The sequence below is a fragment of the Pristiophorus japonicus genome, chromosome 13 (genome assembly GCF_044704955.1).
Source record: "Pristiophorus japonicus isolate sPriJap1 chromosome 13, sPriJap1.hap1, whole genome shotgun sequence".
Classification (NCBI taxonomy): domain Eukaryota; kingdom Metazoa; phylum Chordata; class Chondrichthyes; family Pristiophoridae; genus Pristiophorus; species Pristiophorus japonicus.
Genome location: NC_091989.1, coordinates 130,148,447 through 130,292,625, shown reverse-complemented (window position 1 = coordinate 130,292,625; position 144,179 = coordinate 130,148,447).

The window sequence follows — 144,179 nt, the reverse complement described above, 5'->3', positions numbered from 1 at the left end:
ACTTGGTTCCAGCGTTTCTTCATTTCTTTTGGTGGCACTTTTATGCGACCTCTGTTGCTGGTATTTAGCTCCTGCCATCTCTGCTCAATTACGTTGACTAATATCTCCACTTCCTCATGCAAGAAATTCTTTGTTCTTGGTGGACGTTGATCCATTGCAAAGTTGAATTGGCACTCTTATTTCTCCAACACACAGTCCTTAATTTGCATGCACCAATGCAGCACCGGTTCTGCAAGTTTAACAGTGAAAAACTGAACTCACTGATTTCAGCAGGTGATTTATTCAGCAGTGCTGCTAAAAGCACTCCCTCACACACAGAAATATAAAACAAAATTAAATTACAAGCCTTTGCAGGGGTCCAAGAAACAAATCTTCTGCAGTATTTTTTAAAATGGCCGAGTGCCAATGTTTGTGTGAGACTGCGCGTGCGCGCACGCTCCAACGCACACGCGCAGGGTTGCCGGCACCACGAAGGCTAATTTAAATTGTACCCACCCCCTGCTACTTAGAAAATCGGTGCGAGTGTTAGGCTCTGCCCCCTGCTGCGAAGAGTGCGCCACGCCAAGCAGACATCGAGCTCCAAGGAGCTCGAGAATATCGGACTTTTTTTTAGGAGCAGTTTTCGGCGCGAAAAACAGGCGCCCAGCTCGGAGGTCCGCCGTTTTCACCGCGGGACGAAACTTGGGGCCTTCGTCTCTTGGCTTGGTGATCACATCCAAAGGATGCCACCTTAAACAGTTGATGAAAATCGCTGCAAAATCTCAAATGCTTGCCCCACTTATCACCATCAACTATTTCTGTCTCGCACAGATCTGTTTTCGATTCAGTGAGGGAATATTATAGCCTTGTTCAGCAAGGTGCAAAGAAACCCATCTTTTGCTGGAATCCGTACAGTTCAAATTATTCAGCCACAGAATTCCTCAAGCCAAATGCATTATTCTTCTCGACCCATAAATCATCTTGGCAGTTTGAAATTACTTGTAAAAGAAGGCATTTAAACGTTTCAAATATGTTTTCACTGACCTACAATAATATTTTTTTTCAACCAGCCTTTTTCATGTAGACTACCAACATCACAAGAAATGAGTTAACATTTGATACATATTTATTACTCTAGAGGGAATTTTGGACTCATGGGAAAACAGTAAATTGAAGAAACAGCAAATTACTAATTTACCGTTTGATACAATAATCTGTCTACTTGCATTAGTCATGCAAAATAACCATATTGACGATGTAGAAAGGTGACATTTTAACGATGCAATATCCTGGTCTCACTGGGTAGCTCAGTGCTGGTCGCACTGGTAGCAGTAAATGTGCGCATAAGAACTTTAAAAGTAAAGTCACTGACATTTACTAAAAGTATGTTATGTGGAAACAAACATGTTGAGGGTTACTTTTGGAGAAAGGGTGAAAACAGGCGCTAAGTGGGTGCTGTGCTAATAAGGTGGGCCTGTTTATAAGTCTGGATTTAGCCTGTAATCTTGGGGTTAATTGGTGATTACCATGATTTAAACATGCCTGGAGGCACTCAAACAGACACCTGCACATTTAGCACTCAAGCACTGATTAGGAGTAATTTTCCTGGCGAGGTATATGGAATCGCCATGCACATACTTCCACTGAAGGTGTGGAGTGTGCTGGCTGACAGACAATGGCCTGTATCAGGATGGCTCAGGAACCGAGGCAGAGGGCTCACAGGTTCTCAGAGGCAACACTCGAAGTCCTGGTGGAGGAGGTAGAGCAGAGAAGGGATGTCCTGTGCTCACAGGGGGAACAGAGGCAACTAATGTGGCGAACGTGGGAGGCGATCACCAAGGAGGTCACAACCAGGAGCACTGCTCCAGGATATGGCACCAGTGCAGCAAAAAAATGAATGATTAAAAACGAGTGGTCGAGGTAAGATCCCATCTCACAGATACACTGCTCAATAACCACATCACCACCAGCATCACAACCTCAACACATTTCATTCACCGTCTAACCTCTGCACAGACATTCACACAAGCCACACTATTGCATCCTTCACAGGAACTATTCACACCTCAGACACATCTCACAGCTCTTTGACCAGTTGAGGCATCACACACACATGTACAAACATATCTGCCAATTCACTCATTCACAATCCCACTCTTTCTCCCTTCCAGGACAAGATAGCACATAATAGGTGCCAACAGCACCTAACTAGGGGAGGAGAACCACGACTCCATGAGATCACTCTCCCTGAGGAGGCAGTGCTGGCAGTGTTCAGGAGGGGAATGGCAAATGGCTTGGAACAGGGAACATATCACCTAATGGTTTATGGCTATTTCAGCTTCCTTACACAGTCACATCTATTCCTGATCATTAAACCTTCAAACTTATCCTCACCTATAAGCTCCATATGGTCTCATCACACACATCCTTCTATAACAGCTACACGCGCTGTGCCCTAACCCTTCTAGCTTTATCAATGCAGGGTGCCGGAGCAAGATCTACCTCCCCCCAATCCCTGCCCCCAGAGGAACTGGAAGAGGAGGAAGTGCCACCTTGCTCCCTGGAGGAAGAGGAGGAGGAGAGTGAGGATGAAGGCACTGATTCAATCGCAACCACTGTCACAGGCACCAGCTCAGAGACCGGCATGTAACTTAGAGGTTAAGGTCAAACATGGATCCTCACAATATCACACACCGGGCACTAATGAATAGCAGCCACACCAGGTGGAAGCCCAAAAAGCTTTCACTGCAATACTAGCATCTTCCATGGAATGACAAAGTGCTGCACTGGAAGCTCAGGCAGCTGCCATGGTGACTGTTGGCTCCTCAGTTGAAAGGGATTTGCACAGTGTCTCCGATACCCAGAGATCTGTTCTCCAGCTGAATATATGCCCCAAGGTAGTGGCATGGGAATCATGGAACAGGAATCCACTGGCCTTTCTCCAGATGGCAGCATTCCTGCTCCCTCCCCCACCACTCCACCATTGCCCTTGGACTTGTCTGTCAGCCAGGCAGCCCAGACTGCTCAAGCAGACGTTGAGATGTTGCAGTCTGAGGCAGGATCATCACGGCCCACAGCCTAACAAGGGCTTCCCAGGAGGACCTCTGAACTGCCCTCCAGATCTCAGCAGCCATCCAACTCACGTGCTGCTGCCTCTCGGGTTACACTTAGTAGAAGCACCAGAAACCCTACTGAGCACCAGGGTGAATAGTTAATATTTCTAAGTGCTGTTGGTTATTGTAATGTTTACATTATTTGTTTTTGGCATAAATTAAGAGTGATTATGATAATTGTGTAGTGCTTGAAGGTTCACTAGGTTGATTCCGGAGATGAGGATTTATGAGGAATAGTTGGGCCTTTCATTGGAATTCAGAAGAATGAGAGGTGATCTTATCGAAACGTGTAACATTATGAGGGGGCTTGACAAGGTGGATGCAGAGAGGAGGAGACTAGAACTAGAGGGCATGATCTTAGAATAAGGGGCCGCCCATTTAAAACTGAGATGAGGAGAAATTTCTTCTCTCAGAGGGTTGTAAATCTGTGGAATTTGCTGCCTCAGAGAGCTGTGGAAGCTGGAACATTGAATAAATTTAAGACAGAAATAGACAGTTTCTTAAACAATAAGGGAATAAGGGGTTATGGGGGGCCGGCAGGGAAGTGGAGCTGAGTCCATGATCAGATCAGCCATGATCGTATTGAATGGTGGAGCAGGCTCGAGGGGCCGTATGGCCTACTCCTGTTCCTATTTCTTATGTTCTTATGGTGGCCTTTTTTGTGTTCTTTATGGGAAAGGGTTGAAAGGATGGAGTGCAGATGGTGGACGTTTTGATGGATCCTCAGTCCTGGAAGGTAAGGCATGTGGTAACAGTGCTCCGGAGTCTGATGGTGGAGGACATCTCTCAAAAGTGGTCTCCAATTAGATGGCGGCCCAGGTGCGGGCCATTTACCTGGAGCCCTCTAATGCTCCCCCTGGTCCTCCTCCTCCTTTGGTGGCTCCTGAGCTTCACCCTCTGGGTCAATTGCTGTTGGTAATGGCTGGTCTCTCATGATCACCAGATAGTGGAACATGCAGCAAGTCAGCACGAATGTGGACACCTTCTCAGCAGATTACTACAGGGCACCTCTTGACCGATCAAGGCATTGAAATCTCTGCTTGAAGACTCTAATGGTCTGCTTAATGATAATCCTGGTGGCTGAGTGGCTCTCATTGTATGAGTGCTCAGCTGGTGTCCAGAGGTTTCTCAGGGGAGTCATGAGCCATGCCAACAGAGGGTATACGTTGTCATCTTGTAGCCAGCCATGCACATTGTGTTGGGGCTCAAAGATCTGTGGAACGGATTAGTGTCTCATTATAAACACATTGTGTCAGCTCCCTGATAGCAGGCATTCAGCTGCATGATCTGCTGCCGGTGGTCGTACACGAGCTGCACATTGAGGGAATGGAATCCCTTCCTGTTCCTGAACACCTGAGTTTAAGTGAGGTACTCTCACGGCCACATACATTCAGTCAATGGCTCCCTGGACTATGGGGAATCCCGCTATCCTGTCAAATCCTAAAGCTCTCTGTCTCTGGTCTTCTCAGGCAATAGGGAATGGCATATAGTCATTGCTCAAAGTGTACAGAGCCTCAGGGACCTCCCTTATGCAGAGGATTGTGATATGTGACTGATATCATTTGTGGCAGCCTGGAAGTTTCCAGTAGCATAAAAATTAAGTGCTACTGTGACCTTGACTGGCACAGGCAATGCAGTCCTGGCCGTACTCCAAGGTCTGAGTCTTCCTTCCACGAGGCCACAGATCTCCATGATGACCTCCTTGGTAAAGGGCAGCCTCCTCATGCACTGGTCTTGGGTCATGTGAATGCAGGAGTAGTGTTCTCTGATGAACCTGGGTGGCTAGTGCTTCCTACCGAGAGCGCTCCTCACCCTCCTCACTCTGGTGCTGCTCTGCCTGGCCTCATCTCCTCCTCCAGACCAAGGCAGACCGCTAGCAAGATGCCCATGACCAACTACTCCCTTTCTCCTGGTGACTCCTATAAGGTTTCTAGTAAGATAGAGTAGCACTGCACTGTTTTTAGGTGACGTCCACAGAGAATTTCCAGAAAAAATGTTGATGGAGTTTTGGTGAAGTCTTGCCAAAGTGTCCCAGAAAGTCTCCCATTATGTATCAAAAGTCCTCTTCAAACGCAGTGTCGTCAGTCGTTCTCAATCAGCAAGTGAACAGTGAAAGCTGAGCGTGGCTTTAAGTAGCGCTCGCAATCCTCAGCAATGACCTCTTTACTCCTGTTCAGCTGGTTTGAGTTAGGCAAAGTCGTTAATTGCAGAGCTAGCCAGCTAAATGGTGTGCAGCCTCTTTAATGAGCATTAGGAGCCAATTTAATTGGTCAACGGGGACTTAATCATCCCCCGGACGGTCATTCATAGCACCCGTTTAAACTCTTTTACCAAGAAGGCGTCTTGTGCTAAAGGAGGACTAACCCGGCACTTCAGTTCAAGACCCCAACTTGGCCACCTCAGAGGATCTTTAGCTCCTAAACTACCGGCACTACAGTGGGGAAAATAGCCCCTTAAACTGACACAAATTACTCTCAAGGCTAGAATTTCATAACAGCCCGCCAGCACCCGATCGCCACCCAAAAGATTCCGAAGATTATCGCCGGTGAAAACTTCCCACCCCCCAAAAAAAATCCGACGAGCGAAAAACATAGGCCTTGTCCCCTGATTCTTGGCGAAAAAGTGGAATTTAGGGTCGATTGGGCGGTTCCTTAATAAAATGGCCGATAATGAAAAAGTTCACTAAAAATTTACCCCGAAGCTGCGGGTTGGGCCTAGCAGTAGAAAAACATTAAAAATTATTTTTTTTTAAAACATCACATAAAAAAATCATAAAACATTCTCAAGACACTTTTAAACTAAATCACCAAAACAGATTATTGAAATAATGAATAAAAAAACAATTACTAACCTTTTTCTTGCAGAGATTCTTACCTACCGCCCAGCTCCGCTGATCCTCATGGGCTTTTGTTATACTTATCGACGGGTCACTGCTAAGCCAAATATTGCGCCATGGCGACCTGTGGACGGTGCATGCCGGCGGTCCGCTCCCCAGCGGTACCTCGAAACCGCCGGTAGAGAATTTTTCGCTTACCTGCTTATCGCCCACAATGGCCAATACCACCCAGAAACCGGGCAGTAAGCCATTGGAACTTCTAGCCCTCAGTCTTTATCTACTTTTGCTTAATGGAACTAAAGTAGTCCCTCACATGAATACTCTCTGACATTGGCTCCCTAAGGCACCTGTAATGATAACACATTTGTTAAATTCAAGTTGTAGAGCCACCTAGTGGACTACTGATGTAATAACAATAAAGCCATGTGCTTTTCACAGTTCTACCTGGGAGCCATGTTGTGCAAGTGTATGTGTGTTTTACTTTGTCTTAAGATAATCACAGAATGTCAATGAGAATGCAATTTTTGAATTCCCTAGCTAAAATTTTTGTTGGAGGATGTTCCTGCCAACCAATGGAGAGAATGTTAGAGGTTCTTTGTTTTGCAGAAAAGCTTAAAAATCTGAGGTAAATTTCGAGCACATGTGGCGGAACTGTCGACGTTGCCAGAGTCTAGATTTCCATGCCTATGGGAATAAGGGCACTTGGGTGAGTTCCATCATGACCGAGAAACTTACGGAGCATTTGCGGAGCGGCGAGAAATGTTTATCACCGCGAATAGTATCGTCAAAGATCCCGAGGATATAAAATGTAACCAGGCGGTTTTAAAAAGGAAACAAGCTATTTTCTTGACTGAAGTAGGCCCCGAGGTGTATGAAACCCTGAAAAAATTGTTTGTTCCCGCCAAGCCGAAGCACATGCCACTGAAGGAGATATGAACCAATTTAGATCAGCACTACTCCTGAGCCCCAGGAAATTTCTGAAAGTGCGCGTTCCAAAACGATAAATCAATTAAATGATGAGGGTATCTGTGAGTACATTGTAGCTGTAAAAAAGCTATCCATTCATGGTCATTTTGGAAACTTTCAGGACCGAGCTTTGTATGATCGCTTTGTTTAAAAACTGAACAAATCAGTAGTAAATTGTTGATAATCCCTAACTTGACTTTTGTATTTAGTTTGTCACACAGCTATGTCAATGGATATGGCCAACCAATACTCCTGAGAATTTTGCGCCATTTCCAGTCATCAGACAATCGAGGTGAATCGGCTGCAGGCTAAAAGTAAAAGGCAGTTGGGCCTCAAGCAACTAGCCAAGGTAACTGTGCATTGAAGTCATGCTTTCGGTGCCAAGGACAACACATCGCTCAAAGCTGTCCATATGTGAAGGCAGAGTGTTTCTACTAAAAGAAAACGGGGCATCTTGCGAATGCTTGCTGACAGAAGAGTAAACCGACTGGCAATGTTAGAAGTAGAAATCACCAGACACTACATAGGGTTGAAGAGAAGCAGCGGGACGAGGAGTTTCTGGAGAGTCACGTCATCAGGAGCGCGAAGGTATCTAACAGCGATTTGCAAAGTATCGTCATCCAAGTAGACATCGCAGGAACCAGGATACCCATGGAAAATGACACTGTGCATCCGTGGGCGTAGTACCAGAATTGGTATATTGTGACAAGTTGCGTGATTATTGACTAGAGAAATCGAAGATAGATCTGCAAGGCTACTCGGGAGAGCAAATTCCTGTAGTAGGAAGTGTCACCGTACCAGTGAAATACAAAGATCAGTATCAGAGCTTGTCTCTCATAGTAGTGACATGTGGAAGCGAAATTTGCATCGAAAGATGTCATCAAGCAGTATCCGGAGCTGTTCCATGAAACAGGCAGTCTGATTGAAGTCTTCAAGATGAGTGTCAGGGTACAGAAGGTCGCAAGGATGGTTTACTGCAAGCCATATCCCGTACCATACGCACTCAAGGAGAAAGTTGAGCAAGAACTCAAAAGACTACAAAATGAGAACATTTCTCTTAGGTAGAATTGATTAATTGGGCTACACACATTGTTGTTGTACCTAAGTCAGATGGTAAGGTAAGGTTGTGTGGTGATTATAAGGTAACCATAAACCAGGTTCTAGAATGTAATCTACTCAATATGTTGCCAAATGTGGAAGATTTGTTCTCAATGCTGACAGGCGGTCAGATCTTTTCAAAGTTAGATCTAACAAACACCTAACTACAACTTGAGTTAGATGAAGAGTTCAAGTCATGCTTGACTATAAATACTCACTTAGGCCTATATCTGTTCAATAGGCCACCATTTGGAGTGTCTTCCGCCCCCGACATATTCCAGGGGGTGATGAACCAAATTTTGCATGGGATTGAAGGGGTAGTATGTTATTTGGATGACATATTTATTTCAGCACCAAACAGGCAAATCCATGATAAGGTGTTGAATGAAGTGGTCAAACAGCTAGAGAAGCACAGAGTATGAGAGACTGCTCACAAGTGTGTGATGTTTCAAAACTCAGTGGAATACTTAGGCACAGAGTAGACAAAGATGGTTTATATCCAACCAAGGGAAAGCTAAAGGCAATCAGAAATGTACCTACTCCCAAGAATGTCTCTGAACTTCGATCATTTTGGGGTCTTTTGAATTATTACGGATGTTGCTCCCAAATGTGGGTACAGTCTTACATCCATTGAATGAGTTGTTGAAAAAAACAGGTCCCTTGGAAGTGATCAAAAGAATGCGCCACAGCATTCAAAGAGTGTAAATGCCAGTTAGTAGAGAGTACCATGTTAGTTCGCTATGATATATCTAAGGAGATCAAGCTAGCATGTGATGCCTCTCCGTATGGAGTTGGGGCAGTGATCTCTCATGTACTAGATAGTGGGGAGGACAGACCAATTGCTCTTGCTTCATGCACTCTCAGTGCCAGGAGCAGAATTATGCGCAGATTGAAAGGAAAGCTTTGGCATTGATTTTTGGGGTCAAGAAGTTTCACAAATATGACCCAGTTATACCAAAGGTGTATGACTACATAGCAAATGGATGGCCAAACCAGGTATTCGAGGAAGATATTCATGCCTACTTCATTCGTAGGAATGAATTGTCAATGGGTAAGATTGTATCATGTGGGGAGCAAGAGTGGTTGTCCCAAATAAGTTCAGGTCTAAATTGTTAGGAGATCTTCATGACCAGCACCTGGGACTGTGCTTGACCAAGAGTTTTGCATGTAGTTACTTTTGGTAGCCAGGTTTAGATGAAGGTAGAGTAAGAGAGAGAAGTGTGAAGTTGAACCAGAGGGTTAGAGTGAAGAACAATCACATAAATGGTTAAAATGGTTACCAGGAAGAATAGCGAAGATATGTGGCCCTTGCACATATTTGGTCAAGATGTTTCATCATGGAAAAGTTAGGTTTGTTCACATTGATCATATCTTACCTACAGATGTGGAAGGAGTTGAAAGTTGGGATGAATCAATTTATTCTGATGAGTCAGGTAGTGTCGTTACAAGTAGAGTACCAGTAGCAAATCTTACATCAGATGTGCCAGAAACAAATCCAAGAGAAAGTCAGAATTTAAATCTGAATCAGGCAGACAAACAGTCTGAAAGTGTAGAGAGTCCAAATGTAGATCAAGGTCAGCCCTTGGAGAAAAACTCTCCTCAGACTCAGCCTAGAATGAGTCAAAGTCCGATAACAAGATCGTAAAGTTCTGTTCAAGAAAAGAGGCATCCTCTTCGAAACAGAAAACAAGTGGTTCAGTTTACTCTGTAAATATGGAAAATAAGTTCATATCTTTTGTTTGTGCTACAGAATTCTATAGTAGAAGAATTTGGAAACATAAAATGGGCTCCATTTGAGAAACATATACTGAGAGTTGTGGATACCATGCAAGTCATATACAATAATTATTTGTTATGATTAACTTCTTCAATAAGGAATGAGAAGTTTTGTAGAGCCACCTAGTTGACTAAGGATGTAATAACAATAAAGCCATGTGCTATGCACAGTTCTACCTTGGAGCCATGTTGTGCAAGTGTGTGTGTTTTACTGTGTCTCAAGATATCATAGTTCTCAAGTAGCAAATTATAGAGATGTATACTATGTCTGTATCTTCCACTGATAAGTTGATCCTAAGAATAATAGAATGAAACTATAAAGAATATATTATATACTCATTGATTTTGCGTGGCATTGCCCAGGTGTGGTGGAGCAGAGGGAGATTTGGAGTCACACAGGCATTGTGTACCAGAGAGAAAGACAGGGAGCAAGCTCGGTTTGGAGTCACTCAAACTGAAATCAGTGAAATCCGGAGCTGAGAGGCTTGTTGGTAGGGGGAAGGCTGAGTTTGGCAATTCTTGCTGCTGCATGTGAAATAGCCTTCTTTTGAAGACTGAGGCAATAAAACCCCACCATCTTCAACAGAGCTAGGAGGCGAGTTTGGCTTCAGCCAGCCATCCCCTGCTTTGTCCTTTTCACTATGGTCAACTCCTACTCTTCCATTGTTGAACAATTCACACTGCTCAGCAAGAACGGTGCAGGCATGGGGTTAAAATGGCATCTGGGCAGGGACCACTGCGTTCCTGCTGTGTTCCGACCTCACTATTTTAATTCCCCGGATCCAGGAGCTTGGAGGCCACCCACCACAGACAGGAGGGGGACTAATTAAAATGTGACGGCCATGGCCTGTTGACATAATTGGTGCCGCAACACGATTTTCTAACTTACGATACCAGGAGACACAGTGCCAAATCTGCCAGAAGACACCAAGGTAAGTATAACTTCCTCCAGTGCACATCAGAAAATTATTCTATTAATGTCCAAATAACCGATCACACAAAACATCAAATCATCAAATGACCCTGAAATGACCCTGAACATTAACACCAGGGATCTTCCTATCTGTAAATATCTGGCATTAAATCACCTCTGGCTGTTTCAGGGATAACTAGCAAACCTGTAAATAACAGTTCACATAGACCACAGGATGAGCTCTGAAACATTCAAAGAAAGGAATTGATCCATATTGGATTGATTTTAATTTACCAGAATTTGCCCAATTTGGGAAAAGAAATTGGGGTCAATTTTAACCCGGAGCGGGTTTCAGGCAGCTGGGGCGAATGTGAAAATCCAGGAGAAGCTCCTCTGCAAAGCCAAGCCAGAAGTGAGAACTTAACTGAGCTGGGGAGAGGGGGGAAGGCAATCCCACGGGAAACATGGAAGGCCATCAGTGAGTGGGAAGATGTTTGTTGAGGGAGGGGGAGCCTGCCTTCCAATTCTGCCCTCACAAAAATTTCTGCCACGGAGATTTCTTTACTCCTGTTTTCATATTGGCTTACAGCGGTCCCTTTATGGACTATTAGTTCGATTGCCCAACACTCAATTCCATTGGACGGAGTGCACACTTTGGCTAGTGGAGCACCAAAATTACATGAGGGCTCTATATATGTAGGGCCCTGATTTGCACATTGTAAGTAGGCTCTGCCCGATTCAGATGGGTGTACTGCTCGCCCGTGGTCCAGACATCAGTGGCAGCGGATCACCACATACTGTGATTTTCAGCCGCTATCCAAAAATGGAGACGCAAATTGGCCCCTAAATTTCCTTCAGCAACATATGTTATGCATTATTATCCCTGAAAACACTCTACTAAACTAATCAATATACAATTCTTGGCCACACAGTTGTGGCAACCATTAATAGGAGAAATTATTTTTTTCTAACGATATCATGCTTTTTATGATATTATCTTGACCCTGCACGTCACGTCACTTAAATCCATACAAGTAATCCTTCTCATTCCACTTCTCATTCCATCTGGTCTTGTTGTGCCCTTAAAAAAAAATCTATTGTTATAAACAAGAAATACTGTGGAAAGTCAGTGAATGTAATTTGTATACAGAATCATAGAATCATAGAATAGCACAGCACAGAAGGTCATTCGGCCCATCAAGTCTGCACCGGCTCTTTCAAAGAGTAATCCAGTTTGTCCCAATCCCCAACTCTTTATACCCCTGCAATTGTTTCTACTTCAAGTATTTATTCCTTTTGAAGGCTGTATCCAAATCCTAACCACTCGTTGCATAAAAATATTTCCTCATGTCACCTCTGGTTCTTGTGCCAATCACCTTAAATCTGTATCCCCACATTATCGTCCCTTCATTAGAAGCAGTTACTCTATCTAAATCCTTCATGATTTTCAGCACCTCTATCAAATCTCCGCTCAGCCTTCTCTCCTCCAAGGAGAACAACCCCAGCCTTACTAGTCTATCCACATAACTGTATTCCCTTATCTCTGGAACCATTCTAGTAAATCTCTTCTGTACCCTCTCCAAAGCCCTCACATCCTTCCTAAAATGTGCTGCCCAGAATTGGACACACCACTCCAGCCGGGGCAGAACTAGTGTTTTATATAACTTTAGCATAACCTCCTGGCTTTTGCACTTTATGCCTCTATATATAAAGCCCAGGATCCCACATGCTTTGACCTGTCCTGTCGCTTTCAAAGATTTATGCACAAGCCTCTCTGTTTTCAGGTCTCTCTGTTTTTGCACCCCCTTTAAAATTGTACCATTTTGTGTGTATTGTTGCTCCTCATTTTTTCTACCAAAATGTTTCACCTCACACTTTTCTGCGGTGAATTTCATTTGCCAAGTATCCGCCCATTCCATCAGCAACCACATAGACCTGACAAGATAATTATTTGTGACTTCTGTTTTGTGGAGTCCATCTGTTGGATGAATATTGGGGACGATTTTGGTGGCAGCCACCAGACGGGAGGTCCATTTTTGGCGCCTACTGCTGCCGGGTCCCGTCAGGAGCCGATTTTGTCGCCACTGTGTGGGCGGCAGCGGGATCGGCAGTCGGCGGGTGGGAGTGGGACTCCACAGCAAACATCATTATTGTGCGTCAGATGGAGGCCTCTCCACTCAGGTATTTTCAGAGGGCCTCCACTGCGCAAATGTGGGATTTCAGCCTTTTTTTTTGTAGGTTTGTTAAGGGGACCTGTAGTCCTTTTGTGGCCTTGCAGGCTAATTGAGGGAGTGCTCATGGCCATAAAAGGAGAGCACTTAATTGCACCTACGAGGGGAGAGGAGAGAGAGGAGCGAGAGGAGAGAGGAAAGAGGAGAGAGGAGAAAGTTGGAGGTTAGAGAGCAGAGATGGCATTGGAGAGGGGCCAGTCTGAGTTTCAGAGGGGGCAGTGTGACCAATTTATACCCAGGTTCTTGAGCAGCCATTCCTCTCATCATAGATGATGAGTGGGCAGAAATCGTCAATGAAGGATGACAGAACCAGGCCCGGAGCTCCGTGGTTCAATGAGCAGGAGTTGGAGGAGCTAGTGACAGAGGTGGAGTGCAGGTACTGCAAATTCATCCAGAATGGGTGTGGCAAGCCTCCACCAGCCCAATACCGATGTTTTTGGATGGACATAGGTCAGATGGTCAGTGCAATGGGCAACGTGGAGTGGGATGGGGACCAATGCTGCAAATGTTGAAACGATTTGGCGGCCGCAGCTAAAGTGAGCACAAATTTATTCGCCCCCTCCTGTCCAAGGCCAAAAAGGTTGTGTGCCAGATGTGTGCCTGTGTGGGCATGTGTGTGGGGGGGCATGAGCAAAGGGGGTAAAGGCGCAATGTTTCTTTGTGCAGAAAAAACAAGAAGCCAAACAAGTTCGGACACCATGGATCTGGAGAGACCATCGACCTCTGGCCTTCACAGAAGCCGTCACACCCCAGCATCTCCCACCCCGATGTTCTCCACACCTGAGGACACCGGATCCTTCCTGCACCCCCAGCCCCCATCACCCATGTCCACCGCTCCCACCTCTGCCACCCAGGACCAGGAAGAACAGGAAGAGAGAGGAGGGAGAAGTGCCCCTTCACCTGGAGGAGCCAGACGCGGCTGACATCAGCCTCCTGCCATGTCAACCAAGTGTCCGCAGAACCTTGGCGTCGGGCTCAGATTTCCTGGGGTTTCCAGCAGACTCAACTGAAGCAAGCTCAAGCAAGCGCAGAGGCCATGGCGCAAAGGGAAGCAAGGCCCCACCACCCAGCAGCAGCAAGCAACCACCTGCAGATGCAGCACGGCTCGCTCTAATGAACCGGATGGTGCAGCTATCAACCACCAGCATGGAGGTAGGTCGCCAGATGCTGCAGACCATGGCTGGGATAGCTGGCAGCATCGCCACATTCACCCAGCAGCATGATCAAAGGATGGAGCGCCTCCTCACAGTGTTGGTGCGCACATCAGAAAGCACTGAGGCCATAAGGCAGGAGATGGCTGCTGCACGCGTGGTGCAAGCCCCCGACCCCACACCCTCAAGGCGCACAGATGCGGAGGAGCAGGAGATCCCGGCGCCTTCGGTCCCGCCCTATGTTCTCACCGATACGCACACGTCTGCACATATCCCACTGCCCTCCTGCACAACCTCCTCAACCAGAGGCAGTGAGGGGCAGGCGAGGGCCAATTTGTCGTGTAGGCGTGGGGAGGAAGAGGAACTCGGGCATCGCTGCAAGGGGGGTGGGTGGGGGGGAGGAGAGGTGGTGGTGCCGGGTAGAGGGGTGGGTGTTGCTTCCTCGTGTAAATGTATGTATGTGTCACAATATGTAACGTTTGTCATTGTGCACTTATAAATACACTCACATGGTTGAACCTCTGTTTGTGCGTGTGTCATTTTAACGTCATGTGTGGTGTGTTGTGAGAAACACACATCTGTCCCTCAGGTCATCTGCTTCATCAGGAATATCTTCCCATCCACATCTGACTGCAGTGTATAATGGGTCCTGTCATCAGGCCATCGCAAGACGACAATGAAGGGTGAGCAATGCAGGAAGGCTGTCATTCAATTACTCTAGTTTGCCAAGTTGCAGGGCAGACCTTAAGGCTTGCACTTCAACCCTCCTTTTGCGAGGCCAAACATGGAGGAGTGCCACCTCTGAGATGACATGGTCATCAGTTACATTGCAGTACATTGTGCGAGACAATTAATGAATCAGCTTGGATGTACAAAATGTGAGATGCTGAACACTTTTCAGTCACATAATAATTTTCCCTTCGCCATTGACCTTCTCAATGAAGGACTTTCAACAAGGTGCAACAAAAAAGCCTCCATTAGCTTAGAGATATTTCAGTCGGTTTTATGACATTCAATTTAAACATCACCATCAGCAAGTAAGTAATGCAACATTGACCTAACTTCTTTCCAGCAGTCCCACTGATATAGTGCAGAATCCGACTGGCTGCCGTGGTGTGATGGCCACCAGCACTCCCTCCCAGCCGATGTGCGAGTGCTGCTCCATTGTTCTCCACTTCTCCCTCCCTCTCTCCCTCCCGCCCGATCTGTGAGTGCTGGTTGACTGCCGCCCAGCTCAGACCTGCTTTTCCAGAGCGGTCCTTCTGGCAGGCGGCAGGTCGACAGGAGGCCAGGAAAAATCATCAAAATAGCCGTTTACAGGCATCCGGCATGGGCGGGCGGGACAATGTGATGTGGGCAGAACCCTTCCACACCAAGTTCCTGCCGGGCAGAACCACGACAGCAGATGGGTGGTTCGGGAGGAATCGCCCAGAAAACGACCATTTCCGGCGGGACCTCGGCGGCTGTGGGCGGGACAGTGACGAAAGTCGGGCCCATTGTATCTAATAGGTCCTCAATTTGCATTCGCAGTTTAAAAATGAGTGCTTTGGCATAAGTGATCTACCTTTGACCTTTGTTCAATCCCTTCCTTACCATATTGTTAGTTCTTCCATTGTAGCACCTTTTTAACGGATAGACTGTTAGAAGACACAGCACAGACCAAAGCAAATAATAAAAACGAGAACACTACAAATGCTGAAAATAACACAGCAGATCAATTAGCGTCTGTAAAGAGAAAAGTTGCCTCAGGTTTAATTTTTTGACAGAACCCAAAATAGATGAAGACAGCTTTTTCAAACTACACGTGCCCTGTTATAGTGGGGTCTAAACTTGCCTCATAAAATTAACATAAACTTCACAGCCAGCATATGGCACAAGGAAAAAGTTGTTTGTATAAACTACTCAGGCATTGGAATTCATTCAATCTTATAAAACCATAAATCCACAATGATTCAGTAACACACAAGGGAAGATTTTGGTCTGGGGCCCTTTTCAGGTCCAGACTAAGCGCTACGCACCCACATCGAGAGGCCAGTGGATCGATGGAAATTGGTCCTCAGGCCTCATCAGCTGACTCTGCACAAGCTGGTCACACCTCCACAGGCAGGTCGCCTGAGCAAAGAAATCAACGTTGGCCACTTGCCTTGCCCGTAAGCCGCAGGAGGGGACATTAGAGTGGTCTATGGGGTTGGGGGTGGGGGGGGGTGGGGAGATGGTGTGGGGGCTCTCCTGCTCCTCCTGGCTCCACGGGAACATTTTTATTTTAAAGAAAAATAAATGAATTTAACTTTCGTGAGCATGGAGCCGACAAACCATCGTGGCAGTGGGCCTGGGCAGAAAATTAAACAAAGAAAGAATAAGTGGAGAGATAGAGTGAGAGAGAGAGATGGAGAGCGCGAGAGAGATATTACATGATTTAAGCCAATTCATACCATAAACAATACCAAAGTATTGCCCTTGTTATGGTTATATAGCAATATTAAATATTATGTTCCATGGTACCTGCAGTTCACATAAAATATAACAAACAAAAAGTTTCACTTCAAGGAATTGATACAGCTGGGCCACGTTCTATTTGAAAAATGCTTACTATGGTTGTGGGAATATTAAAAAGTGCACATCATGCATATTTCAATGATGCTTTCTTGCCACCAAAGGTACCCAGAAATTTCTACAGGACTCTTACAGAATCATCCCAAGTTAGTGCCTTGGATGACAAGTCTTTGTTGATGAGGAGGACTTGTGGTATTGCACTTACTGTGCTAACATGCCTGTACATACAGTACGCTCCGGTTGCTGTGCTCCCAGGCACTTCCAGTACGAATAATCCAGCAGCAGGAGCCCAGCCGGAAACTCAGAAACAACAACCGGCACATGCGCAGAAAGACCGCCTAGTCGTGCACGCAGTGAGACACTCTGGCCATTGTACAAGTTGTTGCTTAATTTACCCTTAGAGCTGCAAACTGACAGCTCAAAGGCGGTGGGGGGGGGGATCCACTCACTGCCCAGAGATTCACTTCGGGGGCGAGTTTTGTGAACCGAGGACTCTTCTGGGAACACAGTACCTCAACCAGGGACTGCCCCCCCCCCCCCCGAAAACGGAGACGTATGGTCACCCTAGCCTAATCTCCTCAGCTACTCCAATCTGAGAGGGGTCCAGGCTCAAGGCCTATTGCTAGCTTATTCAGGTACCCTTATGTCTGGGCTCTCTTGAAGGATGGCAACAGGAAAGTGAAGCAGGAAGGCTGGGAACATCTCATTTCCATGGCAGCGTTTGGTCTTTGCCTCTTGCAAGTGCGTTCCTACTTTTCCCCTCAGGGGAAGCCCTGGAAACCATGGGTTACCTGCTGCTGTCAATTAGCTGCTGTAATGAGTCTCTGCCTTCTTTTTACTGGCCTTTGTGCTGAGTGAAAAGCCATTCCCCAAGGCATTGACGCCAAGAAAATTAGACTCATTTTGTCAAAATTACATTTTTTTAAATTGCACTAGTCTTACATAATATTTTTTTTAACATTAAACATGTCAGATTTTACAGATTTTTCCCTCACAAAATATATGCTGCCAAAAAACTATCATTTAGAAGTGAGTGCAAAGTAACAATGTTTGCACCAATACAAGTATTTTGAAAAATGGGCTGTGTGCCTGCAGCATATCATATTTCTTACTTACTGCTGTAAACTCAGGTTTTGTCCCTTGTTTATCATGGGGGGTTATGCATTTCATTCAGGCGCAGGTTAATTCAGCTTAAACTAGCTTAATCTGCTTTATTAAGCTGATTTGTGTCCATCAGTGTTTTGCGACAGTTTTTGCAATCAAGCTGAGGGAATAGCGCAGCTGTGATCTTTGAATGATATTTGAGCGTGCCAACCTGCATTCCATTTCCCCATGCACGTGAACATCAATCACTGAAATGAAGACCAGCAGCTTGGAACACAGATGACAACTGTAAACACATCTGGTTACCAAGAACGAACAAGTCTTTTTCTTTTCACCTGTCCTTTAACATTTAAAATGGTGTTTAACAATCTTGATTGATTGTCCTAGTGTTTCTCAATTTCAGTTTCAAGGCTTATGCTACCAAGAAGCATCAACTCCTGCAAGATATGGAAGAGGAGGGAACTATGTAATATAAATATATAGCTTTATTTCAATTGCTGCTGATATCCTACAATTTTTTTCTTTCTAGATCCTACAATTTACATCGATACAGAATTCTCTGCCAAATATTCCAAATTATGGACTGATACGTACAAGAGAAATCTAACTTGGATTTTAATCATCAAATAACAGCAACTTGCATTTATATAGCGCCTTTGACATCGCAAAATGTCCCAAGACACTTCACAGGAGCATTATCAAACACAATTTGACACTGAGGAGATATTAGAACAGGAAACTTGGTCAAAGAGGTAGGTTTTAAGGAGTGTCTTAAAGGAAGAGAGAGAGGTAGAGAGACAGAGTGTTTCAGGGAGGGAATTCCAGAGGTTAACACAGAAGCAGCTGAAGGCACAGCCAACAATGGTGGAGCGTTGAAAATCGAGGATGCGCAAGGGGCCACAATTGAAGGAGCACAGAGATCTCAGGAGGTTTGTATGACTGGAGGAGGTTAGAGATAGGGAGGGGCAAGGTCATGGTGGGATTTGAAAACAAGGATGAGAATTTTACAATCTCATTTTATTCATTTTGTTCAAGGAGCACATCCAAGAAATATTGTCAGTCAAACTGAGCTTAGTATTTCTAATACATTATTTTGCACATAATCTTTACTTGCTAATATCATGTGTAAAGTGTTTATTATATATAACAGCCTAGGAGCATTTTAAGATCATACTATTTTCTTTTGTTAAAAATTAGAAAATTAGCCTGGAGCCATAATTTGCTATGCTTTTATTCAACTACATTGCAAGTAGCTAAGTGATTTATTAGAATATTAAATTCATTTATTCAAATATATATGACAAACAACCATGATTTTCTATCATCTCTCAAAAGTCCTGACATGTATTAACTTGTAATCTCCTATTCTGAGATTGTTTGCCTAAGTGGCTCAGTGTAATGCTTAAAGCATTTTACACCAGTCATATGGATCAGAAACACATATCTTGGCATGCATCTCGCACCTGTCATCACACAAAATCAGGTTTGGCAATTCTATTAAGATAGAAATCATTACATTCCTCCTTATCTTTCAAAGTTTACAAACTACAGTTCATCTGATTAGCTTATTTGCTGCAAACTGTTTAGCTTATGATTCAATTGCAATGTCTTTTTTTTAAGCTATTTCAATGCAGTTGTTTTCCATTAAGGGAATATCTCAGTGCATTTATCAGTAAAACTGCAGTCAATTAATTTATTTTAACAAAAATCTATCCCCATGTTATAGTAGCAATAATTTTATATTTTTAGCTTTGATAAAAATATTCATTAAACTCCTCTCACAGTAAAGTAATTTTCGGTGGATGTTGAACAACGTTCTGGGGAGAAACAATTAGGCAGGACAAGCACCAGATCTCTGTGGTAGATGAGAGGAATCAATAGAACATCACAATTGTCACAACAAAACTGTAACGAATGACACAGTTTACAGAAAATATTTTTAATTTTCCAATTTTTCCTCATTTTATCCACACTGGGGTCAAATTTAAGGGCCCTCACCCGACACAAATGGGCATTAGCAGTTTCAAAATGATGTTGGGTCACTTATCACCCCAATTGGTTGGTTTATCATATTGGGTCGGGTCCTCAATTGGGCAGCAGGAGCACCTGCCTGGTTGAGGCGAGAAGCCACTTGCAAAATGCAAATCGGGTCCTATGACTTACTTAGGACTCTGATTGCAATTTTGAGGCAAAAATGGGTGGAGTATGTGCTGTGCTTGAAAGACAAAGCACTGTAAAAGCTGCTGCAACGGTATGATGGGACATTAGCGGGTAGGTCACCCGGTCGATTTTAATTGCCTACCCGTCCGGTTTCGGCCGAGCAATAAAGGTTAAAATCAACCTCCAAATTTAATTTCCTCGACAATAATCTTGTACTCAGCAAGACACCAAAATAAGGCTAATCTGTTGACTTATTATTTCCCAATTTAACTGATTGGTCAGTCCAACCTTTTATGATACATTAGGGCAATTCCTTTCCACCTTCAGCATGTGACTTCTATTTACTTATCCTATGTTTATTACAAGACCATCCCCATCAATTTGATACTTTCAATCAATATCTGTGCCCTACCAAAGCATCTCATCAATACTATTAGAAAATTTAAAAATACTTAAAGAAGCATTTCAATCATGTTTACACAGACACAAAGAAATTACAAAAAGGCTTTTCATTTGTGAGACAATGACCTGGTCAAAATTCCAATTTTCTACAAATATTCTAAAAAGAAATTATAGCAAGAAGAAATGTTAGATGAGATGACAATACATTTATATACTATAATTCAATATATTGATAATGAGAAACACTCCTTTGACATGTTCTCCTCCCTCAGCATAACCTCCGCCTGCAATTTGGAAAGCAGGTGAGCAAAGGACTCCTCTATTGCTTTACAAAGTAATTCTGTCCTGCGTCAAGTCCAGCAGAAGGTATGTGTTTTAATAGGAGGAACCTAATAGTGTTCGTGTTTTATATGATGCAGTGGTTTAGTGATATGTTGAGGATTATTGTTTTGTAGCAGTTAGTGAGTTCAGATGGGGTGGGATCAGTCGACATTCTTAACTACAAAAATATTTACTTCATTCTATGAATAATTAAGGGACAAATGCAATTTATTTTTAAGTTAAGACCAAGTGATAATTCCAGATAAATGGCCTTTTATATGTGTGCACCATAGCATTTCTGGGTTGGTTGGAGCTATTAAGATACATAGGGCTGGATATTCGGCTTTCCCGATTTCAGGGCGCTAATCACCACGGGGCGGTCCCAATACCGCCTGAAAAAAGATTGTGCCTTCAACTGAAAATTTCAGCAAAAAATGAGGATTCATGATCGTGGCCGTTAAATCAGGCATTACACAATGAACATTGTGCATCCGAGCCGAAGATCGAGGCGATAAAAGAGGCGGCCATTTTGCGCATGCGCATACGCAGTCGCGCTTCTGTCTTCCCGGGCGCAGATGTTATTTCAGGGCACGGCAGCTTCTTGCGCGCATGCGCAGAGGACCCACCCAACTTCTGGCACTTCTGCAGAGATGGAGCAGCAGGACAGCAGGCAGCATGCCAGGTGTTTCTCCAATGAGGCTGCTAAGGCCTTAGTCCCCGCAATGGAGAGGAGGTGGTGATCACTCCATCTGGTTGGGGTAGCGAGACCGCTGTCAGATATATTTAAAAGAATTTGGCGTGAAATTGCCCACAAGGTGTCTGCGGCAGATACGGTTGCCAGAACTGGCACACAATGCCACAAAAAGTTCAACGACCTTACCAGCGTCGTCAGGGTGAGTACTATTCACATTTATTTATGCCTGCTATCCTTCCAACATATATGTCAGACACCATGTGAAGTAGCTCATGTATATGCCCATTCTCATAGTCTTGCAGCCTGTAGGGTGTGTTTCACAATGCCTCAGAATACTCAAGGATTACTTTTCCAGCCATTGTTTCTTAATTAAGGATACATATACACACTTGTTCCCTAATCATTGAGAACACTCCAACTCCTGATATGGGTTTCATAAAGATCACCTGCAGCCCCTACGTTAAATCCCTCTCACCTCCCAACAATCACTCACAAAACTCATGCAACATCAACACAGATGGAAGTGAAGACATTAGAACATCCACACAGTCTCACCTATTTGAACTATGGTAGGCATATGTGGCACAACAGGAGAAGTACCCTTTCTGAACCCTTCCTCTTTTTATCTTTGCTGTCGAAGCACTCACAAAACAGGCATGAGCAATGGGGGGGGTCCCGCTTCAAATCCTAGAATTGACCAATGTCGAGGAAAGGGTGTCTGCCCTCATTGGAGCACCAGCTCGAGTAGTTGCCGGGTCGATGCTGAGCCCACTTTGGGTAGTGAGGGTATGTAAATGGATTGCGCGACTGATGTGACTTCCATGAGACATATTATGAAGTGGTGGAGGGCCTTCAAATGTACATGTTCAATGCCACCTTCCTGCTACCACCCTGCCCCCTCCCCTCCTGCTAACCACACGTCTGGTTTTTTGTGCTTGCAGAAGAACAGCCACGATTGCGGCAGGCATCCAGGGAGCCATCAACATCTGGCCAGGAGGGAGATGATGAGACGTGCAACGAGACTGCAATGCCTGAGCCACAAAGCCCACCCCTTGGAAAAGACCACATCTGGGGACGAGGCCAATTTTCAGGGAGTTGAGTCGTCGGAGGCTCCTAGCCCCAGTTGCCTACAGCAACACAAAGCGAGAGGGAAATCTCAGAGGTCAGCTCTCTGGAGGGTGAGTCGGCAAAGTAGGTCTGCTCAAGAACAGGCAGACATGTAACGGGACTTGGTGGGAATGTCCAGGGAGAACACAGGCATGCACCATGAGCTCATGGATGCATTGGGTCGTATCCCAGAGAGCATCGACAAGATTTCTGCGACTGTTGCGGAGGCAATGTCACGAATTGTTGTTGCAACTCAGGACTCCAACGAGATCATCATTGCCCAATCACAGAGGCAGGTGACCTCCAGCAGTGACAATGGCGTTTCCTCAAAGACCCTTGCCCTCGATCACGTCGCAGTATCGATCAAATCGCATGCACAAGCTACACTGCTGCTTGGTGATGTGATGTGGTCGGTGACTGATGCCATCCTCTCTGTGTGCCCCACTGTCCATCGGGGAAGGGATGGTGCCGAAGCAGACCAGCAAGTTGTGGAGACACATTGTGCGCTGGATGATAAGGCCCAGCCCCGTCAAAGTCTCAGTGGCTCCCAGGAAATGGAAGGTGCTGCCCTTCCTCAGGATGACAGCATTCCAGCTCCCACCACTGACTCTACAACCATGCACCATACATGGTACATACCCAGCCACCAGTGACTGCTTCTGCTGATGATGAGGTGCAGAAGTCCACAACCGGGCCTTCCAGGCCAAGAGCTGGTCCAGGGAGTCATCATATGCTGTCTGCACTGTCTTCCCCCCTAATACAGCAGCCCTGAAGCAGCCTTGCTGTACCACTGAGGCCTCATTGAGGGGGAACAGCAGACATGGGAGGGGGATGAAGGGAAGGGGGGGAAATGTGAGGCCAAGTTCCATTAAGGGTTGGGACAATGTTGTGTAGATGGCCGGATGTATTATGAGTACACATATAAATAGTTTATTTTCATTAATGCACTTCCTTGTTGTTGAGTTACTTGAATGGTTTTGTTCTGTTGGAGGGGGGACTGTTATTTACTTTGTTGGATAAAAATGAAACTTTGACCTTTTGCCATTGGTGTCGTGTATATCATTCCAAAATTCAATGTAGAAGAGCCTTTATGGTGGCACATAGCATCGTGAGCCTTCGCTGCATCCCTCAGCTTTTAACAGGTGTTGGTGAATCAAGTCATACTGAAGCTGTGTCCAGGCAACTAACTTAATGTCCCAGTTATACTGCATGTTGGTGAGTGATTCCTTGTGCCACATGGATACCAAATGTGCAATATAATGCTAATTTCAGAAATTGGCAGCCTGCTATCACTAATAAGAGAACCTGGAAGAGATGGCCTTATGGCATCCAGTCTTCTTTCCTTGAAATCACTCAGTCTACTAAACTGACTTGTCCCTAATGTTTGAGCAGATGAGTTAGCTCAAATAGTTAGCGGCTGTGTGTGACCTTGCTCTGCCACAATGAGTATGAGTAGGCAGTATATTTCTGCTGGTACCATACTCGCACCATCTTCACCCAATCCCACTTTTAACGTACCACAGTGCATTATAACTGGGCTATATATTCAATGGTAGGAGTGTAGCATTGGCTTATTGCATGGACTGCACATCCTCAGCAGTGTAAATGTTGACTGTAGAAATGGCAATATACTTAACTGAAGCTATTGTACTTTTTAAACCTGTTATTGGAAGATTTCTGTGATGTACTAAGTATTTGCATTTTTAATCCAGTACAACTTAGACAAACCGGTCCATTATGAGCTGGCGACGTGTGACTCTTGCTCCGGCAGCATCTCCACGCTGCCTCCCCCATGGATGGGGTGGTTGTCCAATCACCAGGCTCCTCTTCCTCGTCTTCCTCCTCCTGAGGCGGGACTGTAATCTCCACTGGCAATGCCTGGCCCCTCATGATGGCTAATTTGTGTAGCACGCAGCACACCACAATGAATTGGGAGACCTGTGGAGGGGAGTATTGAAGGCTGCCTCCAGAGCACTCCAGGCATCAGAAGCGCTGCTTGAGCACCCCAATTGTCTGTTCAATTATGTTGCGAGTGGCTGCATGGCTGTCATTGTAGCGCTGTTCGGCTTCTGTGGTGGGGTTGCGGAGAGGAGCCAGGTGGCTAGGCCGTAACCTTTGTCCCTGATCAGCCAAAGCCCTGCCCTTGCCTTTGTCATGGAAATATTCATGACAAACTGCTCTCACGCAAGGTGAAAGCATCATGTGCGTTCCCTGGATAGCAGGCATTCACTGCGAGAATGGGCTGCATGTGGTCGCACACCAGCTGTACGTTTAGGGAGTGGTATCCCTTTCAGTTTCGGAATACCTCTGTGTTGTGTAATGGTGCTCGCAAGGGGCAGCCAGACAGGCAGAGCTGGCTACTGGGAGACAAAGGGTACGGCCTCGCCACCTGGCTCATGACGCTCCTACGCGTAACCTGGACAGAAGCGGACTGGGAATACAACATGTCGCACATTACGATGCGCAGCATAATAGAGAGCACCATTGGCATCTTAAAACAGCGTTTCCATATCTGAACCATTCCTGAGGCTACTTTCTGTACTCCCTGAGATTGTCAGTCAGTTCACTTTACTTAGCCATCTAGAGGTAGCAGCAGCTGATAGTAGAAGACCCACCCGAGGTGAGAGTGACTGATGATGATGAAGAAGATGCAGATGATGAGGAGGAGGACAAGGATGAGGAAGCTAGGCAACTACCTGAACCCGGAGCACGATGGCAGAGGAGGGTGGGCCATCATGCTCCTTTAACGATTGCTCGAGCCTTGCGCCAGCAGCTCATCCGTGAACGCTTTGCTGCCTGAAGGCCCAGCGGCAACTATTCCACATGGACCATGTTTACTGTTTGGACCTGTTCCGTACTGTTGTGTTGTGTTAATGGAACAAATGATGGAAATGATTCTTGTTTACTTCAAAAAGTTGTGTTAATAATGGAACAAATAATGGAAATGGTTGTTCTTTCGTTCAAAAAGTTGTTAATAATGGAACAAATAATGTAAATGATTCAGTTATAATGTAAAATATATTTTATTCAAAATTTAACAAACATTTGTTTGTACTTAACTTTAATAAAAATATTCTTGTCTCAAACTCTAAAGTTTTCAGTCAAGGTCACTTACAAACTTTAAGATCACTGACAAACTTGTAAACTTATAAATTTACATAACTTACAAAAAACTTTTAATTTGAGAACAGTTACAACAGTAACAACAATAATATTAATAACAACAACAATAACAACAACAGCAAAGAAAGGCTGCACCATCTCTCCTCCACCTTATTCTCAGACCGCCCGCTGCGCTGAGTCTTGGTGACTCGACCCCTGCCCGCAGGCGGGAGCGCAGTGTTTCTCGGGTTGGAACTGTTACGTCCATAATAAAGTAATGTAATTGAGTACTGGAGACATGAGTAAGTGTGACCTTAGTCTCTTTATTCTAACTCCAGAGTGTTGGTACAGCATGGGAGACCTGCTTATATACAGTGCTCCCAAGGGATGCTGGGATCCCTTGGGACTCCAACAGATACGCCCTCTGGTGGCGGTAGAATGCTGGTTATATAGGGTTGCATACATAACATCACGCCCTCCCAAAGTCAATAGTACACTTATTTACAGGGTGAGGTGATCTGGGGCTTTTCGCTCCCTAGTCGATCGTCTCGGTACAAATGCAGGTGTAGGTGAGTTGGTTGGTTCTTCGTTGGGCTGCTGTGCAGCTGGCCTTGCTGGGCTTCTGGGGATGATGAGTTCAGCTTCATGATCAACCGTGATGTCGGTTGCCACTTGTGTGTGTGTCGGAGAGTCGAAGTTGGTGGTGTCCTCTTCAGGATGCTCGTGGCTGTCTGTGAATCGCAGTTTGGTTTGGTCCAAACGCTTTCTGCAGGTTAGTCCATTTGTGAGTTTGACCTGAAACACCCTACTCCCTTCTTTGGCTATGACAGTGCCAGCAAGCCATTTGGGACCATGTCCATAGTTGAGTAAAAATACAGGGTCATTGACTTCAATATCGCATGACAAATTTGCGCGATCATGGTACATGCTTTGTTGATGCCGCCTGCCCTCAACGTGATCATGGAGCTCAGGGTGGACAAGAGAGAGAGCCTTGTTTTGAGCGCCCTATTCATGAACAGCTCGGCTGGGGGAACCCAAGTGAGCGAGTGGAATCTGGTGCAGTAGCTGAGCAGGACTCGGGACAGGCAGGTCTGCAGGGAGCCTTCCGACACGCGTGTCAAGCTTTGCTTGATGGTTTAGACTACCCGTTCTGACTGGCCATTGGATGCGGGCTTGAACGAGGCAGATGTGACATGCTTGATCCCATTGCAGCTCATGAATTCCTTGAATTCAGCACTGGTGAAGCACAGCCCGTTGTCGCTGACAAGGACATCAGGCAGGCTGTGCGTGGTAAACATGGCTCGTAGGTTTTCGATGGTGGCAGTGGATGTGCTTTCAGACATTATTACACACTCAATCCACTTTGAATAAGCATCCACAACAACCAAGAATATTTTGCCTAGTAACAGGCCAGCGAAGTCAACATGGATCCTAGACCACGGTTTGGAGGGCCATGACCACAAACTTAGTGGTGCCTCCCAGGGTGCATTGCTCAGTTGAGAACAAGTGTTGCATTGGCGCACGCATGACTCCAAATCTGAGTCGATGTCGGGCCACCACACATGGGATCTGGCTATAGCTTTCATCATTACTATGCCTGGGTGGGTACTGTGTAGGTCGCATATGAACGTTTCCCTGCCTTTCTTGGGCAAAACCATGCAATTACCCCACAAAAGACAGTCCGCCTGTATGGACATTTTGTCTTAATGCCGCTGATCTCTTCATGCATCTCCGCTGGGATGCTGGACCAGCTCCCATGGAGGACACAGTTTTTTTTACAAGGGACAGTAAAGGATTCTGGCTGGTCCAGGTCCTGATCTGGCGGGCCATAATGGGTGACTTTTCGTTTTCAAATGCATCCATCACCAAGAGCAAGTCTGCAGGCTGTGCCATTTCCACCCCAGTGGTAGGCAATGGTAGCTGACTGAGGGCGTTAGCGCAGTTCTCTTTGCCTGGCCTGTGGTGAATTATATAGTTATATGCAGACAGCGTGAGCGCCCACCTTTGGATGCGAGCAGAGGCATTGGTATTGATACCTTTGCTCTCTGAGAATAGCGATATGAATGGCTTATGGTCAGTTTCTAACTCGAACTTAAGCCCAAATGGACACTGATGCATTTTTTTTACCCGGTAAACGCATGCCAAAGCTTCTTTTTCAATCATGCTGTAGGCCATTTCGGCCTTGGACAAGCTCCTGGACACATAAGCGACCGGTTGCAATGTTCCCGATTTGTTTGCTTGTTGTAACACACACCTGACCCCGTACGAAGATGCATCGCAAGCTAGCACTAAACGTTTACATGGGTCATACAGGACAAGCATTTTGTTGGAACATAACAGATTTTGGGCTTTCTCAAAAGCTGTCTCTTGTGATTTCCCCCATACCCAGTCATCTCCCTTGCGTAGCAACACCTGTAGAGGTTCTAGCAAGGTGCTTAACCCGGGTAGAAAATTACCAAAATAATTGAGGAGTCCCAGGAACGACCGCAGCTCCATCACATTCTGTGGTCTCAGCGCATTCTTGATGGCCTCCGTCTTGGCGTTGGTGGGTCTGATGCAGGCATTTGCGATTCTTCTCCCTAAGAACGCGACCTCTGGCGCCAGAAAAATACTTCAACCTGAGTCCCACATGATCTAGCCGACTTAGAACCTCTTCCAGGTTCTACAAGTGTTTGATGGTGTTCCGACCTGTGACCATGGTGTTCCGACCTGTGACCAGTATGTCGTCCTGGAAAACCACGGTGCGCGGAACCGACTTTAGCAGAATCTCCAGGCCGATCGAATCCCAAACGGGCATCTATTGTAGATGAACAGACCTTTGTGCGTGTTGATGCAGGTGAGGCCTTTCGAAGATTCCGCCAGCTCCTGCGTCATGTAGGCCGAGGTCAGGTCCAACTTGGTGAACGTTTTTCCTCCAGCCAGCGTCGCAAATAGGTCGTCTGCCTTGGGTAGCGGGTACTGGTCCTGCAGCGAAAAACGGTTAATCGTTACTTTATAGTCCCCGCAAATTCTGACCGTGCCATCGCCCTTGAGAACCGAAACAATCGGACTGGCCCACTCGTTGAACTCAACCAGCGCGATGATACCCTCTCGTTGCAGCCTGTCCAGCTCGATCTCCACTTTCTCTCACATCATGTATGGCACCACATATGCCTTGTGGTGGATGGGTCATGTACCGGGAATCAAGTGGATCTGCACCTTCGCCCCTGAGAAACTTCCGTTGCCTGGCTCAAACAACGATGGGAACTTGCTCAAAACCTGGGCACATGAGGCATCATCGATGGATGAAAGCGCTCGGATGTTGTCCCAGTTCCAGCGGATATTTCCCAGTCAGCTTCTGCCTAACAGTGTGGGGCCATCTCCTGGTACTATCCATAGTGGTAGTTCGTGCATTGTTCCATCACAGGAGACTTTTACTGCTGCGCTGCCAATTACAGGGATCAGCTCTTTAGTGTAAGTTCTCAACTTGCTGTGAATGGGGCTCAGCTTGGGCCTGTGTGTCTTGTTGCTCCACAGCCTCTTGAAGGTCCTTTTGCTCATGATGGACTGACTCGCACCTGTGTCCAATTCCATGGATACTGGAATTGCGTTCAGTTCAATTTTTAACATGATCGTTGGACATTTCGTGGTGAAGGTGTATACCCCGTACACTTCTGCCTCCTCGGTTTGAGTCTCTAGTTCAGTTTGATCCACCATGAATCGGTCTTCCTCTGCAGCGTGGTGGTTTGCAGGGTTTGCAGCTCGTCTACACATTCGCTGGAGGTGTCCCATTGTTCCACAGCCTTTGCACGCATAGTGTTTGAAGCGGCATTGATGGGCTCAATGATCACCTCTGCAGCGCCAACAAGGTGTTAACTGCCTCACATTAATGCTTGATGGCGGACTCTGAGTCATCTGAGGTCGTGCAGCTGCCAGCGTGTACATTCTGCCATATGCATTCCTGCCTGAAAACGATGTTACTTTGTGTACAGTACTTGCCGAAACATCTTTATGCTGTGAAATTTGTTTGGTGTTATCGATGATGGACATAAATGCCTGGGCTATCATTATGGCTTTGCTCAGGTTTGGTGCTTCAACAGTCAATCGTTTGCGAAGGCTAACCTCATGGCCAATGCCAAGCACAAAAAAGTCTCTCAGCATTTGCTCCAGGAATCCATCAAATTCATAATGTCCTGCAAGGCGCCTTAGTTCGGTGATGTAGCTCGCCACTTCCTGGCCTTCAGACCGTTGACGTGTAAAATCGACACCTTGCCATCAGAACGCTCTCCTTTGGATTTAGATGCTCCCAGACCGGCGTACACAGTTCTTCATACGATTTGCTTGTTGGTTTCACCAAAGCAAGAAGATTCTTCATGAGGCCATAGGTTGTTGCCCCGCAGACGATGAGGAGGATTGCCCTTCGTTTGGCAACATTCACACTGCCTTCCAGCTCATTGGCCATCAAGTATTGGTCAAGTCGCTCCATGAAGGCCTCCCAATCATCCCCTTCTGAGAATTTCTCCAGGATACCAACAGTTCTCTGCATTTTCACATGATGGTTCGTTATCTTATCGGCAGCTGTTACGTCCATAATAAAGTAATGTGAATGAGTACTGTAGACATGAAGACATGAGTAAGTGTGACCTTAGTCTCTTTATTCTAACTCCAAAGTGTTGGTACAGCATGGGAGGCCTACTTATATACAGTGCTCCCAAGGGATGCTGGGATCCCTTGGGACTCCAACAGATATGCCCTCTGGTGGCGGTAGAATGCTGGTTACATAGGGTTGCATACATAACAGGTACGAAGCTTATTCTTTTGCGCATCACAGGTAATTCGCACTTCTTGATAGTGGGGGCGATGGGGGAGGCGGCAGGGGGTGGGGGGGAAGGCAGGCGGTAATGTGGAAGGCCCGGCTTGGGCCTCTTCAGCGGATGGTCTGGGGATTGGAGTGGGAGTGGCAGTTGATTCTGTCAATGGACGCGGGGTCTGTGTACGTTCCCTTATTGCAGCAGCTAGCTCCGACATTCCCTCTCTCATGTGCCCTAACAGTGTATCAGCTACCTGTGACATTCCCTCCCTCATGTTCACTGACAGTGTCTCAGCTACCTGTGACATGCCCTCCCTCATGTTGAGCAACAGTGTGTCAACTGCCTGCAACATTCCCTCCCTCATGTTCACTGACAGTGTTTGAACTACCTGAAACATTCCCTCTCTCATGTTCACTGACAGCGCATCAGCTACCTGTGACATTCCCTCCCTCATGTGCACCGACATTGTTTTGGCTGACTGAGATATTCCCTCCCTCATGTTCCCGGACAGTGTTCCCATTTCTCATGCAAGTGTTGTTACTTCTCCCGACAATCCCGAGGCCTCAGCGTCCACCCCATTGATGGTGTATGTAGTATATGCAAGCGCTCTAATAACGACGCCACGAGGTAAGGATATAGTACTTGAACTGTAGTGACCTCAGTCCTTTATTGCAGCTCCTAGAGTGAGGACATCAAGAGGTGAGCTCCCTCTTAGACTTGGTTACCTACAGTGTACAGGTGACCCTTAGGTCTCCAGCAGCAGCACCCTCTGGTGGTACAGATATATATATACAGGGTGAAGGTACAACATTCAGTGGTCTAGTGTTACAGTAAATACATTAACATGCAAACATAACAACACCCCCCCCCTAAGCCTTTCCCAAGCCCTTATTGCCATGACATGGTGAGGTGATCAGCAGTGGACAGTGGGAGGTTGTGGTGAGGGTTGTGTGGGTGTCGGGTGTGATCCATGTGTTTGTGGCTGCACACATCCATTTCCCCTCCCCCCCCATACATAGACCATGTGGGTGTTGGAGGATTTTGCTGTGGTGGAGCAAGTACATGTTGTTATGGGTAAGGAGGGTAGGTAGTGGCGTTTGGTGGTGGGCAGGGCCACAGGGTGGCCTCCTTGTCCGCCATTGGTGGTGGAAGTCTGGTCATCCCAGGTTCTGCTGGGAAAGCTGGAGGGTACTGGCCTCTTGCTCCCGGTGCTGGCCCTGGTGGCCAGGGGGGTAGGGCCGATCTGGGGCAGGTTGCCAGTGGTGGTGGCTGTGCTGCCCATTGACCGCTATCCCTGCAGTGGGTATCCTCCCACTGGGTGTGTGTGAGCCCTTCCTGGGGCATCACATTGGTCCCGGAAGTGCAGGCTACATGATCAGGTAGCCCGGTGGACCTGTGTGTTTCCCACGGGAGGTTACCTTTAGCATTGCCAGTGTACATGTAGAACCCGGTATCATTTCTCATTCTATCATTAGCATGAAGGCGAATGGAATGTTGGCCTTCATTGCGAGAGGGATGGAGTATAAAAGCAGGGAGGTCCTGCTGCAACTGTATAGGATATTGGTGAGGCCGCACCTGGAATACTGCGTGCAGTTTTGGTCACCTTACTTAAGGAAGGATATACTAGCCTTGGAGGGGGTACAGAGACGGTTCACGAGGCTGATTCCAGAGATGAGGGGGTTACCTTATGATGATAGATTGAGTAGACTGGGTCTTTACTCGTTGGAGTTCAGAAGCATGAGGGGTGATCTTTTTGAAACATTTAAAATAATGAAAGGGACAGACAAGATAGAGGCAGAGAGGCTGTTTCCACTGGTTGGGGAGACTAGAACTAGGGGGCACAGCCTCAAAATACGGGGGAGCCAATTTAAAACCGAGTTGAGAAGGAATTTCTTCTCCCAGAGGGTTGTGAATCTGTGGAATTCTCTGCCCAAGGAAGCAGTTGAGGCTAGCTCATTGAATGTATTCAAATCACAGATAGATAGATTTTTAACCAATAAGGGAATTAAGGGTTATGGGGAGCGGGCGGGTAAGTGGAGCTGAGTCCACGGCCAGATCAGCCTTGATCTTTTTGAATGGCGGAGCAGGCTCGAGGGGCTAGATGGCCTACTCCTGTTCCTAATTCTTATGTTCTTATGTTTATGTTCTTATACATGATACATTGGCTCCGATCACAACTAGCCGACTCGACATTGTTATATCTCTTTACACTTTCACATTTGTCCGTTACAATGCTTTCTTGTGTGCTATCAGTATCTCGGTACAGGGTTACATTTGGATACCTGCCTTTGTTGGTTACATTTCTCCCATTAGCATTGCTGGCATCACCATTCAACAGTACATTTATATACCTGCATTCATCAATTACAATTTTATCTTTAATATCACAGGCATCGCTGTGCCAAGAGTGGAACTGTCCCTTTAATTGTTTTGGGCTGCCGATCTCCTTTAAGAGGGCCTTGCAATCTTTACCCAAATCCGGTTTGCCGCTCGGTAACACGTGTTGCTCCCTCAACGCTGCCTCTCGTGGTCTGGTCGTGGCCATCTTGATTTCAGGTGCTTCACCTCGTGGTGCGGGCGCTATCTTCTTTCTCTCCACGAGGTAGGCTGCGGTGATCCTTCTCTCCCCAGGTTTTGCCACAGATGCCAGGAATCTTCTTTCTGTGCCGATCTTCTTCCCTCAGAGTCCTGCCACTGGAGCCCGGAAGGTGAAATCTGGTCGATCAGGTTGGATCATCTCGCCGTTGAGTTGTGCAGTCTGTGTCATCGCCATGCAGTCGAGTCGGATGGCAGGATTTTTAAGTGCTGCGGTGGATCCAAGTTTGGGGCCGCATAGGATGTCGATCGCCGGGACCCGGAGGCCTTCGGCGCTCCGACAGATTTGGACTTGCTTCATCCATCTTCTTCCCAGCAGCGATGGATAATCACCGGCAACGATCCACAAAGGAAGCTTGTGCATCGCGCTGGCATGGTATACCTGGACATCCACACTGCCAACGACTGGGATGGTGCCTTTTGTGTCAGTGAGCAGCTTTGCCTGGATTATGGACATTTTGGGTCTTTTGGCAGGGTTGTCCCAGAGTTTCTCAAAGGCCGTCTGATTCATCAGCGATTGGCTCACCCCTGTGTCGATCTCCATCGAGACTGGAACACCGTTGATTTCTACTTCCATTTTCCTCGGGGAACTCTCGGTGGAGCAGGTATATATTCCGTACTCCTCTTCCAGAGGCTGAGCAGCTTCGTGTTCATCAGCGCTGGAGCCCGGGTGATCAGCCAACTCTTCAGCGACTCGGTGAGTAAAACTTCTTCTACACATTCACTGAAGGTGACCTTTAATGTTGCAGCCTTTGCAGGTATAGTCTTTGTATCAGCACTGGTGGGGCCTGTGGTTTCCTCCACAGCGCCAGCATGGGGCTAGCTGGTTGGCCCCATGTGGCGGGCTCAGGGTTGCGGGACTCGGGGCAGCAGTCTTGCCTCTGAACGTTGCCATTTGGTTCACTGTCCTTGTCGGGTTAGAGTCCTGGGTGTGAGTCATCATCCTTTTGGAGTCGCAGACCGAAATCATGAATGCCTGGCTCACTTTGATTGCCTTCTGCAGGGTGACCGTAGTGTCCGCAGAGAGCAGTTTATGGAGGAGGCCCTCATGGCCAATTCCAATAACGAAGATGTCCCTTAGTGCTTCGCCAAAATCACACGGTGCAGCCAATCTTCTCAGATCTGCAGCATATTTAGCAATTTCTTGGCCTTCGGGCCGCCGGTCAGTGTTTGGCTGTGAGGATGCTCTCTTTAGGTTTGAGTTGTTCTTATATTAAAGTTACGAGCTCCGCATAAGTCTTGGTTGTCTCTTCGCTGGGGCTAGCATGTCCCTGACGAGGCCGTGGACATTGGGCCCACAACTGCTGAGCAGGATGGCTCTGCGCTTGTCCGCCAATGAGGTCGGCCAGTCCCCAACCAGGTCATTCGCAATGAAAAAGTGTTCTAGCCTTTCCACAAAGGCATCCCAATCTTCCCCATCGGCGAATTGTTGGAAGTTGCTTAGGTTAGACATATTGTGTGTGGAAATTCGTAACCTCGTCGCCAGTTGTAGTATATGCAAGCACTCTAATAACGACGCCACGAGGTAAGGGTATAGTACTTGAACTGTAGCGACCTTAATCGTTTATTGCAGCTCCTAGAGTGAGGACACCAAGAAGTGAGCTCCCTTTTATACTTGGTTACCTGCAGTGTACAGGTGACCCTTAGGTCTCCAGCAGCAGCACCCTCTGGTGGTACAGGTATAGTGTATACAGGGTGAAGGTACATCATTCAGTGGTCTCGTGTTACAGTACATACATTAACATGCATACATAACAGTGTCCAGGAGTGATCGGGTAAGGTCAATGCTCTCCGCACTCATTGCCATCATCTGAACCACATCTGTTAGATCCTGCACCTCAGGAGAGTGCTGTCGAGCTCTCCTTCCCCTCCTCACCCTGGATGTGGCTTGCTGCACCCCACTGGGACCCGCAGCATCGGACGGTGATGCCTTGGGTGTGCCTTGCTTTATCTCACTGGGGCCCGCAGCCTGGGATGGTGGGGCCCTGGGTGTGGCTCGCTGCACCTCACTGGGACCGACAGCCAAGGAATGTCCCACTAACACTCAAACCACTCAGGGAATGGGCGACATCTGCATCTCCTCCAGAATGAGTACAACAGGTGGGTCTTCATCCATTTCCTCTCCCTCCCCCATCTCCTCACCCCCATGCTCTTGGTCTGGAAGGTGGGATTGGATGATGTTCTCCTCGTCAGACTTGTCTGCATCTGAATTTTCTTCTGCATTGTCAGGGTTGGTCTCAAGTTCTGCGAAATATAACAGAACAGCCAAATGGTTAACAGCAGAGGAGGGGGCAGGGTGGCATGATTAGGCTCACACAGCGCAGGCAGCAGGCTAATCTGAAGGACCACGATGGATGAATTATCAGCAAATATCCACACTTCTAACCTTATGATGGAGGGAAGGTCATTGATGAAGCAGCTGAAGGTGGTTGGGCATAGGACACTGCCCTGAGGAACTCCTGCAGTGATGTCCTGGGGCTGTGATGATTGACTTCCAACTACCACAACCATCTTCCTTTGTGCTAGGTATGACTCCAGCCAGTGGAGAGTTTTCCCCCTGATTCCCATTGACTTCAGTTTTATTAGGGCTCCTTGGTGCCACACTCAGTCAAAAAATGCTGCCTTGATGTCAAGGGCAGTCACTCTCACCTCACCTCTGGAATTCAGGTCTTTTGTCCATGTTTGGACCAAGGCTGTAATGAGGTCTGGGGCCAAGTGGTCCTGGCGGAACCCAAACTGAGCATCGGTGAACAGGTTATTGGTGAGCAAATGCCGCTTGATAGCACTGTTGAGGACACCTTCCATCACTTTGCTGATGATTGAGAGTAGGCTAATGGGGCGATATTTGGCCAGATTGTATTTGTCCTGCTATTTGTGGACAGGACATACTTGGGCAGTTTTCCACATTGTCAGATAGATGCCAGTGTTGTGGCTGTACTGGAACAGCTTGGCTAAAGGTGCAGCTAGTTCTGAAGCACAAGTCTTCAGCACGACAGCTGGGATGTTGCCGGGGCCCATAGCCTTTGCTGTATCCAGTGCGCTCAGCCTTTTCTTGATACCACGTGGAGTGAACCGAATTGGCTGAAGGCTGATTTCTGTGATGGTGGGAACCTCAGGAGGAGGCCAATATGGATCATCCACTCGGCACTTCTGGCTGAAGATGGTTGCAAACACTTCAGCTTTGTCTTTTGCACTCACGTGCTGGACTCCGCCATCATTGAGGATGGGGATATTCATGGAGCCTCCTCCTCATGTTAGTTGTTTAATGGTCCACCACCATTCACGACTGGATGTGGCAGGACTTTAATCTGATCTGTTGGTTGTGGGTGGGACAGGACATACCTAGGGATGGTGATGGAGGAAAGGTTTACTAGTGGGTGGATGCTAACCTGCTGTCTTACCAACAGATGCCTATGTGGGTAACTGAAATGTCACAATGGTTCTCCTGATACATCTATCCCAGTATGATAGTGGAGACTTTGCTGTCGTTGACAATAAGACACATTGATTGACAGTGTAGAAGAAGCTCCAACCTGCATTTAACCGTTAGACACCCAATATCCATGGTACGAGTACTAGCTGCAAATTGAACATGGAGTGTTTCCACAACCCCAGGCCCCAGTGGGGAATCTGTCCTCACAGGTCAGCAATAGAGCCACAACTTTCTAGCTTCAATTCTCCAACCATGTTCCTGCACGCATCGCTCCATGCTGGGAACCCAGGAGTGCAGACCGACTTCTTATATTCTATTGAATTTAATGAACATTAACACTATTCAACTGCTTTTTAAAATTGTTCCAAGTGATATTTGTGACAAGCACATTACTCTGCTCATTAAATGTTGTTGTGTGCCATTTTAATGTGTTTATTAACTTATCAAGTGAACAGGTTAACAACAAAGTGTTAAAACTGCACATAATGGAATTTCATATGTATGTGGTAATGCATTGACTACAAATGTTGTTTAGAGAATTTTCACATCATTGGTTTCTATACCCTCTTTGAATTTTTGTGGCACATTCTGATGAAGGTTATCTTGAATATACAGTCTATGTAGATAAACACTTATTGCGGTAAAGCAATCATTCATTCGGTTGCACTTATTAGTCTCTATCCTTTCAGTTAGTGAGCATCATGTCATTATTTTGCCTTTGACCCAAGGAAAATATTGTTCACAAGGAGGAATCTTAACAGCTATCCACACGTCTGATCAAAAATCACACTGAACCTTGCAAGTTTATTAAACTTTACAACAGCACCTATTACCCATTTCAGCTGATGGTACTAAAATGGTAACTCAATAATCTATTGTCTTTAGCATAAATAAGCTTGATTTACAACTGCATTCCCACTGTCCTCATCAGGTAGATGTTCATAGATTTCTTAATTTACAGCAATTTATCGGCCTTTTTAGTACATCCTTGGCTGCCAAAAATTCTGCACACAATACTAATGGTGAAGCTTGGAAAGTCTATAAAATTGTCTTCTGCACAGTGATAGAACCTGTAACTTTATTCCTGTGTATGAAAGTACTGAATTAATCATCAGCTGTAGAACCAGGGTTGGTAGAACATGCATAATTAATCACTGACACCAGCGTACAAGTCTCCAAATCTTTCTGTGCTTCCAGTAACCATCAGGGTCAGATTTGAGAGACACACTTTCTTCGATTAACTGCACCCTGCTGTATAAAGAAAAAACATTAAGAGGGAGAAATTGGGGTCATTTGCGCCTCCCGTTAGTGCCCCTTGGCGGGTGCTAATGGGACACAAATGACTTTGCGACTGGGCGCGATGCTGTTAACACCTCCCACTAAATTCGGCGGGAGTTTAGCAGTGGTGCTACGGCATTGCGCTCCAATCTCCTGCACCTGGAGATCGTGACATCATCGGCATGCGCATCACCCCATTAGTGCCCCGGCACCTAAATTGGGTTTCACCCCCTGAAGCTGCGCCAGGCGATAACAGCGACTGCTTCTGGAGATGCAAACACGGCAGCCAGCCGTTACCGGGTGAAGTGGGGAGGTGGCCGGCTGCTCCTGAAAAAAATCTCCCGTTTTCTTTTCCGCTCCGGTGCCACGTTGGACATGGGTACCACTGCTGCGATCGCTCAGCCCGGCACTCTGCTTGAGTCCATGTAGGTGGGTTCCCAATATACAGAGTATGCAACTTGGGCCCTTCCCTTTAATCCAGGGAAGAGTCTCACTTGATTTAGTGCTCCATTTCCTTTCGGGCAGGTAACCACATTTTATGGCAAGAGGCAAGACGTCTGCGCCTGGCACAAAGTCTCGCGCTTTGCGAGTGTTACTGCCCCCAAATGGGGCGATACCCGATTTCTAGGCCTCAAAATTTCAATCAATTACTATTTCTCCTTTTCCTGAATAGGGCCCGAGCAGCACTTACCACAAACAGTGTATGAAGTTGGTAAATGTGACACACATCTGAGTTCTCCATTTTACAACACTTCATATTAACAATCTGTTTTGAACCCCAGATGCTTTTCCAGTTAAATATCTACAATCAAAGCCAAGCATGGAGTAGTTGGATTGTAATTCAGTCATAAAAAAATACTCAGAAGCTGACTCTTTGTTCTAATAGCTAATTTATAGAAGGGGATGTTGTATCAAATGCTTTTTGACTCTGTTGTGATTATATCAAACGTTGACATTTAGAGATTCATACATATATAATAGTCCTGAAAAAATCTTGAAAAGAAACATTCTGATTGCTCTTTAGTACTTTTCTCTGATTTCTAACTTTTCATCTATCACTACTGAGCTCGCCACATGATCAACTTAGCTTTACATTTGGAAACAAGAGCATTTTCTTTGCACCATAATAAAGCTTTGTTTGCTCCGACACATCAAATATAATTACTGATTCTTGCAACACGGCTGTATTCATCGCCAGCCTATAATATCTCCCTTTGACACAGATTGAAGCCTCCTTTGCCATCCCCAAACAATTTTTCCATTTTGGATAGATGTCCAGAGAGTCTGTAGTCTTCACCCACTGGGGGTAATTATGAATGTGTGATAGAGCACATTTACCAACTTCATACACTGTTTGTTCTCTTAAAGGTATTTCCTTAAAGGTGAGGAGGCTAAAAAAAAAGAAAGACTTGCATTTATGTAGCACCTTTCACGATCACTGGACATCTCAAAGCGATTTACAACCAATGTACTTTTGAAGTGTAATCACTGTTGCAATGTAGGAAACGTAGCAGCCAATTTGTGCACAAAAAGCTCCCACAAACAGCAATGTGGCAATGACCAGATTATCTGTTTTTGTTATGTTGATTGAGAGATAAATACCAGGGATAACTCTTCTGTTCTTCGAAATAGTGCCATGGAACCTTTTACATCCACCCGAGAGGTTAGACAGGGCCTTGTTGAAAGATGGCACCTCGGATAGTGCAGCACTCCCTCAACACTGTATCGGAGTGTCAGCCAGGATTTTTGTGGCCACTCTCTCAAGTGGGACTTGAACCCACAACCTTCTGACTCAGAAGTTAGGGTGCTACCCACTGAGCCACGGTTGAATTCCCAAATGGAGAGAATTTATCTGTCATTCTATGCTCCGTGGAGTTCTAATGGAGAGCTAATAAAGATCAAGGATAATTCAGATTATAATCCTGCATGCAGAGGAAGCAGAGACAACACAAATAGAAAATAACATCAGACATGGTTGTTAGTTGCCTCCTCCCTCATTCATACTGCGCACTGAATTCTGCCCGACACCTTAATTTAAATATCTTATTCGTGTCCTGACTCATCCATATTGTGAAAATTTGTTGCCAGGAACAAACCACAAATTAGCTTATTTTCCAGATTAATTCCAAGGCCATGGGCTAGGTTTTACACTTTTGTGCTTATTGCCCAAAAATGGGCGTTATTTCCAGCGTGGGCAGTAAAAATGGGTTTTCAGATTGCCGGCTTCTCGCCCATTCTCAAAGCACCTAGTCTCCATTTTTTAAATTGGGCGTTGCCGCGGGCGATAGGAAATGGGCGGTGGCATTAAATCTCGCTGACCTTCTGCCATAAAGTGTCGCCGTCCTTAGCAAACATCACGGCAACGCTTGATTCTTGAGATTCAGGAGGTCAAGGGTCATCATGACATGTGCAGAAGAAGAGACAGAGAGAGAGGGAGCTGAGAGGGACTGAAGGCGTGCATGGGTGTGGTGCGGCTGCTTTGGGAGGAAGGCGGGAGACTTTAGAGCTTTATAGCAAGTAGGGAAACAAAAATTAGCTGTTACCAGCCACATATTTGCCCGACTTTAGTGCCTATAATGGAGGGTGAGGAGGAGGCATCACAGCATGCACTGGAGGTTGACGCTGGAGAGAGCAGTGAGGTGGGAGAGGAGCACATTGGAAGGCACAAAAGAGTGAGGAGCTTCTCGGACGAGGCAAATGCCTCCCTCCTAAAGGAGGTCGAGTTACGCTGGGGTGATTTGACACAGGGAGGGCAATGACAAGCCCTCCCCAAAGACCTACCAGAAGATATGGACTGAGATAGCAGAGGTGGTCTCGTCGGCGACCAACGAGGTGTGTGAGGGTAACCAATGCCGCAAACAATGGAACGACCTTGTGGGATCCGCAAGAGTAAGTATTACATTTATTTACATGTACTTATATATTTATATAATTGATTTGTAACAGTCATGAGTGACTATCAGCAGATGTGAGGTCTTTCACTTTTACCGGAATGTTTTACTCAAAGCCTGCGGTCTCGCTGCACGTCTTTAGGTAAAGAATGATAATTATCATAATAAGCATGATTACATCTGTCGGTTATGTGTTGTATCAGTCTCTGTGACAGTACCTATCAATGATATCACACAATGATCCCATGCCATGTCGTTCTGTCACCTTTTACAGAAGAAGCTATGACGATGAGGTCCGTGCAGCGGCGAACGGGTGGGGGGGCCACCAGTCCCCAGCGACATCACTGAGACAGAGGAGCGGGTGCACACACTCATGGGGAAGCACCCCCAGACAGCCACGGATGCATCTGCAGACTCTGAAGTGATGCCACGTGAGTAAAGCTTACACCATTGCATGATGTAAAGTCAATCGATGCCACACCCACTCATATCCAAACAATCATATATGATAGATGATTTCTAAAATTGTCCTAAAAATAATGCTGGCATAAAGAAAATCATTGCAATGCAAATGTGTTGATGGTCATGAAATGTGATGTCTGTGATGATTTTGATAGCGGCGATGCTTTCGACATGCATATACTGTGTGTAGCGCTGGGCTCACTTTGTGACCCTACCACCCCCTTCTCCTCTAATAACCTTGTTATATATGTGGACTTGTACTTACTGTGTACAGCCACCAGAAGGCTCAACCCTGGAGTGCCAAGGGATCCCATATCCCTTGGGAGCACAGGTATTTAAGGAGGCTTCACAAGTTGGAGAGGCACTCTGGAGACCTGCAATAAAAGACTACGGTCACACTTTACTTTGAGCTCACAGTGTTCAGTCTGACTCTTTCTCCATACACAACAACTGGCGACGAGATACCGATAGCGAACCCAAAGATGCAGAGAACAGTGAGCATCCTGGAGAAATTCTCGGAGGGAGATGATTGGGAAACTTTTGTGGAGCGACTCGACCAATACTTTGTGGCCAACGAGCTAGATGGGGAAAGAGAGCGCTGCCAAATGAAGGGCGATCCTCCTCACCGTCTGTGGGGTACCAATGTATGGCCTGATGAAGAATCTGCTCACTCTAGCGAAACCCACAGAGAAATCGTACAACGATTTGTGCACACTGGTCCGAGAGCATTTGAACCCGAAGGAAAGTGTTCTGATTGCGAGGTACCAGTTCTACACCTACAAAAGGTCTGAAGGCCAGGAAGTGACGAGTTACGTCGCCGAGCTAAGACGCCTTGCAGGGCATTGCGAATTTGAAAGACATTTGGAGCATATGCTCAGAAACTTTTTCGTACTTGGCATTGGTCACAAAACCATACTTCGCAAACCTTTGACTGTAGAGTCCACAACATTGAGTAAAGCCATTGCGATAGCCCAGGCTTTCATTGTCACCAGTGACAATGCGAAGCAAATCTCTCAGCACACAAGTGCGGCTACAAGTACTGTGAACAAAGTGATGTTGATTTTGAATCATAACGTACAGGGCAGGTCACACATACCTGCAAAACAGATACACTGCTTTGAGTACTGTTGGGGGGGGATGACTCATCAGGGGAGGGCAGCAGCAGCCAAGTTCATGGCACCGTGGGTGGCCCTGTTGCACAGGAGGGCAGGAAAAAGAGTGGGAGAGTGATAGTGATAGGGGATTCAATGGTGAGGGGGATAGATAGGCGTTTCTGCGGCCGCAACCAAGACTCCAGGATGGTATGTTGCCTCCCTGGTGCAAGGGTCAAGGATGTCTCGGAGCAGGTGCAGGACATTCTAAAAAGAGAGGGAGAACAGCCAGTTGTCATGGTGCACATTGGTACCAACGACATAGGTAAAAAAAGGGATGAGGTCCTACGAAACTAATTTAAGGAGCTAGGAGCTAAATTAAAAAGTAGGACCTCAAAAGTAGTAATCTCGGGATTGCTACCAGTGCCACGTGCTAGTCAGAGTAGGAATCGCAGGATAGCGCAGATGAATACGTGGCTTGAGCAGTGGTGCAGCAGGGAGGGATTCAAATTCCTGGGGCATTGGAACCAGTTCTGGGGGAGGTGGGACCAGTACAAACCGGACGGTCTGCACCTGGGCAAGACCGGAACTAATGTCCTAGGGGGAGTGTTTGCTAGTGCTGTTGGGGAGGAGTTAAACTAATATGGCAGGGGGATGGGAACCAATGCAGGGAGACAGAGGGAAACAAAAAGGAGGCAAATGCAAGAAACAGAAAGGAGATGAGGAAAAGTGGAGGGCAGAGAAACCCAAGGCAAAGAACAAAAAGGGCCACTGTACAGCAAAATTCTAAAAGGACAAAGGGTGTTAAAAAAACAAGCCTGAAGGCTTTGTGTTTTAATGCAAGGAGTATCCGCAATAAGGTGGATGAATTAACTGTGCAAATAGATGTTAACAAATATGATGTGATTGGGATTATGGAGACGTGGCTCTAGGAGGATCAGGGCTGGGAACTCAACATCCAGGGGTATTCAACATTCAGGAAGGATAGAATAAAAGGAAAAGGAGGTGGGGTAGCATTGCTAGTTAAAGAGGAGATTAATGCAATAGTTAGGAAAGACATTAGCTTGGATGATGTGGAATCTATATGGGTAGAGCTGCAGAACACCAAAGGGCAAAAAACATTAGTGGGAGTTGTGTACAGACCTCCAAACAGTAGTAGTGATGTTGGGAAGGGCATCAAACAGGAAATTAGGGGTGCATGCAATAAAGGTGCTGCAGTTATAATGGGTGACTTTAATATGCACATAGATTGGGCTAGTCAAACTGGAAGCAATACGGTGGAGGAGGATTTCCTGGAGTGCATAAGGGATGGTTTTCTCGACCAATATGTCGAGGAACCAACTAGGGGGGAGGCCATCTTAGACTGGGTGTTGTGTAATGAGAGAGGATTAATTAGCAATCTCATTGTGCGAGGCCCCTTGGGGAAGAGTGACCATAATATGGTGGAATTCTGCATTAGGATGGAGAATGAAACAGTTAATTCAGAGACCATGGTCCAGAGCTTAAAGGAGGGTAACTTTGAAGGTATGAAGCATGAATTGGCTAGGATAGATTGGCAAATGATACTTAAGGGGTTGACTGTGGGTGGGCAATGGCAGACATTTAGAGACTGCATGGATGAACTACAACAATTGTACATTCCTGTCTGGCGTAAAAATAAAAAAGGGAAGGTGGCTCAACCGTGGCTATCAAGGGAAATCAGGGATAGTATTAAAGCCAAGGAAGTGGCATACAAATTGGCCAGAAATACCAGCGAACCCGGGGACTGGGAGACATTTAGAACTCAGCAGAGGAGGACAAAGGGTTTGATTAGGGCAGGGAAAATGGAGTACGAGAAGAAGCTTGCAGGGAACATTAAGGCGGATTGCAAAAGTTTCTATAGATATGTAAAGAGAAAAAGGTTAGCAAAGACAAACGTAGGTCCCCTGCAGTCAGAATCAGTGGAGGTCATAACGGGGAACAAAGAAATGGCAGACCAATTGAACAAGTACTTTGGTTCGGTATTCACTAAGGAGGACACAAACAACCTTCCGGATATAAAAGGGGTCAGAGGGTCGAGTAAGGAGGAGGAACTGAGGGAAATCCTTATTAGTCGGGAAATTGTGTTGGGGAAATTGATGGGATTGAAGGCCGATAAATCCCCAGGGCCTGATGGACTGCATCCTAGAGTACTTAAGGAGGTGGCCTTGGAAATAGCGGATGCATTGACAGTCATTTTCCAACATTCCATTGACTCTGGATCAGTTCCTATGGAGTGGAGGGTAGCCAATGTAACCCCACTTTTTAAAAAAGGAGGGAGAGAGAAAACAGGGAATTATAGACCGGTCAGCCTGACTTCAGTAGTGGGTAAAATTATGGAATCAATTATTAAGGATGTCATAGCAGCGCATTTGGAAAGAGGTGACATGATAGGTCCAAGTCAGCATGGATTTGTGAAAGGGAAATCATGCTTGACAAATCTTCTGGAATTTTTTGAGGATGTTTCCAGTAAAGTGGACAAGGGAGAACCAGTTGATGTGGTATATTTGGACTTTCAGAAGGCTTTCGACAAGGTCCCACACAAGAGATTAATGTGCAAAGTTAAAGCACATGGGATTGGGGGTAGTGTGCTGACGCGGATGGAGAACTGGTTGTCAGACAGGAAGCAAAGAGTAGGAGTAAATGGGTACTTTTCAGAATGGCAGGCAGTGACTAGTGGGGTACCGCAAGGTTCTGTGCTGGGGCCCCAGCTGTTTACACTGTACATTAATGATTTAGACGAGGGGATTAAATGTAGTATCTCCAAATTTGCGGATGACACTAAGTTGGGTGGCAGTGTGAGCTGCGAGGAGGATGCTATGAGGCTGCAGAGTGACTTGGATAGGTTAGGTGAGTGGGCAAATGCATGGCAGATGAAGTATAATGTGGATAAATGTGAGGTTATCCACTTTGGTGGTAAAAACAGAGAGACAGACTATTATCTGAATGGTGACAGATTAGGAAAAGGGGAGGTGCAACGAGACCTGGGTGTCATGGTACATCAGTCATTGAAGATTGGCATGCAGGTACAGCAGGCGGTTAAGAAAGCAAATGGCATGTTGGCCTTCATAGCGAGGGGATTTGAGTACAGGGGCAGGGAGGTGTTGCTACAATTGTACAGGGCCTTGGTGAGGCCACACCTGGAGTATTGTGTACAGTTTTGGTCTCCTAACTTGAGGAAGGACATTCTTGCAATTGAGGGAGTGCAGCGAAGGTTCACCAGACTGATTCCCGGGATGGTGGGACTGACCTATCAAGAAAGACTGGATCAACTGGGCTTGTATTCACTGGAGTTCAGAAGAATGAGAGGGGACCTCATAGAAACGTTTAAAATTCTGACGGGTTTCGACAGGTTAGATGCAGGAAGAATGTTCCCAATGTTGGGGAAGTCCAGAACCAGGGGTCACAGTCTAAGGATAAGGGGTAAGCCATTTAGGACCGAGATGAGGAGAAACTTCTTCACCCAGAGAGTGGTGAACCTGTGGAATTCTCTACCACACAAAGTAGTTGAGGCCAATTCACTAAATATATTCAAAAGGGAGTTAGATGAAGTCCTTACTACTAGGGGGATCAAGGGGTATGGCGAGAAAGCAGGAAGGGGGTACTGAAGTTGCATGTTCAGCCATGAACTCATTGAATGGCGGTGCAGGCTAGAAGGGCCGAATGGCCTACTCCTGCACCTATTTTCTATGTTTCTATGTTACCTGCAGATTCACGTCCGCAGATGTCTCAGAGTCCACCATCAAGGGTGATGAATGCAAGGCCATTAAAACCTTGTTGGCGCTGCGGGGGTGATCATCGTTTCCTTTCATGCCGATTCAAAGAGTACATTTGCAAGGGCTGTGGAACAATGGGACACCTCCAACAAGTGTGCAGGCGAGCTGCTAAGCCTATTAAACCCGAAAACCACCATGTTGCAGACGAGGACAGATCCATGGAGGATCACGATGAGCCAGAGCCTCAGATTGAGGAGGCAGAGGTACATTCACCACGAATTGTTCCCCGATAATGCTGAATGTTGAACTTAATGGACTCCCGCTGTCAATGGAGCTCAACACGGGCGCAAGCCAGTCCATCATGGGCAAAAAAACTTTCGAAAGGTTGTGGTGCAACAAGGCCTCAAGGCCAGTCTTAACTCCAGTTCACACGAAATTAAGAACTTACATTAAAGAACTGATTCCTGTAATCGGCAGTGCTACCGTAAAGATCTCCTACGATGGAGTGATGCACAAGTTACCACTCTGGGTGGTACCGGGCGATGGTCCCACGCTGCTCGGCAGGAGCTGGCTGGGAAAGATACGCTGGAACGGGGACGACATCCAAACGCTATCGCCCGCTGACGACACTTAGTGTGCCCAGGTCTTAAACAAATTTCCTTCGCTATTCGAACCAGGCATCGGGAAATTCCAAGGAGCAAAAGTGCAGATCCACCTAATTCCAGGGACGTGACCCATCCATCACAAGGTGAGAGCAGTACCATACATGATGAGAGAAAGGGTAGAGATCGAGCTCGACCGGCTGCAAAGAGAGGGCATCATTTTCCCGATCGAGTTCAATGAGTGGGCCAGTCCGATCATCCCAGTCCTCAAGGGAGACGGCACTGTCAGAATCTGTGGCGATTACAAAGTAACTATCAAGCGTTTCTCCCTGCAGGACCAATACCCACTACCAAAGACCGACGACCACTTTGCAACGCTGGTGGGAGGAAAGACGTTCACGAAGCTGGATCTGACTTCAGCCTACATGACGCAGGAACTGGAGGAATCATCGAAGGCCCTCACCTGCATCAACTCGCATAAAGGCCTTTTTGTTTATAACAGATGCCTGTTTGGAATCCGATCGCTGGTGGCGATATTCCAGAGAAACATGGGAACTTACTAAAGTCAGTACCGCACACCATGGTCTTCCAGGATGACATCTTGATCACAGGTCGGAACACAGTCGAGCATCTGCAGAACCTGAAGGAGGTTCTTAGTCGACTCAACCGCGTGGGGCACAGGTTAAAACCCTCGAAGCGTGTTTTTCTGGTGCCTGAAGTGGAGTTCCTGGGAAGGAGGATTGGGTAGACAGCATCAGGCCCACCAATGCGAAGACGGAGGCAATCGAGAACGCACCGAAGCCACAGAATGTGACGGAGTTGAGGTCGTTTCTGGGACTTCTGAACTACTTTGGTAACTTCTAACCGGGTCTCAGCACACTGTTAGAACCACTGCATATCTTACTACGAAAAGGGGACGAATGGGTTTGGGGCAAAAGCCAAGAAAATGCCTTTGTAAAAGCAAGAAAATTATTATGCTCTTACAAATTGCTTGGGTTGTATGATCCATGTAAGTGTTTGGTACTAGCATGTGATGTGTCGTCATATGGCGTCGGGTGTGTATTGCAACAAGCTAATGATTTTGGGAAACTGCAACCGGTTGCTTATGCATCCCAGAGTCTGTCTAAGGCTGAGAGAGCCTACAGCATGATTGAGAAAGAAGCATTAGCGTGTGTCCATGGGGTAAAGAAAATGCATCAATACCTGTTTGGGCTAAAATGCGAATGGGAAACTGATCATAAGCCACTTATGTCCCTCTTCTCCGAGAGTAAAGGGATAAATACCAACGCATAGGCCAGCATCCATAGATGGGCGTGCACATTATCCGCATGCAGCTACACCATCCGCCACAGGCCAGGCACAGAAAACTGCGCCGATGCTCTCAGTAGGCTGCCATTGCCCACCACGGGGGTGCAAATGGCACAGCCCGCAGATCGAGCCATGGTTATGGAAGCATTTGAGAGTGAGCAATCATCCGTCACTGCCCGGCAGATCAAAACCTAGACAAGCGAGGACCCCTTATTATCTCCAGTCAAAAGCTGTGTGCTCCACGGGAACTGGTCCAGTGGTGGAAGTGCAGGAAGAGATAAAGCCGTTCCAGTGGCGCAAATATGAAATGTCTATACACGCAGACTGCCTTCTGTGGGGCAATCGAGTAGTGGTCCCCAAGAAGGACAGAGACACCTTCACAGTATCCACCCAGGCATCGTAATGATGAAAGCGATAGCCAGATCTCACGTGTGGTATCGATGCGGACTTAGAATCCTGCGTTCACAGATTTAGTACGTGCTCGCAGTTAGGCAATGTACCCAGGGAGGCGCCGCTAAGTTTATGGTCAAGGCCCTCCAAACCATGGGTCTAGGGTACACGTCGACTATGCAGGCCCGTTTTTGGGCAAAATGTTCCTTCTGGTTGTAGAAGCGTATTCTAAGTGGATTGAATGTGAGATAATGTCGGCTAGCCCATCCGCTGCCACTACTGAAAGCCTGCGGGCCACGTTTGCCACACACGGCCTACCCGATGTCCTGGTGAGCGACAACGGGCCATGTTTTATCAGTGCTGAGTTCAAATAATTCATGACCCGTAACGGGATCAAACATGTCACATCTGCCCCGTTTAAACTAGCGTCCAATGGTCAGGCAGAGAGAGCAGTGCAAACCATTAAGCAAGGCTTGAAGAGGGTAACTGAAGGCTCACTGCAGACTCGCCTATCCCGAGTCCTGCTTAGCTACCGCATGAAACCCCACTCACTCACTGGGATCCCACCTGCTGAACTGCTCATGAAAAGAACACTTAAGACAAGGCTCTCATTAGTTCACCCTGATCTACATGAACTGGTAGAGAGCAGGCGACTTCAACAAAGTACATACCATGATAGCGCAAATGTGTCACACGAGGTTGAAATCAATGATCCTATATTTGTATTAAATTATGGACAAGGTCCCAAGTGGCTTCCCAGCACTGTCATGGCCAAAGAGGGGAGCAGGGTGTTTCGGGTCAAACATTCAAATGGACTCATTCACCAGAAGCACTTGGACTAAATCAAACTCAGATTCACGGACTATTCTGAGCAACTCACCTTGGACCCTACCTTTTTTGATCCCCCAACATACACACCAGTGGCAACCGGCACCACAGTTGACCACGAAGCAGAACCCATCATCCACAGCAGCCCAGCAGGGCCGAACACACCTGGCAGCCCAGCAAGGCCAGCTACACAGCAGCCCAGCGAGGGCCCAACAAATAATTCAATAACACCAGCTTTCTCACTGAGACGATCAACCAGGGCAAGAAGGGCCCCAGATTGACTCACATTGTAAATAGTTACACTATTGACTTTGTGGGGGGGAGTGTTGTTATATATGTAAACTTGTATTTACTCTGTATAGCCACCAGAGGGCACACCTCCAGGAGTCCCAAGGGATCCCATAATCCCTTGGGAGCACAGGTATTTAAGGAGGCTTCACAGGTGGGAGAGGCACTCTGGAGACCTGCAATAAAAGACTAAGGTCACACTTTACTTTGAGCTCACAGTGTTCACTCTGACACTTTCTCCATACACAACAAACCTAATTTGTGTTTTGCAGCTCAGCCAGCAGCGCAGCCCCAGGCAAGACCACAGAGGCCAGAAGGTGGGGCCGCGGGGCCCGACTCTCCGGACGATCCTACATCTGGTGCTGAGGAGCTCCGATTCTCGCCCATCAATCTGCTGGGTCTGTTCTCCACGGATGAGAGCACCAACTTCGAGGAACCTGCATTGCCACGTTCCAGAAGCCATTCCACCCCAAGGCCATCTAGTTGTCCTACGATCATTCCTGCCTCCACTTTGGAGGTACCAGTCCCAAGCATCTCATCACAGGGCACCTCATTTGTCCCCAAGATGGCGCTGACCCCACGGAGGCCTCGTGGACGCAGCACGTCTGATCCACGAGCACCTCATGAGAGTGGAGAGATGGTACAGTTCTCCAGGAGGACAGTAGACATTGGTGACCAGCTCATCGAAGCATTGGGGGGTATATCCGGACAGCTGGCCACCATGACTGAGTACATTCTGCGGATGGAAGCGGTCCTGGATGCGATAGCCAGGAGCACTGCTGGCACAGTCTCCCAGTGGTCCCAGAGCACGGCACTCCACCCCTAGGTTCCGCACCACCACTGCGAACTACAGATGAGAGCAAGGACCAAGATCCTGCTTCTGCAGCAGAGAATGTTGCCCCCTCAGCACCCCCCGCTCCCGTACCTGTGCAACCACCGCCTCTGCCTTCACCCCCCCAATGAGGCACCGCCTCAGGAGCTCCTCGGCCAGGCGTTGAGGAGCGAGGAGGAGAAGGGGTAGAGGTGCGGAGAAGAAGGGGAGGAGTGAAGGAAAGTGAGGGTGCATGTCCGCAGGTGATGGCTGTGTTATATCTCCATCTGGATGTATGCAATTTGTTGTAATGTATTGGGGGAGGGGACCACCCTCCTGCTTTGCATTTGTATTCTGTGTTGGAGTGCCGCAGGGCTCAGTGCTGGGACCCCAGCTCTTTACAATATACATCAATGATTTGGATGAAGGAATTGGTGTAATATCTCCAAGTTTGCAGATGACACTAAACTGGGTGGCGGTGTGAGCTGTGAGGGGGATGCTAGGAGGCTGCAGGGTGACTTGGACAGGTTAGGAGAGAAGGCAAATGCATGGCAGATGCAGTATAATGTGGATAAATGTGAGGTTATCCACACTGGGGGCAAAAACGCGAAGACAGAATATTATCTGAATGGCGACAGATTAGGAAAAGGGGAGGTGCAACGAGACCTGGGTGTCATGGTTCATCAGTAATTGAAAGTTGGCATACTGGTACAGCAGGCGGTGAAGAAAGCAAATAGTATGTTGACCTTCATAGCTAGGGGATTTGAGTATAGGAGCAGGAAGATCTTACTGCAGTTGTACAGGGCCTTGGTGAGGCCTCACCTGGAATATTGTGTTCAATTTTGGTCTCCTAATCTGAGGAAGGACTTTCTTGCTATTGAGGGAGTGCAGCGAAGGTTTACAGACTGATTTCCGGGATGGCAGGACTGACATATGAGGAGAGACTGGATAAGCTGGGCCTTTATACATTGGAGTTTAGAAGGATGAGAGGGGATCTCATAGAAACGTATAAAATTCTGACGGGACAGGACAGGTTAGATGCGGGTAGATTGTTCCTGATGTTGGGGAAGTCCAGAACCAGGGGACATAGTCTTAGGATAAGGGGTAGGCCATTTAGGACTGAGATGAGGAGAAACTTCTTCACTCAGAGAGTTGTTAACCTGTGGAATTCCCTGCCGCAGAGAGTTGTTGATGCCAGTTCATTGGATATATTCAAAAGGGAGTTAGATATGGCCCTTATGGCTAAGGGGATCAAGGGGTAGGGAGAGAAATCAGGGAAGGGGTACTGAGGGAATGATCAGCCATAATCTTATTGAATGGTGGTGCAGGCTCGAAGGGCCGAATGGCCTACTCCTGCACCTATTTTCTATGTTTCTATGAACATGTTGAACATTTGATTGATTTCAGTGGTGCAAAAAGTGGGGTGTGGGCTGGGGTTGGGAGTTATTGCCTGTGGTACTTATGATTTCAGACCATTGTTAGTGTAACATTTTTTTATTGAACATAACCTTGTTGCGCATTGTCTCAAATAGCTGGACCGTTACACACTGGTGATTCCTTAACATGAAAGGGTTAAATACAACTTAACTTCAATCAACGTAAACTTTAACTTGCACCAAGGTGATGGGCATCATTGATGTCTGAGTTGCATACACACAGCTGCACACGACGCAGCGTTGTCACTCACAGCAACATTATTTAAGGCAAATCGTTTAAATATCAGCTCCTCACGTTAGAGTCTTGCAGCTATGTAACCACCTCGGGCCCTTTCCTGCGATCTGGAGGGGGTCGTGGGCATGGTTGCATAGCCAGCCTGATTGTCTGGCCCTAGGCCTGCGTCCAGCCCCTCGACATCCTCTTCCTCTCTCTCCTGAGGTGGAGCACCAGTCCCTTCTGGCAATTCTTGGCCCTTCCTGATAGCCAAATTGTGCAGCATAGTGCACACGACCATGAATTTACCTACTTGTTCAGGGTTGTATTGTAGCTCCCCTCCTGAGTGATCCAGACATCTGAAGCGCTGCTTCAGCACAGTTATTGTTTTCTGGACCACATTGCATGTGTCTCTGTGGCTCTGGTTGTATCGTTTCTTGGCCTCGGTGTGGCTGTCACGCAGGGGGGTCATCAGCCAGGTGGCTAGGCCATATCGGTTGTCACCAAGCATCCAGCATTGTCCTTGTGGTTGACTCTTAAAGATGTCAGAGACAGCGCTCTCACGCAGGACGTGAGCCTCATCGAAGGTGCCCGGACATTAGGGATTCACTGCCATGATGATCTGGTTGTGGTCGACAACTCGTTGGACCTTCAGGGAGTAAAATCCTTTCCTGTTATGAAAACTCTCCGGGTCCTGAGAAGGTGGCCGCATGGCGATATGAGTGCACTGTATAGCTCCCTGCACCCTGAGGAACTTAGCAATGCAGTAGAATGCTCCAGCCCTATCAGTCTGAGCCTCCGTGGTCATGGGGAAGCTGATAAAGTCTATCCTTCTCGTGTACAGGGCCTCCGTAACCTGTCTAATGCGTTGCATAGTGAGACAGAGGGCAAATCTCGATCGCGAAGGCCCGAAAGGGATCGGACGCGTAGAAAGACAGTGCCATGGTGACCTTGACCTCGACCGACACTGATGTTCTGATGACAGGCTGTATATCTGGCCTGATGAGCTCACATATTTCATTGATTACCACCTTGTGGAAGCGCAGTCTCCGAGGGCAGGTGTGGTCTGACACGTCGAGGTAAGACCTCTTTTCCCTGTATGTGCGGGGTGTGTATGGTCTGTCCTTTCTCCTCATTCTTGCACATCTTAAATTGGGGACATAATGAAGTGCATCACACATTGAGCCATCTGCACTCTGCAGCATCTGCATATTAATCGATGCAGGCTGAGAAATGGCTGGCCCCATTGAAATGCAAGTATAATAGCGATTGATCAGAAACAATAATTTCCTCATTAAAATACACCTAGAGTAAACCCCCAATAATCCAGAGTCTGAAAATGTGTCTGTTGAGATGGTCACTTCACCTGAGAAGAACTCCAGAGTCAATCCAAACTCCCCCGAAGTTGAAGCAGCCTTTTGAATGAAGCGACCTGCGATTTAAAAAATGGCAGCCACACCGCTGGCTTTAGTTCAGAACAGTTCCACTTTTTCTGGGTAGTTTTTTGGGCGAGTGATATTGTGGGGGATATGTGTGCGAGGTGGTGAAAGTGATGGTGGGCGATCTCCTGGGCGTTAGTTTCGGCAAATGTGCTCTTTACAACAAAAAAAAAATGGGCGGGCGGTTATCGAATCTCGGCGGTAATTACGGGTGGAAAGTAACGCTGGGCGATATTATGCGCGTTGATTTCGCCCATTCTGATGATTCCGCCCAAAAAAAGTGGGCGGGCGGTATTATTTTTTCCCGCCGTTACGCACATGGGGAAAGTAACGCTAGGTGATAAGTTTCCGAAAAATGTCCGTCAGTTTCCATTTTGTGGCTAAGTGGCCGATATCTGGGCATTAGACGTCATTTCAGCGGTAAAAGGGATGTCAAGTGGGCGTTAAGCATGCAAAAAAAAGAGGAAAGTCTAGCCCTATGTCTTAAATATGCTTGGACAATGCTCAGCTCTGGGAAGGAGTAAACGACAGTTGAGAGTCTCAACTTGATTCTCATGACACTGGGTTTCCACCCACTTAATGCTGTTTACCATAGGGGCTAACAAAGGGCAGATATGACACTGAGGTTGGAGAGAGTATTCCCAGCATTCTTGCATCATTCTCCTCCAGGTTTGCCAGAAAGGCATTTAAACATGGGGCACCAGAAGAAATTGGCAATTGGCCCGCCTCTGATTGAAGGCTCTGGGAGGGGCTGGCCACAATACAAGGGTGGCCATGGGCCGGATTTTCGTTTTTTGTTGTTTTTGGGCGAAAATGGTAGCGATACGTGAAAATTACCATTTTTGCTGCGCTACGGATTTTAGGCCGAACTTTCGGCCTTTGGGGTCTGCGCCAAGTAAGGGAGGCGTTGCACAAGCATTCGTGGCGCAAAACGCGATCTTCGCCAACTTTAGTGCGGGGGCCTTTGCGCTGCGAGAGAGGCCTTGCGAGGGGGAAAAAAAATTCAAAAAAACATTCCAAAAACATTTACAAGACCCTTAGCTACCCTATCACTGACAAAAAATTAAAAAATAAAAACTTTAACTTACCTTTTTTGCAGATTTTCGTACTTACCGCTGCTGGCAGGGCTGCACCAACAGATTTAACCTGTCGCTATTCTGGGCACGGCGTACGGGTCGTGAGAGTGCCGAAAGTCCGACGCATTGTTACACGTCCGGCGCACCTCTCCCTGGCTCTCCTCGGCAGTACTTCACATCGACGGCGCAAACAACGAGCCCAGCATCCCACCCGGGCTTTGCGGCCAGGTTTTAGCCACGGAGGGTCAAAACGTGGCGAAAACCCGGTCGCAAACCTCTCTAAAATCCGGCCCCAAGTGATTAATCTTGAAATTCTGGAGACTCCAAGGAGAGTTCAGCCTTCTGCTCCCTGCCATCTAGCACCATTTTCTGGACAAACAGGCACAGATAAGAGATGCAGTATAGCTTTAAGAAGCCATCAGGTAGGCTTCAAGAAGTTTTAATCCTTATTTTTGTCCAACAACAGCAATGTAGCAGAGAAACAGTGACTTGCAAACACATACACCATAAACAACAATTAAACTTTTAAGAGTAAGGAACTAACTGAAGGGAAACAGACCTCTTTGCTTTTCCCATTTTATATGGGCACTGAGCCAATGGAGTGCTGTTTAAACATTCCACTCACATTATGAGGACCTCCTCTCATTTAAACAGAATTGGGGATTTAATGGGCCTAGTGCACAACTGCACGCGAGACCCTTCTGGATCAGATTATTGAGTGCTGTGTGTGTTAAGAGCTATGTAGTAGGCCTCAGGCCTCAGTGCCCCATAATGTGGGGAGCCAGCGCCTGATATACAGCCGTGCTATGGTGCCAAAGATTGCATTATTGGCCTCATAATTAAAAGAGCAGATTGGTATCTGCTCTTACCCATGTTAATGCCATACCTCTATTTTCATTTCCTGCTTTTGATCATATACAAAATGTTATAGAATGTCAATGTTGTCATTGTTTTTCACTCTTAATAACTAATCCTTCAAAATCCAAATGGAATATTTACGATTGTAATGGTACACTGTGAAAATATGCCTCATTTCTAGCAAGAACCGAATAAATCATTGAGTACATTAACCTGATTCTTTTGACTATATTCAGAAATGTTAAGAAAGTTCAAGAAAGATTAAAGGTGATAGTTACCAGAAGATGCAGCTTTAGGAGACATACAGTTCCACCTGAATTCTGACTTCCTTTCAAAGTTTTAGTTGTTCATACATTTCAAACTAGTGTTTAGATTTATTACAAAAAATACTCGGCTTTTTAGAATTTTTATTGAACATTTAAATTAGATTTCATTGCAAAGACAGAACAAATTGGCAAGAACTGACAAATAATTTATACTTGCATGTCCAGAATGTTAATTTGAGTACTTTTATTCTCTGTTTTAACATATTGAACTGATGGTTTAATTCTTTGTTAAATGCTAATGATTATGCACAGATCTCTTTGATAAGGTTATTAGTTTGACTCGCTATCTGTATGGCAGAGGTGTCCAAACTGTGACCTGTGAGCCACCTGTGTCCCCTAGCAATCCTACGGGGGCAACTCAGTCTATTTGTGCTTATATTTATTATTCACTGTCTGTCCTATTTAATTTTGTGGGCCCAGAGGTATGGAAAGGAGTTTTCCCAGCACTGTTGCCTAATTGTTAGATACATTCTAAAGCAGAACATCAAGATCTGATAGCATCAGCAACTCAAGATTTTGTGGGCTAGAAATTGCATAGCTCCCCGCTTTGGCGATAACGTTTGAATAATCGCAAAGGTATCACAAGGCAAAAATGATTTGCTGCTGCTGGAAACTTCAGCTTTAGCATTCCAAGAGGGAAGTGGAGTGCTAAATCAAGTGCTACCACTTCCTTTCTAGCGCGAAAGTGTGTGAGAGGCCCGGTAGCGACAGAGTGCGAACAATGTGCAATGCAGTGCTGCTGGCATCAGAGGCTCCTTCCCTCGCTTAAAGGGAAGGGTCAATAATGGGTTGTGTTATGTATATGAACCTCACCTGTGTATAAGACTTGCCACTAGAGGGCACACCTGTGGGAGACCTATGGGTCACCTGTGTACCCTGGTGCAAGCAGGTATAAAAGGCAGAACACCACACTGCTGCCTCACTTTGGAATTATATCAAAGAGACCAAGGTCACAATGGTTTGAGCTTACAACACAGTCTCGTGGAGTTATTCTGAACTTAACAATTGGCGACGAGTTACAGATCACAAACTTTCACGCAGAAATGGCCGCCGTTGTTATTCTTGAGAGATTTGTTGAGGATGATGATTGGGAAGCCTTCGTTGAGCGCCTTGACCAGTACTTTGTGGCCAACGAATTAGACATGGCTGAAACAGAGATCAAGCGCAGGGCAATTCTCCTCACCGTATGTGGGTCATTGGTATGTGGCCTCCTTAAAAATTTGCTGGCACCGGTCAAACTAACGGACAAATCTTACGCAGAGCTGTGTACGCTGGACACCTCAAGCCAAAGGAGAGCATCCAGATGGCCAGGTACTGCTTTTACACGCACCGTCGCTCCGAAAGCCAGAACGTGGCGAGTTTTGTCGCTGACCTAAGACGCCTTGCGGGGCAGTGCGAATTTGCAGGATCCTTTGGGGAAATGTTGCGGGACGTTTTCGTGCTTGGAATTGGCCACGATGTCATTCTTCGCAAACTGCTGTCTGCCGAATCCCTGGATCTGAGCAAGGCCGTCACGATAGCCGAAGCCTTCATATCCACGAGCGACAACACGAAACAGATATCTTCACAGAATCGAAGCTCACTGGCAAGTACTGTGCTTAAAATAATGCCTTCAGCAGGCAGGACTGTACATGGTAGGGCCCACAGGACAGCAGAGGCCAGGCCCAGGGTGACTCAGAGGCCGCTGGGGTGTGCTAATGTGAATCCATTAACACCATGCTGGTGCTGCGGGGGCAGTCACAGAGCCCATCAATGTTGATTCAAGCACTACGTGTACAAGGGCTGTGGAACAATTGGGCACCTCCAGCGAATGTGCAAGCGACCCCGTACACACCACATGGCAAAGTCAGCAGAGAGCGACCGATCCAGCGCGGATCACGCTGAACGAGCAGGCGAGGCAACTTAACCGGAGGATGAGGAGGAAGTGTATGGGGTACACACCAAAAGCCCTCAGATAATGTTAAAAGTCAAAATTAACGGCGATATGTATGCTTATCATTATAATAAATCACACATGGCCCATGCTGGAGCTGATCACCTTGTAACCTTTAGGTTTAATGTAAACTCCAAAAGTGAGCATTGTAGGAGGAGCCTGCTTTATATAGGGAGGCAGCACGAGGTGCAGTAATGTGTGCCTCCCGGGCTTTCCCCATCTGTTGGCTGTTACATGTAATTACATGGTGCAATGCATGGTACAGATCATGGCTACAAATACTTCACAACACTTCCCCCCGCAAGTCTTAGATGCGGTTTACAGCTCGAGCCTGACCGGGGGTCTGCGCTCTCTGGTTGAGCGTCTGAGTTGGACACTGGGTGTGGGCGGCCTGACTGGAGTGTTGCTGCCTTGTGGTGCTGCGGCTCTGGTCGGACTGTCTGGTGCGACGGGTTCTGTCTCTTGGTGAACCGCCGGTTCTGTTGCTTGTCGTTGGAAGTCGATGTCACTGTAATCATCCAGCGGTTCTGGATCATCGGTGAACCTCAATTGCATTTGATCGATGTGTTTCCTGCAGATTTGGCCATTAGTGAGTCTTACCACGAATCCCCTACTCCCCTCTTTAGCTACGACAGTGCCTGCGAGCCACTTGGGGCCCGTACCAAAGTTCAGCACGAAAACAGGGTCATCGACATTGATACAACACGTTACAGAGTTGCGGTCATGATATGTACATTGCTTAAGACGCTGGTTTTCGACAATCTCACTTAAAACCGGGTGCACGAGGGACAACCTTTTTTTGAGGGTCCTCTTCATGAGGAGTTCGGTGGGCGGAACCCCTGTGAGTGAGTGGGGTCTCATCCGATATGCAAGCAGCACGCGAGACAGACGGGTCTGCAAGGGGCCTTCCATCACTCGCTGCATGCCCTGCTTTATGATCTGTCCTGCCCGTTCAGCTTGGCCATTGGAGGCCGGTTTGAACGGGGCCGACCTGACATGCTTTATGCCGTTACAGCACATAAATTCGTGAAATTCAGAACTCGTAAAGCATGGTCCACTGTCACTAACAAGGACGTCGGGCAGGCCATGGGTGGCGATCATTGTCGGTAGGCTCTCTATTGTGACGGTGGATGTGCTGGACGACATTATAACACATTCGATCCACTTCAAATAAGCATCAATTACAACTAGGAACATTTTTCCTAGAAAGGGACCTGCATAGTCTACGTGGATACGGGACCAGGGTTTGGAGGGTCAGGACCACAGGCTCAGGGGGGCTTCCTTGGGTGCGTTGCTGAGTTGTGCGAATGTGTTACACCGACGTATGCACGACTCTAAGTCTGCATCGCTGCCGGGCCACCACACATGCGATCTCGCAATGGCTTTCATCATTACAATGCCGGGGTGTGTGCTATGGAGATCCTTGACAAATAAACCTCTGCCCTTCTTGGGCAGGACTACCGGATTTCCCCACAAAATGCAGTCGGCCTGGACAGATAATTCGTCCTTGAGCCGGTGAAACGGCTTAAAATCGCCATGCGCCTCTCCATACGTGGTTGCCCAGTTTCCACTTGATATACAGTTTTTCACCTGGGACAGCAGTAGGTCTTGGCTGGTCCAGATTTTTATCTGGTGCACCGTGACGGGTGACCCTACGCCCTCAAAGGCTTCCATGGCCATGACCAGTTCCGTGGGCTGCTCCGCTTCATCTTCGGTGGTGGCGAGCGGGAGCCGGCTGAGCGCATCTGTGCAGTTATTGGTGCCTGGTCTGTGGCGTATTGTGTAGTCGTAAGCGGACAGCATTAGTGCCCACCTTTGAATGTGAGCTGAGGTGTCAGTATTAATGCCTTTGCTCTCAGAGAATAATGACGTGAGCGGCTTGTGATCGGTTTCAAGTTCGAACCGCCATCCAAATAGGTACCGGTGCATCTTTTTTACTGCGTACACACAAGCTAGGGCCTCCTTTTCGACCATGCTGTACCCTCTTTCCGCCTTGGAAAGGCTGCGGGATGTATACGCTACAGGTTGGAGCTTACCCGACACGTTTGCTTGCTGAAGCACACACCCGATCCCGTAGGATGACGCATCGTACGCTAAAACAAGATGCCCACAGGGATCATACAGCGCCAGTAGTTTGTTTGAACACAATAAGTTTCTGGCCTTCTCAAAGGCAGTTTCTTGATTTTTACTCCAGACCCAGTCATCACCCTTATGGAGCAGTACATGTAATGGTTCAAGCAAAGTGCTCAGCCCAGGCAGAAAGTTACCAAAGTAATTCAGTAGTCCTAGGAATGAGCGCAGCTCCGTCGTGTTACATGGTCTCGGGGCCTTCTGGATCACCTCCGTCTTGGAGTCTGAGGGTCTGATGCCATCTGTTGCGATTCTCCTTACCAGGAATTCCACCTCTGGTGCCAAGAAAACGCATTTGGTTCGTTTCAACCTTAGACCTACTCGATATAGTCGGCGTAGCACCTCTTCCAGGTTATGGAGGTGTTCATCAGTGTCGTATCTGGTGATCAAGATGTCTTCTTGGAAGACGACCATTCCCGGGACAGATTTCAGCAGGCTCTCCTTGTTTCGTTGGAAGATCGCTGCCGCTGAACAGATCCCGAAGGGGCATCGGTTGTATACAAACAGCCCCTTGTGTGTGTTTATGCACGTCAACTTCTTGGACGATTCTGCCAGCTCCTGGGTCATGTATGCCAAGGCGAGGTCCAATTCCGAAAACAGCTTTCCGCCCAACAGTGTCGCGAACGAATCCTCCATCTTGGGTAGCGGGTACTGGTCCTGTAACGATACTCGGTTTATGGCTACTTTATAATCTCCACAGATTCTAATTGTCCCATCACTTTTAAGAACGGGCCCAGTCATTAAATTCCACTGCTGATATGATGCCTTCGCGCTGAAGCCGATCCTGCTCAACTTCTACTTTCTCCCGCACCATGTAAAGGACCGCTCTGGCCTTGTGGTGTACAGGTCTCGCGTCTGGGCTGAGGTGAATTGTCACCTTGGCCCCTGTGAAGCTGCCGATGCCAGGCTGGAACAGTGATGGAAACTTGTCTAAGACCTGTGCACACGTAGCTTTCTCCACCGACGATAATGCTTTTACATCGCCCCATTTCCAGCTAAAATTTCGTAGCCAGCTTCTGCCAAGCAGCATGGGCCCGTTACCGGGAACAATCCATAGTGGCAATTTATGCACAGAATCATCATACAGCATCTGAACCATTGCACTTCCAAGGACCGGGATAATCTCTTTGGTGTAGGTGCGCAGTTTCGCTTCGATCGGGCTCAGCTTGGGCCTATGTGCCTTGTTTGCCCATAACTTCTCGAAGGCCTTCTGGCTCATGATCGATTGGCTCGCGCCCATGTCCAGTTCCATCGGTACCGGTATGCCGTTCACTTTAATGTTCATCATAATCAGGGGACTCTTGTTGGTAAAGATGTGCACTTCATGCACGTGCACCTCATGTACCTCTTCCTCCTCGGTCATCTCTGCGCGATCCTCAGGATCTACGCTTGACCTCCCGTCCTCCGCTACGTGCCGAGTTATAGCACGTTTACACATTCGTTGGAGGTGCCCCATCATTGAGCAATTCTTGCAGACATATTGTTTGAACTTGCACTGGTTTGCGCGATGAGCCCCTCCACAGCGCCAACAGCTTGCTGATGGACTTGCAGTCACAGGTACTGATCTCTTCGCATTAGTCCATTGTTATGGTGAGTGAGTCATCTCAGTTCAAGCAGAGGTTGCATTAGCCCAGCTGGGGGCACTTCTCCTGTCTGCCGATGAATTTAGCTTATTCACGGTGCTTGGCCCTGGATGATTCCGAAGTTGTGAGTAGAGTAACTTTGTTTCTTCCTCTCTGGCCATGTATGCCTGAGCAATTAGGGTGGCTTTGGCTAAGTCCAAGTCTTCCTTCGCTAGCAATTTGCAGAAAATCCCTTCGTGCCCGATTCCCAAAACAAAAAAGTCTCTTAACATTTCTTCAAGAAGTTGCATGGCCCAGCAAGACGCCTTAGCTCAGCGATGAACGCTGCCATGTCTTGGCCTACTTCGCGCCGGTGGGTATAGAAACGGTACCTCGCCGTGAGCGTAGTGCATTTCGGCTTGAGGTGATTTCGAACTAGCTCGGACAGTTCTTCGTAACTTCTCAGCGGTTTCGTCACGGCCAGTACATCCTTGATCAGTGCGTATGTCCGTGACCCGCAGACCGTGAGGAGGACGGCCCTGCGTTTGCTGGCATTCGCGGCTCCCTCTAAGTCTTTTGCGACAAAGCATTGATCCAGCTGATCAATGAAGTCATCCCAGTCTTCCCCGACGCAATATTGCTCGATGTAGTCAATGGTGGACACAGCTGCATGTTAGTATCCTATTCTCATCGCCAGTTGATACATATGCTTATCACTATAATAAATCACGTGGCCCATGCTGGAGCTGATCACCTTGTGACCTTTAGGTTTAATGTAAACTCCAAAAGTGAGCACTGCAGAGGGAGCCTGCTTTATATAGGGAGGCAGCACGAGGTGCAGTAATGTGTGCCTCCCGGGCTTGCCCCATCTGTTGGCTATTACATGTAATTACATGGTGCAATGCATGGTACAGAGTATGGCTGCAAATACATCACACATGGATACGGGTGCGAGTCAATCAATTATGAGCCAGAAGGCTTTTGAGAAACTGTGGAGTAACAAGGCACAGAGGTCAAAACTGAGCCCGATCCATACTACACTGCGCACTTACACCAAAGAGCTCACACCTGTTATCGGCAGTGCGGCAGTGAAAGTATCGTATGACATAAGGGTGCATGATTTACCACTATGGATTGTACCAGGCAATGGCCCAATGCTGTTCGGCAAGAGCTGGCTAGGCAAGATCCGGTGGAACTGGGACGACGTCAAAGCACTGTCCTTGGTGGATGACGCCCCTTGCGCCCAGGAGCTCAACAAATTCCAGGCATTATTTGAGCCAGGCATCGGCAACTTCACAGGCACCAAAGTGCAGATCCATCTTGTTCTTGGGGCACGGCCCATTCATCACAAGGCCCGAGCAGTCCCATACATGATGTGAGAGAAAGTCGAAATCAAGCTGAACAGACTTCAATGAGAGGGAATCATATCGCCAGTCGCATTCAACGAGTGGGCCAGTCCAATCGTGCCGGTACTAAAGAGCAATGGGACGGTCAGAATCTGCGGAGACTACAACGTGACGATCAACCGAGTCTCATTACAGGACCAGTACCCGCTACCCAAAGTGGAGGACATATTCGCAACGCTAGCAGGGGGAAAGTTGTTCACCAAGCTAGACCTAACCTCCGCTTACATGACACAGGAGATGGCTGAACCGTCAAAGAAGTTGACATGCATCAACACGCACAAAGGACTGTTCGTGTACCACAGATGCCCGTTTGGGATTCGCTCGGTGGCAGCCATCTTCCAGAGGAACATGGAGAGTCTGCTGAAATCAATTCCATGCACAGTGGTGTTTCAGGACGATATCTTGATCACTGGTCGCACCACCAACGAACATTTGCAGAACCTGGAAGAGGTTCTAAAGTGACTGGACAGAGTGGGACTCAGGCTAAAACACTCCAAGTGTGTTTTCCTGGTGCCAGAGGTCGAATTTCTGGGGAGAAAGATTGCAGCATACGGCATCAGACCCACCGACTCCAAGACAGAGGCCATCAAGAATGCACCCAGACCTCAGAATGTGATGGAGCTGTGTTCGTTCCTGGGACTCCTCAACTACTTTGGTAACTTTCTACCGGGGTTGAACACTTTGCTGGAATCCTTGCATTTGTTGCTACGCAAGGGGGACGACTGGGTTTGGGGTAAATCTCAAGAGACAGCCTTTAATAAGGCCAGAAACCTGTTATGTTCTAACAAGTTACTTGTATTGAATGACCCATGTAAACGTTTAGTACTAGCATGTGACGCATCGTCGTACGGGGTCATGTGTGTTACAGCAAGCAAATGTGTCAGGCAAACTGCAACCGGTTGCATATGCATCCAGAAGTTTATCCAAGGCTGAAAGAGCCTACAGTATGGTTGAGAAAGAAGCGTTGGCTTGTGTATACGGGGTTAAGAAAATGCACCAATATCGAGTTGGTCTCCGGTTTGAGCTCGAAACCGACCACAAACCTCTTACTTCACTGCTCTCAGAAAGCAAAGGTATCAACACCAATGCTTCGTCCTGCATCCAAAGATGGGCACTAACATTGTCTGCATATGACTACGTAATCCGCCACAGACCAGGCACCGAGAACTGCACTGACGCCCTCAGTCGGTTGCCATTGCCCACCACCAGGGTGGAAATGGTGCAACCTGCAGACTTACTTCTGGTAATAGATGCTTTTGAGAGCGAGGGGTCACCCATCATGGCTCGGCAGATCTGGACCTGGACCAGCCAAGACTCCCTGTTATCACTAGTAAAAAGATGCATCTTCAATGGGAGCTGGTCGGGGGTTCCCGGGGAAATGCAAGATGAAATTAAGCCTTTTCACCGACGCAAAGACGAACTGTCAGTCCAGTTGGATTGCCTCCTATGGGGGAATCACGTGATTTTGCCCAAAAAGGGCAGGGAATCGTTTATACGCGACCTACACAGTACCCACCCAGGAATAGTCATGATGAAGGCTATCGCCAGGTCGCACGTCTGGTGGCCCGGCATTGACTCTGAATTAGAGTCATGCGTACACCAATGCAACACTTGCTCACAGCTCAGCAACGAACCCAGGGAGGCCCCCCTGAGCCTGTGGTCATGGCCCTCCAAACTATGGTCCAGGGTCCACGTAGATTTCGCTGGCCCTTTTCTAGGGAAGATGTTTCTAGTAGCAGTGGACGCTTACTCACAATGGATTGAATGTATAATAATGTCATCATGTACATCTACTGCCACCATAGAAAGCATCAGGGCCATGTTCGCCACCCATGGCTTGCCCGACGTCCTTGTCAGTGACAATGGACCATGTTTCACCAGTTCAGAATTCAACGAGTTCATGACCTGCAATGGCATCAAGCATGTCAGGTCTGCCCCATTTAAACCCGCATCCAACAGCCAAACTATCAAGCAAAGCTTGAGATGCGTAACCGACGGCTCCTTGCAGACCCGGTTATCTCGGGTCCTGCTCAGCTACTGGACGTGCCCCCACTCGCTCACCGGGGTTCCTCCTGCAGAATTGTTAATGAAGAGAGCACTCAAAACCAGGCTCTCCTTCGTCCACCCAGATCTCAATGATCACGTAGAAACCCAGCGGCATCGGCATAACGTGTACCATGATCACGCGGCGGCCTCGCGTGACATCGAAGTCAATGATCCGGTGTTTGTTCTAAGTTACGGTCATGGTCCCAAGTGGATTGCTGTCACTGTCTTAGCCAAGGAGGGGAATAGAGTGTTTGTTGTGAAATTATTGAATGGGCAAATGTGAAGAAAGCACCTGGATCAGACCAAACTGTGATTTACGGACTACCAAGAACAGTTTGAAGAAGACCCTACCATCTATGATCCACCAATACACATTCAACCAGCAATTGACCTCTCTGTCAACCACGAGAATGAACCCACCTTGTCCAACATTCAGATCAGACCAGCCGAGCTGCCGTGCAACAATAATCCGACCAACTCACCCATGCCAGGATGTCAATTCAGGCGATCAACCCAGGGAACGCAGACCGCCAGATCGCCTCAACCTGTAAATAACTTGTACTCAAGACTTTGGGGGGGAAGTGATGTTATGTATGTGACCCTCACCTGTGTGTAAGACTTGCCACTAGAGGGCATACCTGTGGGAGACCTATGGGTCACCTGTGTATCCTGGGGCAAGCAGGTATAAAAGGCAGCCCACCAAGCTGCTGCCTCACTTTGGAGTTATATTAAAGAGACCAAGTTCACAATGGTTTGAGCTTACAACACAGTCTCGTGGAGTTATTCTGAACTTAACAGGTTAAATCATTCTTAATGCCCTTTCTGTGAGGCCACGAGACCTGCAGAATCGCGCAGAAACCAGCAGTGAAAAGCAATCAGAAGGCACCAGACTGGTGTGCGTAATAAAGTTTGCCCTACCAAACCACCACTGCCTTTAAATGTCGCTCCTTAAGCGGCCAGCCGAGGTGACAGTGCCTCCTGCAGCTGCCATTGTTGATGCCCGGCGAGGCTGCATGGGGCGGGAACAAATATCACATCCAGGGCGGTAATGGGGCGCTGCACACTGGATGACGTCACGATCTAGGGGGCGCAAGAGAGCAAGGTGGTAAGTGTTAGCACCAGCGCAAAACCACCAGGGAAGTTTGTGGGCGTCAGTGAATTCACCAGGTCAGTAACCCCTTAGCACCCTGCTATTGCCCCCGCAGGCATTAAGGGGGGGTGCAAAGCAGCCGAATTTCTCCCCCTTTTAATTTTATGGGAACATGAGGGGAGATATTGGGCTCTGTAGCACCCATTTTATAGGCACTACAAGGTCTCATAATGCTTGAAAATGGCCCCTGAGATGCGTGTGACACTTTAACAGGAAGTATGCCGGTCGCCATCATGGTAGAGGGATTTGCGCTCATGCACCTAACAAACGCCGACAGCATGCAGAGCAGGCGGATTATGGCATCAATCGATGTGCTACCGTCACTGTTGGTTGGCTGCTCACAGCAATCATGTAAAACAGTAGGCAGCACGAATTTCCCAGGATCCCCGCGCCCATTTTCGGGGGTTAGCTAATGTCTCTCCGAAGGACTTTATTGCAGGTGAAATTCAGTTTTGGTGAGGGGGTGGGTAAAACAAACGGCAGTGGTTTGGCCACCTGCTATACAGCCTGCTGTCGTACATTTTCTTTTCCATGGATGGTGACCCATTGTGTGCCGCCACTGAAATTGAATTTCACCTCAAGGCTCCCTGGTACACACCCGTGCAGCCTTTTTATCAATCAGATCCTATCCATACATATGCATTAATTTACCTAATAACCTGATTTGATTGTGTATTTAGGGCTTCTGTTTCACAAGACAGTTTCAATTGAAGAAAGCTTTTCAAAATACTTGATCTCATCTTTTCAGAACATCAATGTTACCATCTTCCCATGACAGCATCTAGCTGATTCTTAATATCCCGGCATCAGACCCTCTTCCTGGCAACCTCTGCCAGCTGCTTATCATCCTCTGCATCATAGGATTGCATAAGATTACATAAGATATACAGCACAGAAACAGGCCATGCGGCCCAACCAGTTGAGCTTCCTCCTGTCTTGCCTCATCTAAATCTATCAGTATAACCCTCTATTCCCTTCTCCCTCATATACTTGTCTAGCCTCCCCTTAAATGCATCTATACTATTTGCTTCATCCATTCCCTGTGGTAGTGACTTCCATGTTCTCACCACTCTTTGGGTAAAGAAGTTTCTTCTGAATTCCCTATTGTATTCCTTAGTGACTATCTTATATTGATGGCCTCTAGTTATGTTCTTCCCCACAAGTGGAAACATTCTCTCTGCATCCACTCTATCAAAACCTTTAATAATTTGAAAGACCTCTATTAAGTCACCCCTCAGCCTTCTTTTTTCAAGAAGGGGACCCAGCCTGTTCATCCTTTCCTGATATGTATACACTGGCATTTCTGGCACCATCCTTGTAAATCTTCTCTGCACCCTCTTCAAAGCCTCTATATCCTTTTTATAATATGGCGTTTAGATCTGTATGCAGTACTCTAAGGGCTAGATTTTCGATTTTTGGCAAAAATGGTAGTTTTACACTAAAATTACCGTTTTCACTGTGCTACCATTTTTAGGCCTAACTTTCAGCTTTTATGTCGGTAAAGTCGGCGTTGTCCGACGATTCGTGGAGCAAACCGTAAGTTTCGACAACTTTAGTCCGGGGCCGGTAGCGCTGCGAGAGAGGCCTTGGGAGGGGGAAAAAACAAAAAACAAAAATTGCAAAAAAACATTCACAAAACATTTACAAAACCCTTACCTCTTAAATCGCTGAAAAATAATTAAACAATAAAAACTTTAACTTATCTTTTTTGTAGATCTTCATTCTTACCGCTGCTGTCAGGGCTGCACCGACAGGTTTGACCTGTCGTTATTCTGGGCACGGCGTACGGGTTGGGAGAGAACCGAAAGTCTGACGTAAACACAATCTGAATCGTTGCACATCGGCGCAACTCTCCCCGGCGGTACGTGGAAGTGCCGTCGCAAACAGGTACCCCGAGGATTCCGCCAACTGTGCTTTCGCCGCAGAGGGTCAAATCGCGGCGAAAACCTGGTCGCAAACCTGGTGAAAATCCAGCCCTTGGACACTGCAGTGAGCAACCTGGGAGAAAGATCATTGGCCATAAAAAAAATCATACCATTTTTAATTTTCTTTGGTCACTTTTGTTTATTAGGTATAAGATAGTGTCGATGGGGAATAAAGTTAGGTGGAGTGGTTGAAGGCGGGAGGTCATGTGATGAAACCTCCAGCAATACGTCCATCCAGAGTGGACAGCTCTACTGACAAGCTGTGAATAATCCTATGGGGCTATCTGCCAATTGCAGATTTGAGAGGAGGAGGATCACAATATTTGTGCCTTAGATACTTCCATTAGGACCTGTTCTTACATCACCAAACGAATATTCTCCAAGACAGGTATAACAGAACTATGTATACTCCTGCATGGGGACCATTTCCAGGACAGGGCTGTCTCTGCCAATGGCTGTGAAGGTTATAGCTGTGTTGAACATTTACACAACTGGCTCCTTCCAAGCAACTGGGTCACATCTCTCAAGTTGCAGCATGCATGTCACTAATACATTGTTACCAGAGCCTGTCAAGTCAGCAATTTTCCTTTGGAAAGCAGCCAGCAGCAGGAGGTAGTTCTCTACTTCAACTGTGTGGCAGGATTCCCCAGAATGTAGGACATAATTGACTCTGCTCATGTAACAATATTAATCCTTACCCCCAATGGTACTTCATTCATGAGCAGCTGGTCTACAACCATAGGAACAGAATTATGCACATGAATGCCAATTACATTGGCAGTTCCTATGATTCTTTCATTCTGCAGCAGTCAATATTGCCATCGTTATTTGTTATGCCAAGAAAATTGTATGGACAGCTACTGAGATACCAAGCATATGCATTGCACGCAGGGCTGATGACACCATGTAGCCCAAGGACAAGATGAGAGGAGAGACACACTGCGATACATGCTTTCACCAGGGTCTCAATTAAGAACATTGTCAGCATTCTCAAGCAGCAATTTAGGTAATTAGACAAATCAGATGAGTGTTAGTCAAGGTCTATCATTTACTGTGTCCCACATAACATTGCCCTATAAAGGGGCATAGCCATGGAGCAGGTAGCATGACCACAAGGCAAAAGATTACTTGCACAAAAAATTATTTCAGTACGCAAAGGTCATCTGAATTACTAATAAATCTTTCATCTTCGGAACTGTACATAATCTTTACTAAAAATGCCAAGTGGCTATAACATTCCGCAGGTGGCACTGGGAGACTCATGTTATGAGACTCATGTTACGTGACACATTAAGTATAGTTGGGTTTAACTAACATGGCTGGGACAGTGTACAAACCAGAAATCCTCAATCAACACCCTGGAAAGCCCGGCTGCAGACTGCATCACCCCAGCATGGGCGGAAGCACATTGTGGTGATGGGTTGCAGAGAACGGCAGGGGCAAGGGCGAAATGATGTCGTTCTGAGAGAGGACATCACGTTCCAACAGGCCCGACATGCTGCTGTTGCTCCGGGGCAGAGCCTCAGCATCTGGAACAATCTGGGTGAGCACAGATTTCTGCCCTGCTTCATCAACATTAGGTCCCCGTTGAACTAATGGGGCCCAGACACAATGGCAGCAGTCAGTTCCTGCGCGGCATCAATTTGGCTCTGCATCAAACTACGTCTGCAGCACACCACAGCTGATTGATGCCACCACGCACTGACAACATGATAGTCTGCAGGCCTACCATAGCGTCGGCCTGGTGCTCAATGGTTACTGCCACATCAGCCATAGCCCATGCCACCATGTCTGGGACACTATGGTCACTTGAAGCATCCAACGTCCATTGGCATCTACCAAGGATGGGCTTCACGAGCTGCTGAGAAGCATAGGCAACAGTTGAGGACCTCTTCACCCTCACAGTTAGTGCATCGATACTCTCGGGCACCCTTGACAACGCACCCAGCAGATCGCTGTGCTTCTGCAGTGACTGTCTTGCGACATCCTCTAATTCGGGCTCATCCTCAGAGTGCTGCTGAACGTCACTCAAGTCTGTGCTCACCCTCCGGGGAGCTGGCCCCCTACTTTCCCCTCCCCCGTGGCATTGCTGCAGACCACTGGGTCCCGGAGCATCACCCATCTCCATTTCCCTGACCATGCCTTCCGCTCTCTGAGGCCGCTGGATCCTCCGTCACATAGAGAGAGGTGTCCTCCGCCTCCTCCTCGCCACTGTCATGCCCCTGGCCATCTGAGTTATCATCTGAAAGCTCAAAGCCAGAGAAGAGTGCTTACATGCAATGGAGGGGGCCAAGACTGGGAAAGGCATTCGTAAATGCCAGTCTCATGGAAAGTGGTGAAGGATTGTGGTGTCAGGGCTAAGTGGCCTGGTAGAGTCTGCAAAGGAACTCAACATACCATCACTGTCCCGAGGGGGCTCGGCTTCACCCACTGCCACCGCACCCACTTGAGCGCCCATCAGGACCAATATGTGTTTCTCATCAGGAGTGGCACCTCCTTGAGTCTGCATCTGGTCTCTTTTGATCTGTGTGAACTTGGCCTGCAAGATTAAAGAGAAAGTCAGAGTTAGTGCCCTTCCAAATGTCTGTCCGAAGTGCCTTACATAGTTCAGAACATGTTAGTGTATGTGTCTTTAAAGGTCGACGTAACTTCCATTAGCTGCGAGTACTTTGTGTGGCAATGCTTGAATGAGGGGGGGCGAGGACCTAACAGTTACTGTGAGCATAGTGTCTTCCAGATGCATATGAAGACTGAGGAGATAACAAGATGAGGGGTGGGTCTCCACAATGGAGTAGGAAGGTTAACAGTGCATGCAGGCCCTTGGAATGGGTGAGGCTGCAAATGCGAACCTTGCATCTGGCCTCACCCATGTAGAGCATGGGGTCGGACACATTCACATTGAGAAGAGACTGCACATTGAGCTCAGAGCATGGCATTCTCAGGTTAATGTAAAATATGCTTACCCTCACCAACAGAGTCACGTCGTTCCACTTCTTGCGACATTGGGTCTCTGTGCTGGGCACCGTGTCACTCGCTGACACTATTTCAGTGACTTCCCGCCGGAGCCTTCGAAATATTTGGGGCTGTGGCCTCCTGCTAGCCTCCGTCCTCAGTAATTCTCAACGCCTCTCCAGGGCATCAAGCAGTGCATCGACGGCGGCGTCTGAGAAGCGGTGAGCGTGATGGCGAGCTGCTGCTGCATCTGCCATCTTCACCCTGTGAGTGAGTGCGTAGGAAGTGAATATATGCACGAGGAGGTGCCGTACCCAATCACCGCCTCAATTGAATCCAGGTGGTGGCGCAGTTACAAATGATAATTGCAGCCTGGATGTTGCAGCCTCACTTGCCGCACCACTTACCGTCGTTTACTGCCTCCAGAGTAACGTGCAATGCCTGATTTAACACTGTAATCCCCTTTTCAGGTGGCAAAATTGAATTTTGCGGTTGGTGGCGGAAACTGCCGCCTGGCAGTAAAATCTCCATTCAGACGGTGACACCGCCTCAAAAATGGCGGGATCGAATTTCGACCCCAAAGACAGAGCAATTACAGCTCTCTGGGGTAGAGAATTCCAAAGATTCACACCCATTTGAGTGAAGAAATTTCTCGTCACCTGAGTCCTAAATGACCGACTCATTATTCTGAGACCGTGACCCCTAGTTCTAGACTTTCCAGCCAGGGGAATCATGTTCCCAGCATCTACTCTGTCAAGCTGGGATTTTTATCCATAGAGCAGAGAAGGTTAAGGGTAGACCTAATAGAGATAGTCACAATTATGAAGGGTTTGATAGAGCAAGTAGGGAGAAACTGTTTCCTCTGGCAAATGGGTCAGTAACTAGAGGTCATAGATTTAAAATAATTGGCAAAAGAACTAAAGGGGAAATGGGAGAAATTTTTTCACACAGAGGGTTGTTAGGATCTGGAATGCACAACCTGAAAGTGTGGTGGAATCATATTCCATTGTAATTTTCAAAAGGCAATTGGATATGTACTTGAAGAGGACTCATTTGCACCTTTATGAGGAAAAAGCTGGAATGTGGTACTAAATCGGACAGCACTTTCAAAGAGCCGGCAGAGGCATGACAGGCCGAATGGCTTCCTTCTGTGCTTTAAGACTCTATGGGGGAGAAATTCGGTCGCGCCTCATTTGGGCGGTAACCCAGGCAGAGCGGTAATTTTAGTGCCTTGAAAAAGTTTGTGCCCTCCGCCCAGAAATTCATCAGTATCGGGCGAGGACCTGACAGGGTTGCACACCAGAGCTGGGGGGGATAACAAAAGTTTGGTCGGTAGATTTGGCGGACCATTGCACTCCTAGTCAGACCCCGGCAACAGCCGAGTCTTAAAAACGCGGCAACAAAGGTTGGCGCATCCGCAGTTCCATCTCCACAGGGTCTTCAGAGCACGAAAATGGAGGAACAAGGAGGACGGCAGCTTTATACCCTCTTCTTGCCCATCACACTTGATGCCTTGCTGGAGGCAATGGAGGGTCACTGGAGTGCCCTCCAGCCTGGAGGGGGACAAATGCCAGCGCCTCAGGATTTCAGAAGGCTCTGGAGGGAGATGGCTGAGCACATTCGGAGCGCGATGCTAACAACAGCGACCCAATGTTGCAATACATTCGACGGCCTTACTACGGTCATCAGGGTGAGTACCCTTTCCATTCACCTTCCAATGCTTTCATGTGAACCTCACTCTCCCACACAATGTCAAGACTTTGCACTGTCTACCCCTTCTCTATGTGGACCAGACCGCATAGTCTGGCCCCTCATTGCTGAAGCCAGTCTGAGACCTCTATCGTCTCACCAGACAGGCCTTGCCCATCCAAGTGTCTCTCACCTTCTAGCTCCTTATTCAGTCTGCACTTTTCAACTTTTCATATGTGGTCCCAGTCCTGAGCCTCATACATACTGGTAGTTGCTTGTGCCCCAGGCCCACCGTTCACACATCCGCTGTGTGATGCCGCGCAGCTTGAAATGCCGATGTGCAAACTTCCCCACCTTACTCACGAGTACCCTACTGCAGACACATGTGGCACACCAGCACCTACATAGCCACTAACAACTTTTTCCATTTGTCATTGCAGGACAAACTCGGCACAATCTGCGTGAGTTGGATTGGTGGGGAGAGGGCCAGCTCTACCTCCTGGACCTGACCGACCAGGAGGAGCGAGTGTACGGCCTCATGGGTGCTTCAGTCATGGTGCTGGAGGGAGGGGAGGCAGAGCCCATGCTCGACAGTGATGGTATGTGAATTAAATGACCGTTTTATGTGAGTCCCCTTAGCATTGAAGCCACATGCCTTGCAAGATGTTGCTACCAAAATAACAAGGCCCGATCCTTCTTGCCTACCTGCCCCCTCCCCAGCTGATAACCATATTTCTGTTGCTTTGTGCTTACAGATGATGAGCCAGAAGAGTGCCAGCCTGCCCGTCAGCCTACGTCTTCAGACGATGGGGATGAGGAGAAGGAGGAGCGGGTGGAGAGCAGTGTGCCGGGACAGGACAAGACGTCCACAGTTGGATCGAGTGGGGTTGGCTGAACCTGAGGCTCCTGGCCCCAGTGGCCTGCAGCAATGCCCAGCACGAGGGGAAGCTCGGGCGCCAGCTCTCCGGAGGGTAAGTCGGCCCATGAGTCCTGCTCACCGATGAGCACCTGGACTTGGAGGCTATATCCAGGGAATCAATGCAGATGCACCGCAAGCTCATGGGGGCACTGGCGAGGATCCCGCTGAGCGTGGATGCACTTGCTTGGAGGTTGGAAGAGGCCACCATGACCTTGGCATTTGTTGGTCGGGGGCCATCGAGCCCATCCTTGGTCGATTACAATGGCTGCTCGACGCCACGAGTGACCATGGGGTCCAAGACATGATGGCGCGGGCCATGGCTGACGTGGCAGTAGCCATTGAGTGGCAGGCCGAGATCACACAACACCTGTATTCTACCATGTCATCAGTGCATGCTGGCATCAATGCGTTGTGTGCTCTGATGCAGGGTCAAATTGATGCCATGTAAGCATTGACTGCTGCCATCATGTCTGGAGCCCCATCAGTGCCGAAGTAGGCCAGTAATCAGCGGTCCACCAGATTGCTCCGGATGCTGAGGTTCTTCCCCAGGGAGTGGCTGGACGTCGGTCGAGATGGAACATGATACCCTTTCTCAAGAGGACATAATTCGGTCTCCCGACACTGCCGTTCCGCCTTTGCACCTGCCGCGGTCCACACCCCAGCCATCCCACACTGCTGCCGTCCATTGTCAGGTGGGGCTGTCAGCAGCCGGGCCTTCCAGGTCCAGAGCTGGTTCAGGGCTTCGTGCTAGGCCATCTGTCCTGTCCCCCTCACACATACAGCAGGCCTTGCTGCAGGCACTGAGGACCCATTGAGGAGGAGCAGTAGGCGAGGGAGGAGGGGAGTGAGGCAGAGGGGTGGCCATAGGCCCTATGTTGAAAAAGTCTAAACGTTATTCATCCGTTGTATTATTTGAAGGGGCGGGTGCTCTATTTTGTTTTCTTTGAGGGAGTGGGGTTTTTGGGGTTGTTTGAGGGATGTGTTTGCAATAAAATGTAACGTTGAATGTTTCCTTCGGCCTCTGATGTATGACTGTTGACTTGTAAGGCAGAGGTGGCATTATTGTGCTTTAATACACGCTCATTATTAGCAGCATCCCTTAGCTCACTCCATTTAAGCAAAACGTTCCCTTATGAGCCGCCGCCGAATAGCCCTACCGCCGTCAACATTGACACGCTGCCTCCTCCGTGGCTGCTGCTGGTCCTCGTCATGTTGCTGTTCATTCAGGGTGTCGGCACGCTCTGTTCCTCCTTCCCCTCCTCCTCCTGAGGTGGGTCTGCGATCCCCACTGGCAAGGCCTGGACCCTCATTATGGCCAACGTGCAGCATGCAACACACCACAATGAATAGTGAGACCTGCTGAGGGGAGTATTGAAGGCTGCCTCCAAAGTGGTCCAGGCATCGGAATCGCTGCTTCAGGACCCTATAGCGTGGGCATTGCACCAGAAATATATCATGATCGGAGTGATCATCAGCAGCCGGGCGCGACTGGTTTGCGCAGCTGGTGAGCCTCTCATGGATTTTCAGTCGTGGCGCTAAACGCTGTGCTCCCGGTCGGTAACCTCTTACTCTCCCATTATTGTCCCCTCTGGCCGCTAACTGAGGTGTTAGACAATCAAAAATCCAGCCCTATGTTGAGTGATTCTATAATGCTAGAGATCTCTTCACATATTCAGATAATGATACTTGTGTTCCTTTCCATAATCATACGGCGGAAATGATTTCTGGAACCAGATGGAATTTGGAATATGAAAAAGAACAGGACCAAAAATTCTCTGCAGTGCATCTGGCTAGTCCCCAAAATTAACACTTCTTAATCGCCCACTCCCTCAATAGTCCATCAAATTCTCTCATGTTTTTCCAAATTATCTGCCTCCACTGCCTCCCTGTGCAATCTATTCTATACACTCACCACCCTCTATTTAAAAACAGTCAGTGCGCCTTGACCCTGTAAAATTTGCGCCTTGTGCCATGGTGTTTGAGTTTGTGGCAATTTTGAACATATGTGTTCAATTTATCTATTCCATTAAGAATCTTGAATAGTGTTTCTTCTGTGCTTTCAGCAGAGTAAACAATCCCATGCTCTTCAACCTCTCATCATAGCTGACATGCCTGAAACTAGATATTAGTTTGGTTTCAGCACTACTTCCAATTCCTGGATATCCTTCCTTTAGTACAGCAACCAAACTGTACACAGTACTCCAGGTATGGCCATACCAGTGCCTTTACAAGTTCAATTTCACCTCCTTGGATTTGTGCTCTATCCCTCTATCCCAAAATCTGGTTAGCTTTCCTTACTGCTGCAATACACTGCATTGTTTGTTTCAGTATACATTTTACTAATACCGCCACATCTCTCTGTACTATAACCTGGAGCTGTAGAATGTGTATTTCTAATATTTATTTTCCTCCCTTAGTCTCAATACCCTGCATTCATCTATGGTAAATAAAATGTGCCACTTATTAGCCCACATTCCCTATCTACCCAGATCTCTTTGGAATTTGATTTGCCTGTACTTATTATCTGAATCCCCCAGTTTGGTGTCACCTGCAATTTTAGGCAGCCTTCTTTCTGCAACAGCTCCAAATCATGTATAAAGTGTTAACAAATAATGACCAGCACTGATCACCATGGCAATCCACTGGGGACCCCTTGCTATGTCAATAAAACTCCATTGACAACACCCTTTGCTTTCCCTGAGTTAGCCAATTTTCAAACCAATTCAAGGGCTTATCTCCTATGCTAAGCTTTCCTAACTTGAGGCCTAATCACATGTGTGGCACGTTATCAAAATCCTTGCTGAAATCTAAATACATCACAATAGAATTTCCATTATCACATAAACATATGCAGACTCCCTCTTGCCATACCTATCTTGCTCTTACAGAAGGTCTCCGAATACATTGCCCCCAACAGATGTTTGGCCGACTGCTTTGCTTTCTTGTGTAATTCCCATGCTCTTATTTAATGATTGGTGTTATGTGAACTGTTTTCCAATCCTTGGGCACTACTTGTAATGTATTTGCTTCATGGGTTCTTTGCTTAAGAAGTCATAGCAACACATTGCTATTAAGAGCTAGATGGTTTATTAGCAAAAGTTTAACAATCACATTACACGTTACCAATACATCCACCAGGCTCACAACCACCTGCTTCATCGTGGATCACTGAACCCAACTGTCTGGGGTTTTATTGAGTCTTGTGACCATCACATGACTGGCTAACATAAGAACATAAGAAATAAGAGCAAGAGTAGGCCATTTGGCCCCTCGAGCCTGCTCCGCCATTTAATAAGATCATGGCTGATCTGATCATGGACTCAGCGCCACTTCCCTGCCTGCTCCCCATAACCCTTTATTCCCTTATCGCTCAAAAATCTATCTATTTCTGCCTTAAATATATTCAGTGACCCAGCCTCCACAGCTCTCTGAGGCAGAGAATTCCACAGATTTACAACCCTCTGAGAGAAGAAATTCCTCCTCATCTCAGTTTTAAATGGGTGCCCCCTTATTCTGAGACTATGCCCCCTAGTTTTAGTTTCTCCTATGAGTGGAAATATCCTTTCTGCATCCACCTTGTCGAGCCCCCTCATTATCTTATATGTTTCGATAAGATCACTTCTCATTCTTCTGAACTCCAATGAGTATAGGCCCAACCTATTCAACCTATCTTCATAAGTCAACCCTCTCATCTCCAGGATCAACCTAGTGAACCTTCTCTGAACAGCCTCCAATACAAGTATATCCTTCCTTAAATACGGAGACCACTAGGTGTGCTAGTACTCTAGGTGTGGCCTCACCAATTCCCTGTACAATTTTAGCGGGACTTCTCTGCTTTTATACTCTATTCCCCTTGCAATAAAGGCCAACATTCCATTTGCTTTCCTGATTACTTGCTGTACCTGCATACTAACTTTTTGTGTTTCATGCACAAGGACCCCCAGGTCTCTCTGTACTGCAGCACATTGCAATTTTTCTCCATTTAAATTATAATTTGCTTTTTTATTTTTTCTGCTGAAGTGGATAACCTCACATTTTCCCACATTATACTCCATCTGCCAAATTTTTGCCCACTCACTTAGCCTGTCTATATCCCTTTGCAGATTTCTTATGTCCGCCTCATAATTTGCTTTCCCACCCATCGTTGTATCATCAGCAAACTTGGCTACATTACGCTCGGTCCCGTCATCCAAGTCATTAATATAGATTGTAAATAGTTGACGCCCCAGTACCGATCCCTGTGGCACTCCCCAATTACTGTTTGCCAACCGGAAAATTACCCATTTATTCCAACTCTGTTTTCTGTTAGTTAGCCAATCTCCTATCCATGCTAATATTATCCCCCAACCCCGTGAACTTTTATCTTGTGCAGTAATCTTTTATGTAGCATCTTATCGAATGCCTTCTGAAAATCCAAATACACTACGTCCACTTGTTCCCCCTTATCCACCCTGCTCGTTACATCCTCAAAGAACTCCAGCAAATTTGTCAAACATGATTTCCCTTTCATAAAACCATGTTGACTCTGCTTTATTGAATCATGCCTTTCCAAATGTCCTGCTACTGCTTCCTTAGTAATGGACTCCAGCATTTTCTCAACGACAGATGTTAGGCTAACTGGTCTATAGCTTCCTGCTTTTTGTCTGCCTCCTTTTTTAAATAGGGGCATAACATTTGTGGTTTTCCAGTCTGCTGGAACCTCCCTAGAGACCAGGGAATTTTGGTAGATTACAACCGATGCATCCACTAGCTCTGCAGCCACTTATTTTAAGACCCTAGGATGCAAGCCATCAGGTCCAGGGGACTTGTCTGCCTTTAGGCCCATTATTTTACCGAGTACTACTTCTTTAATGATAATGATTGTATTAACTCCTTCCCTCCCTATAGCCCCTTGATTATCCACTATTGGGATGTTTTTAGTGTCTTCTAACGTGAGGACTGATACAAAATATTTGTTCAAAGTCTCTGCCATTTCCCTGTTCCCCATTATTAATTCCCCAGTCTCATCTTCTAAGGGACCAACATTTACTTTAGCCACTCTTTTCCTTTTTATGTACCTGTAGAAACTCGTACTATCAGTTATTATATTTTGTGCTAGTTTGCTTTCATAATCTACCTTCCCTCTCTTTATTATGTTTTTAGTCGTTCTTTGCTGGCTTTTAAAAGTTTCCCAATCCTCTGGCCTCCCACTAGTCTTGACCATTTTGTATGCCCTTGTTTTCAATTTGATACCATCCCTTAGTTCCTTAGTTAGCCATGGATGGTTATCCCTTCTCTTACAGTCTTTTCTTCCCATTGGAATGTATTTTTGTTGAGACTTATGAAATATCTCCATAAATGTCCGACACTGCTCATCAACTGTCCCACACTTTAATCTATTTTCCCAGTCCACTTTAGCCAACCCTGGCTTCATACCTTTGTAATCTCCTTTGTTTAAGCTTAGGACACTGGTTTGAGATCCAACTTTCTCACCCTCCAACTGAATTTGAAATTCAACTATGCTATGGTCACTCATTCCTAAAGGATCCTTTATTAGGAGATTGTTTGTTAACCCTGTCTCATTATACAGTACCAGGTCTAAGATAGCCTGCTCCCTGGTTGGTTCCACAACATACTGTTCAAGGAAACTATCCCAGTTACACTCTATGAACTCTTCCTCAAGGCTACCCTGGCCAATTTGCTTTGTCCAATCACTATGAAGGTTAAAATCGCCCAAGATTATTGCCATTCTTTTTTTACAAGCCTCCATTACTTCTTGATTTATACTCCATCCAACAGTGTAACTACTGTTAGGGAGCCTATAGACTATGCCCACCAGTGACTTTTTCCCTTATTATTCCTTATCTCCACCCAAACTGATTCAACATGTTGATCTTCTGAGCCAATATCGTTTCTCACTAAAGCACTGATCTCATCCTTTATTAATAGAGCTACCCCACCTCCTTTTCCTTTCTGTCTGTCCTTCCGAATTGTCAAATACCCCTGAATATTTAGTTCCCAGCCTTGGTCACCTTGCAACCACGTCTCTGTAATGGCTATCAGATCATACCCCTTTGTATCTATTTGTGCCGTCAACGCATCTATTTTGTTATGAATGCTGCATGCATTTAGATAAAGAGCTTTTAAATTTGTTTTTTTAACCATTATTTCCTGATTTGACCCCACTTTCTGATACACTTTTATGTTTATATATTCTGTCCCTTCCTGTAATGCTCTGGTTTTCATTTCCCCCAGTGCTACCCTGCTCTATTGTCTTCTCCTTATTCTTTGACTTTTTAAATTTCCGCTCACCTGCACCCTCCCCCCCACTAATTAGTTTAAAGTCCTCTCAACAGCCCTAGTTATTCAATTCGCCGGACCCTAGTCCCAGCACGGTCGAAGTGGAGCCCATCCCAATGGAACAGCTCCCTCTTACCCCAGTACTGGTGCTAGTGTCCCACGAACCAAAACCCATTTCTCCCACACCAGTCTTTGAGCCACGTGTTTAACTCTCTGATCTTATTTACCCTATGCAAATTTGCTTGTGGCTCACGTAGTAATCCAGAGGTTATTACCTTTGTGGTTCTGTTTTTTAATTTGGCCCCTAGCTGCTCATAATCCTTCAGCAGAACCTCTTTGTTTGTCCTATCTATGTCGTTGGTACCCATGTGGACCATGACAATTGGATCTTCCCCCTCCCCTTTCCCCACCCAAATGGACATAATTTTTGCAGTGCGACAGTTGCAGGAAAAATGCAGGGAACAGCGCCAGCCCTTATACATGGCCTTCTTCAACCTTACAAAGGCCTTTGACACTGTCAACTGTGAGGGTCTATGGAGCATCCTCCTCCATTTCGGATGCCCCCAAAAGTACGTCACCATCCTTCGACTGCTCCACGACGACATGCAGGCCGTGATCCTTACCAACGGATCCATCACAGACCCAATCCACATCCAGACCGGGGTCAAGCAGGGCTGTGTCATCGCCCCAATCCTCTTCTCAATCTTCCTCGCTGCCAAGCTCCACCTCACAGTTGACAAGCTCCCTGCTGGAATGGAACTAAAGTTCAGAACCAGTGGGAAGTTGTTCAAACTTCGCCATCTCCAGGCTAGGTCCAAGACCACCCCAATCTCTGTCGTCGAGCTTCAGTACGCGGATGACACCTGCGTCTGTGCACACACAGAGGCTGAACTCCAGGTCATAGTCAGCGGTATTTACTGAGGCATATGAAAGCATGGGCCTTACGCTAAACATCAAAAAGACAAAGGTCCTCCACCAGCCTGTCCTCCCCGCACAGCACTGCCCCCCAGACATCAAGATCCATGGCGCGGCCCTGGACAACGTGGACCACTTCCCTTATCTCGGGAGCCTCCTATCTACAAGGAAGGGCATTGACGACGAGATCCAACACCGTCTCCAGTGCAGCCTTCGGCCACCTGAGGAAAAGAGTGTTTGAAGACCAGACCCTAAAACTGTCACCAAGCTCATGGTCTACAGGGCCGTAGTAATACCCGCCCTCCTGTATGGCTCAGAGACATGGACTATTATGTCTGTAATGTACTCAACCTATCTTCATAAGTCAACCCTCTCCTCTCCAGGATCAACCTAGTGAGGCACAAGCATGGTATGCAGTCTTTTATACTGGGCCTTGCCACCATGGCAGGAAACCCCGGTCTCCACCAGTTGCACCCTCTAGTGGTGCCAGCATTTATATACATAGTGTAAACCTTATTGATAGTACATCAGGTGAACAAGTCTCCATCTTATGCAACCACACAGAGAGTACATCCATAGTCTGCATATACAACATGGACCATGTACAGTAGGCACCTCAAGGTGCTGGAGAAATACCACCAACGATGTCTCTGCAAGATCCTACAAATCCCCTGGGAGGACAAACGCACTAACATTTGCATCCTTGTCCAGGCCAGCATCACCAGCGGCTGCAGAGAACAGTATCTATCCCTCTAATGATACTGTCCCCTACCACTACAACGTTTCTTTTTACCCCCCCCCCCCCCACTTGAATGGCCCCCTGTACCACGGTGCTGTGTTCAGTTTGCTCATACTCCCTGCAGTCCCTGCTCTCGTCCACACACGGAGTAAGAGCTTCAAACCTGTTGTACAAGAGCAAGGACCGAGGCTCCTCCAATACGACATCCTGAGTCTCCATACCTTCCTCACTCCTGTCCCTGACCATGGATTGAATTTGAATTAATTAATCTAATTAGTGTGACTAGCGCCTGGACCGCGGTGTCCAGGTAACTCTCCCCCTTCCTGATGGGTCGTAGTGTCTGCAGCTCAGATTCCAGCTCATCAATGCGGAGCCGAAGCTCCTCGAGCTGCAGACACTTGCTGCAGATGTGGTTGCCGTGGACCTCAATGGTGTCCACCAGTTCCCACATGCAACAGCAGTAACACATCCCCTGCCCTGCCATCCCTAATGCATTCAATTAGTTAAGATTTGAAGTTTTATAATCTTAATTTAAACCAATGCCCAAGAAAAGAGAGAAAAACTGACCAAACTGATGAACCCAGCAGCTAATGAATTATCACTTGCTTATTTTTACTTTTTCATTGATTTTAATCTTCCCCCTCATCTCCAAATTCCCACTCTTACCAAATTCCCGAATAGACCACTCTGTTTAACTCCATTCCCTTTAAGACCTCTCTGTGCAGATCCTCCCAACTCAACAGCTCGACAAACCTGTGAGCATACATTACACTGCTTCCCCTTTTTTAGAAGCAAGGTATTTATACAATATTTCAAAAAGAATAGTTGCCATGATTACTGTTATATATGTAAACTTGTATTTACTCTTACTCTGTACAGCCACCAGAGGGCTCATCCCCTGGACTCCCAAGGGATCCCACAATCCTTTGGGAGCACAGGTATTTAAGGAGGCCTCACAGGTTGGAGAGGCACTCTGGAGACCTGCAACAAAAGACTAAGGTCACACTTTACTTTGAGTTCACAGTCTTCAGTCTGACTCTTTCTCCATACATAACAACTGGCGACGCGACACAGATAGCGAACCCAAAGATGCAGAGAACAGTGGGCATCCTGGAGAAATTCTCAGAGGGAGATGATTGAGAAAGTTTTGTGGAGCGACTCGACCAATACTTCGTGGCCAATGAGCTAGATGTGGAAGAGAACGTTACCAAACAAAGGGCGATCCTCCTCACCGTCTGTGGGGCATCAACATATGGTCTCATGAAGAATCTGCTCACTCCAGCGAAACCCATGGAGAAATCATATGACGATTTGTGCACACTGGTCCACGAGCATTTGAACCTAAAGGAAAGTGTTCTGATGGCGAGGTACCAGTTCTACACCTACAAAAGGTCTGAAGGCCAGGAAGTGGCGAGTTATGTCGTCGAACTAAGATGCCTTACAGGACATTGCGAATTTGAAGGACATTTGGAGCACATGCTCAGAAAATTTTTCGTACTTGGCAATGGCCACGAAACCATACTTTGCAAACTTTTGACCCCAATCTTAAATAAGGCCATAGCAATAGCCGAGGCATTCATTGCCACCAGTGACAAAATGAAGCAAATCTCTCAGCACACAAGTGCTGCTACAAGTACTGTGAACAAAGTGATGTTGTTTTCGAATCATAATGTACAGGGCAGGTCACACATACCTGCAGCTACACATCTGCAGAAGTCTCAGAGTCCACCATCAAGGGTGATGAATGCAAGGTTATGAACACATTGTTGGCGCTGTGGGGGTGATCATCATTTCCATTCATGCCGATCCAAAGGGAACAATGGGACATCCCCAACGAGTGTGCAGGTGAGCTGCTAATCCAGTTAAACCTGCAAACCACCATGTTGCAGAGGAGGACAGATCCACGGAGGATCACGACGAGCCAGAGCCTCAGACCGAAGATGCAGAGGCACATGTGGTGCACACATTCACCACGAATTGTCCCCCGATAATGCTGAATGTTGAACTAAATGGACTCCCGGTGCCAATGGAGCTGGACACGGGCACGGGCCAGTCCATCATGGGCAAAAAGACTTTCAAAAGATTGTGGTGCAACAAGGTCTCAAGGCCAGTCTTAACTCCAGTTCGCACGAAACTAAGAACTTACACAAAAGAACTGATTACTGTAATTGGCAGGTCTCCTAAAATGGAGCAGTGCACAAGGTATCATTCTGGGTGGTACCGGGCGATGGTCCCACGCTGCTCGGCAGGAGCTGGCTGGGAAAGATACACTGGAACCTGGATGACATCCGACCGCTGACGACACTTCGTGTGTCCAGGTCTTCAACAAATTTCCTTCACTGTTCGAACCAGGCATCGGGAAATTCCAAGGAGCAAAAGTGCAGATCCACCTAATTCCGGGGGCGCGATCCATCCATCACAAGGCGAGAGCAGTACCGTACATGGTGAGAGAAAGGGTAGAGATCGAGCGAGACTGGCTGCAAAGAGAGGGCATCATTTCACCGATCGAGTTCAACGAGTGGACCAGTCCTATCATCCCAGTCCTCAAGGGCGAGGGCACCAGCAGAATCTGTGGCGATTACAAAGTAACTATCAATTGTTTCTCCCTGCAGGACCAATACCCACTACCAAAGGTCAACGCCCTCTTTGCAACGCTGGCGGGAGGAAAGACGTTCACGAAGCTGGATCTGACTTCAGCCTACATGACGCAGGAATCATCGAAGGCCTTCACCTGCATCACCATGCACAAATGTCTTTTTGTTTATAACAGATGCCCGTTTGAAATCTGGTCAGCGGCGGCGATATTCCAGAGAAACATGGAAACATAGAAACATAGAAACATAGAAAATAGGTGCAGGAGTAGGCCATCTGGCCCTTCGAGCCTGCACCACCATTCAATAAGATCATGGCTGATCATTCCTTCAGTACCCCATTCCTGCTTTCTCTCCATTTCCCTTGATCCCTTTAGCCGCATATCTAACTCCCTCTTGAATATATCCAATGAACTGGCATCAACAACTCTCTGCGGCAGGGAATTCCACAGGTTAACAACTCTCTGAGTGAAAAAGTTCCTCCTTATCTCAGTCCTAAATGGCTTACCCCTTATCCTTAGACTGCGTCCCCTGGTTCTGGACTTCCCCAACATTGGGAACATTCTTCCTGCATCTAACCTGTCCAGTCCCATCAGAATTTTATATGTTTCTATGAGATCCCCTCTCATCCTTCTAAACTCCAGTGAATACAGGCCCAGTCGATCCAGTCTCTCCTCATATGTCAGTCCTGCCATCCCGGGAATCAGTCTGGTGAACCTTCGCTGCACTCCCTCAATAACAAGAACGTCCTTCCTCAGACTCCCTCAAAACTGAACACAATATTCCAGGTGGGGCCTCACCAAAGCCCTGTACAACTGCAGTAAGACTTCCCTGCTCCTATACTCAAATCCCCTTGCTATGAAGGCCAACATACCATTTGCCTTCTTCACCGCCTGCTGTACCTGCATGTCAACTTTCAATAACTGATGAACCATGACACCCAGGTCTCGCTGCACCTCCGCTTTTCCTAATCTGCCGCCATTCAGATAATATTCTGCCTTTGTGTTTTTGCCCCCAAAGTGGATAACCTCACATTTATCCACATTATACTGCATCTGCCATGTATTTGCCCACTCGCCTAACCTGTCCAAATCACCTTGCAGCCTCTTAGCGTCCTCCTCACAGCTTACACCGCCACCCAGTTCAGTGTCATCTAGAAACTTGGAGATATTACACTCAATTCCATCATCTAAATCATCAATATATATTGTAAAGAGCTGGGGTCCCAGCACTGAGCCCTGCAGCACTCCACTAGTCACTGCCTGCCATTCTGAAAAGGACCCGTTTATCCCAACTCTCTGCTTCCTGTCTGCCAACCAGTTCTCTATCCATGTCAGTACATTACCCCCAATACCATGTGCTTTGATTTTGCACACCAATCTCTTGTGTGGGACCTTGTCAAAAGCCTTTTGAAAGTCCAAATACACCATATCCACTGGTTCTCCCCTGTCCACTCTACTAGTTACATCCTCAAAATATTCCAAAGATTTGACAAGCATGATTTCCCCTTCATAAATCCATGCTGACTTGGGCCAATCCTATCACTGCCTTCCAAATATGCTGCTATTTCATCCTTAATAATTGATTCCAACATTTTCCCCACTACTGATGTCAGGCTAACTGGTCTATAATTACCCCTTTTCTCTCTCCCTCCTTTTTTAAAAAGTGAAGTTACATTAGCTACCCTCCAGTCCATAGGAACTGATCCAGAGTTGATAGACTGTTGGAAAATGATCATCAATGCATCCATTATTTCTAGGGCCACTTCCTTAAGTACTCTGGGATGTAGACTATCAGGCCTTGGGGATTTATCGGCTTTCAATCTCATCAATTTCCCGAACACAATTTCCCACCTAATAAGGATATCCTTCAGTTCCTCCTTTTCACTAGACCTTCGGACCCCTAGTACATCCGGAAGGTTATTTGTGTCTTCCTTTGTGAAGACAGAACCAAAGTACTTGTTCAATTGATCTGCCATTTCTTTGTTCCCCATTATAAATTCACCTGAATCTGACTGCAAGGGACCTACGTTTGTCTTCACTAATCTTTTTCTCTTCACATATCTATAGAAGCTTTTGCAGTCATTTTTTATGTTTCCGACAAGCTTCCTCTCGTACTCTATTTTCCCCCTCTTAATTAAACCCTTTGTCCTCCTCTGCTGTATTCTAAATTTCTCCCAGTCCTCCGGCTTGCCAATTTTTCTGGCAAATTTGCATGTCTCTTCTTTGGATTTCCCTTGTTAGCCATGGTTGAGCCACTTTCCCCGTTTTATTTTTACTCCAGACAATTGTTGAAGTTCGTCCATATCATCTTTAAAGGTTTGCCATTGCCTTTCCACCGTCAACCCTTTAAGTATCATTTGCCAGTCTAATCTAGCCAATTCGCACCTCATACCATCAAAGTTACCTTTCCTTAAGTTCAGGACCCTAGTTTCTGAATTAACTGTGTCACTCTCCATCTTAATAAAGAATTCTATCATATTATGGTCACTCTTCCACAAGGGGCCTCGCACAACAAGATTGCTAATTAGTCCCTTCTCATTACACATCACCCATTCTAGGATGGCCAGCTCTCTGATTGGTTCCTCGACATATTGGTCTCGAAAACCATCCCTAATACATTCCAGGAAATCCTCCTCCACCGCATTGCTACCAGTTTGGTTAGCCCAATCAATATGTAGATTAAAGTCACCCATGATTACTGCTGTACCTTTATTGTACACGTCCCTTATTTCTTGTTTGATGCAGTCCCCAACATCACTACTACTATTTGGTGGTCTGTACACAACTCCCACTAGTATTTTCTGCCCTTTGATATTCCGTAGCTCCACCCTTACCGATTCCACATCATCCAAGCTAATGTCCTTCCTTACAATTGCATTAATTTCCTCTTTAATCAGCAACGCCACCCCGCCTCCTTTTCCTCTCTGTCTATCCTTCCTAAATGCTGAATACCCCTGGATGTTGAGTTCCCAGCCTTGGTCACCCTGGAGCCAAAGCTTACAGAAGTCAATCCCCCACACCGTGGTCTTCCAGGACGATATCTTGGTCACAGGTCGGAACACAGTGGAGCATCTGCAGAACCTGGAGGAGGTTCTTAGTCGACTCAACCGCATGGGGCTCAAGTTAAAACGCTCGAAGTGCATTTTCCTGCTGCCTGAAGTGGAGTTCTTGGGAAGGAGGATTGCGGCGGATGGCATCAGGCCGACCAACGCGAAGACAGAGGCAATCGAGAACTCACCAAGGCCACAGAACGTGACGGAGCTGCGGTCGTTTCTGGGATTCTTGAACTACTTTGGTAACTTCTTACCGGGTCTCAGCACACTGTTATAACCACTACATGTCTTACTACGAAAAGGGGATGAATGGGTTTGGGGCAAAAGCCAAGAAAATGCCTTTGTAAAAGTGAGAAAATTGTTATGTTCAAACAAATTGCTTGTGTTGTATGATCCATGTAAGTATTTGGTGCCATATGTTATGCGTCGTCATACGACGTCAGGTATTTATTGCAACAAGCTAATGATTTTGGGAAACTGCAACCGATTGCTTATGCATCCAGGAGTATGTCTAAGGCTGAGAGAGCCTGCAGCATGATTGAGAAAGGGGCGTTAGCGTGTCCCTATGGGGTAAAGAAAATGCATCAATACCTGTTTGGGCTAAAATTCGAATTGGAAACTGACCATAAGCCACTTATATCCCCGCTCTCCAAGAGTAAAGGGATAAATAGAGATGGGCGCTCACATTGTCCACATACAACTACAGCCACAGGCCAGGCAAAGAAAACTGCGTCGATGCTCTCAGTAGGCTTCCATTGCCCACCACAGGGGTGGAAATGGCGCAGCCCGCAGATCGATCCATGATTATGGAAGCATTTGAGAGTGAGCAATCATCCGTCACTGCCCGGCAGATCAAAACCTGGACAAGCCAGGACCCCTTATTATCTCTAGTCAAAAGCTGTGTGCTTCACGGGAGCTGGAAATGCAGGAAGAGATAAAGCCGTTCCAGCGGTGCAAAGATGAAATTTCTATACAAGCAGACTGTCTTCTGCGGGGCAATCGAGTAGTGGTCCCCAAGAAGGACAGAGACACCTTCATCAATGACCTTCAATCCCGTCAATTTCCCTAACACAGTACCCACCCAGGCATTGTAATGATGAAAGCGATAGCCAGATCCCACGTGTAGTGGCCCGGTATCGATGCGGACTTAGAGTCCTGCGTTCACATATGTAATACATGCCTGCAGTTAAGCAATGTACCCAGGGAGGCGCCGCTAAGTTTATGGTCTAGGCCCTCCAAACCGTGGTCTTGGATACACGTCGACTATGTAAGCCCGTTCTTGGGCAAAATGTTCCTTCTGGTTGTAGAAGCGTATTCTAAGTGGATTGAATGTGAGATAATGTCGGCTAGCACATCCGCTGCCACTACTGAAAGCCTGCGGGCCATGCTTGCCACTCACGGCTTACCTGATGTCCTGGTGAGCGACAACGGGCCATGTTTTACCAGTGCTGAGTTCAAAGAATTCATGACCCGTAATGGGATCAAACATGTCACATCTGCTCCATTTAAACCAGCATCCAATGGTCAGCAAGGCTTGAAAAGGGTAACTGAAGGCTCACTGCAGACTCGCCTATCCCGAGTCCTAGCTTAGCTACCGCACGAGACCCCACTCGCTCACTGGGATCCCATCCGCTGAACTACTCATGAAAAGAGCACTTAAGACAAAGCTCTTGTTAGTTCACCCTGATCTACATGAACAGGTAAAGAGCAGGCGGCTTCAACAAAATGCATATCATAATAGCGCAAATGTGTCACACACGATTCAAATCAATGATCCTGTATTTGTATTGAATTATGAACAAGGTCCCAAGTGGCTTCCCGGCACTGTCGTGGCCAAAGAGGGGAACAGGGTATTTTGGGTCAAAGTTTCAAATGGACTCATTCACTGGAAAAACTTCGACCAAATCAAACTCAGATTCACGGACTATCCTGAGCCTTGGACCCTACCTTTTTTGATCCCCCAACATACACACCAGTGGCAACCGGCACCACAGTTGACCACGAAGCAGAACCCATCATCCACAGCAGCCTAGCAGGGCCCAACACACCAGGCAGCCCAGCAAGGCCAGCTGCACAGCAGCCCAGTGAGGGCCCAACAAATGATCCAACAATACCAGCTTTCACACCGAGATGATCAACCAGGGCAAGAAGGGCCCCAGATTGACTCACATTGAAAATAGTTACACTATTGACTTTGAGAGGGAGTGTTGTTATATATGTAAACTTGTATTTGCTCTGTACAGCCACCAGTGGGCTCATCCCCTGGAGTCCCAAGGGATCCCACAATCCCTTGGGAGCACAGGTATTTAAGGAGGCCTCACAGGTTGGAGAGGCACTCTGGAGACCTGCAATAAAAGACTGTCACACTTTACTTTGAGCTCACAGTGTTCAGTCTAACTCTTTCTCCATACATAACAATTACAATTTTACAAATTCGACTGCTGAGCCTGAGTATCTTGTTATATACTTTTAGCTTCCTCCTGCGCTGACCTCCATTTCTTTGCAGTTGGCTGGCTATGCCCATTCTCCATATTCTTGTTTGACTCTGGAGACTGTCTTGGGGAATTTCTGTTTTCAAGGTGTGTAGCCCAGGATTCCTGACCTCCATCTTCCTGAGTCCTCTTGAGTTTTCTTGGACCCCTTACATCAGTCCTAGTGTTAGCTTTCTTCCTAAGATCTTGATATTCCCAGTTATCAATATCCTGTCTAGTTGGTTTGCGTTTCCTCGTTGATCTTCTCAACTGAACCCCATTTCCACTTCTCCCCGGAAGATACAGAGTCTCTGCGAGATTGGCTCATACCCGCAGAACCGCCTTCAGTCAGCTGCACCTGAGCTGGTGGGAATATGGACGTTGTGTCCATTGTGTCCGTTGAAGTACTTGGACCTGCCAACTCACTCTGATCATCGTCCAAGTCAGGCTCATAATTATCTACTCGTGGTACCGAAGGTGCATCACTCGCTAACAATATTTGATCCACATGTACCTTCCTGATGCATTCACCAATTTTGACCAAGTACTGCTTGGTGCCACATAACCGAATAATTGTACAAATGTCCCATTTGCGTAGACTTGCCCTTTTCGATGGACTGATCACCTTTCTAAAGCACCGCTCTTTCGTACCGGAATGATAACGTTTCTGCACCGATTATACCTTCTCTACCTTATCAGATAAGTTCGTCTTCAGCCTACACTTCATCAATAACTCAGCAGGTGTGTACCCTGTTGTTGAATGGGGCGCAGTTCTGTATTTGAAAAGAAAATTCGCTGACCAGTGCTTCATGCTCACTGATGATCCAGTCTGTAGAACTTGTTTCCACAAAGTCTCCTTGACAATCCCGACTGACCTTTCAGCTGCACCACCCGAAACAGGATGATATGGTGTTACCAACGTGTGTTTGATACCGTTGTGTCTGGCAAAATTCGCGAATTGCACGGACCGAAATTGCAGCCCATTATCTGACACCATTTCTTCGGCAGGCCATGGCATGCAAAAATGTCCCGTAATTCATCCAATGTACGCTCGATAGTCGTAGATGAACCCATATGCCATATCTCTAGCCATTTCGAATGGCTATCGATTAGAAGCAGAAAATTATCACTGCCCCCTCGCAAAAATCAATATGTATTCTTTGGAATGGTCTCGTTTGTCAAGTCCATGTTTGCAGCGGCATTTTAGCTGGCATGGCCCTGCAGTCTTGACATTTACTTACTAATACTTCTAAGTTTTTATCCGATCCAGACCAATAAACAACATTTTGGGCTACCGCTTTCATGCCTATGATGCCAGTATGTGCCGTGAAGTTCCGTCAAGACTTTAGCCCATAGTGCACTGGGAATGATTACTCTCAGGCCCCATTTTAGACATCCCTGCTCACATAATAATTCATGCCGACAATGATAAATGAGCTTTATCCCCTCAGCTAAATGCGTCTGATCTTCGGACCACCCTCGCAAGGTGTGCTCATAGGTCTGTTGTAAAGTGGCATCTTTCTGTGTGTGCTCTGCAATAACAGAGGCAGTGACCAGAAAATCCTCATCAGCGACATCGAGAGTGAAGATTGAATGTTTGCAGCCAATTTCAGAATCTTCATGAGGCAATCTTGAAAGGGCATCCGCCACTGCATTCTACTTCGAAATGCGATACTTGATTTTGTAATCGTACTGAGACAATATAATAGCCTATCTTTACATCCTGGAAGCCGCCATAGATGGAATTGCCACCTTTGGGCCTAGGAGAGCTAGTAATGGTTTGTGATCAGTTACTAGCATGAATTGGCATCCAAAAAGAAACTGATGAAACTTTTTAAAACCAAATATAATTCCCAAAGCCTCATTCTCAATCTGGGCATAATTTTGTTCGCTTTTGTTGAGTGTACACGATGCAAAGGCAACCGGTTTTTCCTGCCCATCATTCATAACATGGCTGATCACTGTTCCCACACCATACCCAGAGGCATCACATGCTAGCCTTAGTATTCGAGTCAGATTATAATGGACAAGAATAGGGGAGACTAGAACTAGAGGCTATTATCTTAGAATAAGGGGCTGCCCATTTAAAACTGAGATGAGGAGGAATTTCTTCTCAGAGAGTTGTAAATCTGTGGAATTCACTGCCTCAGAGAGCTGCAGAAGCTGGGTCATTGAATAAATTTAAAGACAGAGATAGACAGTTTCTTAACCGATAAGGGAATCAGGGGTTATGAGGAGCAGGTAGGGAAGTGGACCTGAGTCCATGATCGGATCAACCACGATCATATTAAATGATGGAGCAGGCTCGAGGGACCGTATGGCCTACTCCTGCTCCTATTTCTTATGTTCTTATGTTCTTAAGAGCACTTGCTCAAGCGTCACTTGCATGTGTCATATGCATTCTGTTGCTCTTTGTCCCATATCCAACGCACCCCTTTCTTTAATAAATAATGGAGTGGTACGAGCACCATTGCTAGTCCAGAAAGAAAACTAGCATAATATTGGACCATGCCTTAAAAGGATCATAATTCAATAACATTTTTCGGTTCCAGAGCCATCATGGTCTCCTTAACTGATTGGAAACCATTTTCATCAACCCGCAATCCTAGGTAAACCACCTCACACTGTTTGAATTCACAATTATTCCTCTTCAGCTCCAGATTATGGTCACTGAACTGTCTGAATACCTCTTCGAAGATTTCCAGGTTTTCCCTCTCTGTGCCGGTGGCTATCAACACATCATCTTGATTGCACAAAAAGTAATTAATTCTCTGGAAGATCTAATCTATGGTAGGCTGAAATATCTTTGTTAAGGACTTGATATCATAGGGCAACTTAGTGTATGAATATAAACCTTTTTTCTGTGTTGACTGTCAGATACTGATGACTATCCTTGTCAATGTGGAGTTGAGCATAGGCGTCGGAGAGATCCAGTTTTGTGAAGACTTTGGCTCTCGCCAGTTCTGTATACAGATCCTGTGATGTCAGTAAAGTGTACTGTTCATCATCAACTGCTCGATTCAGGGTAAATTTTATAATCCCCACAGAGCCATACCATTTTGTCTGACTTTGGTGCTACAACTAATAGGGTGGCCCAGTCACTCCTATCAGTCTTCACTAAAACTAAATTTTTCTCCAACATATCAAGCTCTCGCTCAACCTGCGATTTTAATGAGTATGGTACCGGCCTTGGTCTACAAAAAATAGGTTTGACATCTGACCTAATACGAATATGTACATTGTATCTCTTGATGCCCTCGTATGAGTCCTCAAACATATTAGCATATTTCTCTAGCAGAGTATCTAGCCAAGGCTTAACCATTTCTGTACTACAGACATTGTACCATCCAAACGAAGCACTCTTAGCCAATCTTTGCCCATAAGTGTCGGCCGATTGACATATTTCCCTATAATAGGTCATCTTGCTTGTTGCCCCTAGTATTGTACTATACACTCCAGTTGTCCAAGCATCTGCAATTTTTCCCTTGAATATGTTTTTAGCTTCGCTGAGCTCGCCTTTAGTGGTATGCCCCTGAAATTCTTGTGATACACATCCTGACTCATTATTGAGCAATCGGCTGCTGTATCTATTGTGATATTAATCCATCAATTATTAATGTACTAACATTCTGAAATCCTAACATAAGGATTCACTGCATATACACCAAAACCCACACTGTTCTGATTGGTTTCCACCCAGTGAAGTCTTTGAGTATCGTTGGGCCTGTCCTTGGATTTACATGCGGCTGCAATGTGTTCCCTTACTCGGTAGCATCTTGCCCACTGGAACTGACACTGTTGTGCAGTATGGTTGCCATTACACCACTGACATCTATTCTCTATGGTTTCATAACTCTCCCTCTGACCAAGGCTCACCCTCTTCTGTGTTTCTACAGCCTGGTGACTATGAACTGCTACTGCTGCCAGTAATGGGTGAAATTCCTTCATATTTTTCTCTGCCATCTCCATGGAGGTGGCTAGCTTGCAAGCTTTCTCAAAAGAGAGATTATCCATACCTAACAATTTTGATTGGATGCGTTCATCCGCTAGTCCACATGCAAATTTATCTCAAAGAGCCCCATCTAGGAATCCTCCAAAATTGAAGTGTAGAGATAATTTTTTTAAGGCAACAATGTAGTCTTTGGTTTCTCATTGCGAACTTATAGCTCTCCACTATTTCTAAAAGCTGTGGATCAAATTGATTCTCCAATATCTGTAGTATATCTGAGAATGAGGCATGGGTCCGAGTTTGGTGAAAGCTCATTTCCGCCCAAGTATCGTCCAAAGGACCGCTAAGATCCTGATGGTACTTTGGGCAGAAGTTTCATGAAAAAATGTGGGAAAGACCGCCTGGCGGCAAAAATGGGCCTTGCACACCTATTCTGGATGGCAACAGGCGGTAGCTCCCATTCTGGGCGGCAAATGCAATCCTCGGCTAAGTACCGCCAAGGATTGAGTCGGGCCCAGGGAGGGGGGATCTGATGAAATAAAAACATTTCAACACAAGAAAAAATAACAAGCAAAAATCCTTCAGGGCAGCCTATCAACCTAAATCCCTGCAAAAGAAATAAAGAAAAGAAGTGGACTAACCTTTTTATGTAGGTCTCCATACTTACTGTTCAGGTAAGACCTGCCTCCATGTGGCGGTCTTTTCGCCTGCTGGAGCGGAGGACCACCTGGACCAAACTGACAACGCAGCGGGCGGGAGGACTCTTGTGCGCGTTGCACACCGGCGCACACCAGTGGACGTCAGCGGACGGTACCCAGCGATCATCTCTCCCCACCGGCGGGAGGATTCCACCAAACTCGTTCAGAGGGGAGCCCGCCCAGAAACCAGGGAGACCGCCAAGAAAACTCGGCGGCAGCGGATGGTAAGTCCATCAATTTCGGGCCCCATAATTCTCTGCACCAATCATGACTGACAGAATAGCTTTCATTTTCTCACGCACTGCTTGATTCCTTATTTGTGAATTTGCCACACCTGCTGGGACATTAATATCATTAGCTCTAAAAAGCATTTGCAATCTTTCACTATAGGATCTAAACAATTCCTTATTCCTGTCAAAGGCTCCCAAATTACTGACATAACTCGTTGTCACATCCATATTGCCTTCTTAGCTTAATAGTCGTTAATCACTCTCAATAATCTTGAATTGCTTTTCAGTGTCTCTAAATGGTTTTCCACAAGCTCGTTTTGTCAGTTCAACACTGTTCAGTACTCACAAAAATAAAATGGTATTCCCAAACTCTCATTCGGGAATCACATTGCTGGTATATCTCCTTGCTGTGCTCCACTTGCATTTGCCTTCTCAAAAAAGGAAATTCCACCAAAAATTTCTTCATGAAGAAAATCCCATCCTCGTCACCACTTTGTAATGGTATATGTTTCATGGGTTCTTTGCTTAAGAGTTCATAGCAACACATTGCTATTAAGAACAAGTTGGTTTATTAGCAAAGGTTTCACGATCACACAACACATTACCAGTTCAACTATTTTTAGTTGCATCAGTAATCAACTGCCCCCCAATTAAAGGGGGGCGCACAGCAAAAACTTTTCAAGTGCCCCCTTGTATTTTTTAGAGGGCACTAAAAACAAAAATTATACAAGTGCCCCCTGGCTAAAAAAGGCGGGTGGCACAAAAACCGACAAACTTAAACAAATTAAACTTTAGACATTAAGATCAAATTAAAATTTGGTTGCCGGGGGTGATGATGCACTCCAGACTCTCCGGCGCCCAGCTCTAGCGGAAGGCCGCGAGCGTACCGGTGGACACCGCGTGCTCCATCTCCAGGGACACCCTGGCTCAGATGTAACTGCGGAAGAGAGGCAGGCAGTCGGGCTGAACGGCCCCCTTGACTTCCCGCTGCCTGAACCAGCTGATAGTCCCCTTGGCCAAGCCCAGGAGCAGTCCTGCGAGGAGGCCTTCCAACCTGCCCGCTCCCCTCCGCATAGGGTGCCCAAAGATCAGGAGTGTGGGACTGAAGTGCAATCAGAATTTGAGGAGCAGCCCCTTCAAATATTGGAAGAGGGGCTGCAACCTCAGACATTGAACATAGACGTGGAACACGGACTCCGCTATACCGCAGACATTACAGGCGGCCTAGGAGTCCATGAACGGACTTAAAAACCGATTGCACGGGACTGCTCCGTGCAACACACTCCAGGCCAAGTCCACAATAAATAAAGGGAGGACTCCTGTGTAGAAAGCACTCCATTGGGGACCCCCGCCTCCTCTGGACGGCAAGAAGGTATGCCATGGCGTGTCCGGATGACAGACAAGGATGGCAAAGTGGAGAGGGTGCAAGGGCAGCCCGTACAGGAATTCACTCCACATAGAACTGAAAGGCACGGAGGGGATTTCCCGGAGGAGGCTCAAGTTCTCAAGTTGTGAGGCGCCGGCTCCCGAGGGAGGTTTCGGGGTTTGGCGCTGATGACGAATTCCGTCCGGACAGGGGTCAGTTCAGACTGGATCGCCCCACGTACTTGAGCATCCTCGACACACCTAACGGAATCAGAGCCCATTGCTGTTTTTAGCGACTCGATGGCATTGGCCATGCACCAGACGTCGGCCAAGAATAGGCGCTGTGCCAGCTCCCCTGGCGCCATCCAGCCTGTTCCTCCACCATCGAGCAGGTCCCTGACCCTGGTCACCTTGCCAAACACGGCCCTCTCGTCCGCCTGCCACCTAAAACCGCGGTCGTGGAGGTACGGATTCCTGAGCAACGGCTCCCTAAAGGACAGCCGCCATTCTAGACAAGGGAGAACTGAGTTTGGTGGTGACTCTGTTCCACACACTGATGAGCTCCTGGTAAAAGACATGCAGCCCCCGCATGGCGGTCAGGACGCTTCCCATGTTCACAAACAGGAGCTGCGTGTCGTAATTGAGGCAGTGTTGCTTGTGGAAGAAACACGTCGCCAGCACACACTATCTAGCAGGGTGCTCAACGTACAGGTATCTCTGCAGGGTCTGAAGACAGAAAGTCGCAGCCTGGGTGCTAACGCACACCAACACCTGACTGCCCTCCCTAAGCGGGAGACTCAGAACTGCAGCAGAGACCCAGTGCTTCCTGTTGTTCCAGAAGGAAGTCTACCAGCTTCTTCTGTATCTTGGTGACAAACGCAGGGGGAGGGGTCAAAGTGACCAACCGGTACCACAGCATAGCGGCCACCAGCTGGTTTATGACTAGCGCTCGACCCTTGTAGGGCAGCACTCGGAGCAGTCCTGTCCAGCGCCCTAGGCGAGTGGTGACTTTGGCCTCCAGCTCTTTCCAGTTCGCTGGACAGGCTTCCTCGTCAGGGCTACGGTAGACTCCCAGATAGAGGAGATGGTTTGTGCTCCAGTCAAAAGGCCTGAATTCCTCCGGCAGGGAGTCCACCCACCACTGACCCACCAGGAGTCCGGAAACATTTCTCCCAGTTGATCCTGGTGGAGGATGCAGCTGAATAAATCTTCTGGTACTCACGCATCTTCCGCAGGTCAAGGGGATCCTTGACCATAAGGAGCATGTCATCGGCGTAAGCCGAGAGGACGACCTCCACGCCCGACCCTTGCAGAGCCAGTCCCGTCAACCTCTTCCACAAGAGGCGCAGGAAAGGCTCCACGCACATGCCATAAATCAGGCCGAACATGGGGCATCCCAAGCTCACCCCTCTCCAAAGCAAAGGCGCGCCATTAAAGACCCATTAACCTTAATCAGACACGCCACGCGGCCTACAAAAGTTGGATCTGGGTGATGAAATGCATCCCAAACCAGAAAACGCAGAGTCCCGAAAAGATACTCGTGATCCATCTCAACAGCTCTACAATTATTTTAAAGTTGAAATGTTAATACAAGTGCCCCGAGATTAAAGGGGGGGGGGCACTAAAACCGACACAATTAAACAAATTCAACTTTGGACAGTAAACTTAAATCAAATTAAAATTTGGTTGCCAGGGGTGATGATGCACTCCAGTCCCTCCGATGCCCACCTCTCGCGGAAGGCCGCGAGCGTACCGGTGGACACCACGTGCTCCATCTCCAGGGACACCCTGGCTCGGATGTAACCGCGGAAGAGAGGCAGGCAGTCAGGCTGAACGACCCCCTTGACCGCCCGCTGCCTGGACCGGTTGATGGTCACCTTGTCCATGCCCAGGAGCAGTCCTACGAGGAGGCCTTCCAACCTGCCCGCTCCCCTCCGCATAGGGTGCCCAAACATCAGGAGTGTGGGACTGAAGTGCAATCAGAATTTGATGAGCAGCCCCTTCAAATAGGAGAACAGGGGCTACAACCTCACACATACTGTGGTGTATGATACAATGAACTCTGTACTGTGAGCCAGTGACTAGGTGTAACGTGGTCAGACTTTAATGGCTTCCAGAAGTGAAGATACAAAGGTGAAGTTCAGGTTATATACCGGGCCCAGCACGAGTGTACCTATGACCCTAGAACCTCCGGCAGTAGTGCCCCCTGTTGGTGGGCAGACCTTATGTACATACATTACATCATTCCACACCCCCCCCCCCCCACCACCGCCCCCCACCCCCCCCAGTTCTTTGCACAAGTCCATATTACAAGTTCAGATGGTCTGGAGCCCTTCGCTCCCTGGTTGACCGTCTCAGTACAATCCCAGTGCTTTCCGAGTCTCTCACAACTTGGAGCTTGGCGTTGACCACAGTGGGTTCTTCTGATGGCTGGATGTGAGTTGGTTGGTCGTCTAAGCTTGCGGTGTCTTCGTCCAACTGCTCTGGTTCGTCAGTGTGTCTTAGCTTGAGTTGATCAATGTGTTTCCTGCACATCTGCCCATTCTTGAGCTTAACCATATACACCCGGTGACGCTCCTTGTCCGTAACATTGCCCGGGAGCCACTTGGGCCCTTGACCATGGTTAAGTACATTATCTGGGTCATTTACAGAAATGTCACGTGACACTGTGGCGCGGTCGTGATACTGCTGGCGTTGACGTCGGGTTTCAACATGATTGTTAAGGTTAGGATGGACTAGAGAGAGCCTGGTTTTGAGGCCTCTCTTTATCAATAGCTCCGCAGGCGGGACCCCGGTGAGCCTTGTCCTGTAACTGAGCAATATGCGTGACAGGCGTGTCTGCAAGGAACCGTGCAGTTTTAGGTTCTGCTTGATGGTTTGAACTGCGCGCTCCGTTTGACCATTGGATGCAAGTTTGAACGGGGCTGACCTCACGTGTTTTATGCCATTGTGTTTCATGAACTCTTGTAACTCCAGGCTCGTGAAACATGGTTTGTTGTCGTTGACAACGATGTCTGGCAGACCATGAGTGGTAAACATGGCTTTCAGGTTCTCAATGGTGGCAGTGGAAGTGCTGGATGACATGATCACACATTCAATCCATTTGGAGTATGTATCCACCACCACAAAAAACATTTTACGGAGGAAGGGGCCCGCAAAGTCAATGTGGATTCTAGACCACGGTTTGGATGGCCATGGCCACAGAATGAGCGGAGCTTCCTTTGGGGCATTGCTTAACTGCATGCAAGTGCTGCACTGATTCATGCATGATTTTAAGTCCGAGTCAATACCAGGCGACCAAACATGGGACCTGGCGATGGCCTTCATCATGACAAGACTGGGATGCGTACTATGTAACTCCCGTACAAACCTCGCCCTGCCTTTCTTGGGCATTACAACACAATTACCCCACAATAAAAAGTCGGACTGGATGGAAAGCTCATCTTTGCGATGTCTGTACGGCTTGGTTTCATCACCCATTTCCTTGGGGATGGTCGACCAGTCCCCGTTAAGAACACAACGTTTTACAACTGATAGGGTCGGATCCTGACTGATCCAGGTCTTAACTTGTTGAGCAGTGACAGGTGACCCTTCACTCTCAAAGGCATCCATGACCATGAGTAGCTCTGCGGGCATTGACGTTTCCACCACCGGTGTGGGCAACGGTAACCGGCTCAATGCATCAGCGCAGTTGTCGGTGCCTGGTCTACGGCAAATGACATATTCATAGGCAAATAATGTCAGCATCCACCTCTGCATGCGAGATAACATGTTGGTATTGATACCTTTTGTTCCGAGAACAACGCTATAAGCGGCTTGTGATCGGTTTCCAGCTCGAAGCGAATCCCAAACAGGTACTGGTGCATTTTTTTTACCCCATAAACACATGCTAAAGCCTCTTTCTCTACCATGTCGTAGGCTCTTTCTGCCTTGTACAGGCTTTGAGACGCATATGCAACCGGTTGTAGTTTGCCTGACTCATTGGCTTGCTCGAGTACGCAGCCAACCCCATAGGACGAAGCATCACAGGTCAAAGCTAGACGATTGCATGGGTCATACAGTACCAGTAGCTTGTGGGAACACAACAGATTTCTAGCCTTCTCAAAGGCTCTGTCTGGAAGTTCACCACACACCCAGTCGTCTCCTTTCCAGAGCAGCTTGTGCAAAGGCTCTAATACTGTGCTCAATTTGGGTAAGAAGTTACCGAAGTAGTTGAGAAGACCCAGGAACGAACGCAGCTCCGTCACATTCTGGGGCCTGGGCGCATTTTTGATGGCCTCTGTTTTCGCGTCTGTAGGCCTGATTCCGTCTGCAGCAATCTTTTGTCCAAGGAATTGGACCTCTGGTGCCACGAAAACGCACTTCGAACGTTTCAGCCTGAGTCCCACTTTGTCCAGACGACGCAGAACCTCTTCCAGATTGTGCAGGTGCTCGGCGGTGTCACGACCTGTGATTTGGATGTCATAATGGAATATCATAGTCCTGAGGACGGATTTCAATAGGCTCTCCATGTTTCTCTGAAATATGGCTGCCGCCGAACGAATGCCAAAAGGGCACCTGTTGTAAATAAATAGGCCTTTGTGCATGTCGATGCACGTAAGTTTCTTTGATGATTCAATCAGTTCCTGTGTCGTGTAGGCCAACGTTAGGTCCAATTTGGTGAACGATTTTCCCCTGGCTAGCGTTGCAAACAGGTCATCAGCTTTTGGTAGCGGGTACTGATCTTGTTTCGAAACTCGGTTGATCGTGACCTTGTAGTCTCCACAAATCCTGACTGTGCCGTCGCTCTTTAACACCGGAACAATGGGGCTGGCCCATTCGTTAAATTCGACCGGTGAGATGACCCCCTCAAGTTGTAGCCTGTCCAATTCAAGCTCGACCTTTTCTCTCATCATGTATGGGACCGCCCTGGCTTTGTGATGGATGGACCTTGCGTCTAGACCTAGGTGAATCTGCACTTTAGCTCCCTTAAAGCTGCCAATTCCCGGTTCAAACAGTGAGGGAAATTTGCTCAGCACTTGAGCACACAAATCATCATCTGCTGATGACAAAGATTTGATATCGTACCATTTCCATTTTATTTTCTCGAGCCAACTCCTGCTGAATAATGATGGGCCGTTGCCGGGATAATCCATAACGGTAGATCATGAACCGCTATCTGCTGCACTACCGATCACTGGTATGAGCTCTTTGGGGTAGGTACGCAACTTCACATATATCGGACTCAGCTTGGGTCTCTCTGCCTTGGTCTCCCACAGCTTTTCGAAAGTCCTTTGGCTGATTATTGATTGACTCACAACCGTGTCTAATTCTATGGATACCGGCACGCCGTTTAATTTTACCTCCATCATTATCGGTTGACCCTTTGTTAGGAATGCACATACACTTTACACTTCCTCCTTGGAGCTCCCAAATGCCTTGGGCTGCATCACCAGATGCACGCTGAATTGATCATCATCCACGTGGTGTGTCGCAGCTCGCTTGCTCTGCTGTGGACACGTCCGCTGAAGGTGCCCCGTCTTCGCACACCCTCTGCATACATACTGCCTGAAGCGGCACTGATGGGGTCGGTGATTGCCTCCGCAATACCAACACGTTGAGCTCGGATTTGCGCCTGATCGCGGGTTTTGAGCGGCTCCCGTTCTCGCATACGCAGTCGAGTAGGCCCTCGATGGCGAACTTTGAGCGTCTCCTGTTCTCGCATAGAAACATACATAGAAACAAAGAAAATAGATGCAGGAGCAGGCCATTCGGCCCCTCGAGCCTGCACCACCACTCAATAAGATCATGGCTGATCATTCCCTCAGTACCCCTTTCCTGCTTTCTCTCCATACCCCTTGATCCCTTTAGCCGTAAGGGCCATATCTAACTCCCTTTTGAATATATCCAATGAAGTGGCACCAACAACTCTCTGCGGCAGGGAATTCCACAGGTTAACAACTCTCTGAGTGAAGAAGTTTCTCCTCATCTCAGTCCTAAATGGCCTACCCCTTATCCTAAGACTATGTCCCCTGGTTCTGGACTTCCCCAACATCGGAAACATTCTTCCCGCATCTAACCTGTCCAGTCCCGTCAGAATCTTATACATTTCTATGAGATCCCCTCTCATCCTTCTAAACTGTATAAAGGCCCAGTTGATCCAGTCTCTCCTCATTTGTCAGTCCAGCCATCCCTGGAATCAGTCTGGTGAACCTTCGCTGCACTCCCAGAATAGCAAGAACGTCCTTCCTCAGATTAGGAGATCAAAGCTGAACACAATATTCCAGATGAGGTCTCATCAAGGCCCTGTACAACTGCAGTAAGACTTCCCTGCTCCTATACTCAAATCCCCTAGCTATGAAGGCCAACATACCATTTGCCTTCTTCACCACCTGCTGTACCTGCATGCCAACTTTCAATAACTGATGAACCATGACACCCAGGTCTCGTTGCACCTCCCCTTTTCCTAATCTGCTGCCATTCAGATAATATTCTGCCTTTGTGTTTTTGCCCCCAAAGTGGATAACCTCACATTTATTCACATTATACTGCATCGGCCATGCATTTGCCCACTCAACTAACATGTCCAAGTCACCCTGCAGCCTCTTAGCATCCTCCTCGCAGCTCACACCGCCACCCAGTTTAGTGTCATCTGCAAACTTGGAGATATTACACTCAATTCTTTCATCTAAATCATTAATGTATATTGTAAAGAATTGGGGTCCCAACACTGAGCCCTACGGCACCCCATTAGTCACTGCCTGCCATTCTGAAAAGGACCCGTTTATCCCGACTCTCTGCTTCCTGTCTGCCAACCAGTTCTCTATCCACGTCAGTACATTACCCCCAATATCATGTGCTTTGATTTTGCACACTAATCTCTTGTGTGGGACCTTGTCAAAAGCCTTTTGAAAGTCCAAATACACCACCATCCACTGGTTCTTCCTTGTCTCCTTTCCCTTTCATAAATTCATGCTGACTTGGACCGATCCTGTCACTGCTTTCCAAATGCGCTGCTATTTCATCCTTAATGATTGATTCCAACATTTTCCCCCGACTGATGTCAGGCTTACTGGTCTATAATTACCAATTTTCTCTCTCCCTCCTTTTTTAAAAAGTGGTGTTACATTAGCTACCCTCCAGTCCATAGGAACTGATCCAGAGTCGATAGACTATTGGAAAATGATCACCAGTGCATCCATTATTTCTAGGGCCACTTCCTTAAATACTCTGGGATGCAGACTATCAAGCCCAGGGGATTTATCGGCCTTCAATCCCATCAATTTCCCGTACACAATTTCCCGCCGAATAAGGATATCCTTCAGTTCCTCCTTCTCACTCGACCTTCTGTCCCCTTGTACTTTCGGAAGGTTATTTGTGTCTTCCTTCGTGAAGACAGAACCAAAGTATTTGTTCAATTGATCTGCCATTTCTTTGTTCCCCACTATAAATTCACCTGAATCCAACTGCAAGCGACCTACGCTTGTCTTCACTAATCTTTTTCTCTTCACATATCAATAGAAGCTTTTGCAGTCAGTTTTTATGTTCCTGGCAAGCTTCCTCTCGTACTCTACTTTCCCTCTCTTAATTAAACCCTTAGTCCTCTTCTGCTGAATTCTAAATTTCTCCCAGTCCTCATGTTTGTTGCTTTTTCTGGCCAATTTATATGCCTCTTCCTTGGATTTAATACTATCCTTAATTTCCCTTGTTAGCCACGGTTGAGCCACCTTCCCCGTTTTATTTTTACTCCAGACAGGGATGTACAATTGTTGAAGCTCATCCATGTGATCCTTAAATGTTTGCCATTGCCTAGCCACCGTCAACCCTTCAAGTATCATTTGCCGGTCTATTCTAGCCAACTCACGCCTCATACCGTCGAAGTTACCTTTCCTTAAGTTCAGGACCCTATTTTCTGACTTAACTGTGTCACTCTCCAGCTTAATAAAGAATTCTACCATATTATGGTCACTCTTCCCCAAGGTGCCTCGCACAACAAGATTGCTAATTAGTCCCTTCTCATTACACATCACCCAATCTAGGATGGCCAGCTCTATAGTTGGTTCCTTGACATATTGGTCTAGAAAACCATCCCTAATACACTCCAGGAAATCCTCCTCCACCGCATTGCTACCAGTTTGGTTAGCCCAGTCAATATTAAGATTAAAGTCGCCCATGATAACTGTTGTACCTTTATTGCACACATCCCTTATTTCTTGTTTGATGCTGTCCCCAACCTCACTACTACAGTTTGGTGGTCTGTACACAACTCCCACTCGTGCTTTCTGCCCTTTGCTATTCCGCAGCTCCACCCATACTGATTCCACATCATCCAAGCTAATGTCCTTCCTTACTATTGTATTAATTTCATCTTTAACCTGCAACGCCACCCCGTCTCCTTTTCCTTTCTGTCTATTCTTCCTAAATGTTGAATACCCCTGGATGTTGAGTTCCCAGCTTTGGTCACCCTGGAACCATGTCTCCCTGATGATAATTACATCATATCCGTTAACTGCTACCTACGCAGTTAATTCGTCCACCTTATTGTACTTTTCTCCTTTCTATCTTTTGCTTCTGCCTCCATTTTATTTCCCTCTGTCTCCCTGCGTAGGTTCCCATCCCTCTGGCATATTAGTTTAACTCCTCCCCAACAGCACTAGCTAACACTCCCCCTAGGACATTGGTTCCGGTCCTGCCCAGGTGCAGACGCAGTCGATGGCCCTGCCATTTGCAGCTCTGCCAGCCGTCGATACAATTTTCTACACAGTACTTGCCGTGGAGTTCCTGTTTTGTTGCAACATCTGCTTCGTGCTTTTCTGCGTGGACAAGCAAGCCTGGGCGGTGGTGATGACCTTGCTGAGGTCCGGTGTCTCTGCAGTCAGCAGCTTACTTTAGATCGCCTCGTGGTTGACTCCAATCATGAAAAGGTCACGCAGCATGTCTTCCAATGCAGGCCCAAATCTGCAAGGTCCTGCAAGACGTCTCAGGTCGGCAACAAATGGCCTTCTGGGTGAACATGTGCATACAAGCGATATCTGGATATGAGGATTCCTTCCTTGGGTTTAAGGTGTTCCCGAACTAGAGCACACAGTTCTTTGTAATCCCTTTCTGTAGGAAGAGTGGGTGAGAGCAGACTCTTGATGAGTGCATAGATCGTGGGGCCATAGATGGTGAGAAGAACTGCCCTGCATTTCTCTGCATCCTTGCCTTTGTTTAGGTCGTTTGCCACGAAATACTGGTCAAGACGACCTGTGAAATCTCCCCAATCCTCTCCCTCATGGAATCTCTCGAGAATTCCAACAGTACTCGATCGTGCTGTGCTCGCCATACTTTTGCATGGGTTAGTATTTGCCTCATCGCCAGTTGTGGTGCATGAAATGATACAATGAACTGTGAGCCAGTGACTAAGTGTCAGTCTTTAATGGCTTCCCGAAGTGAAGATACAAAGGTGAAGATCAGGTTATTTACCGGGCCCAGCAGAAGTGTACTTATGACCCTAGGACCTCTGATGATAGTGCACCCTGTTGGTGGGCAGATCTTATGTACATATATTGCACATACAACGTAGACATGGAACACGGACTCCTCTAGACCGCAGAAATTACAGGTGGCCTGGGAGTTCGTGAACCGACTTAAAAATTATTGCACGGGACTACTCCGTGCAACACCCTCCAGGCCAATTCCCCAATAAATAAAGGGTGAATTCCACATAGCGAACACTTTATTGGGGACCCCCGCCTCCTCCGGACGGCAAGATGGTGCACCATGGCATGTCCGGATGGCAGAGGAGGATGGCAAGGTGGAGACTGTGCCGGAGCAGCCCGTACAGGAAACCCCTCCGCACAGAACTGAAAGGCACGGAGGGGATTTCCCCGAGGCGGCTCAAGTTGTGAGGCGCCGGCTCCCGAGGGAGGTTTCGGGACTTGGCGCCGATGAGGAATTCCGTCCGTATAGGAGTCAGTTCGGACGGGATCTCCCCACGTGCTTGAGCCTCTTCGACACACCTAATGGAGTCAGGGCCCAGCGCTGTTTTTAGCGACTCGATGGCATTGGCCACGCGGCGGACGTCGGCCCAGTTTAGGCGCCGTGCCAGCACGTCTGGCGCCATCCAGCCCGCTCCTCCGTCATCGAGCAGGTCCCTGACCCTTGTCACCTCGCCAGCCACAGCCTTCTAGTCCGTCTGCCACCTAAAACTGCGGTCATGGAGGTACGGATTCCTGAACAGCGGCTCCTGCAGGACAGCCACTATTACAGACGGTGGAGAGCTGCGCTTGGTGGTAACTCTGTTCCAGAACCTGATGAGTTCCTGGTAAAAGACAGGCATCCCCCAGGCTCACAAACAGGAGCTGCGTGTCATAATTGAGTCTGTACTGCTGGCGGAAGAAATTCGTTCAACAGCTCTACCAACCTGTAAGCATACTCACAGGTTCATACTTTACATTATTCCCATCTGTAATGATTCCCTAAAGAAGCATGTGTCATCTTTTTGTATACCCTCCACCCTCCCTGCAATTTCAATTTCTGTCCTGGGAAGAATAATCAAGTTCTCCTCCATGAGAAGAAGAATTAATTTAGTATATTTGCTATTTCTTGGGCGCTTGACACCTAATGGGATTTTTCAAGGGCCCCATCATTTGTTTTTTCATTTGCTTGTTGTGAATACGTTTATGGTAATATTAAGCATTCCTTTTAACATTTCCTGCTATCCTAAAGTCATTCTCTCTTTTAGCTTTCCTGTCAGTTTCTTAACTTCCTTTATTTTGTTTTTAGAATAGTTCTCGTTCCACTGTGGACCATTGCTTTATACTTAAGAACAATTTATTTTTTGACCTATTACTTGCTAGTTACCCACAACAGTCTTTTCTCTGTTACTGTTCTTCCTTAGTAGCATGTACCGTCTCTACACCCTGTGCAGGGTATTCTAAATGTGATCCACTTTTCCCCTCTTGTCCAGCCCAGTTTCCTTGATTCACCCCTAATATTCTGCCTTTCTAAAGTTGAATATTTTGCTCAATCTCTGTTTCATTAGGTGTTAAACCTTAAACTTCATTATATTGTGGTTATTGTTGATCCTTTACTGCAAGTACACACTCAGAAAATTTAGATCATAAAGGCAGCAAATTATTACTCAGGTCAAAGGTCTCATATACTTAGCTAGGCATACCAGCTGAGCACTACAACGTCACTGGTCAATATGGTATCCATATCCAAATACATTTGACCTCACTAGGTGTACCACAAGCTGCTTGCTCTAAATGCCAGGAAGCTTTCAACAACTTATTATGCTAATTACATTAAAACATAAGAAATAGGAGAAAGAGTAGGCCATTCGGCCCCTTGAGCCTGCTCCGCCATTCAATAAGATCATGGCTGATCTTCTACCTCAACTCCACTTTCCTGCATTATCCCCATATCCCTTGATTCCCTTAATATCCATAAATCTATTAATCTCTGTCTTGAATATACTCAATGGATAAGTCTCCACAGCCCTTTGGGGGAGAGAATTCCAAAGATTCACCATCCTATGAGTGAAGAAATTTCTCCTCATCTCAGTTCTAAATTCTGAGCTGTGTACCCTGGTTCTAGACTCCCAGCCAGGATAAATATCCTCCCTGCATCTACCTTGTCAAGCCCTGTAAGAATGTTGTACGTTTCAATGAGACCACCTCTCATTCTTCTAAACTCTGGAGCATATAGGCCTAGTCTACTCAGTCTCTCCTCATAGGACAATCCTCCCATCCCAGGAATCAGTCTGGCGAACCTTCGTTGCACTCCCTCTATGGCAAGTATATCCTTCATTAAGTAAGGGGACTAAAATTGTACACAATACTCCAGGTGTGGTCTCACCAGGGCCCAAACAGTAGTAGTAAGGTTGGGGACAGCATCAAACAAGAAATAAGGGATGCATGCAATAAAGGTACAGCAGTTATCATGGGTGACTTTAATCTACATATTGATTGGGCTAACCCTATCAATAGTGTTAGCGGTGGATAACTGCGGTGGAGGAGGATTTCCTGGAGTGGATTAGGGATGGTTTTCAAGACCAATATGTCGAGGAACCAATCAGGGAGCTGGCCATCCTAGACTGGGTGATGTGTAATGAGAAAGGACTAATTAGCAATCTTGTTGTGCGAGACCCCTTGGGGAAGAGTGACTATAAATGGTAGAATTCTTTATTAGGATGGAGAGTGACACAGTTAAGTCAGAAACTAGGGTCCTGAACTTAAGGAAAGGTAACTTCGATGGTTTGAGGCGTAAATTGGCTAGAGTAGACTGGCAAATGATACTTAAAGGGTTGACGGTGGATAGGCAATGGCAAACATTTAAAGATCACATGGATGAATTTCAGCAATTGTACATCCTTGTCTGGAGTAAAAATAAAATGGGGAAGGTGGCTCAACCATGGCTAACAAGGGAAATTAAGGATAGCGTTAAATCCAAGGAAGAGGCATATAAATTAGCCAGAAAAAGCAACAAACATGAGGACTGGGAGAAAATTAGAATCAGCAGAGGAGGACAAAGGGTTTAATTAAGAGGGGGAAAATAGAGTACGAGAAGTAGCTGGCCGGGAACATAAAAACTGACTGCAAAAGCTTCTATAGATATGTGAAGAGAAAAAGATTAGTGAAGACAAACATAGGCCCCTTGCAGTCGGATCCAGGTGAATTTATAATGGGGAACAAAGAAATGGCAGACCAATTGAACAAATACTTTGATTCTGTCTTCACGAAGGAAGACACAAATAACCTTCTGAATGTACTAGGGGACCGAGGGTCTAGTGAGAAGGGGGAACTGAAAGATATCCTTATTCGGCCGGAAATTGTGTTAGGGAAATTGATGAGAAGGCCGATAAATCCCCGGGGCCTGATAGTCTGCATCCAAGAGTACTTAAGGAAGTGGCCCTAGAAAAAATGGATGCATTGGTGATCAATTTCCAACAGTCCATGGACTCTGGATCAGTTCCTATGGACTGGATGGTAGCTAATGTAACACCACTTTTTAAAAAGGGAGGGAGAGAGAAAGTGGGTAATTATAGACCGGTTCGCCTGCTATCAGTGGTGGGGAAAGTGTTGGAATCAATTATTAAGGATGAAATAGCAGCGCATTTGGAAAGCAGTGACAGGATCGGTCCAAGTCAGCATGGATTTATGAAGGGGGAATCATGCTTGACAAATCTTCTGGAATTTTTTGAGGATGTAACCAGAAGAGTGGACAAGGGAGATTCAGTGGATGTGGTGTATTTGGACTTTCAAAAGGCTTTTGACAAGGTCCCAAACAAGAGATTGGTGTGCAAAATCAAAGCACATGATATTGGGGGTAATATACTGACGTGGATAGAGAACTGGTTGGCAGACAGGAAGCAGAGAGTCGGGATAAACGGTTCCTTTTCAGAATGGCAGTCAGTGACCAGTGGAATGCTGCAGGGCTCATTGCTGGAACCCCAGCTATTTACAATATACATCAATGATTTGGATGAAGGAATTGAGTGTAATATCTCCAAGTTTGCAGATGACACTAAACCGGGTGGCGGTGTGAGCTGTGAGGGGGACGCTAAGAGGCTGCAGGGTGACTTGGACAGATTAGGTGAATGGGCAAATGCATGGCAGATGCAGTATAATGTGGATAAATGTGAGGTTATCCACTTTGAGGGCAAAAACACGAAGACAGAATATTATCTGAATGGCGGCAGATTAGGAAAAGGGGAGGTGCAACGAGACCTGGGTGTCATGGTTCATCAGTCATTGAAAGTTGGCATACAGTGCAACAGGCAGTAAAGAAGGCAAATGGTATGTTGGCCTTCATAGCTAGGGGATTTGAGTATAGGAGCAGGGAGGTCTTGCTGCAGTTGCACAGGGCCTCGGTGAGGCCTCACCTGGAATATTGTGTTCAATTTTGGTCTCCTAAACTGAGGAAGGACGTTCTTGCTATTAAGGGAGTGCAGCGAATGTTCACCAGACTGATTCCAGGGATGGCCGGACTGACATGTGAGGAGAGACTGGATCAACTGCGCCTTTATACATTGGAGTTTAGAAGGATGAGAGGGGATCTCATCGAAACATACAAGATTCTGACGGGACGGGACAGGCTAGACACGGATAGATTGTTCCCGATGTTGGGGAAGTCCAGAACCAGGGGACATAGTCTTAGGATAAGGGGTAGGACATTTAGGACTGAGATGAGGAGCAACTTCTTCACTCCGAGAGTTGTTAACCTGTGGAATTCCCTGCCGCATAGAGTTGTTGATGCCAGTTCATTGGATATATTCAAGAGGGAGTTAGATATGGCCCTTACGGCTAAAGGGATCAAGGGGTATGGAGAGAAAGCAGGAAAGGGGTACTGAGGGAATGATCAGCCATGATCTTGTCGAATGGTGGTGCAGGCTCAAAGGGCCAAATGGCCTACTCCTGCACCTATTTTCTATGTTTCTATGTTTCTATATATTTGTAGTAAGACATCTTGGGGTAGAAATTGCACACCACTGGAAACGGGGCTCTCCCACCGGTTCAGGTCGACTCTTTCGCAAAACTCTGATCTTTGTTTTTTTTGTTTTGATCCAGAAGTTGGTGTAAATGGGGGCGGTGACTACACCTGAGGGGCAAAAGACACGGCGGTGACAGCAACTGAGTGGTGGAAGTTGGAGGCAGGTGCGGAGTCATCGCGGTGATGACGTCATCAGGCGTTGCATCACCACGGCTCTCCCCTTCATTTAAAGGAGAGCGCCTTCGCGATTCTTAAACTTTGGCCCACTGGGCCACAAGGGAGGGCTTCGGCTGGGCCAGCGGTCTGGCACCGAAGAGGGGGTGCCAGGCTGCCTGTTAGTGGCCTGGCCGAACCTGGGGGCATAATTGTTGGGCATGGCAGCAGCGGCAATGAGCCCTCCCCTTTAAGGGAAGCCACACCGCCGCTGCAGAAGGCCTCAGCCTCACTGGACTAATGGGTAAAAACTTGTTTGGGCACCGCCGGGCGGGCCGAAGATTTTCCAAGGGGAATGTCACCATCAGGTCTTAGATCGGCGATGCGCACGGTAATGATGTGCTCAACACTGATCAGCAGCAGCGGAGCGGTAAGGGGTGGATCGGAGCACCGCCGGAAAAACTCAGGAGGGCAATTGGTCTATCAGTGGCCATTCCACCAATAGTTGGCAGCCACTCCATGCCGCAGCGAGGCCCCGACTTGCGGTGGTAACAGACCTTCAGGAAAGGGACAATTTTTGCCCCCTTTACTCTTATACTCAAATCCTTTTGTAAGAAAGGCCAACATACCATGTCATTTCTTAATTGCTTGCTGTACCTGCATGTTAACTTTCAGTGATTCGTGTACAAGAACACCCAGATCTCTCTGAACACCAACATTTCCCAATCTCTCACCATTTACAAAATACTCTGCTTTTCTATTTTTCTTACCAAATTGGATAACCTCACATTTCTCCAAATTAAATTCCATTTGCCATGTTCTTTCCCACTAACTTAGCCTGTCTATATCCCCTTGTAGCCACTTTGCATCCTCCTCACAACTTAAACATTCCCACCTAGCTTTGTATCATCAGCAAACTTGGATATATTATATTTGGACCCCATATCCAAATCATTGATATAGATTGCAGTATGCAGACGGCGCTCGCGTTTGCACACATTCAGAGGCTGAACTCCAAACCATCGTTGACATCTCCACTGAAGCATACGAGATTCTGGGCCTTACATTAAACATCTGTAAGACAAAGGTTCTCTACCAACCTGTCCTCGCCGTTCGGCAATGGTAAGGGGCGTGGAGGAGACGGCCTCCAACATTGCACAGAGCTCTGCACACACCATGGAGTCCATCATTTTCACTCTGCAGAAGATGGTGGGCTCCCAGAGAGACCGCGTGGACCCAGACCTCATAACACGTGTCATGGGCGAAGTGGCAGCTTCCATTGCAGCACAGACAGAAGCCACGCAAAATCTTAGTGCAGTAATGCTGATAATGGTTTCTGGCATCGAAGCTCAGACTGCTCTCATGCAGTCTCAGCTGGATGCCACACAAGCTCTGACTGCTGCCATCATCGCTGGGTCCACCACACTCCACCGGGGATTTCACGATGTTACAGCAGGCCACCAAGCTGTTCTCGAGCAGATTGATGGGGATGCTGAGGTGCTGCCGGGGGGAGTGGCAGGGAGTCAATGGAACAGGAACCTGCTGATCTCTCTCAGGATATCAGCATTCTTGCTCCCACCACTGGCACTCTGCCATTATACTTGTTGCTGCCTATCATCCAGCCAGCTCACACTGCCGCTGCCCATCCTGAGGAGGTGCAGTCTACAGCCGGGCCTTCCAGGCCCAGAGCTGGCCGAGGGCATCCTGCAAGGTCATCTGTAGTCTCCGGCCCTTACACTCAGCAGCCTTCCAACAGCCCTGCTGCAGCCATTGGGGAGACACTATGTAGGAGCAGTAAAATAGGAAAAGGCAGTGTTCAGAGGGGAAGTAAGGGTTTGGACAAAGGTGATTTGTAAATTTTGTTATCTATATATTTTTGGATTCATTTGTTATTGGAATGTTGCACATTTGGTGCTGTGTCTCATTTCAGTTTTGGGGTGTGATATGGAATGAGAAATTGATTTAATGATAGGGATGTACTGAGCAATTGGATAGTGGCCTGGAATTCATTGGAACCGAAGTCTGATGAGACGGTCGCAGACTACCCTTCCACAAGGCCGATTAAGTGGCTGTTCCTCCTCATCCACATCCTCGTACTCGTCCTCCTCCTCCTCCTCCTGAGGTGGTGGATCTGTGCCTGGTGGCAATGGCTGGGCCCTCGTGATGGCCAAGTTGTGCAGCATACAGCAGACGACTGAAAAGAGACACCTGCTCAGCCGAGTACTGGAGGGCTCCTCCCGAGCAGTCAAAGCAGTGGAACCATTGCTTGAGCACCCCGGTGGTCAGCTCAATGATGTTCTTGGTGGCAGCATGACTCTCATTATAGAATGTTGGGGTTGCGGAGGGGAGTCATGAGACGGGTGGAGAGCAGTTAACCCTTGTCTCCGACCAGCTATCCGCGAGCTTCATGTGGTGGCTGGAAGAGTGCTGGTGCATGATAAATGCATCGTGGCTGCTGCCAGGATAGCGGGCATTGACGGTGAGAATTCGCTGTCTGTAGTCACACACCAACTGCACATTCAGTGAGTGATGGCCTTTGCGGTTATGGAATACCTCAGAATTGTTATGCGGTGCCCGCAGAGTGACATGGGTGCAGTCAATAGCGCCCTGAACCATGGGGAAGCCTGCTATCCTGACAAAACCACATGCACGCTCATGTTGCTTCACTCTGGTCATGGGAAAGGAACTGTAGTCCCTTCTTTCTGTACAGAGCCTCTGTGAGCTCGCGGCTGCAGCAATGGACGGCAAACTAGGAGATGTTGGAGATGTCGCCTGTTGCACACTGGAAGGATCCACTGGCGTAGAAATTGAGCGCGATGGTGATCTTGACTGCCACTGAGAGAGCCGTCCTCACCCTGGTCTGAGGCTTGAGGTGTGGCTGCAGGAGGTGGCAGAGCTCTGTGACCACTGCTGAAGCGCAGCCTTCGAACACACTGTTCCTCAGTAAAATCGATGTAGGAGAAATGCTGTCGGAATATCCTGGGAAGGTAAGGCCTCCTGTTGAAAGCCCTGTTGGCCCTCCTATCTCTGGTCACATTTTGTACTCTTTCTCTGTACCTCAATTGCCTCTGAATTTGAGGCTGGAGGGTGAGGTTCAGTGCCAGCACAGCCCCCAGGAAAGGATCCAAATGTTTGAATTTCAAATCTGCCCTTAATGAAACTTAGGAATCTTTATGAGCCAGAACACTCCTTCAACTGCAAATCGCTCAAATCGATCAAAAGGCCTGTCTGCCTATTTGAAACTAACAAGGAAACATTATTGGCCGACTAAAAGTAAACCGGATACTGGCGCATTGAAATAGCGCTTCTCCAGTTGACATCCGACTGAAACCTGACTGCTCAATCTGTTGTTGTTAATAGCAGGTGTACAACCAGGGGATGAGAGCCAATTTTTCTTCCGGGACGCTAACGGGGTGCTGCGCATGGCAATTACATCGCGATCTCCGGGCACAGGAGATCGGGGTGCAGGAGATCGGGGCGCAGGAGATCAGGGCACAAGGCCGTATCACCAAAGCTAATCACCCGCCGAATGCAGCAGGAGGAACTGATCTCGCCCCACCCGATCGCAAACCCATTTACGTCCTGTTACCGCCCCCTGGAGACACTCATGGCAGCCGCAAAGGAGTCCAATTTTGCCCCCTTTGACTTGCTTTCCACTGACTTCAGTGATCAGGGATTCTGTTTCCATGGGAACCCATTAAAGGTTAGCCACCTTATGCAGAAATGGTCCAAAGGCTCAAGAAACTTTACTCAGGAGATGGAAGAAAACAACTTCCCAAACAATTGCGAGGTTGTGGTATTTATGGGGGAGGGAAAGGGCAAGGGGGAAATGCCTTATGTAACACATAAGAGTTTTCCAAAAGTGCACCAATGCATTACAAAATGGAACACCAAATTACAGCTCTATGATCACAATTTTCCCGTATGCTGAATTCTAGATTTCAACCATGCTCTTGTGGGAAGATGCTGCATAGAAGGCACATGGGGGGATGGAAATAAAAAGAGACAGTCACCTGAGTCAGTCTTGACTTTTTGCTACTCCAAGATGCCATATAATTGTGTCTTCTGATAAAAGGTTATTTCATTTGATTTATTTAGTACCATGATGGAATGTGACAAAATATTGTAAAATGTGTACTCTCGACTGCAAGAGTAAGCTTTGCTTAAAGAGTAGGTAGTCGGTCTGTTTATATGAGGGACGCTGCACTGTTGGAGGTTCTAGCTTTCAGATGAGACGTTAAACCGAGGCCCCGTCTGCTCTCTCAAAAGATCCCATGGCACTATTTCAAAGAATGGCAGGTGAGATATCCCTGGTGTCCTGGCCAATATTTATCCATCAATCAACATCACTAAAAACAGATTATCTGGTCATTATCACATTGCTGTTTGTGGGAGCTTGCTGTGCACAAATTGGCTGCTGCGGTTCCTCCATTACAATAGTGACTACACGTCAGAAGTACTTAATTGGCTGTAAAGCACTTTGGGACATCGGATGGTCATGAAAGGCGCTATATAACTGCAAGTCTTTTAAAAATTTTATTTTATTGGTCTTCAGCTTCACAGAGTAGAAAAGTTGTCTGAAACAATGCTTATTTTGGATTTGCAGACATCTCAAAGTGCTTTACAGACGTTTGCAGTGGTCGTGAAAGGCGCTACATAAATCAAGTCTTTCTTTCAAATGCTTTCCATACAGATCTGTTTTTTTTCTTGAGGCATCGCTAAATCAAACAAGTATTATTTCAGTTTAGGTAGCAGGACTGGGATATCACAGGAAGGAACATATACTTTCTAGTTGCTACATAGCCCTGTCTGGCTTATATTAGCAAACGCATTCAACATGCTTTCATTTGTTCCACTGAAATTTAGATGCCGTTCAGAGCTGGGGTAGCCTTTGTACGGTGGAAAGCAAGATGCTGACTGGCAGTTTTGTTTACAAATGGTTCCGGCCTCTGTTCAGTTTGCATGATTCCGGCCGTAATGGCATTCAACACATTTATAAACAAAGTACAAATATTTAAAGTAGAACTTAACTTAATGCTGTTTTTGTTCATTTTAACTTCATTACATGGCTTTTCAGAATTTTCAGTAAAATTGTTCTTATTGGGAAAATGTGTTAAGTTGCCCCACAAATGTTCACAATATACTAAGCTATAAAAAGGACCGTAACATTATAAAGTATTCAATTTGTGATTTCACAGCAGCGCATGCTGTGCACAATGGAAATATTAAAGAAAGTGCAATGTAAAAAAGTCAATTTAATATTTCCATTTGGGTTGGATTTATAGCAGTGCTGCTGGCTGGGTCACAATGAGTTCCTTTGTGCTTCAGATACCAGATGTCTGCCAGTAGAACAAAAGAATAATTGGCATCCAACCAGCAGTACCAGTATACTGTAACTGAGGTAGCATTTTATCCGAGACCATGATAATGAGGGCAGGCTGTATACAGACACAAAGGATGTTGCTATTCTCTCCCACCCGAAAAAGTAAATTCAATCACCAAAATAACTGAGATTTGACAGTTTTTCCGTTTTTAAAAAAACATCTTGAATGTGTAGCTGCATTTATATTCTTAAAATTTATTATGTTGGATAATAAGCAATTTTAGCAAAATGACCGCAATAGCTATTAAAACGATGTATTCAGCTCTGTAATTAAGCTACTAATTGTACTTTGCAAGTTGGTATCTACAACCTCAAATTTGTAATTCTACCCAGAGTGGAATTACAAACACAATGTATGAAAATAATGGGATTTTTCAAGGAGCATCACCACATGGAATAAAAATTAACATAAAACCAGTTTGCCATATTTTATTTTGCTTAAATAGACCAGATGTCCGCTTTGACAGGGACTGTTCTGATCAATTCACCTGCCCTTGGCTTCATAATCACACCTTGAACAGAAGTCACAATAAATTCATACAGTTGTGTGTATGCATTCACTCTGCCTTCTAAAGGAAAGCACAATGGGCTAGACTTTCCACTTTGTTCGCTAGGGCCCAAAAAGTGGGTGATGTTCCAGCCTTAGCGACGTTGCAGCCTTCGTGATCTCTGGACCATCGTCCATTTTTTGGATCGCGACTTTCGGCTCGGCGATAGCCCAGCGATGTGAAATGGGTGAAGCGAGAGATGTGACATCGCCCAGTGATAGCCCAGCGATGGTGAAGGTAAAAGCTTCCGTAGCACTGGCCTTCTGCGCATGCACGAATTTAAAAACATTTTTTTTTGGTGGCCATGTTTTCCCGCGTTTCGGAAGACCAGGGGTCATCCACACATGCACAGAAGGGGGAGAGAGATCGAGAGAGGAGAGAGAGCGAGAGATAGAGAAAGAGGAGGAAGGCAGAGACAGAGAGGTGAGAGAAAAGAGAGAGAGAGAAAGAAAGACAGAGAAATATGTCTGACAGCGATGAAAGTGGGAGAGATGTGGAGAGGGGAAGGAAGAGGGCCAAACCTTTCTCCAAGGAGGCCAAAGAGACCCTCATGGCGGAGGTGCGCTCCCAGTGGGCCCAATTGACCGGGGGGGGAGGCGAGCATGGTAGGAAACCAGCACCACGGGCGTACCGCAGGTTATGGGGCGAGATAGCCGATGTCGTATCGTCTGCATCCAACGAGCCCAGGGGCTCCAACCAGTGCCGCAAACACTGGAAAAGCCTCGTTGTTTCAGCAAGAGTAAATACGACTTTATATTTTAATGATACACATTCTAAGTATAATAACCATTATAATGGTAATTCTCCTGGTTTGAATGCAAGCTTGTTATTCTAACTTAGATAACATACATCATCCCTGCTAAGAACTGGACAGGGCCATGAACCTGTGCCTGTTTTAAGTCTCTCTGGCTGCTGTGACTTACACAGGGACCCAGCATGGACTGGAGGAGAGCTGCCTTTGCTCATTGTCTGGCATGGGACACTTTTGGACATTAGATACTGTCATTGCCGACTTCAATGTAGATTGTATTCGAGAGAGATGTATGTGGCAACCGTTCTTTGTTATAATCGTGCATCAATTGTGGACACAACCCCTATTAGCATATAACGTTTGAAACTGTTGTGTATAAATGACATAACCTAGTCAAGTAGCTTATGCCATGCTCTATTCACGTTTGCAGAGGAAGATATCTAATAATTGGGCACAGCAGAGGTGCACCAGAGGAGGTCCTGCTGTAATACAGCCACTGAACGACCTGGAGGAACGTGCTGCAGCACTAGTGAGGGCCCACAGTCGTGCGGTCACCACCCATGGTGTTGCTGAACCATCGCAAGCTCACGTGAGTAATGTGTCAAGCAGTGTAAGAGCTATGTGACATCATTTCATTCTCATATCATAGACGAATGATGTCATGTTACACATGCAACCTCTGTGCGACTCTCTGCCCTGCTCAGGTTGACAATATAAGAACATAAGGACATAAAAGCAGGCCATCTGGCCATCTGTCCCTTTCTCTGTCCGCACCCCATAAACCCTCACTCACTTATCATTCGGTCTATCTGCGACTGATCCAGCCTCCACAGCTCTAGCGCAGTGATTTCCACATAGATGTACTGCCATAGATACCACCATATGATGCATTAATATGTAACATTTCTCTGTCACATTTATGGGATTAGTGTTGCTCCTCCTACGTATGCCAGCGCAGTGTAACAATGCTTTCTGCTCTAATGATCTCAGTTGTGTCTTGCAGCTTTACCAACTCCACAGGCGCAACGGGAGGACAGACACTCACATGGACCTGACCCACTGCATGTGTCATTCACCACGGGTGGTGAAGAGGAGGAGACCACTGAGCCCGAGGAGGAGGAGGAATGCCTGGAGACAGAGGAGGATGCCCCTTGCATCCCTCTGTCTGGGGAACCTGCGGCCACGATGGGGATCCCAACTGAGGAGGTACCGGAACCAAGCAGCATGCAGTTGGCGACGACAAGGTGCACATTGGTGCCGTTGCAGACCCCATGGTGGCCGGGTCAGCGGATTGAGCAAAGGCCTACCATGGACAACTGAGTGGAGAGGCTGGCACGATTGTGCGCGGAGTCTGTCGCAATCCAGCGTGAGCAGCTCCAGGTATTTGTGGGGTTAACGCAGGAATTCTCCCGGGTGTCTGCTCACCAAGCGGAGGCGACACAGCAGATGATCCTGGAGTTGTGTGGAATCTTCGCCTCCAACCATGCCATGCGGCATGCGTTCTTGGTGGTACACGGCGTTGCACCCCGAGCTCCCATGACCACAAGCACCGGCACACAGGCGGGTCAGGAGGATGCACCACCTCCTGACTCGGAAGGCGATCCTCCTGTTTTGTCTTCCCCGCCAACAGCCCCCCAACAGGCGATCGTCCCAGCATGTCCCCCACCACGGCAGGAAGTCTTGCCATCGTCCACTGCACACTGGCTTCGCAGCAGTACCTGGGGACCAAAACGGGTGGGTGAGGTAACGACACGGGGGTGGGTGCAGAATCTGGAGGGAAACGTAGCCACAGGTAGGGAGGGAGGTGCACTCTTTTTAATATTGTTCCTATTGCTCATATTTATTGTTGGTGTTGTTGTTTCACTGTTGGGGTGTGGGTGGGGGGGGGGGGGGGGGGCGGTGGTTGGGACGGGGGGGTGGGAGGGTGTTTTGTTGTTTGTAATTGAAAAATAATGTTCAAAAGTTGTCATTTTATTAAAACCATTTTATTTCACTTTACAATTGTTGTGCAGTACCTTCTAATAACGTAAGTTAAAATAGAACTTAAAATAGCAATGTGAAGTGGAAAGTCTAATGATCCCACCCCTGTTCTTCAAAACAGTTGTTTGACACGTAATGCTCAAATGAAAACATACCCAATTACAAAGTGAAATATGCTCATCTTCCTGTAGTAGCCAGATGCCACAGGTTTCTAACTATGTTTATTATCCTGAGAGTTGCCAAATTCTAGCAAAGAATTTCATTGAGATAATAACATTAAATAGAACGAATTGTTCTCTTTTCCCCTTATCCCCAAAACTTTGGCCGGAATTTGCAAATTGCAGAGTGCGGGTTTGGGAGTGGATCGGCGGTTAAAAACGCTGAAATTGACAGCGTGTCAGGAACCTACCGTCATCCCACCGACTTCCGCCTTTCACTGGGACGCGTTTCGGAGCACTCCATGGACCCGCTCGGGAGAGGCGGGCAACCTCATGAGTTTGTTAACTGCTCATTTAGAGACCCTCACTACCTTTTTAACATGAGGTTTCAACTTTAACGTCTTGCGCACTGGAGTCACGGAACTCAGGAACCTCGCCTGTGAAGGGGAGGCGGGAAGCTCAGTGGCCATTGTGCTAGTTCATTAAGTGAAAGCTGGAAAAAGCACATAAATACTCACACATTACTCCTGATTACTTGCCCAAGGGAAAGGCTCTTGCTGACACCATTTTGTACAGAGATTTTGCTTTCAAGAGTTTGCAGGTGATTTCTGCAACCTCGGAAGCCACTTACACCACATTGCTAGTCACTCTCACTGCATTGGAGGATTGTGCCTCTGATCTCCACTTTACTTGCCATCTATCAGATCAGCAGGGATGCTGCGTATGCTGTCTCACCTTGGACCTCAGATTTGGACCACGGTGAGACCCGGCACCAACAACACCAGCCACAGCAGCCGCAGCAGCAGCAACCATTCCAGCAGCCTTCTCCCCACCAACCTGATGGTCCACAGGAGAGAGGGGATCAGCACAGGGCTGCACCAGGCTGGAGGCGATGCTCCCAACACAGGATACATAGGCAGAGGATAAGCTTCCTGGACATGACTGAGCAGCAGTGCTTCAGGAGGTTTAGGAATCTGGCACTAGTCACAGACATTTTTAGCTTTCTGGGAGAAGACATGCTGCCCAGAAGACCTGATGGATAGATCATCATGCATGTGTGTGCCAGATTCCTTAGTTGCTGTCATAGCTGATTCGTGCTGCGCCTTCAGCTCTTTGCACAACTGAACAGACTTACCTGCTGGCTGCTTGGAGACAAGGGCTATCCACTGAAGACCTAACTGTTATACCGTTGAGGAGGCCAAGCAATGAGGCCGAGGAGTGCGATAATGACACTCACATGTCCACCAGATGTGTCATAGAGCAAGCAAGCGGCATTGTGAAGATGCGCTTCAGATGCCTTGACAGATCTGGAAGAACCCTTCAGTACACACCAGGCAGGGTCTCCAGAATCATCATTGTATGCTGCACGCTACACAGCACAGCACAGCAGCGAGGATTGGAGCTGCAGGAGGAGCAGGAGGAAACTGAGGTGGAGATGACACCAACAGCGGCACATATTCCTGCCCAGGAGATCCGGAATGACCTCCTAATGGCCCGATTTACTTCATATGCACCAGTGCACCCATCTGGCTCCCAGGTGCTGTACCAACTTGCACTCCCACCCCACAACAAAGCAGTCTTAAAATGACCAAGCCATTCCTGTCAACCAAACCCCCATTACTCGACATTAAGTAATGTCTCACCACTCACTCCAAGTGACAAAGCCACTTCACAGGGCGCGGGCAAAAATGGACAAGATGGGAAAGTAATCCAAAGAAATAAATTTAAGTGTGTCATAAATTGATTTGAAACTTAACACTAACATTTTGGCAAACACCCATGTGTATACACTTGTGCATCTACGATTGTGTCTTTTTTCACTTACTGTGTGCCTCTACAAGGTGCTACCTCTGTGGCTTCAGCAGAGGTAGAGGCAGCCTGCTCACTTCCCTGCTGCAACTGCTTTGACAGTTTTGGCGGACGTCCTCTGCGTTTTGGAGCCTGTGATGACCCGCCAAAGACAATTCCTCCTGCAACTGTGCAGGGGCAGTCTCGGCCATCAGGATCCGAGGCAGCATGTGGGGCTCTGACTGAGGGGGAGGAAAAGGGGGAGAAGTGGGAGCGCTTTTAGAAGAGTCCCCACTTCCATGTCCCCTCTCACCATCATCCCGCTCATGGGCCACCCGCACTTCCTTGCTAGCAAGGAGCTGGAGGGCACCTTGCTGCATAACAGTGGGGCAATGAATGCCCAAGTCTACATTCGTCCTCGAGATGAGGTCAATGAGTGTCTGCAATCTGTTGCCCACAGTAAGCATGTTCTCATTCAACTGGTGCATTTGCTGCTCCATGCAGGTGGCCATCCTTTCCATGCAACAGGTCATCGTCGCTATCACATGCGAGATGGTGGTGTTCATGTTGGAGATGGACTCCTCCATTCTCTCTACAATCGCAAACATCGCGGCTGCCAAAGCTACCAGAGTTTTGCGCATTTGTTGTTGCTCCTCCAGGATCAACCTCTTTGTTGACGGCCCCCGAGGCTCAGCATCTGCAATCAGCTGAGCAGAGCTGGGAGCATCCTGTGTCCTCCGGCGAGGAGTCTCCACTGCTGGCCCTGTCTCCACCATCTGCTCTTGCTCACTTGTGTTCTGTGAGACACCAGGTGACAACACTCTTCTATGTCTTGCTGGACCCACCGATGTGTGCGTACTGTGCTGGTGCTGGGTGTGTGCCCTCAGAGAATGGAGTTTCCTCTGAAGAGTTGTCCTCCTCCTCTGACTGGACAGTGGGGCGGGGGGGGGGGGGGGGGTTGCGGGCACTTGATGGACCTGTGGGAAAGTAAAGACATGAATTAGAAATGTAATAATAAAAATGTTTAACATTACCATTATGCACATGATGACATTTCACTGGTTGCTGACATCAAGTCACCATATGAGTGACTGTTGTATGCCATGTGGCTGTATGAGATTTAATTCTGTCACCAGGTTATTGGGAGGTCCCTCTCTCTCCATCTCCCATCACCAGCAGCTCTGCAACTCCAGTGATTTGCAGCGCCTGCTCTTCTGCTGGAGTCAAATTGGTGAACGTTGGAGGGTCACCTCCAGTTCTTTGCCTCTCCCGGATGTTCTGGGCTCTCTTCAAGGAGGGAAAGAAGAGATCTTTGAGAGAGAGTGATGGAATGAGTGTAAGGAATGGATGAGCTATGTGTGTAGAGGATGACTATGAGGGAGTGGCGTGACATGGCTTCCTTCTGTGGCGTTACCTCCTATGATTGCATTAGGGTGAAGGTGAGTGTCAGGGGTGGTTAATCAGATGGGAATGTTAGTAGGTGCATAAAGAGTGAGGGATGGGTGCACATTGCAAGGTAGGTGCAGGAGTAGGCTTGGGAAGGCAGAGTGATGGGGTTGGGGTAACACACACATTAGGATGTAGTTGAATGTGGCATTGTACTCACCTTTCCTGACCTCATGTGATCATTAAATCTTTTGTGGCACTGGATCCAGGAGCGGCTGACTACACCCCTGCTGCAGACCTATTCCGCAATCTCTAACTATGCCCTCTTGGTCTCACTGAAAGGTCTCTTATGCCCATCCCCAGGGAACAAAATGTCCTCACGTGCTCGGACACGTGAAGCAGGACTTCCAGGGAGGAGTTGGAGAATCTGAGTGCTGCCTTCTGCGGTTGAGACTGCATGCTTCCCTTAAGCCTCAGATTGAAAATCTTTAGCTTCTCAACAACCACACCTCTCCCAAAGACCTGTGATCCTCCTCCTCCATCAATCTGCAAGTGATGTGTGGAATGCCCCTTTAAATATGTAAGTCAAGGCGAGTCATCGATGATATTATCAGACCCGCTCCTTAAAGATAAAGTGGACAACGTGCTGCCGAATGCCGTGTGAGGCTGACCCACTGCGCAGGCCACCTCCCCCAGCAGCCCCCCCACCCCACTCCCACCCACCAACCCCACTCCGCACCCGACTCGCCTCTCAGGTAAAAAAGTTCCACAAAAACTATTATTTCACAAAACTTTCTTTTAATACTCAGTACATTGGCCATTCTTGGTAGTGGCCAGCAGTGGGGCTGAAAGAATACAAGATGCTGATACCATCATATACTATCATCCTTCTCACATCCCACTTTACCCTCATTCCACAATCGTTTCTGATTTCCAAGCTGCACGTGGTGTAAGCATGCACCTCTTGCTTCACCCCTACCCCACACCCCCCCACCCCCGCCCTCCCCCCTCCCCGCCCCTGTCCTCACCACAATCCTACACTTGTGCCTTTCTTATTTAGAGACCCAAGAAATCCAACCTGTCCAACCAGTGGTTCAAGATAAATAGGGAGAAGAATGATGAAGAATAAGACACACAGTCACTCAATCTGACACTCGCAGCCACTAGCTCAGATGCTCACACTGTGCAGAGTTTAGAGGGTTGCTTTGAGGTGGGATCGGCACATGGTGAGACACCGGGCACGAGTGGGCTGCAGCTAGGGCAGGGTAAAGGGTAGTGCAGGTGCCAGCTCCCCGGAGGGTGAGGTCACACACGGGTTATGCTGCAGAGGACTCGGATGACAACTTTGATGGGGGTGGACTACAGAAGAACGCTGATGCTTGGTGCATTAGGAAATCTGCCAGAAAGCCTGAGTGCAATATTAAGGAGCATGGAGGAGTCCAGCACCACCCTTGCACAGGGCTTTGCGCACATCTTGGAGCCCATGAGTTTCAGTATGGAAGGGGTTGGGAGGATTCATTAGCGTGCTTGTGGACCCAACCATGATGCAGCATCTTATGGCTGATGTCTCAGCTTCCATTGGAGCACAAGCAGAAGCCACCCAACATCTGAGTGCTGCAGTGGAAGCTCAGATTGAAGCCATGCAGACTCAGACTGCTCTCATGCAGGCTCAGACGTGTGCCATCAGGACTGGGTTTACCAGTGCGGAAAGGGGCTTGTAGGGTGCGACAGCAGTCCAGCATTATGTCCTCTAACAGATTACTAGGGCTACTGATACACTGCCCCAGCTGAGTGGCAGTGGCTCTGTGGAGCACAAACCAGCTGTCCTCTTTTAGGATGACAGCATTCATCCGCCCACCCCTGCCACTCCGCCAATGCTCTTGCTGATGCCTGTCACCCGCCAGCCCGGACCGCTGCCGCCCATTCGAAGTGGTTGTAATATGGATGCGTCTATTTGTACTAACTAAATTGCAGCCGTGTCTCTGATTGGCTCTCCATTATCACATGACCTGTTGCTGATTGGTCCCCTTGGAGGATAAGCCACACCCTGAAGTTTCTCTGGAATGTGTGAATGGAACCTCCCAGCCTAACTTTGCACATTGTAACATGATCCATTTTGACTTCAGAAATCAGAAAGGACACATCCCTCCCCCAGCCGAAGTCCCTCATTACCGCAGTGCAACCCCACCTACCCGCGACCGCCTCCCCCCCCCCCCCCGCTCCCCCCCACACCACCACCACCACCATAGACGAAGCATTGTGTACGGATTGTGAACAAGTTTATCGGGTATGAAGTGAATAGTGACAGTATCGTGACTTCTGGATTTCATCCTGTAAAGTCCTGCAGTACAGGCTTACACGAGGCACATGCTGAAGTCAAGGTCACTCAGGACCTGCACCTTTATTTCACAGCTCTGGAATGCCGCACTTGCCTGAGACCTGCCTTTATATACCTGTGTGGGACAAGTGTACAGTGTCTACTGCAAGTGCACCCCTGGTGGTAAAGTATGCTTGTGGTTACAGGTCATATCTAGTTACAGTCATGCATAGCATGTTAGGATACAGTTATATACAGTGGTTTGAGATACATGACATCACCCTCCCCTGTCATGTATCTTACATTATTATACATAACTGTATCCTAACATGTTATACATGACTGTAATAAGATATGACCTGTAACCACCAGAATACCTTACCACCAGGGTTGCACTTGCAAGAAACAGATATATAAGGAGAGGTCTCAGGCAAGTGCAGCATTCCAGAGCTGTGAAATAAAGGTGCAGGTCCAGAGTGACCTTGACTTCACTACGTGCCTCTTGTGAATCTGTACAGAGGGGACAGGACTTTACAGTGGCGACGAGTTACGGGATTACAGAATCCACAGAATGGCGAACAGCGGATCAGATGAAAAGTACAATGCTGGAGACAATTGGGAGGACTTTATAGAAAGGCTCCAGCAAAGCTTTGTAACCAAAGACTGGTTAGGAGATGACAAAGCAGACAAGAGAAGAGCCCATCTCTTGACTAGCTGTGGCTCAAAAACATACGCTTTAATGAAGGATCTGCTGGCACCCGAGAAACCAGCAAGAAAGTCGTTTGAAGAATTGAGCACACTGGTAAGAGACCACCTAAAGCCAGCGAGCAGCCTACACATGGCCAGACACAGGTTCTACAACTACAGACGCTGTGTGGGCCAGAGCATACCCGACTTCATTGCGGAACTTCGGAGGTTGGCTAGTTTATGTGAGTTCTCCGATGAACTAAGGAGAGAAATGCTGAGGGACTTTTTCATTGAAGGAATAGGCCACGCAGGCATATTCCGAAAGCTCATAGAGACCAAGCATCTGACCTTAGAGGCAGCAGCACTGGTTGCACAGACATTCTTGGCAGGGGAAGAAGAATCGAGGTTGATTTACAATGCAGGTACGACAACTAACGAAATAATGGAACAAGGAGTTCACAGCATTAGACAAGCTGCTACCCCCACACACAGAAAAAACCGGGAGAACAGGCTCTCGACAGCAGGCAGTGGCACCAGAAGCCATCAATGACCACATGAACGGCCGTTCACACCTCATCAACCCACAATGTGAGCAATCAACTACAAACTGAGAGAAGCTCAAGAGAGATCAGCCAGACGCAGCTCATTCTTTGGGAACAATGAAAGCAGTCTTGCTGGAGGTGTGGCGGTGGGCACTCGTCAAGGGGATGTCGATTTCAGCAGCCTGTTTGCAAGAACTGTGAATATACAGGGCATTTGGCCCGCATGTGCAAAAAAACGGCAACTTGGCTGGTATACGAATCGGATGGGTCGGAAAGCGGACCAGAAGATGGTGGGGACAGTACCCGGGACACCGATGTACAGCTGGTCAACACGATCAATGGCCGCTGCTCCTACAACAGGACGCCTCCTATAATGATGAGGGTCCGACTCAATGGGATACTTGTCAACATAGAGCTGGATACGGGAGCGAGTCAATCTCTCATGGGCGCTCAACAATTTGAACTGTGGCCGCATAAAAGAGACAGACCAAAACTCACAAGGGTCGACACCAAACTAAGGACCTATACCAAAGAAATCGTACAAGTCCTCAGCAGCGCCATGCTCTCTGTCACACACAAAGGGACAGTGAACCGACTTCCCCTGTGGATTGTCCCCGGAGACCCCCCAGCACTGCTGGGGAGAAGCTGGCTGGCAAAACTAAACTGGAAATGGGATGATGTCCATGCCATGTCATTAGAGGAACGGACCTCCTGCTCAATAGTTATAAAGTGATTTGAACATCTCTTTCAACCAGGTGTGGGCACTTTCAAAGGGGCCAAAGTCAAAATCTACATCACACAGGATGCTAGACCAGTCCATCACAAGGCCAGAGCTGTACCCTATGTGATGAGGGAAAAGATTGAACACGAACTAGACAGGCTTCTGCGGGAAGGCATTATATCACCTGTGGAATTTAGCAACTGGGCAAGTCATTGCCACATTGGATGGAGGTAAACTTTTCTCAAAACTAGCCCTCACATCTGCGTATATGACGCAAGAATTGACCGAAGAATCCAAGCTACTCACCACCATCAACACACATCGAGGCCTTTTCATGTACAATCGATGCCCATTCGGCATCAGGTCGGAAGCTGCCATATTCCAGCGCAACATGGAGAGTCTGCTCAAGTCTATCCCGGGGACGGTTGTATTTCAAGACGACATACTTATCACGGGCAGGGACACCGACTCCCATCTCCGTAATTTGGAGGAAGTACTAAAGCGGTTGGATCGGGTAGGCCTACGAGTCAAGAAATCCAAGTGCCTGTTTCTCGCACCCGAGGTTGAATTTTTGGGCAGCAGGATTGCCGTTGATTGAATCTGCCCAACAGAGTCCAAAACAGAAGCAATTCGCCTGGCACCCAGGCCCCGTAATTTCTCAGAACTGCGCGCCTTTCTCGGGCTACTCAATTACTTTGGGAAATTTATGTAGAACTTAAGCACGCTGCTGGAGCCTCTCCACATGCTACTCAGGAAGCGGTGCGATTGGTTTTGGGGGGACGCCCAGGAACGCGCCTTCAATAAGGCACGCAACCTTCTGTGTTCCAACAGTGTTTTGACTTTCTTTGAACCAGGTAAAAAGCTAGTTCTCACATGCGATGCGTCAGCGTATGGGATCAGGTGTGTTTTACAACATGTCAATGGTGCGGGCAAATTACAACCTATAGCTTATGCCTCCAGGTCACTTTCGCGGGCGGAGTGCGGGTACGGAATGGTAGAAAAGGAGGTGCTCGCGTGCGTGTATGGTGTCAAAAAGATGCACCAATACCTTTTCGGGGCCAAGCTCGCATTAGAAACCGACCACAAGCCCCTCACGTCCCTTCTATCCGAGAGCAAGGCAATAAACGCCAATGCCTCGGTGCGAATTCAACGGTGGGCACTCATGCTGGCGTCCTACGACTATACCATAAGGCACAGACCAGGCACAGACAACTGTGCCGACGCGCTCAGCAGGCTACCCCTGGCGACCACGGAAGGGTCTGACGAACAGGACTGTGAGATAGTCATGGCAATCAATGCCTTTGAGTCCACAGGTTCACCCATGACGGTTCGCCAAATCAGAGCCTGGATGGGCAGCGACCCCACGTTATCCTTAGTAAAAAGATGTGACCTAACCGGTGACTGGGCAGAGGCTCGCGATGCCTGCCCCGAGGAATTAAAACCCTTTCACAGGCGCATGCATGAGCTATCACTACAAGCAGACTGCCTGATGTGGGGCAGCCGAGAAGTCATGCCTCTGCGAGTCAGAGAGGCATTTGTCCGGGAGCTCCACCGCGAGCTCCCAGGGATCGTTCTCATGAAGGCCAGAGCCAGATCCCACGACTGGTGGCCTGGTATTGACGCGGACTTGGAGCTCTGCGTCCGAAGGTGCACCATTTGTGCCCAACTCAGCAATGCCACCAGGGAGGCTCCCCTGAGCTCCTGGCCCTGGCCTACCAAACCGTGGACGCAGGTGCACGTAGACTATGCGGGCCCATTCATGGGCAAAATGTTCCTTGTAGTTGTAGATGCATTTTCAAAGTGGGTCGAATGCACCTTTTTAAACACGAGCACAACCTCCACCACTGTGGAGAGCCTCGCAAACATGTTTGCAACGCACGGAATCCCTGACATATTGGTCAGTGACAATGGTCCGTGCTTCACCAGCGCAGAATTCCAAGATTTTATAATTGACCATGGCATAAATCATGTCAAGACTGCACCGTTTAAGCCGGCCTCCAACAGCCAGGCAGAGAGAGCAGTGCAAATCATTGAACAAGGCATGCTTAAAATCCAAGGTCCCACGCTGCAGGGTCGCCTGTCGCGACTGCTGCTGACATACCGATCTCGTCCGCACTCATTGACTGGGATCCCCCCCGCGCAACTGTTGATGAAAAGGACTTTAAAAACAAGGCTCTCATTAATCCTCCCAGACATGCACGAAATCGTTGAGGCAAAGCGCCGTAAGCTGACTGAGTACCATGACAGAAATTCGAGTGGGAGATGGAATGAGATAGGGGACAAAGTGTTTGTACTAAACTATGGCAGGGGTCCCAAATGGCTTGCAGGGACAGTAACGGGCAAGGAAGGAAGCCGGCTACTGGTAGTACAAATGGACAATGGCAAAACCTGCCGGCGGCATGTAGACCAAGTCAAAAGCAGATTTACCAACAACACTGCGAAACCAGTTAAAACACATCTTTTGACTAAGGATAACGTGGGGTCGCTGGTCGTCCAGGCTCTGATTTGGCGAGCCGTCATGGGCGAACCTGTGGACTCAAAGGCATTGATTGCCATGACTATCTCACAGTCCTGTTCGTCGGACCCTTCCATGGTCACCAGGGGTAGCCTGCTAAGTGCATCGGCACAGTTGTCTGTGCCTGGTCTGTGCCTTATTGTGTAGTCGTAAGACGCCAGCATGAGTGCCCACCGTTGAATGCGCGCCGAGGCGTTGGCGTTTATTGCCTTGCTCTCGGATAGGAGGGACGTGAGGGGTTTGTGGTCGGTTTCTAACGCGAACTTTGTCCCGAAAAGGTATTGGTGCATCTTTTTGACACTGTACACGCACGCGAGCGCCTCCTTCTCCAACATACCGTACCCGCGCTCCGCCCGCAAAAGTAACCTGGAGGCATAAGCAATGGGTTGTAATTTACCCGCACCATTGACATGCTGTAAAACGCACTCGACCCCGTACGCTGACGCATCACATGTAAGAACTAGCTTTTTACCTGGGTCAAAAAAAGTCAAAACACTGTTGGAACATAGAAGGTTGCGTGCCTTATTGAAGGCGCGTTCTTGGGCGTCCCCCCAAAATCAATCGCACCCCTTTCTGAGTAGCACGTGGAGAGGCTCCAGCAGCGTGCTCTAGTTCTGTATAAAGTTCCCAAAGTAATGGAGTAGCCCGAGAAAGGCGCGCAGTTCCGAGACATTCCGGGGCCTGGGTGCCAAACGAATTGCTTCGGTTTTGGATTCTGTTGGGCGGATTCCATCAGGGCAATCCTTCCGCCCAAAAATTCAACCTCGGGCACGAGAAACAGACACTTGGATTTCTTAACTCTCCCCCCAGTCTCTCTCTCCCCCCGCCACAGTCTCCCTCGCTCCCCCTTCCCCAGTCTCTCTCTCTCTCTCTCCCTCCCCCAGTTTCTCTCTCTCCCCCCAACCCAGTCTCTCTCTCTCCTCCCTGCCCACAGTCTCTCTCTCTCCCTCCTCCCCCAATCTATCTCTCCCCCCTCCCCCAGTCTCTCTCTCTCTCTCCCTCCCCCCAGTCTCTCTCTCTCCCCCCGCAGTCTCCCTCTCTCTCCCCCCCAGTCTCTCTCTCTCTCGCCGCCCCCCCCAGTCTTTTTCTCTCTCCCCCTCCCTCAGTCTCTCTCTCCCTCTCTCCCTGTCCCCAGTCTCTCTCTCTCTCCCCCCAGTCACTCTCTCCCCTGCCACAGTCTCTCTCTCTCTCTCCCCCCCAGTCTCTCACTCTAGCACCCCCCTTTCTCTCTCTCTCTCTCTCTCCCTCCGCCTCTCTCTCTCCCCACCCCCAGTCTCTCTCTCTCTTTCCTCCCCCAGTCTCTCTCTCTCTCCCCCCTCCCCCAGTCTCTCTCTCTCTCCCCCTGCCCCAGTCCCTCTCACTCCCCCAGTCTCTCTCTCTCTCTCCTCCCTCCCCCAGTCTCTCTCTCTCTCCCCCCTCCCCTAGTCTCTCTCTCTCTCCCTCTGCCCCAGTCCCTCTCACTCCCCCAGTCTCTCTCTCTCTCTCTCCCTCCCCCGTCTCTCTCTCTCCCCCACCCCAGTCTCTCTCTCTCCTCCCTCCCCCAGTCTCTCTTTCTCTCCCCCTCCCCCAGTCTCTCTCTTTTCCCCCTCCACCAGTCTCTCTCTCTCTCTCCCTGCCCCCAGTATCACTCTCTCTCCCTCCCGCCAGTCTCTCTTTCCCCCACCCCCAGTCTCTCTCTCTCCCCCCACCCGTCTCTTTCTCTCTCCCTCCCCAGTCTCTCTCTCCCCCCGTCCCCAGTCTCTCTCTCTCTTCCCTGCCCCCAGTCTCTCTTTCTCTCCCCCCCCAGTCTCTCACTCTTCCCGCCCCCTCCCTCCCCACCCCGCAGTCTCTCTATCTCTCTCTCTCTCTCCCTCCCCAATCCCTCTCTCTCCCTCCCCAGTCTCTCTCTCTCCTTCCTCCCCAGTCTCTCTCTCTCCCCCTCCCCCAGTCTCTCTCTCTTGCCCTCCCCCAGTCTCTCTCTCTCTCCCTGCCCCCAGTCTCTCCTTCTCTCCAACCCCCAGTCTCTCTCTCCCCCCTCGCCCAGTCTCTCTCTCTCTCTCTCCCTCTCCCCAGTCTCTCTCTCTCTCCCCCTCCCCCAGTCTCTATCTCTCTCTCCCTGCCGCCAGTCTCTCTTTCCCCCCTCCCCCAGTCTCTCTCTCTCCCCCCCAGTCTCTCTCACTCGTCCCTCCCCCAGTCTCTCTCTCTCTCTCACCCCTCACCCAGTCTCTCTCTCTTCCCCCTCCACCAATCTCTCTCTCTCTCTCTCTCCCTGCCCCCAGTCTCTCTTCCCCCCCCCCCCCCGTCTCCCAGTCTCTCTCTCTCTCTCCCTCTCCCCAGTCTCTCTCTCCCCCCTCCCCAGTCTCTCTCTCTCGCTCCCTCCAGCCAGTCTCTCTCTCTCTCCTCTCCACCCCAGTCTCTCTCTCTCTCTCTCCCTCCCCCAATCCCTCTCTCCCCCCCCAGTCTCTCTCTCTCCCTCCCCCAATCTCTCTCTCTCTCTCGCTCCCTACCCGCAGTCTCTCTCTCTCTCCCCTCCTCCCACCCCAGTCTCTCTTTCTGCTCCCTTCCCCAGTCTCTCTCTCTCTTTCTCTTTCCCTCCCCCAAGAGAGCATGTTGGCCTTTATTACAAGATGATTTGAGTATAAGAGTAAAAATGTCTTACTGCAATTATATAGGGACCTGGTGAGACCACATTCATCGACATACCGCCCACTACTGCCCGTTTACCGCCCACTTACTGCTCAAAAATGAAATTTTGGGTGAAAAAACACTTACATATCGCCGACACATCACTCGGCAATATATTCTGTGCAGGACTGCCTGCATACCACCCAAAAAGTCCAATTTTCATGACGTACCGCCAAATTACCACCGGAGCTGCATACCGTCCTGGAAAAGGTAGTTTTTGTAAGGGGATAAAAAACGGTCACTAGAATGGAGACAGACCGAGGGTCATGAATGGGGATACTGAAGGTAGTGAATTGATCTGACATGTAAATTGGTCCAGATTAAAAGAGCTTCTCAGAATTAGGAGGTTCTGAGGAATCAGGAGTTCCTCTGTCTTACGGTAGGGATTGTAATATTGACCGATTATGTAAAACTCCCTTATGTATGTAAAGCACGCTTATACACTCGCTTACATTGTGTTAAGAAGAGGGAAGCAGCAATGCCTGATGGTTAATGAACCATCCGTTGGATTAACCATAGAACAGACTCATGGAAGCGTACATATTCAGTACAGAACAAGGACACAAATGTTTGAGAACATAGATTATAGTGACTGGTAGTTTTGACTAGAGTTCTTGGGAGAGGGATAAGGAGGCACCACCCTGGAAAACAAAGTTAATCAACACGTCATGAGAAACTGAGGCAAAGTTGACGCCATTAAATAACACATTCCAGAAGGGTGACACCATGGGAGATGGACAGGTGGGGGAGAACCACTCAGAGACAATCTGAGCAGTAGGCCAATCGGTGGTTTTGTAGGAGGGTCGCATACCTCAAAAAAATGTATAACTGTAATTGTAAAACCTCTGATCGAGAAAATGTTCATCGGAACCTTCCCGTGCATGCTTGAATACAAACCGGTTGAACCAAGGTTTAGTCTGAGTGATTCTGTGGCCGCTATACAAGAGAGGGCAGGTGTCGATTCCTTAGATCAGGGAGTCCACCTTGAGGAAGAGAAGTCTTCTTTTTACCCCAACAATTAGCACTGCGAGCAGGGTACAGACCCTCCGACCCAGATGATGTGGCAGCTAGCAATGGCAGTGAGTATGTTTTTTGTATCACCTGCAGAGTTGTAGCATTGACGGAGAAGGAGGTAATCTGTATAAAGAATTAAGAGGAGGTAATCTGTATAACTAAGTTATAGCGAACCACAGAAGGACGAAAATTGAGGTAGGGGATAGGTGTATGTCCTGAAGCGTGACGGGTGACATGGTAATAACGGGGAGAAGACTATTGATCATGCATGGTGCAAACAAGAAGGAATACAACCTAAAGCGAGGGGGGGGTGGAGGTGGTGGGACCCCAGGATGTTTAGGAAAAACTGGCCAGTGGGATGGAATGAAGACCACTGGGAGTCTCTGGGATATGGACTAGAAGTGTCTGGAGTATAAATGCTAGCAGGAAAGAATGTGAAAATAATAAAAAATCTTACGAGTTAAAACCAACACAGAAGCTGCAGCTTTTGTGCCAAGAAAGAGAAAACAAAGATGTTTAACGATGGACTGGAGGAAGGCCATCAAAATATTATTAAGTTAGGATTCAAAAGGGGAGGGATGATGAGTTTGTATGTTTGTTCTAGCTCCGCCACTTTTCAGATATGTTCATTGTGCACCTGGGATTGAATGCACAAAGAATGGGTTGTTTATCAAAAGATAAAACATGCAACCTTGAAGCTAGATTGCTAAAGAGGAAAACAAATTAATATATTGATTTAATTGGATTATTGAGGGTAATTAACCAATGAAAACCGGACTTCTATCGTGGCCACGGTGAAATTCTGGTTCCTTTTCAAACTATGAATATGACATTGAAAAAGAGATAAAAGGCACTCTATACTGATCATTTTAAATTACGGGAAAGTTTCACTTCAGTAAAGGAGATTTAATTTTCGGGTTTGAAAACCTTTTTAAAATGGATGCCGTATTCTGATATCGGAAAAGGTTTTTAAAAAAAGAATTATGCGAAGTCACGTAATGACGTCAGGCCTTCTTACAAACCTGCAAAGGATTAACCCTTTCCACTGACAGCTGTTTTATTTAGTTCATCAAACGACTTTAGCATCGCTGCATGGAATTAAAAAAATACTGGACATTATTAATTGGGTTTCCTAATTGGAAGTGAATATTTTCCCATGTGCCAGAAGGAAAATAAAATTGTACCGGTTGTAAAGAATTTTTTAAAAATGTGTAATCTTTAACATAGAAAGAGTGATGTATCTAGAATACATCATAACACAAGGGAAAAGCCCAAAGACAGAAAGGATGCTATTAGATTGATACCAAAGCCAGGGACCATGAAAGGGGTCAGGCAGGTACAAGGGCTATTCAACTGCTGCCGAAATGTTATTCCTGAATATGCCGAGATGGCCCAACCTATACAGGAACCCGGTCAAAGGGGGGAAACTCTCCCAAGAGCCAGTAAACTGGGGCCAAGATCAGGAAACGGCATTTCCAAAGTTAAAACAAGCTCTCACAAGTGCTCCAGCCTTAGGATTACCCGACCAGAATCTATACCTACCACAGTAAAGATCATAACGTGGTGGTGACTCAATTACATGGGGACAGGCATAGGCCAGTGACATAGTAATGTCGGGACACGTTATCCTACCTACCCAGTATACCTTAGTAAAAATGCTTAACACAGGAAGGCTAAAACCGATATCCGACGTACAAAGGGCTAGGTGGGAAGCAATGCCCTTACCCCCACCAACAGGACAGTAACAATAAAAGACAATTGTAACAATCTTGCAGGGTGGATCATTATGCAGGGAGAGGAGCATCAGTGTAGCCCAACAGGAGAAGATGAGGGAAGTAGTCAGGATAGTGAAACCCCGCTTGAGGAGGCAGACATGGATGTTTTGTAGATGGGTCTTGGTGCTATATCAACGGGACACCACGGACGGGATGGGCCGTGGTAGATAGCAGCGGAAAGGTTAGAAGGGAAGGACGGTTAGAAGGGGGCCTATCAGCTCAAGTGGCTGAATTGGTGACTCTCACCGAGGCTCTGAGGATGGCTAAGGGAAAAAGAGTAAACATCTATACTGACAGTCGGTATGCTTTTGGAGTAGTGTATGATTATATGATAGCCTGGAGTAGACCGGGATACATGACTTCAGGAGGAAGGACAATTGTTAAGAAATTAGTGGAAGCCTCCCTCCTACCCCAAGAGTGTGCAATGGGCAGATGAGGCAGCCAAGGGGGTGGGTGAGACAGGTACACTGGCCAGGGCAGCCCAGGTCAGAGCATGTACAATCGGGCCTGAGGAAGGAAACCTGCTCAGAGAGAAGCCACTCCACAGGAAAAGTAGGGGTGGAAGCAGAGAGGAACCCAACAAGGGACCGACGGGGTATGGAGGAAAGATGGGAATTGATACCACGGGTATGTCCATAAAGGTTGAACCAACATGATAAGCTCAATGTCCAGATGGTGGCGGTGGAAGAGAATGGATAGGGATAGAGAGAACCACTGTAGAAGGTGCCTGACGTGCGCAAAATACAAACCAGGGGGAAAGTAAAGGTCAGAATGAGACATCATAGAAACATAGAAACATAGAAAATAGGAGTAGACCATTCGGCCCTTCGAGCCTACACCACCATTCAATAAGATCATGGCTGATCATTCCCTCAGTACCCCTTTCCTGCTTTCTCTCCATACCCCTGATCCCCTTAGCCACAAGGGCCATATCTAACTCCCTCTTGAATATATCCAATGAACTGGCATCAACAACTCTCTGCGGCAGGGAATTCCACAGGTTAACAACTCTCTGAGTGAAGAAGTTTCTCCTCATATTAGTCCTAAATGGCCTACCCCTTATCCTAAGACTATGTCCCCTGGTTCTGGACTTCCCCAACATCGGGAACATTCTACCCGCATTTAATCTGTCCAGTCCCGTCAGAATCTTATACGTTTCTATGAGATCCCCTCTCATCCTTCTAAACCCCAGTGAATAAAGGCCCAGTTGATCCAGTCTCTCCTCATATGACAGTCCAGCCATCCCTGGTGAACCTTCGCTGCACTCCCTCAATAGCAAGAACTTTCTTCCTCAGATTAGGAGACCAAAACTGAACACAATATTCCAGGTGAGGCCTCACTAAGGCCCTGTACGACTGCAGTAAGACCTCCCTGCTCCTATACTCAAATCCCCCAGCTATGAAGGCCAACATACCATTTGCCTTCTTTACCGTCTGCTGTACCTGGATGCCCACTTTCAGTGACTGATGAACCATGACACCCAGGTCTCGTTGCACCTCCCCTTTTCCTAATCTGCCGCCATTCAGATAATATTCTGCCTTCATGTTTTTGCCCCCAAAATGGATGACCTCACATTTATCCACATTATACTGCATCTGCCATGCATTTGCCCACTCATCTAACCTGTCCAAGTCACACTGCAGCCTCTCAGCGTCCCCCTCACAGCTCACACCGCCACCCAGTTTAGCAGAAAGGACTTATTTAGTATAACCTTGATGGGAAAGCCAACAGGTGGGTCCTGCAGTTCGGGAAGTAGCGCAACCCAAGCAAAAGGACAACGCTTGAGGTTGTCGCATGAGAAAGTAATTGGGAAATGGCCCATCTTGGGCATATAGCCAAGGGCCTTTAGTGGAGATTGTAAGGGGATAAAAACAGTCACTAGAGTGGAGACAGACCAAGGGTCATGAATGGGGATACTGAAGGTAGTGAATTGATCTGACATGTAAATTGGTCCAGATTAAAAGAGCTTTTCAGAATTAGGAGGTTCTGAGGAATCAGGAGTTCCTCTATCTTATGGTAGGGATTGTAATATTGACTGATTATGTAAAACTCCCTTATGTATGTAAAGCACGCTTATACACTCGCTTACATTATGTTAAGAAGAGGGAAGCAGCAATGCCTGATGGTTAATGAACCATCCATTGGATTAACCTTAGAACAGACTCATGGAAGCGTACATATTCAGTACAGAACAAGGACACAAATGTTTGGGAACATAGATTAGAGTGACTGGTAGTTTTGACTAGAGTTCTTGGGAGCGGGATAGGAGGCACCACCCTGGAAAACAAAGTTAATCAATACGTCATGAGAAACTGAGGCAAAGTTGACGCCATTGAATAACAGATTCTGGGAGGGTGACATGTGCTGGGAGATGGACAGGTGGGGGAGAACCACTCAGAGACAATCTGAGCAGTAGGCCAATCGGTGGTTTTGGAGGAGGGTCGCACACCTCAGAAAACTGTATCATTGTAATTGTAAAATCTCTGATCGAGGAAGTATTCATCGGAACCTTCCCGAGCATGCTTGAATACAAACCGGTTTAGTCTGAGTGACACCTGAGAGAGGGCAGGTGTCGATTCCTTATATCAGGGAGTCCACCGTGGTTTGAAACGACCCACCGCGGCATACCGCCGAGAAATGGGCGGACCTTATGTCCTGACCAATTTCAGGCCCCTGGAGCATTCTGTACAGTTTTGGTCTCCTTACCTAAGGAAAGGTATACTTGCCATGAAGGGAGTGCAATGAAGATTCACCAGACTGATTCCTGGGAAGGGGCAATTGTTCTATGAGGAAAGATTGAGTAGACTAGGCCTATATTCTCTAGATCTTAGAAGAATGAGAGGTGATCTCATTGAAACATAAAACATTTTTGCGGGGCTTGACAGGGTAGATGCAGGGAGGATATTTCCCCTGGCTGGGGAGTCTAGAAACAGGGGTCACAGTCTCAGAATAAGGGATCGGCCATTTAAGACTGAGAAGAGGAGAAATATCTTCACTCAGAGGATGGTGAATCTTTGGAGTTCTCTACTCCAGAGGACTGTGGAGGCTGTCATTGAATATATTCAAGACAGAGTTCGCTAGATTTTTGGATAGTAAAGAAATCAAGTGATATGGGAAAAGTGGAGGAAAGTGGAGTTAAGATAGAAGATCAGTCATGATCATATTGAATGCTGGAGCAGGTTCAAGGGGCCGAATGGCCTACTCCTGCTCTTATTTCTTATGTTCTTATGTTACTTCCTGCATTTCTGCTCTCACCCCTTCCCCTCCCTCCTAGAACCATGATAGGGTTCTCCTTGAACTCACCTTTCACCCCACCAGCCTTCACATTCAATGGATCATCCTCCGCCATTTCCGCCACCTCCAACATGATCCCAACACCTCAACATATCTTTCCCTCCCTTCCTCTTTCAGCATTCCAAAGGGACCGCTCCCTCTGCGACACCCTGGTCCACTCTTCAATCACCCTCAAAACCCCATCCCCTTCCCACAGCACCTTCCCGTGCTAGCACAGAAGATGTAACACCTGCTCTTTTACCTCCTCCCTTCCCACTGTCCAGGGCCACAAACACTCCTTCCACATGAACGTGCAATTTAATATACTGTATTCGCTGCTTACGATGTGGTTTTTGCTACATTGGGGAGACCAAACACAGATTGGGTGATCACTTTGCAGAAAACCTCAAGCTTCCAGTCGCCTGTCACTTTAATTCTCTGCTCCACTCCCATTCTGACCTCTCCGTCCTCGGCCTCTTACACTGTTTCAATGAAGCTCAACTCACGTTCGTGGAACACCTTTCAATTAGGCACTTTACAGCCACTGGACTCAACATCAAGTTCAACAATTTCAGATCATAACTTCTGCTCCTAATTTTTTCACAGGGTTGATGTTTCTGCCATTCCCATTTACTCCTCTTCTAGACTCATCTTTTGTTTCTTGACTTGTCCATCTCCTTTTGCCTTGCACCATCATCCCTTTTGTCATTTAATCACTCCTGCCTTTCACCCCTTCACAGACCTTCCCTGTTGTTCTTTCCTCCTCTCCCTGCTTTCTCTGCCCCTGCACTTGTTTAATATCTGTTACATCTCTAACTTTTTCCAGTTCTGATGAAAGATCATCAACCTGAAACATTAACTCTGTTTCTCTCTTCACAGATGCTGCCTGACCTGTTGAGTATTTCCTGAACTATTTTCTTACCATACTGTTGGTCTTATCGTATTCAGAGCATATTTTCTACCTTTCTATTCCCCGTCCCCCGCCCCCACCATTGTTCTGTTTCCCAGAGGACTAGTTCTGTTATAAATGGGGGACATTCCATTGCAATTGGTGTGACTAAACTGCTCAATTACTATTACATGAAACTCTAACTTCCACTTTTATTAAAACACACACACACACATATTGGATACCTACAGCTCAAAACAACCCGCTGCTCTTTATTTATGCTAGATAGATTAAATCTATTTGCAGCCGATTGCATTTCCATTTGCACTGACTTTAATTGCCAAAACCTCCTCACTCACACAAAAACTAAGACAACTGATTTAAACTACACGTATAGATGCAGTGAAGTCATACACATCCATTCCATGTTTTGGGAAAAGGGATTGACAAAGGAGATGTTTAGAGAAGGAAACATATGGTTGACATAGATAGTGCAACGCACAATGTGCTCAATGGGGGGGAAATTGCAGTCGGAGGCTTCCTTTGTACGAACGCATCCGACCCCCAAAAAATCTACGAAAATACCTGGTGGTCCCGGAGGAACGTAGGATTCCAGTCTGAGGCATGGATTCGCTGCGCAGTGCATGAAAAGATGTCTTTCACGTGTGTACGTACAAGCTGGAGTCACGTGGGCCTGGATCACCAATCACTACGCAGTATTCTCATTGATCAAAATGGGAGCTCTGCTTGTATGAGTTCCCATTACTATCAATGAACAAACCTCTAAAACACCGAAACACAGCATAATAAATATACAAAGCACCTCACATATTTAAAATTAATTGAAATTAAATGTTTTAGAAAAAAAAAATTGGAATTTTTTAAAAGTGTTTTAACAGGGTTAAATATAAACTTACCTTAATGGACAGGGTTTTTAATATAAAAATGTGTGTTTAAATTTAATTTTTATATATTTTAAAAGTGTTACACTGGTAAAAGTAGACTATGGGCCTGCTTTTACTAGGCATAAAAGTTTGAAGGACATTCACTGGGCAAGAATTGGACAAATAACCCAATCCCTCCCGCGCGGATGTCCTTCTCCCGGGGATGCATAGGATCTGTACGGAGAAATCTTGACAGATCAGAAAAGCCGGTTTTCGGCGCGCTGAGAACCAGCTTTTACGAGGCCTCGCTGGGTCCGTGCGCACTTAGTACGGACCCGGCGAGGCTGCAATTTCTGGCCCAATATTTTTGAACTAGCAGCAATTTGTTCTGTACCTTATATTCACTAAAACAGATCTGCACGCTACAAGATTTGACTTCTTAACTTAAAGAAAATTGGAACTAGACAGCTGTTCATAACTCCCAGCAAGAAATTAGTCAGTTCGTTCAAAACATTCTCCAGCTGTATCCTGTAGATTATTTTCTAAAAGTACCCTCCTAAGGTACAACATAACGCATAACAACAACAACTTGCATTTATATAGCGCCTTTACCGTAGTAAAACGTCCCAATGCACTTCACAGGAGCATTATCAAACAAAATTTTACACCAAGCCACATAAGAGGATATTAGGGAAGATGAGGTAGGTTTTAAGGAGCGTCGTAAAGGAGAAATACGATAGTGCCTTAAATTTGAGCATATGCCAGAAATTTTTAAGAATTTGTTATTCTGCCAAAAAAGTACAATAAAATCATTGCTAACAAGATTGTGCACTGTAAATGTACACAACCAGATGGGAAAGAAACACACAAAAACAGGAATGTGAACATGTATTACAACAAGTGATCAATGATGCACGCAGTCTTGACTTGCTTTTGTGACACCAGATGAACAAGTGATGCACCAAAAATCAATAATATATGCAACCTTTGTCATTCATCTCACAGCATCCGTTTTGTTATTCAAAAGTCCACTGCGTTTTTCTTTTGGTGAATCTTGTGTTAGAGTGAGTGAACTGCACAAGTAATCAAATAGTTTGTAAGGAAAGATGACGGCTACAAGATATTGGCAGTGCAAACTTCCGCCAAGATGTAATACTCTTTTAATTATCCAGTCTTGTACTGATAAGGTTAGTCAATGTGTTTATGTATACAAACGTACATACAGATCCAGTCCATATTTTGTAATAATTAATGGCTAGTATAAAAACAGCAGTTGCAAACTGTAACCCTCTTTTTTTTTAAAAAAGAGCAGTTAAAAGATTTTATTTAAAGTCAGTTTATGCAGCAGGTGTTTTGGTAGATAAAAAGTTATCACATGTTAGTGTGTTAGATTTATCAACCACTGTGATAAGAGTACAGCTGGAACTATCTAAGCAAAAGCTTTTGATGGCAGCACTTTATTTATCACTCACTGTACAGACCTGATGTCCTGAGAGTCACCTTGTGTTCTGTACACCATACAATGATATATTTAGCAGTCTGTTTAAATTAAATCTTTATGAAGGCACAAAGTTAAATATTCAAGATCATTCTGGGAATTGCTCGTAGAATACACAAATAATATTTGTTTCCCTCCTGCAATGGATTTTAATTGATAGACGTTAGTTTTGTCTGGTGAGAGAAACGAGAGACAGAACAGGGATAGTTAAAAAAAACCTCTGCAATTGTAATACTCTTTATTAAAAATAAAATTACGCATTAAAAAAAATCTATATACAGTATCAGGTTTAAGTTGCAATGGTGTTAGATGTAGCACACACACTGGCTGTGCATTAAGGGATATGGGGCTCAATTTTCCCCAGTGATTTGCATCGTTTTTTTGGAGTAGACTGCTTTTTTTGGCGTATTGAGTCAAATTTTTGGTGTATTTATTTTTTTTAAACTTTCCCCCTACGATCTGCGCCGGCGTAATTGACCTAGTTACGATTTTTCTAGGCCAGTTTTTTTTTACGTCAAAGTTCACTCATAGTTCACTCATGGTTTTTTCAATTGTTCACAGTTTGGCCAACATTTTTTTCTATTACATTGGCGTATCTGGCCATTCATGAAAAACCTTCTGGTGAGTTAAGAAAACCAGCGCATATTCACAAATTGGCGCTGAAAGACACCACTGTTTGTAAATCGAAGATTTTGGAGGGAGTCAAGAACACTGCCAAAATCAATAATAAACTTCAACTTTTTTTTACCTGTCAATGTAGAAGTGTAAATTTGTTGGATTTCTCAAGTTTTCTCAGTTTTTTACTCACTCACACGCCACCATCTTGAAGAAGGCCTGGAGGGTTGTAGGTTTGGCCGGTAGAATCGGCCTCACATCCGCACAGAGTGCCTCGGGGCTCGGCTACAAAACAAGCCATGGGGGCGGGGGGGGGGGGGGGGGGTTATATATGTATACTTGTATTTAATCTGTACAGCCACCAGAGGGCTCATCCCCTGGAGTCTCAAGGGATCCCATAATCCCTTGGGAGCACAGGTATTTAAGGAGGCTTCACAGGCTGGAGAGGCACTCTGCAGACATGTAATAAAAAACTAAGGTCACATTTTACTTTGAGCTCTCAGTGTTCAGTCTGACTGTTTCTCCATACACAACAACTGGCAACGAGATACAGATAGTGAACCCAAAGATGCAGAGAACAGTGGGAATGCTGGATAAATTCTCGGAGGGAGATGATTGGGAAACTTTTGTGGAGCGACTCGAACAATACATCGTGGCCAACGAGCTAGATGGGGAAGAGAGCACTGCCAAATGAAGGTCGATCCTCCTCACTGTCTTTGGGGCACCAACGTATGGCCTCATGAAGAATCTGCTCACTCCAGCAAAACCCACGGTGAAATCATACGACGATTTGAGCACATTGGTCCGAGAACATTGGAAACTGAAGGAAAGCATTCTAATGGCGAGGTACCGGTTCTACAGCTACAAAAGGTCTGAAGGCCAGGAAGTGGCGAGTTATGTCGCCGAACTAAGATGCCTTACAGGACATTACGAATTTGAAGGACATTTGGAGCACATGCTCAGAGATTTTTTTGTGCTTGGCAATGGCCACGAAACCATACTTCGCAAACTTTTGACCCCAACCTTAAATAAGGCCATAGCGATAGCCGAGGCATTCATTGCCACCAGTGACAATATGAAGCAAATCTCTCAGCACACAAGTACTGCTACAAGTACTGTGAACAAAGTGATGTTGTTTTCAAATCATAATGTACAGGGCAAGTCACACATACCTGCAGCTGCACATCCGCAGAAGTCTCAGAGTCCACCATCAAGGGTGATGAATGCAAGGTTATTAACACCTTGTTGGCGCTGTGGGGGTGATCATCATTTCCATTCATACCGATCCAAAGGGAACAATGGGACATCCCCAACGAGTGTGCAGGTGAGCTGCTAATCCAGTTAAACCTGCAAACCACCATGTTGCACAGGAGGACAGATCCACAGAGGATCACGATGAACCAGAGCCTCAGATTGAGCAGGCAGAGGTATATGGGGTGCACACATATACCACGAATTGTCCCCCGATAATGCTGAATGTTGAACTAAATGGACTCCCGGTGTCAATGGAGCTGGACACGAGGGCGACCCAGACCATCATGAGCAAAAAGACTTTCGAAAGGTTGTGGTGCAACAAGGCCTCAAGGCCAGTCTTAACACCAGTTCACACGAAATTAATAACTTACACTAAAGAACTGATTCCTGTAATCGGCAGAGCTACCATAAATGTCTCCTATGATGGAGCGGTGCACAAGCTACCACTCTGGATGGTAACGGGCAATGGTGCCACGTTCCTCGGCAGGAGCTGGCTGGGAAAGATACGCTGGAACTAGGACGACGTCCGAGCACTATCGCCCGCTGACGACACTTCATGTGCCCAGGTCTTAAACAAATTTCCTTCGCTGTTCAAACCAGGCATTGGGAAATTCCAAGGAGCAAAAGTGCAGATCCACCTAATTCCGGGGGCGCAACCCATCCATCACAAGGCGAGAGCAGTACCGTACATGATGAGAGAAAGGGTAGAGATTGAGCTAGACTGGCTGCAAAGAGAGGGCATCATTTCCCCGATCAAGTGCAAAGAGTGGGCCAGTCCTATCATCCCAGTCCTCAAGGGAGGTGGCACCGTCAGAATCTGTGGTGACTACAAAGTAACTGTCAATTGTTTCTCCCTGCAGGACCAATACCCACTACCAAAGACCGACGATTTATTTGCAATGCTGGCAGGAGGAAAGACGTTCACGAAGCTGGATCTGACTTCAGCCTACATGATGCAGGAACTGGAGGAATCATCGAAGGCCCTCACCTGCATCAACACGCACAAAGGTCTTTTTGTTTATAACAGATGCCCGTTTGGAATCCGATCAGAATCGGTGATATTCCAGAGAAACATGGAAAGCTTACTGAAGTCAGTCCCCCAGACCGTGTCCTTCCAGGACGACATCTTGGTCACAGGTCGGAACACAGTCGAGCATCTGCAGAACCTGGAGGAGGTTCTTAGTCGACTCAACCGCGTGGGTCTCAGGTTAAAACGCTCGAAGTGCGTTTTCCTGCCGTCTGAAGTGGAGTTCTTGGGAAGGAGGATTGCAGCAGACAGCATCAGGCCCACCAACGCGAAGGCGGAGGCAATCGAGAATGCACCGAGGCCACAGAACGTGACGGAGCTGCGGTCGTTTCTGAGACTCCTGAACTACTTTGGTAACTTCTTATCGGGTCTCAACACACTGTTAGAATCACTGCATGTCTTACTACGAAAAGGGGACGAATGGGTTTGGGGCAAAAGCCAAGAAAATGCCTTTGTAAATGCGAGAAAATTGTTATGCTCAAACAAATTGCTTGTGTTGTATGATCTATGTAAGTGTTTGGTACTAGCATGCGATGCATC